Below are 143879 nucleotides of genomic sequence, written 5' to 3'. Positions count from 1 at the left end.
TGGACATCCATTCCATTTGAACTGGGAATGAACAAACGTTCATTCGCTGTCAGCCCTCCCAGTTCAAATAGATTGGGCGTCTACTAGTGACAGACTTTTAAATTCACAGCAGAAGGATGAAAAGAGCCACGTGATTGGATGTCTGTCATCCCCAATGGCACTGTAAGAGTTAAACAAGATTGGGATGCTTGTGATAAGATGTGTAATTCTCTCCATAGGCACTTCCTCACAGAGCAGCTCCACAGCATCAAGCACCCCCAACTCCCCAGCCACAACCCACCACATGAGGCCCAGCTCTCTGCATGGGCTTTCGCCTAAACTTCATCGCCAATACCGCTCGGCTCGCTGTAAATCTGCTGGCAACATCCCCTTATCGCCTTTAGCACACACACCCTCTCCCACCACGTCTTCCCCTCCACCTCTGAGCGGCCACACGGTAGGTAGCTCCAACACCACACAGATGTTCCCCGTAAAGCTACACTCGTCACCACCCGTTGCCCGTCCTCGTCCCAAGAGCGCAGAACCACCCAGATCCCCACTTCTGCAACGAGTGCAATCCGCAGAGAAGCTCGGAGCGCCTGTTCTCCCGTCCTCCTCATCTTCATCCTCATCACCTTCTCCTCTGACGGGAGGGGTGTGCTTACGCAAGCACAGTCTGGAGGTCACCCATGGAGACTACAGGAGAGAGTCCTTCCACTGTGAGCACAGCCTACAGAGTCTGCTCGAGATGGAGGGAGAGAATGGACCTGCTCCACCTTCCCCTTCTTCATCTTCCTCCCCATCTCCACCTTTGGGAGGGGAAACCAGTAGTTTGAAGCCTGTCAGAAGACTTGGAAGGCAGGAATCACCACTCAGCCGTGACACAGTGTTACCGGTGATGGAAAAAGATACGCAAACCACGACATCTGATCTCACTGGGTGCGATACTGAGACCAAAACAACAAAAAATGAATCTGGCCCCGACCCAAATAAGACATTATCCTCCTCTGAGGTTCCACAGAGTTCAGCTGCAATTGAGACGACCTCTTCTCCAGTCGTACCCACTGAGACCAAATCAAAACAAGGGGTCAGACCTCCAAATACAACAAATGTTGCAACTTCTGAAGTTACTGTCTCTAAGAGCAAACCTTGTGAGAAAGTCTCCACTCCAGGGATAACAAAGTGCCTCCAACCACAAGAGCGAAAGCAGAAGGATGCTCAGATAGACAGCATATCTTCAACTAAAGCTTTGGGATGTGCCGAAGACAAAACCAAAAGTGCAGAGAAAAGTGCTTGTCGCAAAGGATCAACAACAGAGTCAAACAAACCTCGTAAAGGCACAGAGACTGTTGAGAAAGAGAGCATTGGTGGTGATAAAAAAAGTGAGATGACCAAGATTAAAAGTCCTGCACCCCCATTACCAACCCCAGCGCAAGTCCAAAGTACAGGAAATGTACCAATTGCAGTCAGCTCCAAAGTAGAAAGACCGTCAAAGAACCACTGCGGAGTGAAGGAGGATAGGGCGCGCCTGGAAGTGTTGGAAGAAAACCCCATGTCCCCTTCTTCTAATGCATCCTCACCTTGTTCCAGCAAACCACGCACCATGTCCCCCGGGGATCGAGCCAGCTTCGTCACGCAGCTCACAAGCGTCGCCAAAACAGTACTGGGGCCAATGAAAGGAGGGTCGCAAGACATTTCCAAGGTCAAGGATACCAATAAGGCAAGTGAGGAAAAACGAGGCAGCACAATGGGAAGAGCGGAAGCTTCAGGTGGGATCGGACGACGTGGGGCTCATACAACATCTGCTGGCAGTGCTCTCCAATTGGATAAAGGAAACAGTCGGAGTTCAAAACATCATTCATAATGATAAACAAGCAAAATACCTAATACATTGCCTTTTACTGTCAAAGCATTCAAACATATCATGACTTTTAAATTAAACATATATGCCTGAAGAGAAATAATCTGCATCCGAGATTTTGGACATTTTGCAGGCAAGGGGGAAGATGCATCGCCTACTGTTTAAAAATTTGTGTAGCATATTATAGACCTGTGGATGTCTGTTCTCTATATATATAATATATATACATATATATTAGACATGTGCCGATTACCGATTTCAAGGTATACCGTGGTATGAAAACATCAAAGTTTCAAAACTACAAAAATTTTCCATCATACCGTCCCTAAGGTATTAGCTTTTTTTGTGTTCCAAAAATGCATGGAGAAATCCCTCACTTGCAACTGCAAGGCTCAACCCTCCACCACCGGTTGTTGCTCAGTGTCAGTGAGTCAGCTGTGCTTCATGATGGTTGGAGGAGGTTAAACTCCTGAACTTTTTCCCCCCATGGAAGAAAACGAAATCGCTGGTATGGGAATACTTCGGCTACAGAAAAGTTAAAGGCGGCTGCGGCTTAGAGGAGGAGGGCCAACCGACATGTAAAACATATTTGCGGAGGGTGGCTGGCGAGGAGGCAATACCTCCAAAATGATTTCACATTTATACAAAATTAAAGGTTAGAAAACGCAATCATGAACGTTTTCCTCCAACCATGAGAGTTAACTCCAGCGTGTTTAGTGTGTCTAGCGGTGGTAAAACGTGGTGTTTTTATCTCTCCGGCAACTGTCTGTGTTGAGAGTGTGTGTAATATCTAAACATGATTCGAGTCATACGCACATGCTTTTTATGGAAAATAATTATTTTTGTTCTGATGGTAAGAATATTGAGATGTGGCTGTGGGTTAAGGCTCAGCTAAAGGAATGCATTTATTTTAATTTTATTTATAATTTTTTAAATATTTTTTAAAATGTTATTTTAACGCAACATTATACTTCTGTTCCAATTTACTAATATCTTGTGAAAAATAAAAATCCTTTTCAATGGTAAAAAGTTTTTTTTTTTAACCCAGATATCTCAAAGTAATACATTTTAGAACTGTAATAGCAATACCCGTTATATCGTGTAACTGTGATATTTTTGCTTAAGGTTATCATACCGTCAGAATATCATACTGGCACATGCCTAATATACATATATATGTATAACTGCATGTTGTACATGGAAAATGTACATAAAAAAATAGAATTTTCAAAAGCAGGTGAAAAAAAACAGGACCTTAAGGTAGTAAACACTGTGAACAACTTTGCAACCATCACAACATGCAAACCACATTCCATTTACTTAATTAATTCAAGGTAATTCAAGTTAGCATAATGATATGATAGTCATGTATTGTAAGATAACAGAGAGGAAAAAAATCAAAAAGGTTAGCGTACAGTAGTCTGGACCAAATTACTTGTCGTCAAAGGAACTGGATGGTGTTCTGATTGGTTAAAGGGCTGTATTCCAGTGGGGTAATGTATGGTTTGAAGTTGCACAGGGGCACTATGCAATGTGTTAATATTAATGCCACTTTAGGTGTCCAGGTTGACTATGTTTACATTGTGTTGTCGACCAGTAGAGGTGAAAAAAAGAAGTAGTTGCAATATGCAGAGCAAATATATTTTGCTTTTAAAATTGTCCCTTTTAATGTGCAATTGCTATTGTACGTGAATTCATTGTGTGTTTGTGTTATTGTGTTGCTGAGAACTAAATAGCACTTCAAAAGTTCATTGAATACAATTTTATTTATTTATTTTTACATACGCTGATATATGATTGATTTCATCATTTATTGTGGAAAATGTGTTTTCATTTCTTTAGTTTGCAGTTTAAGATATTAGTGTCTGCTAAATATACATTGAAACAGATGCATGTAATACGTTCCAGATATTTTTACTCATCTGAGTACAACTCAAACGCTGTGTTTCAGTGTTCTGTATAGTTAGAAAATTTTCCTATGCAAGGTGTAAGGATGCATACTCACACTGAATGTTTGACCAGCTTTCCAGCATTAGTGCAATGCACAAAAAAGGAACAAAATCTTCTATGAAATGAATGCTTTGCTGCAATGCAAAGTGCAAACCAAGCAATTGTATCGAGTGAAAATCTGAATGAAATGTCTGAAGAAATTGTGATGGTATTGCAAAAAAAAAAAAAAAAAGTGAAATGTTAATTATACTAAATTACATGGTTTGTTCACAGTCTAGCTGGTGACAACTCTATTAGAATTTGAGATCATTTTGAACCTTCAACAGGAAATTCTGCCGAAGAAAGTACTATTTGGGGTAAAGTAGTTTAAATAATAATAATATTGCATTGGATGTACATAGTACATTTTGAGGTTAAGAACGTTGGACGGTAAATAATTACCTCATTCTGTCATGTTATTACTTTGATGGCCTAGAATTTTTGTCATGCAGATGCTACTGCATTCACTCAAATTTTAATTAAGGACAGAAAAACAAGTATGTTGTAAACCGAGAACCTCCTGCCACGATAAAGACCTCGAATGCAGTATTTTTCCCTTCAACCACGGTCTCTAGAAATTGAACACTGTATTTTGAATTCATGAGTGCAATTCCAACATTACAGCCCATAGTATATAATAGGTATGTGAATTTGTTCTTCCCGTTACATTGCAATCGCGTCTATTTTTGTGTCATGTAAAATACGTACTTACCTTACACTGCCATCTTGTGGATTACTTGCTGCAAAGGCTGATTAGTGTAGGTTTAGAGAATGGGATTTATCCAAGTTATATTCTGATGTCAAAGATCTCTGTCATTGAAAATAATTTAAAGTCCATGCAAGTTTCTGACATTTTATTTAATCGAAAATGCTGTTTAGGGATTCAGAGTGGAATCACTTTGCATTAAACACAAATGGTTTGTGTGGAATGAGTTGCACTTTATTTTTGTGAAATACGGTCTTGTGTTAACTGTAGAAATATTTTTTTGTTAATGTATTTACATGTATTCTCACATTTGGAAAATACCTTTTTCCGATGAAGAATATATTCCTCATGGACAGTCGAGTACAACCCAGTAAATTGTATGCAAAAGAACATGCAAATCTCGATAATTTGATTAGACTTTAGATGTTTTAGATGCACTAAATCGCCAGTAAACATTTGGTAAACGCCTGAAAATGTTGAATTTAAATGGGAATTATTTCTGTTTCTGTTATTTATTTACTTATTTTATTTAATGTGTAAGAAGTCTAGAGAGGTCCCCATATCCCTTCTGTGGGTACAGTAATTCATGTTTTCGTGTATGACTGAGGCTGTCCATTTTAAGTTCCTGTCTTGCAACTTGTGGGAAAAACAATAAAAAGAGAAGAGATGGCAATTGGTTTTTACCATTTCATTCTTGAAGAGTATGGAGGTAGATTTGTGTCTTAATTATTCAGTTCTAAAAACTTGCTTCAATCAATATATATATTTTCAATTTTTAAAAAGTTTTTTTTCCAATAAAAGAAAAAAGTGAATGCAAAAATGAATTTGCATGTGTATGTGACTCCAAAAAATGCATTTGAACACTATTTTTCTTGGATTTTTTTTTTTTTTTTTTTTTTTTGGATTGAAGGTTTTTTTTTTTTTATTATTTGTTTTTGGAACATCATCTTTGATTGAATCAGGGCTGTCAACAGACTTGCAGGAGCCCGTGGACAAGAGACCATTATAGGGCTCTCCCACCCCACCCCTGCCACCGGCTTGTCACGACAACATACACAGTACTTTTAACGCTTTGCAAGCAATGACTAAATTTTCAAAGTATCTAATTTGAGATGGACAGTTATATTTAACAGACCATAATGTGATGTGATACAATGGAAACAAACAATTTCCATCTATTGTCCCATGTAGGCTACAGTACAATATGACTGAGAGTGCTATGCCTGCCTGCTAAGCAACAAAACAGTATAACTAAACATCCTGTGCCTGCCCCCCTCCACATCCCTGGGGTTATCAAGCCCTTAAACAGTGATGCGCCTAGATTTTTTGACAGCAAAGTCATTTATAACATCAGTGAAATCCTAGTCTGTTCAGCCTCGCACACCTGCTCGCCACAAACTAACTCCCTGATCTCCCAACACCTTCTCTCTCCTCGGCTCAACGCGAGCAGCATGTCTTGTCATACCGCAGCTCAATAGGCTACAAACGGCCGGTGACAGACTCGAATCGGGCGTTGGTCACGGTGATCGCGAATGTAAACATTCAGTGTTAGCGGCTGTTGTTCACTTACCGACATCACCGTCCACAGCCAACTCTAGCCCTAATTCTCTAGCTTCTAGTCCCCTTTTAAAAACTAAATTTTTTTCTCGTTCACCTCTATGATTTTAATCTTTTTCTTTTCTTTTCTTTTCTGCGCACCCGATTTATGACAACTCGCCATGTTTAGAGTTTATAACAATGACAGATATTAATTTCCCGCTTCAGGGCATGTACATAGTGCAGCCTTGAGTGCACCAGAGCGGGGTCAAACCATTCTCTGTTAAGACAGAAAGGGTTGGGGGGGCTTGTGCAAAAAACGGAAAAAATGTATATTTGAAATATTTTATATGTTAAAGTTTTTAAGTATCAAGTAGAACATAATATTTAGTCATATAATGATTTCAATAAAAAAATATATATATATATTTGAATGTAAAGTAAAATAAATTAAGGGTCATTCAGGGGCCTCTATGGTCCTGAGGCCCTATGGTCCCTGTCGATGGGCTTGGATTGAATTAATGTAGTTGCGTGTGTAGTGTGTTTGGATTTGGACCACATTTGGGGTAAGACATTTGTGTTTCAATCATTTAATCAAAAATAAGTTGTTTTAAACAAAACCTAATAATTGAATCAAAGAAGAACAATGTTTCATTGCATTTTTTGAGCCTCAAATGTATTTTTACATTCAAAGACTTTTTCTCTATGATTTTTTTTTTTTTTTTTTTTAATTGAAGTGATTTTTTTATATATTGAAAATATATATTTTGATTGAAACAACTTTTTTGTGAATAATAAAGGCAGAAATCGACATCCATACCAAAGAAGAGAGGCATTCAGAGAAGGATAGTGTCATTAGGGATTCGTGAGAAAAACTATGATATTTGTAAGGCTAGATATTTGATGCGCGCTAAATGCCAATCGGGAAGGGCATCAGCGTTTGCCAGCCATTTTACATCGGGGCCTTTTAGTTAACAGCTTTTTATTTTATAATAAACAGGCAGTAGATTAACATGTACTAGAGAATAATCATAACTTTTCTGTTTTTTCAACACCCAGCCTCATACTAGTTGCCATTTTAATTCGGTTCCTTATAAACTAAACTGTTTGTAAATTAGTCAAACACACAGCGAGTTAAGTGTATTTTAGTAGAGGGGGGGGAAAAAACTCCCATTCACTGAAACGGACGCAAGATGACAGCCAGTTACTTACGCCGCTGATTCCGCATTTAGACATCTAGCTATAAGCTTTAGCTATATAAAATATATCTATCTTGTGAGGTCGAGCTGCAAATTTAGAGCGTTCATTGGCGCACTCTCGGCCAATCACATCAGAGCTAGCCCATTCCCAACGTAAACAAGGAAGTTGAACGTGTGAGTTGGTTTGCTAACTGTGAATTTCATTGACAAATTTGACTCGTTAAAGTTTACAGAAAGATATTGCCAGAATGAAGGTAAAAACAACGGCGTCAAATAGTAGCGACGTATTGTATTTTATTTGTAGGTTTTACGTTAGTAGTCTGGAGTGTATGTGGTCAGATTAGTCTCATAAGTAACACACACACATGCGCGATGCACACACTCATTTAACAGGCTAATCTGACCCCATAGAAGTGATGTGAATGTTCGATTTTAGCACCGAAAAATTAGGGGGGGGGGGATTATTAGGTAAATAAATATAGGAAATAAGTACGTACAACTAGAAAGTTGCGGTGTTAGTTCATATGTTGGCCAAGTAACTTTGGGGGAAAAAAATAAGGTCTTGCTATTAAATCTAATAAATTACATTGTTAGGGAATAAAAGAATATTTTAACATTATGTAGTAAAAATGAAAAAATATATATATATATGTTGCTCCTTGTTTTATATTCTTAATTTCCATTTCAATTAATACTACTTGATCTTTTTTTTTTTTTTTTTTAACTGACGTGGATTTTACTAATTGTAACATAAACCATGCTCCATTATCTGTTTGATGCTATCTGATTCAGAACAATAAAGCACAAGCAGCTATTTTGTTGGAAAAGCATATCTGAAATTCCTTGAGTCACATGGTGCAGTCACATGGTTTTCCGCTGTCTAAACTACCATACCTAATTATCCAGTTGATGTAGTTAAATGCAGATTGTCAGATTAGGAGGAATAGCCTCTATGTTGATGGGTTGAGGGAGGCATCGATTGAGTCATCCGTCAATGGTTAGTGACAATCGTGCTTTGGTATATTTGTTCTTCATCTGCAGCATCTGCAATGGCCTTAGGGAGTGTTCCCTTGTGGTCATTCTTATTCATATCTGCTGGTTATGGACCCAACTGCCTCCTTGACTTGCTCTGGGAGCCAGTCTCCTACAGATGAATTTATGGACGACTGGCTCTTCCTATCCTCTACCTCAGCTGCCTCTCCTTGCTATGAAGAAGAGAGCAGAGATGACAAGGAGAAAAGAGGAAAACTTAAATCCAAGTTGATCTCAGCATGGAATAGTGTCAAATATGGTATGTTTTAGTGCTCAGGCTCCATTACAAATGTGTTCATTTCTGTGTGGTTTTGTTTGATCTCTCGAATTGTTCTCTCTCTTCTATTAGGATTATCCTTCAAACAGAAATCAAATTTAGGCAAAAACTCTACTGTGGTCTTCTTTGGAACGTCATATCAACTCAGGGATCGAGGTGAGGTTGCTTCTGCAATTGCAAGTTAACAGTTTATGCATTATGCATCATTGAATTGGAATTCAATCTAGACTATTTTATGTCTTCCAACTGTAATTTCAGGGGAGAACGAGTGTTTCCACCACTCCTTTGCTGCTCTTCTGTGGTTTACATATCGACGTGGTTTCCCACAGCTGAAAGGCAGCTCTCTGACAACTGACAGCGGCTGGGGATGTCTTCTCCGCACAGGGCAGATTTTGTTAGCGCGAGGCTTGCTTCTACATCTGATGCCAGAAGGTGAATCAAAATGAAGACCCACTGTAATGTTTGTCCAAAAGGTTTTACAGTGAATGGGGGAAATTCATTGACATCGAAGGATAACGAATTTGGGTAGTTTCATCTTATTTATTGATATCGGAGAACTTGGCAACATTTCTTAAAAATAACTATAATAAGGCAAACTGTGTAGCTTTATTTGCAGTCTAAGTAGGCCATTAAATTGAAAATTGGTTTACTACATGGATGTAAGGAATACCCTACTCTATTACTGTATGTAGGCTTCCTCGCCATACACACCAAGTACACTAATACCACGAAAACTACAACAATATCACGAGTTTTTAATAAACAATTTATTAAAACTCTATTAAACCATATTATGGGCATGTTGCTAGAGATCACAACGTTATAAAAGTATACATTATATTTTAGAATGTTTTATATGCCTTTGTTGATAAGTTTTGCTGTAACTTGAGAATGCCTCTATATTTTCTTTTCAAATGTGGCACATTTATGAAGAAGGACATTAGGACACAAGGCTTTAGTTTTTATGTTATTATGGTATTTTTTTAAGTGTACAGGAAAAAAAAACACCCCTTATGAATGCGTCCGATTAGTGACGACTGTGACGTCAGTTATACACGCCCAGACTTTTGACATACCTAGCACATTTATACTGGTTCCCCTACTGGGCACTACATAAAAACAATGCTGACCATTTTAAGTTTTTCCAGAAGAAAATTATGTTTGAATACAAAAAAACCCGGCACCGCTTACAGTTGCAGTCATTTTGTGACGAATGTAACGTCTGTTATACGCACCCAGACTTTTGACATCTAGCACATGTTTATCCTTGTTCCTTATTGGGAGCTACATTAAAACAATGTTGACCTTTTATTTTTTCCAATCTTTTTCAGGCTTGACATGGTCTGTGAGCCATCATAAATTCAAAGATGATATGGATCTCCCAGAGATCTTCTCTGAAGCTAGAGGAATGTGTATACAAAATTCCAAAGGGCTCGAGAAAAGTGCTCGAAAACTGAGTTTGGGCTCCCTCATGGACAGATGCATGGAGTCCACTCATAGGAAGGTTGTGTCATGGTTTGCAGATAATCCATCAGCTCCTTTTGGGATACATCAGCTTGTAGAGTTTGGCAAAAGCTTAGGGAAGAAAGCAGGGGACTGGTACGGCCCATCTATTGTGGCGCATATTTTAAGGTTAGTAATTTCTCAAATTGTATGCAGTTCACAGTTCAGCTCATCCAAAAATGGGAAACTCGCGGCCCCGGGGGCAGATTTGGCCTGCAATGTCGTTTGTGTGGCCCGCAAAAGTAAATTATGTGCATCGACTTCATGCTTCTAGCTAAAATAAAATCAAATTATAATAAAATCTGAGTATATATGTTTTTTTTTTTTTTTATATATATATAAAATGTAAAAATCAATATTAGAAAAAAGACAGTAGTTTTTTTTCTCACTTTTTTTTATTTGAAAAAAATTAATTAATAAAAAGTATATTTAAAAAATTATAGTTTAGTGTTTATGCCCTCCTTTTTTTGTTAAAGATGTACATGTGAAATAAAAGTGAATAATAAATTTGAAAATATTTGAAAGGAAAAGGCGCGAAAAAGACGTTTTGGATCATTTTGAGATCAACAATGTTGATTTATTGATCATAAAAATAGTCAGCGATTCGTTTGAGAACGAACGTTTATCTGCCCCCTCTGAGTCAAAATGGATTAGACGTCTTGTGCCATCAATGGGTGCCAATGAGTTAAATATTTGTACGGGTCGGCTGAAATATTGGCCCTCCGAAGAAAAATTATAGCTATGATGTGGCCCGTGATAAAGATGCTTTTGACACCCCTGAACAAATACTTGCTATTCATCTCTCTGAAATTTCTGATAAAATTTTGTTTCAGGAAAGCTGCAGAAGCATCAACTGCCCTTCCCAATCTCGCTGTATATGTTGCACAAGATTGTACCAGTTAGTGCTTTTTATCTATTGTATCTTGTTCATGTATAGTCACCAACTTCCTTTTTGTAAGCACAACTTAAACCTGAACGGATGTGATTCATTTCTGCTAAGCATCTTTTTGTCCTTCTTTGTCTCAGTCTATGTAGAAGACGTAAATGATTTGTGTGAACAGACCTTTTCTGGGATCTCCTCTGCATCTATTCAGCCATGGAAAGCCATAATACTCCTTGTGCCAGTGCGACTTGGAGGACAAGACCTCAATCCCGCCTATATCACCTGTATCAAAGTAGTGTTTATTTGCCATTTAACAACGTAGAATCCAATTGTATACTATGAGGTTGCCATGGCAATGACAGACATTTGTAGTGCTGGTGTAAAATCATCATTTAGTTGTTGGTTTTTTTTGTGTTGAGTAGATACTTAATGGTCTATACAGCTAAATGTTTTTTTCTCTATTTTCCTGATAGAAAATCTTGACATTACAATGTTGCATTGGTATCATTGGAGGCAAACCAAAGCACTCTCTCTACTTTGTTGGTTTCCAAGGTAAGTGTAATTCCATGCATTGTCTCAGAGTCGACTGTAATGTACTTTTAAAAATATATATACAGTGGGGCAAATAAGTATTTAGTCAACCACTAATTGTGCAAGTTCCACCCCCATGCTTCACAGTGGGTATGGTGCAATTCAGTATTATTTTTCCTCCAAACAAGAGAACCTGTGTTTCTACCAAAAAGCTCTATTTTGGTTTCATCTGACCATAACATATTCTCCCAGTCCTCTTCTGGATCATCCAAATGCTCTCTAGCGAACTGCAGACGGGCCTGGACGTGTACTTTCTTCAGCAGGGGGACACGTCTGGCAGTGCAGGATTTGAGTCCCTGGCGGCGCATTGTGTTACTGATAGTAGCCTTTGTTACTGTGGTCCCAGCTCTCTGTAGGTCATTCACTTGGTCCCCCCCGTGTGGTTCTGGGAATTTTGATCCCCGTTCTTGTTATCATTTTGACGCCACGGGGTGAGGAGGGAGTTGAAAGTCCGTGTTGCCCAACGACGGCCCCAAAACATCACTGCTCTAGAGGAGATCTGCATGGAGAAATGGGCCAAAATACCAGCAACCGTGTGTGAAACGCTTGCGAAGAGTTACAGAAAACATTTGGCCTCCGTTATTACCAACAAAGAGTTCATAATAAAGTATTGAGATGAACTTTTGGTACTGACCAAATACTTATTTTCCACCATGATTTGCAAATAAATTATTTAAAAATCAAGCAATGTGATTTTCTTTTTTTTTTTTTTTTTTTTTTTTCACATTCTGTCTCTCATGGTTGAGGTTTAACCATGTTGACAATTACAGACCTCTCTAATATTTTCAAGTGGGAGAACTTGCACAATTAGTGGTTGACTAAATACTTATTTGCCCCACTGTATATATTATTTTTTATTTTAACATTTTCCCACTTTGACTTTGTTGAAGATGACCATTTATTGTACTTGGACCCTCATTACTGTCAACCCACAGTGGATGTAACAAAGGACAACTTTCCTTTAGAGGTATCCAGAAATACTGGCACTCTTCTTCTTGCTTGTTTTGGGCACTACCACCATTAAATTTTGTTTTATCATAAGATTTGCTGTTTCACAATGCTACAACCACTGAATGGAGCATGTCTAGTAGATGTGTTCTGTTGCAGATGCTTTATTGATGCCATAGTGACTAAAACCCAGACAAGATCCAGATCTTCAACATTCTTTTATGGATTGGTCCGTGAGCTTGTTCCACTATACAACAAATTGGCGGGTGGGCAGGCATGTAGGCGACTCTTTGGCAGCAAACATATTTACGTGCAAACACACATAATTATGGTGAATTGGTTTTAAATTTTCAAAGTAGTCTTCCTTTTCAGAACTTTGAAATTGCCTATTCTTTACTATGTTATTCATAGGCGGAGTTTGACTTTTGGGGGAGGGGAGCACAATATGTTGATGACTCTGCAACGCAGTGTCACTAATAAAATAACTTACAATAATAGTTATAATAATAAGTTGAAAATGAGCGCTTTTTGTTTCCCATCTTTTTTATGGGAATTCTAAATCAGACTGCTTAGGGCAGCTACAATTTTCACCAAGATCATCATCCACTGAATATGGTACGCTCGCCAATGGTGGCTTTGTTGTACAATTAGCGTCTTTAGTGGGGCACATTGCAACTCAGCTAACCATTTTCATGGTCCACATTTTCAATCCTGGGTTCTTGCTCAGTAGTTGTTGCTTTTGAAAGCTTAGGTTTGAAAAAAATTACGTACATCCATCTTGCCTCTTCGGTCCTCAGGTGGTTTTGGCTATGCAAAGCAAATGACCGTCTAAGGCAGGGGTGCCCAAACCGGTCCTCAGGGGCCGCTGTGGTTCCTGGTTTTTGTTCTACTACTGATCGAGCACAGATGGTTTAACCAATGAGGTTTTTGCTAAAACAAGCAGCACCTGACTACAATCAACTGATCACACTTGTAAGACAACAGATTGGTGGAAAGGTGTCGTCCTATTTTGTTGGAAAGAAATCCTACACCCACTGTGGCCCGATGTGGAATAGTTTGGAGACCCCTGGTCTAAGGTGTTAGTCACATGATCTGTTCGAAAAATAATTTTGACCCATTGTAAAAAAAAAAAATTTCATCTAATTTTGTTGTTTTATTGCTTTACAACTTTCATAGACAATATTTAACCGGAAAACTCTTAATTTTGAAATCCTATATAGGAAAGTCAATTACATGCAATGAAACTTTTCGGCCACCAGGGGGACATGCCCCCCTTAAACGCCGCGTATGATTCCTATTCCAAAATGACCCCTGCGAAAACAAGCACGAGTGGGCCACAGTACACTACAGTTTGAAGGCTGCACACGCATGCCATCTACTGCCAACTCGGAAACTACAAGCAACACAGGCACCAAAATAAGTCAATGACCTCTACTGGTAAATTCCCAACCCTACAGGAGGCTACCTTCTACTAGCTAGCTTCTAACTATGATCCCGCAATTAATTAATCAGCCCTGATCCAAAAAATTAATAATCAGGATTTAAGGCTCAATTGATACTAGCCCAGTCTACATAGCTACCAAGTTTCAAGATGCTGGTTTCATGAATGACAGAGGAGTAGGACTTCAAGTTAGTGTCCACAGGAACAACAACTAGTGTGATGACTTGACAGGCCTTAAGTCTGTAATAAAAACATCAAAGCTAGTCAGTGATGACATAAGATTTGTGTACAGTGATATATGAATAAAAACTAGTATGTTTTTTAATGTATTTATTTATTTTGATATTTCCATGTTGCAGTCATTTCACTGTAAATACCCAAGGAAAATGCCTTTCTCCCGCATGGATCCCAGCTGTACCATTGGATTCTATGCGAAAAGCCAAAAAGACTTTGAAAAACTGCGCAGAGTTGTCAGTGAGGTAAGTACATACATGCAACATTTTCATCAAATTATTGCAAACATAAAAAACAAAATCATTTACGTAACTGGTAGGTTTTTAATGTTATGCTCGCTTCACCCTCAGGCTGTCTCCACATCTGCAGAGACGTACCCCATGTTTATATTTGTGGAAGGTCATAGTAGAATGGAGGAGGAGGAAAGCAGAAGCCCAACCAATATCACCTACATCCTAAGGAATAACGAACTTCAAAGGGTCAACACTAGTGACAGCATGGATGAATTTGTCCTATTGTGAGCCAACATCAGCGACGGATTGTGCTGATCAATGATCACAGAGTAGGCTAACTGACAAACAAATCTTTTTGTTTTTACACACTTCAAATATCCTAATGCTGACAAGGACATAGCTAAATGTCCCCTAATCTATAGTCTCAGGAGAAACAGTTAATTTTAATAGTTTTAATACATAGATTTTAATTATATTTTTACCTGAATGATCAAACAAGTTCAGTGCACAAATGTTAATTTGCTGTCAGGCTTCACCAATCGATTGGATCAGATGTCTGCTAGTGACAAACTGATTTTAATTCACAGCAGAAGGATGAAAACAGCCACATGATTGGACGTCTATCATCATCAATGGCACTGAATGAGTTAACATAGCTTTCTCCATGCATATTACTGTCTTGTGTTATTGGATTTTTTTAGATAAAGTTTCAGTTCAAGGTGAAATATAACACACCAAAAAACTTGAATTCTTCGTCATGTGGTGAGGTGGTTTTTTTAAGAGGGTATATCCTTTGGTTCATGCAGCTACAGCTTCACAAACATAAACTTGCTCTTTAACTGTGATGATAATATGAAAATCTAATGATTAAAAAATACAGCTGTATACTTTCAATTTTATCTTTATTCATTTATTTTTATCAAGGATTGGTGGTCAAGCAGAGGCTTGACCACCAATCCTTTTAGTGGTCCTTTTAGGGGATCCATTTAAGGTCTTTAAAGGGTATGTCAACCCCTGGGGAAATGTTAATATTCCATCATTTATCCATAAACACATGCCTTTTGTATTCATATCATGCCACTTCGTGTAATTACACACAAGAAAATGAGAGAAATTTGGATGATTGTCAAGCTAAAACGACCGGCGCCCGAGATCTGGCAGATTATGTGCGTGATGTCATTACAAGTGAAGAGAGTGCCACCGGCCACTAGGGGAGCAGCGCCTGTCTGCATCAATATAATTCCTTCTAGTGAGGGGAGAATTAGGGGTGTTTTGAGCTGTTTATGCTGTTGCATTGTGTTCGTCCTGCACATATTCCAGGTTCCCTCATGAAGAAACACCCCTCGTTGTCAATAAAAGAGAATTCAGAATTGACTGTGAGGGGTGTTTCTTCAACAAGAAAAAGGCTCAGTGCTTTAATACTGAATGGCGGCGATGATGGCAGACAATTTCGTTTCTCGTTTCAGCGACAAATCCGACTTAGAAGGACGTAACGAATGTTCATCTAATGGTGACAAGGAGAATTACGAAGCTTTAATTGGTGTTTTAGGTTACCAATTTGAACCCAAACAAACGCCAACGCAGCGTAATGAAACGGTCATTGAGGGGAGCAATGACACTGATGAAACATCGGCAGCAGATCGTGTGGGAAACACCGAATGATTTGTTTTGCATTTCTTTTTGTGAAGCTGATACACCGTGACCGCAAAATAATGTATAAAATAATTATCATTTATTGCGCTATCATAGCTTTTCGCTCTGCCAACAGACACAAATATGAATGGGATCAGATGATTTGTTCTATATATTTTACGAGCGATAATTTATACATGTGTCCAGTCCTGTATCCAATGCGTGATATTTTTATATTATAAAAGAGTACTCACTCTGGCCATTTCGAGCTTGGCTGCTCCCCTCCTTTGCTTAGCCTTAGCCTCCTTTGCCAGTCATCATCCTCTTTCTTGATATCTCGGGACATTTAGGTGGCTGCGCGTGTATGGTGGGCACCGCATCTGCTTTGAGCAGCAATCTTTTAGCAAAACCCGATTTCACTTGTCCATAGTTCGAGAAGCTTTCAGGTGGAAAATGCGCACCACAGAAAACCGTGCCGGAGGCTGGGTCTAGAAAATTAGCCCTCTTTGCACGGACGAACTTTACCCATTGTCTGCGTAGTCCAGCTTTTTTGTCGCGTTTGGGAACTCATGGATACTATATTCCGATAAATAGCTATTTGTACACCACATAGCACAGCAGTTTTGAACCATTTTAGTGATGTTTTGGTCAAACAAACCCGAACGCTACTCTCTCGTCGATAAAAAACAATGGCACCTGGCTCCGCCTCGACTTTGATTCACTTGTAGTGACGTCCCCGCCCCATTCGGCTGTTTCCGGAACACTTTCGGAAATGTTCGTCATTTTTGATCTATTTTCGATAATTGCTCATTAATGTGATTGATTTTTTTGTTAACTTTATCAATATTTGTTATCTTGGCACATAACGGTTCTATTGATGTCTCACACCCCCTTTGCGTTTTCATACCCTTTAAGTAAGTCCGTATGGATATTTTTGGTACGTGAGTGTAAGCTGCTGTTTCCAGAGAAAACCCACGCAATCAAAAAAACATGCAATCTTCACTTGAGTCAGGAAGGCCGAAGCTGAGATTCGAACTGAGAACCCATAACTGTGAGATGGATGGACTGACCATTGTGGAACCATTTCACAATGACATACCTCCTCATATAATGGTATACAGTGCTGGCCAAAAGTATTGGCACCCCTGCAATTCTGTCAGATCATGCTCAATTTCTCCCAGAAAATGATTGCAATTACAAATGTTTTGGTAGTAATATCTTCGTTTATTTTGCTTGCAATGAAAAAACACAAACAAATGGGCCGGACAAAGGATTGGCACCCTCAGCCTAATACTTGGTAGCACAACTTTTTAGGTGAAATAATTGCAAACCACCACTTCCGGTATACATTAATGAGGTTCTTACAATGCTCTGCTGGAATTTTTGACCATTCTTCTTTGGCCAACTGCTCCAGGTCTCTGAGATTTGAAGGGTGCCTTCTCCAGACTGCCATTTACAGATCTGTCCACAGGTGTTCTATGGGATTTAGGTCTGGACTCATTGCTGGCCACTTTGGAAGTCTCCAGTGCTTTCTCTCAAACCATTTTCTAGTGCGTTTTGAAGTGTGTTTTGGGTCATTGTCCTGCTGGAAGACCCATGACCTCTGAGGGAGACCCAGCTTTCTCACACATTATGCTGCAAAATTTGTTGGTAGTCTTCAGACTTCATAATGCCATGCACACGGTCAAGCAGTCCCGTGCCAGAGGCAGCAAAGTAAACTCTAAACATCAGGGAACCTCCGCCATGTTTGACTGTGGGAACTGTGTTCTTCTCTTTGAAGTCGTCTTTTTTTTCCTGTAAACTCTATGTTGATGCCTTTTCCCCAAAAGCTCTACTTTTGTCTCATCTGACCAGAGATATTCTTTCAAAACGTTTTGGCTTGGCGAACTCCAGTCTGGCTTTTTTATGTCTCTAGGTCAGAATTGGGGTCTTCCTGGGTATTCTACCATTGAGTCCCTTTTCTTTCAGACGCCAACGGATAGTACGGGTTGACACTATTGTACCCTCGACTGCAGGACAGCTTGAACTTGTTTGGATATTAGGTGAGGTTTTTTATCCACCATCTGCACAATCTTTCATTGAAATCCCGTGCAATTTTTCTTTTCCGTCCACATCTAGGGAGGTTAGTCACTGTGCCATGGGCTTTACACTTATTGATGACACTGCGCACGTTAGACACAGGAACATTCAAGTCTTTGCAGATGGACTTTTTGTAGCCTTGAGATTGCCCATGCTTCCTCACAATTTTGCTTCTCAAGTCCTCAGACAGTTCTTTGGTCTTCATTCTTTTCTCCATGCTCATTGTGGTACACACAAGGACACAGGACAGAGGTTGAGTCAACTTGAATCTATTTAACTAGCTGCAAGTGTAATTCAGTTATTGCCACCACCTGTTATGTGCCACAGGTAAGTAACAGGGGCTGTTAATTACACAAATTAGAGACATCGCATGATTTTTCAAACGGTGCCAATTAGGCCTGAACGATATATCGTTTAAACATCGCCATCGCGATGTGCGCATGTGCAATAGTCCCATCGCAAGGACGTGCGATAGTTTTTTAATTTCATTTTTTTTAATCCACAAACGTTTGTTTTGAGGAAGGAGAGGGAAAAAAAAGCGCACAGCTTCTCTTTCTCTCCAGCAAGTCATCGGCTCCTCCCCCTCCCCCTGCAACAGCGGAGTGGAGGGAGGAGGGGCCGAACAGCAGAGCGGAGGGAGGAGGGCCCGTTCTCAAAGTGAAAGCAAGCAATCAACACGTTGGAGGAGCAAGGAAGACTGTATCCAAAAGGAGTTTTGGAAGTATTTTGGCAAGAACAAGACTATAAGGGACAAAAAACAGCCCTGTCGACAGTGCCTCGCCATGGTTGCCTCAACAAGAAGTAATCTGTCAAACATGTGGGACCATTTAAAACGCAGGTATCTATGCATTCCTGCTACGAGCTCCCCATCAGAGGCTTTTTAGCACAGGTGGGAACATTGTTACGTGCCAACGTTATTGTCTCAAGCCTGCTATAGTGGATAAACTAATAGTCTTGGCCAAAAACCTATGAGACCCAGTTGAGAATTGCTGAGCAAGGAAGGTGGACGATATGCAGACAAATACATAACACAGCTGAAGGAATGTCTTTTCTTCTTTTAATGTGACAGCTATCAGGAAGGCAGGAAATTTGGGAGTTAAAATGGTTCTGTTATTCATCACAGTTATTTGCAGTTATTCAGTTCAATTATTTACAAGTTCAATTGAGTTTGTTTCTTTTATATTTAAATTTATTGTAAACCGTATTTTTCAAATAACTATATATAGTACAGCTGCACATAAAGTTTTGATACTTAATATTTTTGTTGAAATATTTTTACAACTTTGTTGCCGTTTTGCAGTTTTATATTGTTATATTTTGTGTAAACAACTCAGGGGACTAATGCACTTGCACTTTTATTAGTCAGATTTAATATTTAAGTTCAAATATGTTGACAACTTTGTTGTTTAACTGAGGTTTTTATGTATTGTTATAGTTTGTGAACTCTTTTGTCATATTTAATATTTTTGTTCAAATATGTTGACAACTTTGTTGTTTTACTGAGGTTTTTATTTATTGTTATAGTTTGTGAACAACTCTTTTATTTGTCATATTTAATATTTTTGTTCAAATATGTTGACAACTTTGTTGTTATTTTACAGAAGTTTTTATTTGTTATATTTTGTCAAAAACTAAGGGGACTAATGCACCTGCTCTTTTATTTATCATTTAATGTATTTGCTGCTGTTGAAGTGTAAAATATTGTATTCAATAAATGATCTATTTCGTGCAGACATGACTTCCTGGATACCTTCATACAGAAATCTTCATCATTAACAAATTAGACGGTATTATATGAATACACTGTGGTCACGGTGTGTTATGTAAAGTATTTCCAAACAGCTATTCAAGTCATTTAGTGAAAATTTCTTTAAAAAAGATAGATCTTTTTTTTTTTAATATCGCAATATAATATCGCAATATATTGCAAACCTAAAAAAAATCGCGACAATAGTTTTTTCCAATATCGTTCAGGCCTAGTGCCAATACTTTTGTCCGGCCCATTTTTGGACTTTTGTGTAAAATGATAATGATTTTTTTTTTTTTCATTCACTTCTGATTTTTTTTTCATTGCAAGCAAAATAAATGAAGATATTACTACCAAAGCATTTGTAATTGCAATCATTTTCTGGAAGAAATTAAGCATTATCTGAATTGCAGGGGTGCCAATACTTTTGGCCAGCACTGTAAATGGGGGATGATGCTCTATAGGCTACCATATACTGGTCCTTCTCAAAAAATTAGCATATTGTAATTAGGGATGGGAATCGAAATCCGATTCCAATTCGGAACCGGTTCCGAGTGTTTCGAGGCCTCGACATCACAATGAAAAAGCCGTCACGATCCCTTTAACGATTCCTAAAGACGCGTATTGCGTCGTGACATGTAAGTTGTTGTCCAGACGCATCAAACTAGCATGGCGCCAAGAACCACTTGCTCCAAAGTTTGACTACACTTCACCAGGAAAGAGTGTGAAAATGAAAGGTTACGACGGGTAAGCACGAGCATTGCAGCCATAAACATAACAATGACAGCACGTAAGTTCAAACGCTCGAAAGTGTGTCTTCACTTCACGAGGAAAAATTACAACAAAGCGACTTGGAGTCATTGCAAGGTGGAGATAACTGCATCGGGAGGGAATACGATTGCGCTGTCCTCACAGAGAGGATAAGGCTCAGTCCTGGCTATAAAAAAAAAAAAAAAAGTCCCAGCTATACAGCTAGCTAAACTCCCAAATGACGATGCAGAAGACGTTGGTATAATTTGCTGACTTTATTCAACCATCACTTGAAGAGTGAAACTAAGAATAGAAATGAAACAAATCAATTTCGTCCCCAATAACACACAGGTTTGCATCAACGTAAATCAGCGATGATTAGCTGCTAATAACAGTATGGTTAGCATTCGTTCGCTAGCATTAGCACATCGTTCAAACCACTACACAACTGGATTTAAGTGTCCGATCGCGAGTGGAAACACAACAACAACAACACAAAAGATGATACATACAGGCGTTGCCTCTGTAGATATTAACATTAACAAAGAACGTAGGCTCGTAGAAGTGTTTCCCTCTCTCACTCACTTGGATGCGGCATTTCTTCTTTGGGTGTATGCGCGCTCCAGCAGTCCTCAAACTGCGGCTCGCGGCCCAAATACGGCCCGCCTCCACATTTGGTCCGGCCATTTTGATTTTTTTTTTTTTTTTTTTTTCCTCAATCGTGTTATTTATTTTCTGGCCTTTTCCTTGAAGAATTCAGAGAGGGTTATTTGGTTATTATCTATTTAGTTAATAGTGTTTTTATTATTAATTATTATTATTATAAAGAATCCAGAAAGGGTTATTTGATTGTGGCTTTCTGAAAAACAATAATTTTTTACATGTATGCACTTCTGCAATCGTCACACTTTTTCTGTAACAAACTGACCCCGGCCCCTCATCAGAGAAGGGAAAAGTTATGTGGCCCTCACAGGAAAAAGTTTGGGGACCCCTGCTTTAACACATATTGCCAAAGGCAGAACAAAAACCAATCTGCCAATATATACCAATATTTTTTATTTCTATTAGATAAATGTTTCAGTAAAATGTTACACATTCTTGTGTATTTGCCACTTATTGCCACAGTGAACATTGAGGCTTTGGGCCTCTTTTGATCTCGTTGTTAGTTTGTAAGGTTGTGACTTCTGAATAAACAAACTCGATGCCAATCAAAACGTTTGTTCTTTTTCCCCAAATTAGAATCGATAAGAGAATCGATAAAGAATCGAATCGTTAAGCAATATCGATAATGGAATCGGAATCGTAAAAATCCTATCAATTCCCATCCCTAATTGTAATACAGTTCATTATGCGAAAGATTTCTGAGGCTTTTAAAAACTCCCAGCCTGGTTCATTACTCAAAACCGCAATCATGGGCAAGACTGCCGACCTGACTGCAGTCCAGAAGGCCATCATTGACACCCTCAAGCAAGAGGCTAAGACACGGAAAGAAATTTCTGAGCAAATAGGCTGTTCCCAGAGTGCTGTATCAAGGCACCTCAGTGGGAAGTGTGTGGGAAGGAAAAAGTGTGGCAGGAAACGCTGCACAACTAGAAGAGGTGACCGCACGCTGAGAAAGATTGTGGACGAGGGCCGATTCCAGACCTTGGGGGACCTGCAAAAACAGTGGACTGAGTCTGGAGTAGAAACATCCAGAGCCGCCGTGCACAGGTGTGTGCTGGAAATGGGCTACAGGTGCCGGATACCCCAGGTCAAGCCACTTTTGAACCAGCACTGGACTGTTGCTCAGTGGTCCAAAGTACTTTTTTCAGATGAAAGCAAATTTTGCATGTCATTTGGAAATCAAGGTGCCAGAGTTTGAAGGAAGACTGGGGAGAAGGAAATGCCTGAAGTCCAATGTCAAGTACTCACAGTCAGTGATAGTCTGGGGTGCCATGTTAGCTGCTGGTGTTGGTCTACTGTGTTTTATCAAGGGCAGGGTCAATGCAGCTAGCTCGGGATATTTTGGAGCATTGCATGCTTCCATCTGCTGAAAAGCTTTATGGAGATGAAGATTTCATTTTTCAGCATGACCTGGCACCTGCTCGCAGTGCCAAAACCACTGCCAAATGGTTTACTGACCATGACATTACTGTGCTCAATTGGCCTGCCAACTCTCCTGACCTGAACCCCATAGAGAATCTGTAGGATATTGTGAAGAGGAAGTTAAGAGACACCAGACCCAACACTGTGGATGAGCTTAAGGCCGCTATCGAACCATCCTGATTCTCCATAACACCTCAGCAGTGCCACAGGCTGATTGCCTCCAGGCCACGCCGCATTGAAGCAGTCACTTCTGCAAAAGGATTCCCGACCGAAGTATTGAGTGCATAGCTGATATAATAAATGCAAGGTTGACTTTTTTGTATTTAAAAAAACTTTTTGGTATTGGAGGAAATATGCTATTTTTTTTAGATAGGTATTTTTGGTTTTTCTTGACTTTTTTTGCCAAAATCATCAATATTAAAACAATAACAGGCTTTAACTACTTCAGTTGTGTGTAATGAATCTAAAATATAATGTTTATCAGGACAGTACAGAAAATAATGAACTTTATCACAATATGCAAACATTTTTTAGAAGGACTAGTATATTAACATGACTCAATCAATCTAAACAGTTATTTACTCTGCGTAGGATGAAAAAGTAGAAGTCCAATGAATATTTTGGCAACAAAGAAGGAGAATAGACACCAAATCTATTTGGACTGGGAGACTTTCCCGTTCTAAATGGATTAGACGTCTATCCGTGTCAATGGCACTGAAACATGATTATTCAATGGCAGCTATTCCAGTTCAAACAAATTTGACGTCTGTAACTGTCCATTAATATCGTGGCCTCTATGACCCAAAATGTGACGTCAACGTAAGTGGACACGAGGTTTTATAAGATTTTTTTTTTTTATTTTAATTACAGAAAATATTTACTTCCCTTGTAAATGTCTAAGTTTATAATTTCCTTGATGGGAATAGATTTTTAATTTTAGGGTTATCGCTGTAAACTACGAGAAAAGTCGCACTACCATCCCCCCTTTCCAGTTTTCGTTCGAGCATGCGTCGCCGCCGTCACGGGGCTGACATGGCCTGAAATGCGGTGCAAGGGGGCGCTGTTGAGTCGTATAGGCTGTAACATTTTGCTGAGATGGGAGGGGGGATGAGGGAAAAAACGACTGGGTAGGACGCTCTTTGTTTTCTGGCAGGGAGGAAAACCAAGACACTTTGCGACCGGCAAGATATTAAACACCGCGGTTCGGCCTTATTGTAAGTCAAATTCGATGTTGTTAGGAGATGGAAGGAGTGACTTTTGTAAACGACAAGTCCGCCTCAGAATGGATTCATGTTTGGCAGTTGTGTTAGGTTTAGAAGACGGCACCACAGTTAACCGGCGGCGGCGCGACTGTGAGCAATGAATGAAATTTATATTTGGGAAATGTGTTGAGCGGAGCGGAGGAGAGGGTACGGGAGGCGCATTGGATCAATCAACGAAAGCGGCGATGGATGCGCCAAACTTTGGCTCGCGGCTACTGTTAAACAAACAGCTCGTTCGATTTTCTTTTTCGTTTTAATTGGCCTGAAAGAGCATGGCCGGCTAGGCTAACTACGCTAACTCGCTAGCATGTTAGCCCCCGTCATGAAATAACTTATGTTGTGTTATCTCAGTGTTTTGTTTGTTTGTTTTTTACCCCACATTTTGATGCGCGAGTTGTATTTTTCCAAAGAATGGCTTTATGTGACATTAACGGTCGCATTATTTCAAGTTAATGACAAATCTAGTGTTGTAGACGAGCAGGTTTGAGAACCGACACAAAGTAAGGTTAACAATGAAAGAAGCTAGGCCCGACTGGCGTTAGCTTAGCTAAATATGATCATAATTTTGGGATGAATTATCTGCCGTTGCGGTTTTTTGTCTAAACATATTGAGATTGCACTGCTGGTTTGTTAATAGTCTCTTTTAACATGTCGTATCTTAACTTCAGAAGAAGTACACTCTACACTGACACTCAGTTGCGCTGAAACATAATTGAGTCGTTTGAAAAAGACTCCTTTGATTTATTTTTTAAAAATTAAATACTGAACTGTAATGTCTTTATTCCTTAGGTTGTGAATGCCTTATCACTTTTGTTTTGGTGTGTTATGTTTAACAAAATGAATTATTACTTATCAATTGCTTGCTGCACATAAGTCAATGCAATGACACTTATTTGACTTAGTTGAAGTTGTACTGCATAACAAAGTTCTATATTTATCTATTTCTGTATTTGTTTACGTGTATTTTTTCTGAATCTCTCTGCCAACATTGAAAGAAAAAGAAAAAAACATTTTAAATGGACATCTAAGGCAGGGGTGCCCAAGTCCAGTCCTCGAGATCCCCTATTCAGCTTGTTTTCCATGTCTCCCTTCTGTAATACACCAGAATTAAACAATCAGCTTATCTGCCAGCTCTTCAGGAGCCTGATAGTGATATTGATTATTCGATTCAGGTATGTTGTAGGAGGGAGACATGGAAAACAAGCTGGAGACGGGCTCTTGAGGACCGGACTTGATCTAAGGAAGGGGTGGGCAAACTATTCCACAAAGGGCTGCTTTTCACCAATCTGGTGTTTTACAAGTGCAATCAGTTGATTACAGGCAGGTGCTTCCTGTTTCTGCTGAAACCTCACTAGTTAAACTGTGCTGGATCGGTTTGAGCAAAGACCAGGACACACTGCGGCCCTCGAGAACCGGTTCGTCCATCCCTGATCTAAGGCATGCTCATTATTTTCCCTTTAATTTGTAGGGGGTCTTTGTTGCTGTGTCACTTCCCCACTCTCCCCTGAGAGATGTCCACTCCTGACCCCCCAATGGGAGGGACACCTCGGCCCGGTCCTTCCCCAGGCCCAGGGCTATCTCCAGGTGGTATGATGGGCCCAAGTCCTGGTCCTTCCCCTGGGTCAGCCCATAGCATGATGGGACCCAGTCCAGGACCCCCTGGATCTGGACATCCACACCCTTCACAAGGACCCTCAGGATATCCTCAGGAAAACATGCATCAGATGCACAAAGTACATGTTATATTTATTTTTGGTTGCATTTCGGATTTTTTTTTTTTGTTTCAAATATTTTTTAAATATATATACAGTATATAATATAAATATATGGCAGATAACACTCGGGTGACTTGAAAGGCCAAGTTTCAAAAGTGTCGTATATGCATGTGTGATACATCATTGGAAAACTTAAAATCTTAATTATCTGGGGAAGAAAAATTTTGAACAGGAGGGCATTTTTTTTAAAAAATAACTTTTTTTTTTTTTTTTTAACAGCAAAACCCTTACTGGAGGTGAGAGCACGCGAGAGCATAATTAAAGACGCCATGATTTAAACCAGAATTTATCGCGATGTTCCTTCTTTTCGATCCAAAAACTCCATTTAACATGCATCACTGAGTGTCAAGACACAGCTGTGAATGGCCACAGCCAGATTTTGGGGGGGATTTTATGGGTGAAACATACAGAAATCACGGGCAAAAAGGAGTGGTCGAGATTTTTATATATTTACCCTTTTAAACTTTATTTTTTTTCAAATTTTCTTTGTTTGGATCGATTATCATCTCAAATAACGGGGAAAATGCGACAGTAAAATATATATATGAAATATAATTAAGCGATAGTTATGAGGTAGATGTCCGTGACTTATTTGCAGACACTATTTTTTTCGTTGTGACTTAATTTGTTTAAAAGTTTAAAATATGCGAGTGAAATAATTTTTTAAGTCGTTTTTTTTTTTTTTTTTTAAGCTAAATATTAGACATCAATTAAGGATTCTAAGCTAAAAATGACAGCCATTTCAAATAATACTATCTTTTTATGGCTGAGTTGGAACAAAAGCGGTTGCGTGACGTCTGTAAATGGGGGTTTCCAGGGTAAAACGGACAAATTAATAGTTGGGGGCTTAATGCACATTGAATCTGCTATGGCAGCATATAGACTTTTTTTTTTTTTTTTTTTTTAAATCAAACAACAGTTCTTTTAGCTTAAAATACAACAGTTTATTTTAAAGAGGGATGCAAGAGCAGAAACTGCCTTTTCAGCCTTGTCTGTTTTCCGCCATATACAGTGGGGAGAACAAGTATTTGATTCACAGTCAATGGGAAAACCCATTGGCAGTGTATCAAATACTTGTTCCCCCCACTGTATGTGTATATATATATATATATATATATATATATATATATATATAAAAAGGCTACAGCTATTTCACTGTCATCTCAAGTTGGCCACCAATTTATATTTGTTGCAACTGTTTTTTAAAAGTTACTATAAAACACTTCTTTAAATAGTCTGTTCTAAGACTAAAACATATTTTTCACTGTCAAAATTGTAATTGCGTCCTCACAAGTTTGTTTTTGCTTTTGAGGAATATTCTTAGAAACGACCGGAATGCAGTTCAAAATAAATGATTTGAATGCTATAAATGCCTTTTCAGTCCACTGTACAATATTTGTGTACCTTTAATTCAGCCAATGGATGCAATGCATGAGAAAGGAATGCCTGACGACCCTCGCTACAGTCAAATGAAAGGCATGGGCATGAGACCAGGCGGGCACAGTGGGATGGGGCCTCCTCCAAGTCCCATGGACCAACATTCCCAAGGTATTGCATCACAAAGCAACACACAAAGGCTGTCTCTTGATTCAAGTGATTTTTGATCACCTCTCACTGTGGTTGGTGTTCAAATACCATGCCTCTAGATGGATTTGTCATTAGTATCACACGAGAGTGCACTCGTGTTTGGAAGGTATTTTGTTCACATTGAAGTATCACCAAGTTGTTCTTGAAAGACGAAGATTTGTTTTTCCCTCCATAATTTATGCACTTACAAAATTAAATGACATTAACCACCTCATTACTGGGGATAATCCAATTTTTCTTGTTAATGTAAAATCATGTGGAAATTGCATATATATATATATATATATATATATTTATAGCAGTATGATCTGCGCCTGATGAGGGATTCGATTTTGATTTGTCAATCTACTATTACTGGAATAAGATTAGTTTTAAAAAAAAGTATCTCTGAACAGTTGCGTGTACTCATAATAGAGAAGTCAGTCCTCCAGACAGTGTAAAAAAAAATTTAAAAAAATGGAGGCATCAAAAACACATCTAGCCGGTTTTTCTTCTTGTGTTGTAAATTTGACAGCATGATCTTACGTAAAGACAAGCAGAAGGCCAGGTTTTTTTTCTCCCCCATACAATAAATGAGTTGGATGTCTTTCCACCGATGGAAGCTAATGAGTTAAGAATCGTTTTTTTTTTTTTTTTTTTTTTTTTTTTTTAGAATGCATATCGAAGTTTAAATAGTTGAGAAACTTTGAAGCAGTATTACAAAAAATATGTAGCAATACCATTCAAATGTACATGCAAATTAATCCGATCTGTTTCTTCATTCTACCCAGGTTACCCCTCTCCATTAGGAGGTTCAGAGCATGCTCCAAGCCCCGTCCCAGCGAATGGTCCTCCGGCAGGGTCCATGATGCCTGGCGGTCCATCTGGTCCAGGGGGTGTTCCAATGGAAGCTACTGGAGACCCTAATCAGGGAATGGGACAGCCCAACCGGGGGGGTCCTCCAGTTCCAGGTGGACCAGGTGGTGCTGTTGGCGGACCAGGAAGTTCAGCAGGGCCCACACCTTTCAACCAGAACCAGTTGCACCAACTCAGGGCTCAGATTATGGCCTACAAGATGCTAGCACGCAGTCAGCCCTTACCGGATCACCTGCAGATGGCCGTGCAAGGGAAAAGGCCGATGCCTGGGATGCAACAACAACCCATGCCCAACATGCCCACTTCTGCAGGTCCTGTGGGTGGGCCAGGACCAGCTCAGGCCAATTACAATAGACCTCATGGTAAGCAGGGAAAAGTTGTTCAATTAGGCTATCATATCTTGTGCATCAAAGTATTTAATATGTTGATAAAATTGCTTTTCTAGTATTTAAATGACTAAATACTTTGGCACAGCTAATCTGATACGCCAACATTTCCCGTAATCCTTTGTTGCTCCTTTTTCTTTTTTTGGGTTTGTTTTTAATATACATCTGTGCTTTCAGGCATGGTTGGTCCCAATATGCCGCCTCCTGGACCAGCGGGTGTTCCCCCAGGCATGCAAGGCCAGCCTGCCAACGGACCTCCAAAATCATGGCCGGAAGGTACAGATCAGTCCATTTTAAAGGGGATGTAGCGCCCTGGGAAAATTTTGATATTCCATCATTTATCCATAAACGCATGCCTTTTGTATTCATATCATGCCACTTCGTGTAATTACACACAAGAAAATGAGAGAAATTTGGCTCGATTGTCAAGCTAAAACGACCGGCGCCCGAGATCTGGCAGATTGTGTGCGTGACGTCACGTCAAGTGAAGAGAGTGCCACCGGCCACTAGGGGGGCAGCGCCTGTCTGCATCAATATAATTCCTTCTAGTGTGGGGAGAATTAGGGGTGTTTTGAGCTGTTTATGCTGATGCATTGTGTTCGTCCTGCACATATTCCAGGTTCCCTCATGAAGAAACACCGCTCGTTGTCAATAAAAGAGAATTCAGAGTTGGCAGTGAGGGCTGTTTCTTCAACAAGAAAAAGGCTCAGTGCTTTAATACTGAATGGCGGCGATGATGGCAGTCAATTTCGTTTCTAGTTTCAGCGACGAATCCGACGTAGAAGGACGTAACGAATGTTCATCTAATGGTGACGAGGAGAGTTGCAAAGCTTTAATCGGTGTTATAGGTGACCAATTTGAGCCCAAACGAACGCCAATGCAGCGTAATGAAACGGTCATTGAGGGGAGCAATGACACTGATGAAACATCGGCAGCAGATCGTGTGGGAAACACCAATGATTTGTTTAGCATTTCTTTTTGTGAAGCTGATACACCGTGACTGCAAAATAAAGGAATGCATAGAATAATTATAATTTATTGCGCTATCATAGCTTTTCGCTCTGCCAACAGACACAAATATGAACGGGATCAGAGGATTTGTTCTATATATTTTACGAACGATCATTTATACATGTGTCGAGTCCTGTATCCAAAGGCGTGACATTTTTTTTTATTAATTATAAAAGAGTACTCACTCTGGCCATTTCAAGCTTGGCTGCTCCCTTCTTTGCGTAGCTTTAGCCTCCTTTAGCAGTCATCGTCTCTCTCTTGATATCTCGGGACATTTAGGTGGCTGTGCATCTATGGTCGGCACCGCATCTCCTTTGAGCAGCAATCTTTTAGCAAAACCCGATTTCTCTTGTCCATAGTTCGAGAAGCTTTCAGTTGGAAAATGCGCACCACAGAAAAGCGTGCCGGAGGCTGTGTCTAGAAAATTAGCCCTCTTTGCACGGACGAACTTTACCCATTTTCTGTGTAGTCCAGCTTTTTTTTTCGCGTTCAGGAACTCATGGATACTATATTCCGATAAACAACTATTTGTACACCACATAGCACAGCAGTTTTGAACCATTGTTGTGATGTTTTGGTCAAACAAACCCCAACGCTACTCTCTCGTCGTTAAAAAACAATGCCACCTAGCTCCGCCTCGACTTTCAATCACTTGTCGTGACGTCGCCGCCCCATTCGGCTGTTTCCGGAACACTTTCGGTAGTGTTCGTCATTTTCGATCTATTTTCGATAATTGCTCATTAATGTGATTGATTTTTTTGTTAACTTTATCAATATTTGTTATCTTGGCGCATAACGGTTCTATTGATGTCTCACACCCCCTTTGCCGAAACATCCCCTTTAAGTCACATTCAAAATGCAAAACTGTCTGTTCGGGGGGGAAAAAAACTTTTTGTTTTAAGATGGTTCAACAATTAGGTTCATCACCTTTTTTTCCTTAAAGAAAATATTCTTGCAGCAGGCATTTGTTTTAACATTGTTCACCTTCAATTATCATCTGATCCATCTCTCATAGGACCAATGGTGAATGCTGCTGCACCATCAAATCCTCCCCAGAAACTCATTCCGCCTCAGCCTACTGGCAGACCCTCTCCTGCCCCTCCCTCTGTGCCACCAGCCGCCTCACCAGTAATGCCCCCCCAGACACAATCTCCAGGTCAGCCTGCACAACCCCCTCCAATGATGCTTCACCCGAAACAGAATCGCATAACGCCAATCCAAAAGCCAAGAGGGTTGGACCCAGTGGAGATCCTCCAGGAGAGGGAATACAGGTGGGAACATTTGGTCCATGTTAAAAAGGGTTTCTTTGTTGCATTTTTTTTTTTTTTTTTTTTAATGTTTAGAAGTATACTACCGTATTTTTCGGACTATAAGTCAATTTTTTTCATAGCTTGGCTGGGGGTGCGACATATACTCTGGAGCAACTTATGTGTGAAATTATTAACACAATTTTTATATCATTTCACATGTTATTTTGGTGTTTTGGAGTGACACTGATGGTTTGGTAAACTTGTTAACATGTTCTTTATGCTATAGTTATCCAAATAACTCTTAATAGCTACGTTACGTTAACATACCAGCCACGTTCGCGTTTCGTTGTTCATGCATCATGTAACTAGAGATGCACGATAATATCGGTCACCGATAATTATCGGCCGATAATGGCAATTATGACGTCACACAGATAATCCAGATAAAACAAAATTCAACCGATAATGCAATCCGATAATTATATACTTGATTTAGCCTCCAAATGTGCGCAATCAACAGTTTTGTCCAATTCTGCTAGTTTTAAGGCGGTGTTTTTGCGGTGTAGTAATGTGATATATGTTAAGCATGGCTTACTTTTAAAGGCATTTTTGTGCAACTTGGGTGTTTACTCTCTAAGTAATTGTTGCCAAAAGCGTACCATTACACAATGTCATTGCCATTGTTTAGATGTTGGAATTTACTACTTGTTCACATTTGATGTGGGGAAAAAAACAGCACCAAATTACATTTTTGCACAGTAACATTTGATCTTCGTATACTTTAAAATTTTACATACATATTTGAATAGAATTATCGTCGTGACATTATCGGTTATCGGGTGGAAGGGGCAGGAAATTATCGGTTATCGATATCGATTGAAAAATGTATTATCGTGCATCAGTACACGTAACATTACCATACTGTATAATTATTCAGCATATTGTTCTCTATTGTATTTTATTTTAAATTGCCTTTCAAGATGACATTACTTGATAAAATCCAAGACATAGAACAGTTATTTCCCCCCAAAACCTATACTCCAGTGCGACCTAATTTTTTTCCTCTTCATTGGCTATTTTATGGCTGGTGCGACTTAAACTCAGGTGTGCCTTATAGTCCAAAATATATGGTATTTGTGCTTCCTGTTTTTTGTAAAGGGTGTGCTACCTCCTTGTCTTGTAGGCTACAAGCCCGTATTGCTCACCGTATTCAGGAACTGGAGAACCTACCTGGCTCCCTTGCAGGTGACCTACGAACCAAAGCAACCATTGAACTCAAAGCCCTGAGGCTGCTGAACTTCCAGAGACAGGTATGTATGCGGGCATTTGTTACACACAACAATGGGCCTGTGAGATAAATCACTTTCATGAATTCAAGGTTGTTGTTTTTTGGGGGGCGGGGGGGGGGGGTTGCTGACATAAAAAAAAAAAAATTTGGTTAAGTTTTTCCCCCACCACATCAGATTATTTTTTTCACCCAAAAATCTAAAATTTGAGTTTTGATCTTTTTTTTCTTTCAAGGAGACAATAAGAAAAAGGGAAAAAGTGTCAAAACATGTTTAACCCTTTAAGGGCATTCATTGAACTCGTTGACTGCCTAGGGTAGAACTTTTTTTTTAATTCCCCAAAAAAAGTTTCATGAAATCATTTCATTGTCGAGTTCTATTTTGTACTGAAAGTTCTTTTTTCATTTCTCCCTTAGCTACGCCAAGAGGTGGTGGTCTGCATGCGTCGTGACACTGCTCTAGAAACTGCTCTAAATGCCAAGGCCTACAAGCGCAGCAAGCGCCAGTCTCTTCGTGAAGCCCGTATCACAGAAAAGCTTGAAAAACAACAGAAGATTGAACAAGAACGCAAACGTCGACAGAAACACCAGGTATGCAATGGGAGATGATCCTCGCAGGTGAAAGAATTTTTATATTTACAGTCAAGTTGAGATTTTGTGTGAATATATAGTTTGTCAACTCTTTCAATCATGCGGCTCGTTTTATCCTTCTCTATTGAATTAAAAATGAGTTTGTCACAAGTAGACGTCTAATCCATTTTAACCGGGAGGGTGGCAGTGAATGAACACATTCATATTTGATCGTTAAAATGCACACATATTTGCAATATTTTAGTATGAATATTACCTAGTTCTTTAAACACAACAAGTAAAGCCTAATCATGCAAAATTTCAAAGTTAAACAAGTTTTAAATGTGTTATTCATGTATTTTTGGGTCTTCATGGAATACATTAAAATTTTTGCCACGAGTGTGCAGTCGAATAATTTTATTAATTTATTTTTATTTTTATCACAACTCTATTTAAAACTGAGCTTCTTGTATTGTATACTTTCTGTAGGAATACCTCAACAGCATCTTGCAACATGCCAAGGACTTTAAAGAGTACCATCGTTCCATCACAGCAAAGATCCAGAAGGCTACCAAAGCAATCGCCACCTACCATGCAAACACTGAGCGTGAGCAGAAGAAAGAGAATGAGCGCATTGAAAAAGAGAGAATGCGGAGGCTGATGGTGAGGTTCTCTCCAAAATTATTTTACTCAAATGTGTATTTTGAAAAACTCATTGAGTGCATTCAGCAAATCCACTACAGTAGGTAATTTTTTTTTTAACTTCCAGGCCGAAGATGAGGAGGGCTATCGTAAACTTATTGACCAGAAGAAAGATAAGCGACTGGCCTACCTCTTGCAGCAGACAGATGAATACGTGGCCAACCTCACAGAGCTGGTGCGAGCCCACAAAGCTGCACAGGCTCTCAAGGAAAAGAAAAAGAAGAAGAAAAAGAAGGTAAATGACTGTTTATTAAGGGTGTAACGGTACATGTATTTGTATTGAACCGTTTCGGTACGTGGTGCTCGGTTCGGAACGGAGGCGTACCGAACGATTCTCTGACGTAATGTAACCCTTACTTTTCAAAGCTGTGAGTCGATCGGGTTACAGTGTCTTTCAGTAGATTATATTTACTCCCTCTTCTCTACTATAATGAGGACCAACACAGTAGGACAGTATAACCCAGAAACGTCAACGGCACGACAACGTGGCTGCCGCGAGAACGCAGAGAAACGCGGGCGTTAAAGTCAAACAGCCAATGCACACCAGTCGCAGTGCGGCCGCGTGTTAGAAGCGTCCCAGAAGCGGCTCAACACGACGCACGCGAAAAGCACGGCAGAATTTATTATATGACACGAGACGCGACCCTCCTGCGTCAATCCTACTACCGGTAGCTAGGATTGCGCAGACCGGAAGTCACTCGTGTAAAATACGGTGGATCCGGTCGATTTTCAAACTAATATGCAATCATAACCCACTTTTTGAGTCCATCAGATCTCTTGAGTGGTAGATCGGGGCACAGTTGACTTGTCTTTGTTGATTTACTGCTGTCTTCTTTGCTATAATAATAACCAACACGGCCCTGTGTTCAATACAAAACCCTCCTACCACAACAAAACAAGTAGGAAGTAATATTCACATGGGAACTAAAGTTATATACATAAAATATACAATATAAATGAATACTACATCACATTTGTAAAATATAAACACATAATAAAATAAATAATAGCCCATTTAAATAAAATAAATTGAAATGAGCTACAACACCTGTAATTAAATAATAAAAATAATACACAGATCCTGCTTACACAATTGAATTTATTAATTTCTGTGTGGCGCTTTAACTTGAGAAAATCCACCAATAAAGCTTTTGAAAACCATTCTTAAGAAAAAAAATGATTCATTGAGGCATTTCATTTGTAAAATACATGTTAAAATCTTTGTCATTGGGATTGCTTTTCTCTTTAGCACAGGACTTCTTTCTTTCAGAAAGAAAGCTGACCAATACGCGGGGTCTGAAAGGCAAATTGTTGTTGGATTATCTTCAAATAACCGCTACTTTTTGAGCAGAATTCTAGCTTTGTATAGGCTAATGTTCCTATTGTTGAAAGGTGTGTATTAAACAACTAGCACATTTATATTTCGCATTTTGTTTTCTTACTATGCCGAAAATGAACCGAACCATGACCTCAAAACCGAGGTACGTACCAAACCGAGATTTTTGTGTACCGTTACACCACTACTGTTTATGATATAGCATAAATAAAGCATACGCAGTTAGTCTGTGTAACATATTAATCACTGTTTTGGTACTTTAATGCTTTCAGAAGCCAGAGGCTGCTGAGGGTGGTGCTGCTGCTCTTGGACCTGATGGAGAGGTGAGCTAGAATGTCAAGGTTTTAAATGTCTTCAAAACAGCAGTATGTCAATGGCTTAATTGTTTTTTCATTGTTCTTGTCTCCTAGCCATTGGATGAGACCAGTCAAATGAGTGACCTCCCAGTGAAGGTTATCCATGTCGACAGCGGGAAAATTCTGACTGGTGTTGATGCACCTAAGGCGGGTCAGCTGGAGACTTGGCTTGAAATGAACCCAGGGTCCGTAAAATACACCTGTTGTCAACTCTCCCTTCCCCTAGGACGGATAAACAAGGTGTCGTCATTAATTTGCCATTTTGCAGGTATGAAGTTGCACCACGTTCGGACAGTGAAGACAGTGGCTCAGAAGAGGAGGAGGAAGAGGAGGTATACTACTATTTTCATAACCGGAGCAAAAATGCACATTGTATTCTCTTGACATATTCTCACCTATTTTTGTAAAGGAGGAGGATGAGAAACCTCATGCTTCTGCAGCTCAGAACGAGGAGAAAAAGAAGATCCCAGACCCTGACAGTGAAGACGTTTCTGAAGTGGATGTTAGGCACATCATTGAGTAAGATGCCTTTATTAGCCTTTATTGCCTTTACACCACAAGACTAAATAAATGTCTATAATAATTGGATCCCTAAACTAAATAAACAATATTAGTTCACTTTTACATGCTCAATTGGCTGTTGTTTCCCCAAAGTTACAGCTTCATACTTGTTGAAATGCTTTTTTCCCCCCATTACTTTCAGATATAAATTTCATACATTGTTTTGATTTTTTTTTTTTTTTTTTTTTTTTTTTTAACCTATCAAATCACACACTGTGTATTTGTATGCCTCAGGCATGCAAAGCAGGATGTGGATGATGAGTACGGAAGTGCATCTTTCAATCGAGGACTTCAGTCCTACTATGCTGTGGCTCATGCTGTCACTGAGAAAGTGGACAGGCAATCTACACTGTTAGTCAACGGTCAGCTCAAACAATACCAGGTAAACAGTCATTCTTTGTACTTTCATTAAAAGTAACATTGTGATGGCCCTAACTCCCCTTTATATCTAGATTAAAGGGCTAGAGTGGCTGGTGTCACTTTACAATAACAACTTAAATGGCATCCTGGCTGATGAGATGGGTCTGGGAAAAACTATCCAGACCATCGCCCTGATCACCTACCTCATGGAATACAAGCGCATCAATGGGCCTTTCCTCATCATTGTACCACTCTCGTGAGTCCAGAAATTCACATTGTTAATCATTGCAAGACAATTATCTTTTATAAAAAATATTGGTTGAGATCTTTGTTTGAGAGGAAAAATCCACAGAATGGAAGAGGGGACAAAGGCCACATTCACACTGTAGGGCAATTCATTTTTTGTTGTTGTTGTTGTTGTTGAATCAAATCCTTTTATGTAGTTGTTGGCTTTACAAAGACAAATGCAACTTCTGATGGAAACTGAATGTGGCCGTGAATTGACACGCTTTAGTGAAAGACATTAAACGTCTGTGGGAAGCCCTATTTTCCAATATATTGTTTTTAATTGACTTGTGGGGTTTTCCCAAGACGTTTTTCAACAATGTTGCTTTTGTGTCTGCTTGTGCTTGCATACATACTTTATTTTAATCCATTAACAATGATGGATGTCAAATTTATTCATTGAATGATCATGTTTCCGTGCAGTTGACGTCAATGAGATAAGCAGACGTGCATTGTTCCTAATCTAAACTTCTATTTTGCTTCATAGAACTCTGTCAAACTGGGTGTATGAGTTTGATAAGTGGGCACCATCTGTTGTAAAGGTCTCCTACAAGGTCAGTTTTCAATGCTCCAAGTCTGACTTAAATACCACTTATTCTGGACTGCATGATAAGCCATTCTTTTTTTTTTTTTTTTATTCATTTTAAATGTTATTTTATTTTATTTTGTAAATGGCTCCAGGGCTCTCCAGCTGCTCGTCGAGCATTCGTTCCCATCCTGCGCAGTGGCAAATTTAACGTGCTACTCACAACGTACGAGTATATCATCAAAGACAAACAGGTGCTAGCTAAGGTACGTATCTGATGTCAAGTATAAACCATGAACTTGGAATCCTTCCTTCATTTATTATGTCTGTAAAATCCTCCCAAAGCTTCGTTGGAAGTATATGATTGTAGACGAGGGCCACCGTATGAAGAATCACCATTGTAAGCTGACCCAGGTGTTGAACACGCACTACCTGGCCCCACGGCGTCTTCTGCTCACTGGAACTCCCCTCCAGAATAAGCTCCCTGAGCTCTGGGCATTGCTTAACTTTCTCCTGCCCACCATTTTCAAGAGCTGCAGCACCTTCGAGCAATGGTTCAACGCCCCGTTCGCCATGACTGGAGAGAAAGTGAGCATTATCTGTAAAATTGTAGTGGTTGGCAACTAACGGTAAAGCCTAACATAATGTATAGAGCGACCTGAACAAAGGCTTGATAAAATAATAAACTACTTGGAGTACATTTCCTCTAAATCAATATGTAGTTTTAAATCATTATTTTTATATTTGCTTTTTGACAGAATTGCTATATAACTACTCTACATTTACCATCTACCTTTCCTATAATTGCCCCTCCATCAAGGTTGACCTCAATGAAGAAGAGACCATTCTTATCATTCGACGTCTTCACAAGGTGCTGCGGCCTTTCTTACTACGCCGGCTCAAGAAGGAGGTTGAGGCCCAGCTTCCAGAGAAGGTTTGGTTTCTATGAAATAATACCATGGCTCTTGAGTAAACTTAATAGAACCTTTTAAACAAATTCCATATTTAACTCTGTGCCTTTTCTTTTGTTTTCTAGGTGGAGTATGTGATTAAATGTGACATGTCAGCGCTTCAGAGAGTGTTGTACAGACACATGCAAGCAAAGGGAGTGTTGCTCACAGATGGGTCAGAGAAAGATAAGAAGGTAAATAAAAGGCTAATTTTCAATGTAATTGTGGAGACATGGATATTTCTGTCAATGGCTAAAATACTTTGTAGGGCAAATGACAACTTTGGGTAATTAAAAAAAAAAAATCTTTTCAATGGCAGGCATTGAGTTAAACGAGTCTCCTATTAAGGGATTAAATGGAAAAATTGAGTTAACTGTGAGCTCTATATCCCATTGTGTCACTCCAGGGTAAAGGTGGCACAAAGACTCTGATGAACACTATCATGCAGCTCAGGAAGATTTGTAATCATCCTTACATGTTCCAACATATTGAGGTACAAATTTCTGGTTGAAATTAAGTGGCATATTAATAATTTACTGGTTAATGTATGTGAAGAATGAAGATAAAACTTTCTTTGATGTACGGTTACAGGAGTCTTTCTCTGAGCATCTGGGTTATTCTGGAGGAATAGTGACTGGGTATGTATAGCTCAAACAGGGTTCTTGCTGTATGCAGAAATACTATGTGCTGTACTGTCAATTTGCACTCTTAAAACTCACACTCATAATTTTCGTCTGTGTAGTGCTGACTTGTACCGTTCCTCTGGGAAATTTGAGCTCTTGGATCGTATTTTGCCCAAGTTGAGGGCCACCAACCACAAAGTGCTGCTCTTTTGTCAGATGACCTCTCTCATGACCATCATGGAAGACTACTTTGCCTATCGGAACTTCAAGTACTTACGTCTTGATGGTGAGACATTTTAGGAATTTGAGTGAAAGGGGAGACACTGCCACAACTCAGACAGCCTTAATATCTGACTGGACCCTGCTTACCCACTATTACACTCTGCAGCCCCAACCCTAAACTGAGAATATTAAATTTGATCATACCAATTCTCGACAGTATGTTAATAGATGTTGTCTTTCTCGCAGGAACCACAAAGGCAGAGGATAGAGGGATGCTGTTGAAAACTTTCAATGACCCAGCTTCTGAGTACTTTGTATTTTTGCTCAGTACTCGAGCAGGAGGCTTGGGTCTCAACCTGCAATCTGCTGACACCGTTGTGATCTTTGACAGTGACTGGAACCCACATCAGGTAATGTGGCGAGAACAATCTTGACTAAAAAAGAATTATTTTTAACTCATGGTTTCCATTAAGTTTTTATTTATTTATTTTTAAAAACATCTTTATAATCTTGGTTGCTGTTTTACCAGGTTTGCACAACAATTTGTGATACAAGTGCCCAGAATTTCAGCCAACTTAGACGGCAAATGGTAGCACAGGTGTGATGTTGCAGGAATAAAAGTCACAGACAAAAACTGGTCGTGCAACAAAAGAATTGCACTATATCGATTTAAATAATGCTTTATTTAAATAATGTATTCTTAATGCAGCACATTTTAGAACCAGGAAATAGCAGCTTCGTAACAGCTTTTCTCAGTGTTCGGTGCAGTGGCCGTGGAGGAAGAACAAAGAGGGCAGGCACTTGCATAATATAGAATTGTGTGACATCACACTGCGACCTATATCAAAACCTACCATTTGCAGAATTATTTCATTTGCAAATGCTATTGCAATCAAATGAATAATCACAGATAGGGCTGCAGCTATCGATTCTTTAAGTAATGGCTTAAGCTATCAATTCGAACGAATAATCGAGTCATTTGATCAGGAACATTCATTGCGTTGCAGAATAAATTTTAGGAGATGTAAAACAAAGGCTTGCCAAGATTGTATTTTCAAAAGAGCATTAAATGTGAATACAGAATTCCTGAATATTTTTTCAAACTGTGCCGAATTGCACTGTCATTCAGAAGAGCAATAAATCAATTTAAAATGAATTGAACTACCTTAGCTAACTTCAAATGGTATAAAAAAACAATATTATAATTATCTAAGTACAACAAAAGAACAATTGGTTAACTTGCATAGTAAAAGTCCTAGCTTTTTGTTTTTTAACAAATCATTCAAACATATATCCCCACAAGAAAACTGTTAAATATACCTCTAAACTAAATTACAGATACATTAACAATCATATTAGCTCAAATAAAAACTTACAACCTTATGTTGTTCTTCACAGGGAGCAGCTAGATCTAGCCATGTTAGATGAGTTATGTCATATTCACTGTTGCCACTAGAGAGCTGTATATCCACCCAAATCAATAATTCTGAATGCAAAACTTTCAAAACAAACCATTGCAACGCCTTTCTAATCGAGTTAATCGATTAATCGTTGCAGCACCAATCACACAGGTAACACACCTTTACCAGGGAAAGCTCATTTTGACCTTTCCTATGCATGGGGTAATTCAAAACTTCGGAAAATGCAGTGCTTCTTTAAGAACAAATGAGAAATTGCGGGGAAAAACGTCGACCTGGAAAAGCTTAAAATGCCAGTTCTCGGCTACACCTCATTGAAATAAGTTCACCTTTCACCTCCTAAAATATTCTGTCCATTGCACTCATAAGCATTCATTATTTGTATACCATTTAACAGGACCTGCAAGCTCAGGACAGGGCCCATCGTATCGGTCAGCAGAATGAGGTGCGCGTCCTTCGCCTCTGTACTGTCAACAGTGTGGAGGAGAAGATTCTGGCTGCAGCCAAGTACAAACTGAATGTGGACCAGAAAGTCATCCAGGCGGGCATGTTTGACCAGAAGTCATCAGGCTGTGAGCGACGGGCCTTCTTACAGGCCATTCTGGAGCACGAGGAACAGGACGAGGTCGGGGCTCGTGGTGGCTGCCGCACTAGGGGGGCGTGGGTGGGTGTGATCAAGACACATTGCCCACCCACCCACATCTGCCTGTGCGCACCACCCACATCTTCATTATTTTTTCTTCCCTCTATTTCTTTTCCTCTTTTCTCAGGATTGCATCTGTCCAGACTCTACCTTTCCTCTTTATTTCAGCTTTAATACTAATTATTGACAATCTAATGATTGTTCTCCTATACTTTCTTTTCCTCTTTCCGCTGTCCCTGCTCAATTTTAATCGTTAATATTATTATAAGAATTTTAGATATCGTAGAGCTGACGTTTTAACCAAAAATTTGATTTACAATTTTTTCTATTATATTTTTTTCTCCAATCCTACTTTTTAAGTGTAATAAAAACAAAAGACAACAAAAGCGCCGAAAAGGTTTTACCCTTTCTATAACACCATTGGCTTCCATTGACGGTGTTAGAAGTCCAATTCATTTTGACTGGGAGGGGCAATTGAACAAATCTTTCGATCTCTGCCAGCCCCTGACTCCAAATGGATTAGTTGTTTTATTGGTTTCAATGGCAGCCAATGAGGGAATTTATAAAACAACATTCAAGCTGTTACAATAGTAGGAAGATTGTTAATGTGTAAAATGCAAATATTAATGGGTGATCAATATGAAAATATTTTCAAAGCAACTCTGGTTTGTCTATCGCCATCATTGGCAGCCAATAAGTTAATCACAAGCCAAAAGTGCTCTTTCGCAGCTGGTTGTAGCAGATACTGGAACACAAGCATAAAGGGGCCCTTTTCATGGGTGTCTGTGTGAAATAAAACATAAGTCGCAGGCCCACACAAACTATGGAAGAAAAGTGTGCCTTATAGTCCACAAAATGCGGTGGCTAAAAGTACCGCAATATTCTGATTGTTGCTGTGTCTCACCCCCACTGTCTGATCTCTCTGCAGGAAGAAGACGAAGTGCCTGATGATGAGACAGTCAATCAGATGATAGCCAGAAGTGAAGAAGAGTTTGAACAGTTCATGGTTAATCTCATCTCACATTCACTAAGAAGATAGTCATTTTATAATCAGTGTTCTCTAAGCATCAGTTTTGTTGGAATTTCAGCGCATGGATCTCGACAGACGTCGCGAGGATGCCCGCAACCCCAAGAGAAAACCTCGTCTCATGGAGGAGGACGATCTTCCTGGTTGGATTTTAAAAGATGACGCTGAGGTTGAGAGACTTACCTGTGAAGAAGAAGAGGAAAAGATGTTTGGCCGAGGATCCCGTCAGCGTAAGGAGGTGGATTACAGCGACTCCCTCACTGAGAAACAGTGGTTGAAGGTAAGGCTGGCTGCAGCTTTGACATGTTGTTGTTTCCTCCGCTTAGATGCTAAAATGTTAATACTAAAGTTTTATAGTATGTTATGTACATTTGACGTCTGAGGATAAACACTACTCGGACAATATTTGTTTCCATTTCAAGCGGTATCAGTTATTAAAGATGCACGATAACATCGGTTACCAATAATTATTGGCCGATAATGGTAATTATGACGTCACACAGACCAGATAAAAAACATTCAACCGATAATGCAACCCGATATTTATATACTTGATTTAGCCTCCAAATGTACGCAATCGACGCAGTTTTGTCCAATTCAGCACCGCTGCCCTAACCCCTCCCCCCTCTGAAGCCTCTGTCGCATGAGTGACACGTTACATGAGATGGTTGAAGCAGCTGGATATCCTGGCACCTCTGTCACCAGTGTAGGTTGACATTGCTGTGTGTGAAACAAATGACGCTCTCGCCATCTTCAAAGCATGCACTGCAGAAGTTCCACAAGGCAGAAAGAAAGCATCCTCATCCAACACCACTAACCTGATCAGCCATTTAAAGCTGCATCACAAAGATTTGTGGAACGAATACGAGGCTGCCGATAGCGTGAAGGCTAAAGCTAATAATTGGAAGCTGCAGGGCTTGCGACGATCGGAGACGCTTTGTCAAGCAGAGATGTTTTGACCAAAGTGATCCGAGAGCCAAAGACTGGATGAAAAATTAGTGCAGTTTATTGCCTTCGATGACCACCCATTCACCATCATTGGGGTTTCGGCTGCTTTTACCGCACTGAATGCGTCAGATTATTCTACTTATCGGTAACTGAAGTTCTTATAAAGCCCATGCATTTAAAAAGTGGTCATTTTTCACCTAAATCAAGATAACATTTGTTTCAAATAATCTTTTGAACCATATCTATTCTTGAATAAAGAATATTTCTGACAAACAAGCTTTTTTTTTTTTTAAGATTAAATACAATAATGTACAGAGGTACCTCAATATACGATCGTTTCGACACACGATCTTTTCGACATCCGACGTAAAATTTGACTCGCCGACAACATGCTCGAAATACGAGATGGCAGCACCACAGACGGACGCACGGTTGATTTTCTTGTTGGAGAAATCGACACAGGTTTCAGAAAGGTTGGTACCGGTGGTGAAACAAGGAAAGAGGTGACGCTTACCATTGAAATGAAGATGCAAAATGAGCGTGTGGTGCTTATCTGTGAACTGGCTCAACAATACATCTCCACAGTCCTTCTCCAGCCACCGTTCGCCAGTCTTTATAAGTTAACTTGACAATTATTATTGTGGAAACATCGCCATAGAAATCGCCAGCTTCGGCAGGTTTTTATCATTTATTTCAGAACTTATCCAACACAAAACGCCTACTGTCCGCCACAGGTGACGGTGTTCTCCAGAAACATTGAAAGCGAAAGTAAACTCTCAACCGCACCGCTCCTTCTCTCTGTCACGTCAGTCGCGTCCAGCAGTATTTATAAAGGATTTAGTGTAGGTTTTCGGGCTGTGGAATGAATTAATGGAATTATGTATTCTTATGGGAAAATCCTGCTCACCATACGACCATTACAACTTACAAACAAGGTCCTGAAACGAGTTAACTTTGTATCTAGAGGTACCACTGTATTGCTTGAAATCAGTCTGTTAAGCTTATTTTCAGATAGCTATTTTTCTTATTTTAAAAAATCTTAGTGACATTTACTTGAAGCACTGGCAGATAATTTCACTCATTTCCAATAGATTTACACTGAAAACAAAGGAATTTAACTAGTTTTAAATGTGGTTTTGCAGCATAGTAATGTTATATATGTTAAGAATGGCTTACTTTTAGAGGCATTTTTGTGCAACTTAGGTATTTACTCTCTAAGTAATTGTTGCAAAAAAGCTTCACATTACGCATTGTCATACAATCTGTAATTGTTTAAATGTTGGAATTTACTACTTGTTCACATGTGATATGGAAAAAAATAGCAATAAATTATATTTTTGCACAGTAACATTTGCTCTTGTGTATACTTTAAAATTTTACATATATCTTTTAATAGAATTATCGGCATGACCTTATCGGTTATCGGCTGGAAGGAGAAGGAAATTATCGGTATTGGTTGAAAAATGTATTATCGTGCATCACTATCAGTTATTCATTGCACTAGATTTGATCTATTTATTTTGCAGCATAATTGTGTAAAGCAAGGGGGTTTTAAATATAGCGTCGTTACTCTGAAGCAGAAATTGCCTAATTTTCAGCATTTTTATACCTATATTGTCATTGCAAATGTTCTGAAAATATTGTGATAGAATTTTGCGGCTTTATCACCCATCCCTAGTTGAAAGTTTTTCAAAATACTTTTTCAAACACTAGCTGCGCCTTTGTCCTGTGTTAACTCTCGAATCTTTTCAAAGGCCATAGAGGAGGGCAATCTGGAAGACATTGAGGAGGAAGTGCGACACAAAAAGACAACCAGAAAGCGCAAGCGAGACCGCGACCATGACGGCCCTGTTACACCCAGCTCCAGCGGCGGGCGAGGACGCGACAAGGATGAGGAAGTGAAGAAAGCAAAGAAACGTGGTCGCCCACCTGCTGAGAAACTCTCGCCTAACCCTGCGTCCCTCACTAAAAAGATGAAGAAGATAGTTGACGCTGTTATCAAATACAAGGACGGGTGAGCCTACTCAGTTGAAACGGTGCTTTAGCATGAGTTGATGTACGTTTTGTCATCGCCTCAGTAGCAATGGACGACAACTGAGTGAGGTCTTCATCCAGCTTCCTTCCCGCAAGGAGCTGCCGGAGTACTATGAGCTCATTCGCAAACCAGTCGACTTCAGAAAGATCAAGGTATACATGAGTTTTTCTTCGTTCAATTTTTTTTATGCTGAACTATACATGACATGCACTCTATTTAACAGGAGAGGATCCGCAGCCACAAGTATCGCAGCTTGAATGACCTTGAAAAAGATGTCATGCAGCTGTGTCAGAATGCTCAGACTTTCAACCTCGAGGGATCTCTGGTTGGTGTCAAGATTCCACTGTTTTTCAAATTGAAACATTTTAGCGCTCTTGTACAGATGAAATGTTGACCGTCAACTAGGGGTGCACAATATCCATTTTTTGAAACCGATATCAATATCAATAACTTCCTGCTCCTAAAGGCCGATACCGATAGGATCACCGATAATACATAGTAGTCCTTCTAAACAAAAAAATAGCATATTGTGATAAAGTTCATTATTTTCTGTAATGTACTGATAAACATTAGACTTTCATATATTTTAGATTCATTACAACTGAAGTAGTTCAAGCCTTTTATTGTTTTAATATTGATGATTTTGGCAAAAATGTCAAGAAAAAACCAAAAATCCCCATCTCAAAATATTAGCATATTTCATTCGACCAATACAAAAAAGTGTTTTTAATACAAAAAAGTCAACCTTCAATTAATTATATCAGCTATGCACTCAATACTTGGTCGGGAATCCTTTTGCAGAAATGACTGCTTCATTGCTGCTGTCTCTCAACTTCCTCTTCACAATATCCCACAGATTCTCTATTTGGTTCAGGTCAGGAGAGTTGGCAGGCCAATTGAGCACAGTAATGCCATGGTCAGTAAACCATTTAGCAGTGGTTTTGCCGCTGTGAGCAGGTGCCAGGCCGTGCTGAAAAATGAAATCTTCATCTCCATAAAGCTTTTCAGCAGATGGAAGCATGAAGTGCTCCAAAATCTCCTGATAGCTAGCTGCATTGACCCTGCCCTTGATAAAACACAGTAGACCAACACCAGCAGCTGACATGGCACCCCAGACCATCACTGACTGTGGGTACTTGACACTGGACTTCAGGCATTTTGGCATTTCCTTCTCCCCAGTCTTCCTCCAAACTCTGGCACCTTGATTTCCAAATGACATGCAAAATTTGCTTTCATCTGAAAAAAGTACTTTGGAACACTGAGCAACAGTCCAGTGCTGCTTCTCTGTAGCCCTGGTCAGGTGTTTCTGCCGCGTTTCAGGTTCAAAAGAGGCTTGACCTGGGGAATGCGGCACCTGTAGCCCATTTCCAGCACACGCCTGTGCACGGTGGCTCTGGATGTTTCTACTCCAGACTCAGTCCACTGTTTCTTCAGGTCCCCCAAGGTCTGGAATCGGCCCTTCTCCACATTTTCTTAGGGTGCGGTCACCTCTTTTGGTTGTGCAGCGTTTCCTGCCACACTTTTTCCTTCCCACTGAGGTGCCTTGATACAGCACTCTGGGAACAGCCTATTCACTCTGAAATTTCTTTTTGTCTTAGCCTCTTGGTTGAGGGTGTCAATGATGGCCTTCTGGACAGCAGTCAGGTTGGCAGTCTTGCCCATGATTACGGTTTTGAGTAAATGATTAGGTTAGTAGCTTCATCAGAGTACCTTTTCATGATATGCTAATTTTTTGAGATAGGGATTTTTATTTTTTCTTGACTTTTTTTGCCAAAATCATCCATATTAAAACAATAAAAGGCTTGGACTACTTCAGTTGTGTGTAATCAATCTAAAATACATGAAAGTCAAATGTTTATCAGTACATTACAGAAAATGATGAACATCACAATATGCTATTTTTTTGAGAATGACTAACATATGATTTATATACACATACACACACACACACACACACAATTTTCAAATGTATATTCACCAGAGTTTTTGAACACCTGTAGGTCAAAACACTAGTGGTTGATTCAGCATAGTTCAGCATTTGCCTTTGACCAAACCAGAATTTTCGTTATGACATGAACAAAGACGAGAACAGTTTTTCAAATAAAGTGACCATACTTATTTTTTCAAAAAAATATAATTGAGTCAATCACAATCAGCCAATATCATTGACGATGTATTCCCCTGAACAATGAGCACTGAACCAAAACAAACATAAACCCAGCAAGTATTGTGCTTTGTAAGCAGATAAAACAATTAGTGCAACAGGAGAGGAGAATTTTGTGGTCTTAGTCCATGAAAGGAAATTCTTAACCTGGCAATTTTAGGACAGCAAGCCTATCAATAACCAAAAGGCCTCTCAAGACCTTGTAAACATAACACTGTAAAATGCAAACATTTGCTAATTGCCATAGTAAGGTTTATCACTTAGTGATGGAAAAATACTCCCTCTACAACAGTAACTAAACTTTGCATACATGCAAAACCAGGAGTGGAAACAAACGCACACATCCCAATCCACCGACACAGTGCTAAAAATATATATTATCGGGCCTATTAATAATGTTATCTGATTTATTGGGATGATGTTATCATTCCTATTATTGGACCGATAATTATCGTGCACCTCTACTGTCAATGGTGCGTGCCTTTTTCCCCCCAAAGATTTCAGACTTTTCTCCTTTCTAGGGCACTCTTTAAACTCACTGGCTGCCATGGCGGCAAATTTAACAAAAAAATTTATATAACTTACGAGTGTAATTAGGGGCCATAACATTAACATTTTTATTAATTTATAATTTTATTTATTCAAAAAATATGTATTTAAAAATTATAAATAAAAAAATAATAGAAGTTAGACTTGGCGTAATGTGTGGACTTTTGGTTATTGTGACCTACATTACTCAAAATGTGATGTCCACGTATGCAGATGCCAGGTTTTTATAGTTTTTTTTTTTTTTTTTTTTTTTTTTTTTTTTTAATATTACCTATTACTCATTTGTCCTTTTTATAAGGTTAAAAAAATAACTGTTGAGCAAAAATAACTGTGTTAAATCTGTTTCCCCCCCCCCCATTTGTGTTTTCAACTTGGAGGCTGACGTACAAAATAATTATTGAATAATTAATGCTAGATTGCCATTTGGATTTTTAAAAAAAATTCTGATAGCTCCCCCCTCTTTAAAAAAAAAAAAAAAAAAAAAAAAAAACTATTTTACCCTCAATAAAAAAGGCAACTTCATAACATTCTTTATGCCGCTGTTTCTTACTGTTATTGAAGACAAAAAAACTAAATGAAAACAAAATTTTAAAAATATATACATATGTATTTATATATCCATTTATCACCCAGGCTTACCTCAACGTGTACTGAAATTCAGTTCTTGTAAATCAATGCCTAGTCGTGTTGCCACAACATTTTAAAGCCATGGCTTTGGGTTGACCATGTTCCCGCTTTCACCCTAAACCATTAGATCTATGAAGACTCAATCGTGCTTCAGTCGGTCTTTACCAGTGTGAGACAGAAGATTGAGAAGGAGGAGGACAGTGAAGGAGAGGAGAGCGAAGAAGAAGAGGAAGAGCTTGATGAAGGTTCAGAGTCTGAATGTAAGTATCAACAATGGTAAATGGTTTGTACGAAGTTGTGTTTGCTGATGTTTAGAGGCAATGACAAGATATGCTTCCTCCCAGCCCGATCTGTGAAGGTGAAGATTAAACTGAGCCGGAAAGAAAAGGGGGAGCGAGGAGGAAAAGGACAGCGGCGGAGGGGCCGCGGGGTCCGGGCGAAACCTGTTGTGAGTGACGACGACAGCGAGGATGAACAGGAAGAGGTGAGAAATGTCCTTGTACTACTCCAACAAGAACCAAAGGTTGAACCTTAATAATTTAATATGGCTTTGCCTTTTGCGGCAATTACACCCTCAATTCTCCGAGATATTGATTCATACAACTTGTTAATTGTTTCGAAAGGAATTTTAAGCCATTTTTCAGTTAGAATACCCTCTAACTGGAAATCGACGTCTTAATTGAATCTCTAAACCTGACCATAAATGCTCAATAATGTTGAGGTCTGGGGATGGTGCCGGCCGTATGAGATGCTCAACTTCATTAGAATGTTCCTCATGCCATTCTTTAACAGTTATTTTAATGATCATGATACCAAAATGTTAGGTGTTAGCATTATTTTGTCCAACCCCTGTATGTGGATGCCGATTCTCAATTTGTTAAGTTTTAACAATAATTTTTATATAATTTGAGTGTTTCTGGTTTTTATATAATGTGAACAAAACAAAATGAAACTTACTAAAAAGTCTGGTTATATCTGCCAATATCACTCCAAAGATGTTTTTTTTTTTTTTTTTAAATAGTATTCAACTCATTGCCTGCCAGTGGCAGCGATATGTCCAGTTCATTTGAACTGAAAGATCGATTTATTTTCATTTGATAAGTACAACATTATTGAAAAATTCTTTAAAAATCATAATCCATTTAATTAATTTGGTGCCATCCGCTCCTCCCATTCAAAGTAGTGATTTTTGAAAAGAGCTTGTATATTGCATTTTATTCAGGTCAGTTTTTTTAAATGTTCTCCCAGGAACATTCAGCCAGCGGCAGTGAAGAGGACTGAACCTGAACCACTCCTACAATGGACCAAATGGCCTACTGAGTTCTGAGCTACTTGACTGGAACTTAGTTTTTTTAATTTCTCTATCTTCAGCTGGGAGATGTTCAGTGGAAGGCCTAGTTATAGCTAGATCTGATTTTTAGTGAGACTGTTGTATGCTCAATGAAGTGTATCACCAATTGACAAGCAAAAATTAATGAAATACGAACGTATGATATGAACTATTCACCTCCATATTTAAACATGTTTTCTCATGATCTGTAGTGTGTCTGCCTTTTTTCCCCCCTCATGAAATAGAAGCGTGACAGTCTGACTCACAGAATGATCTTGGGTCAAATAAATTGCATTTTTTAAGTTAGTTTTGTCATCCTTTTCAGAAGTGAACCAAGAGACACTGTGTTTCCTTAAATCCCCTTTTGAATGCATGTCGTGCGTCTGGAAATGCACCTGGATGTGTCTTTGTTATTATCTCTGTAATTTAAGACTACAAGCGGGAACATGGTACGGCCCACCCGCAGCCCCTCCCTATCAGGTTGTGTATGTAAACAGGGAGGGAGGGACGGGACCATTTTCTCGTGTCGGTGTCACTGGATTCCATAAGTACAATAAAGGCATCTCGTAATAAATTTGCTCATGGTATTTTTTTTTTACCACTAGATGGTGTTTAGTGACCATTTCATGAATAATTGCACTTATGTTTGCGTTGTAAGTGGTTTTATTTGGAGTCAATTATTTGACAGCACCAGAACTGTTATACAGCATTTCATATCACTGTCGTCCTACTGCTGTGATCTTCGAGGTTTTCACAAGTTTAAAGTTCAAGATGACACCTTGGAAAACACATTTTTACAGTATAAAACAATTTATCAAGGTATTTTACTCATTGCCCGTCATTGATGGTGATAGACGGTCAAACTATTTGAACTGGGAGGGTTGGCAGCCAGTCCTCCCACATCCAATGGACTGAACATCTACTAGTGACTAACGAGTTAAAATGTACATAGTTGTAAAGAGCCATCTAATTTGGCTTTGTATTTAGGTAATTTGGAATACTGTAATCACATTTGATTGGTTAAAATCAAACGTGGGTTGAGTAGGCAAAAAATTTTGCTCAAGTGTTATTTCTGCATAATAATACTCTTGTAAAAATAAAAGTAGTCATCCAAAAAATTAAGAGTAAAAAAAAAAAAGAATACTGAAGGAGTAGCATTCCAAGTTAGTGCTTAAAATGTCAGATTTTTATTTTTTTCTCAGTGCAGCTTCATATATATGAACTGTTAATATACTGTACTATAACTTATTACATGACCAAATTAGGTAAAAAAGATGACACAAAAATCGTTGAATTCAGACCATAACGGCATTATGAAATATGACCCGTCCAAAGAGCATGAGTGCCCTCTAGTGGAGAAAAAAGTGTTATCTCTGATTGGTACAATGGAGTCACATGGTTATTGTTGAGAACTTGCGAAGTCTCATTGGTGAAACTGAGACGACAACTGTCGGCATTTCTGGCAAAAATGTAGTCAACTTGTAGAATAAAGTGGAAAAATGTAACGACTAGTGTAGCCCAAAGTAGTGAAGTAAGAGTAGTGTTTCTTCTTCACAAATTTACTCAAAGTAAATATTGTGTGGTAAAACTAAGAAGTACATTTTTCTCTAAAAGGTACTCAAGTAAATGTAGCAGAGTAAATGTAACGCGTTACTACCCACCTCTGGTCATAATCGAGAAGACTGCTGCCCCTATCTTTGGGCGGCAACTTCTTGCAAAAACTGACTTTTATTAACTTTTTTCTCAAAATTAAATTGTATTTTTTCATTTTATTAGATTCTTTCTGCTGGGATGGATACGATAAAAGGGTTGTTTTCCCCTTTTGAATTGGTATGCTTTACACAATGCAATAATGCTAGATGGTTTATGTGTGGTTGCCATTTTATTTCACCATTCATTGCATGTCTTTTGTAAATGTTTGGTAAATGCAGTCACTTTAGCTGTGGACCTCACCTCCCATGCGGCATGTAAGGACGAGCATGTTGTTACAGGAATAAAATGATTTTTCTTTTTTTCCAGATGGAGATATTTGGACAGCTTATCAAACTTTGACACTGAGCTTTTACATGGCACCGTCTTTTTTCCTATATATTTTTTTTTAACTACACACTACACTGACCAAAGATTAGAAGTAGGCTATTCAATGTGGTTAGAACATTTTACAGCAAGCATTTGTGAAATGCCCCTACTGTTTTCAAATGATTCAATTAGGCTTGGGCGATAAATCAATGTTATGATTAAAAATATATATATTATTGAGATAGCATTTTCTTTTTAATGAATAATTTAGTTTTGTTGTTTTATCCAGAAAGGAAATCCAGCAACCAGTTATTCAGTAGATTAGTCCATGATCCGTTGAATCCTTTGTAGTTTTTTTTCTTTTTATGTAGGTGCTTACAGTATAAATAGGGAGAGAGAAAAAGATATTCAAGACTGAAGCTTTGCACTTTAGGTGCTTACCGTATAACTAGGGAAAGAGAAAAGGATTATATTTAAGACTTCCCACTTTATTATAGTTCAACATTTACCTTTTTCTAACTTGTCTTGACCTTCTACAGTGTATCACAAAAGTGAGTACACCCCTCGCATTTCTGCAGATAATTTATCTTTTCATGGGACAACACTGACAAAATGACACTTTGACACAATGAAAAGTAGTCTGTGTGCAGCTTATATAATAGAGTTAATTTATTTTCCCCTCAAAATAATTCAAAATATGGCCAATAATATCTAAACCCCTGGCAACAAAAGTGACTACACCCCTTAGAACTTATGGTTTGATGAGCCCACCCGTTTCACCAGACCATAGGACATGGTTCCAGTAATCCATGTGCTTTGTTGACATGTCTTCAGCAAACTGTTTGCGGGCTTTCTTGTGTACCGTCTTCAGAAGAGGCATCCTCCTGGGGTGACAGCCATGTACACCAATTTGATGTAGAGTGCAGCGTATGGTGTGAGCACTAACAGGCTGACCCCCCACCTCATTAATCTCTGCAGCAATGCTGACAGCATTCCTGTAACGAGTCACATGACATTTTGGAGGGAAATTGACAAGCAGTACTCAGTTTGGACATTTCGGGATGTACGTAGTTTCTAAGGGGTGAACTCACTTTTTTGCCACGGGTTTAGATATTAATGGCTATATTTTGACTTATTTTAAGGGGAAAATAAATTAACGCTGTTATATAAGCTGTACACAGACAACCTTTCATTGTGTCAAAGTGTCATTTTGTCAGTCTTGTCCCATGAAAAGATATACTTAAATATCTGCAGAAATGCGAGGGGTATACTCACTTTTGTGATACACTGTAGAAGGTCAAAACAAGTTAGAAAAATGTTAAATGTTGAACTATAATAAAGTGCAAAGTCTTAATTATAATCTTTTTCTCTTTCCCTATTCACTTGTCTCCTTAACTCATTAGCTGGCACTGACAGCTGTGGATGTCCATTCAGTTTAAAGTGGGAGGGTGAAATGAATGAAAAGATCCACATGGTCAAAATATCAGAGTTTGTATTTTTATACCATATTGCCCAGACCTGGAGCCAATGTTATATGAGATCAACTATGCATTATTTGGCCTTCAGTGTCTGTTTTAAATGAGAAAGTATTTCATATGTGCTTAACTTGACCTATATATTGAAGGAGAATATTTCCAACTCAAAATATTTTTACTCCCTTCTTGCCAAGCGTTTAGGATTTTGGCCCAACAAAACAGTGGCTGCAGGATTCCTGCTGTTTGACTCCTGTTTCCAGCTGTGAGTGGAGCGTTGTTCCACTGTTTGCACAACTTTCATTGTCCCAAAAAGTGCTCTGATTGTGATTTGAGCAGTGAGTTTTCTCTAACCCTGAAGCATCTTTTACCTCTTCAGATTTTACATTGACTTCCTTCTTTAAAGGTTCTTTTATAGAAAAGCTACACAAAACATTATCAAACCATTAAATATTCAGTTAAAACAAAATGAAAGATGGCTAACTGCTTTAAGGGCACCTGGTTTAACCTTCGTGCAAGGTGAAGGCAGGTAACGCATTTTTAGACATGTGTAAACAGGCTGTAGAAAATTGGCTGCGTAACATGGGGAGCAAACCAACCGGAAGAACCAGAAAACGTTTACATAGCAATCTTGTCGTTTATCAGATGGGCGTTTTACTCTCGCCCCTCAGGAAATTATGGGTCATTCGAGAATTGGAGGACTACGGAAGCATATTGCTACCACACCAAAAAAAATAATTTAAAAAATCAAACATACAAAAGTCGAGTATCACGTTTTTACATGATACGGTTTAACTGACAACTATAATGTATAAACATGAATAGTGGATTTTTTGTTTGTTTGTTTGTTTGTTTTGGGTGTGGCAGAAATATGCCTACATAAAGTATATTTGGGCTTCAAAGTTCCGGAAAAAAAAAACCTTCACATTTCTTATTTGCATCCATCTGTCCATCCATTATCTACAGCTTAATTCAGGGTCGGGTCGTGGGGGCAGCAGCTTTAGCAGGGAAGCCCAGACTTCCCTCTCCCAGCCACTTCAACCTTGCCTGGCACAGCCAGACTATTCTCCCTGTATTTTTCAAACACTGTGAGAAATAGTCTGGGACCCAGCCCATTAACGGCCTCTCGAGCAAGGTACAAAATCAGTCGTCCAATCAGATTTGTTTATTTGCGTGACGTGTTCTTAATGAGTAACGTCACTCTTGCGCGCCGAAAGTCATGTCTACAACAACACAGATGGCGAACGGGAGAGCCAAGAATATGTTCCAATCCGCGGTAAAACTAGTTTTAAATTACCAAAAGCACATCAAAACAAGTCATTGACAACAGTCAACATGGCTTGCACTAGCCATGTTGAATAAACTTCTCCATTCTCTGCTCACGCTAATTACTTGTCGCTTTAACAACGTCACGTCTGCCCGTCGCTGATTGGTCCACTCCGCTGTCTGTTTGCTGTGACTTGCTCCGCCCTTGGAATTTGATCCGCCGGACGGTCGCCAGACTCAATCGCTGGAACAGCGGTGAGTCTGGTATACCAGGCAAACTTCAACCAGCTCCTCCGGTGGGATCACAAGGTGTTCCCAGGCCAGCCGCGAGACATAGTCTCTTCAGCGTGTCCTGGGTCGTCCCGTTGGGACATGCCTGGAACACCTCTCCAGGGAGGTGTCCAGGATGCATCTGGACCAGATGCCACCAGATGCATTGAGAGGAGCCACCTCAGCTGGCTCCTGTCAATGCAGAGGAGTAGCGGTTCAACCCTGACTCCCTCCCGGATGACCGAGCTTCTCACCCTATCTCTAAGGGAGAGCCCGGACACCCTGCGGAGGAAACTGATTTCGGCCGCTTGTATCTGGGATCTTGTTCTTTTGGTCACGACCCACAGCTCGTGACCATAGGTGAGGTTAGGAAAGTAGATCGACTGGCAAATGGAGAGCTTCACCTTTTGGCTCAGCTCCTTCTCCACCACTACAAACTGGTGCAGAGTCTGCATCACTGCAGATGCTGCACCAGTCTGCCTGTCGATCTCCCGTTCTCTCCTGCCCTCCCTCTCAAACCATTTTCTGGTGCTTTTTGAAGTGTGTTTTAGGTCATTGTCCTGCTGGAAGACCCATGACCTCTGAGGGAGAACCAGCTCTCTCACACTGGGCCCTACATTATGCTGCAAAATGTGTTGGTAGTCTTCAGACTTCATATTACCATGCACACGGTCAAGCAGTCCAGTGCCAAAGGCAGCAAAGCAACCCCAAAACATCAGGGAACCTCCGCCATGTTTGACTGTGGGGACCGTGTTCTTTTCTTTGAAGGCCTCGTCTTTTTTCCTGTAATCTCTATGTTGATAATCCCAAAAAGCTCTACTTTTGTCTCATCTGACCAGAGAACATTCTTCCAAAACATTTTGGGCTAACTCCAGCCTGGCTTTTTTATGTCTCTAGGCCAGAAGTGGGGTCTTCCTGGGTATCCTACCATAGTCCCTTTTCATTCAGACGCCTACAGATAGTACGGGTTGACACTGTTGTACCCTCGGACTACAAGACATCTTGAACTTGTTTGGATGTTAGTCGAGGTTCTTTATCCACCATCCGCACAATCTTTCGTTGAAATCTCTCGTCAATTTTTCTTTTCGGTCCACATGTAGGGAGGTTAGCCAGAGTGCCATGGGCTTTACACTTATTGATGAGACTGCGCACGGTAGGCACAGGAACATTCAGGTATTTGGAAATAGACTTGTAGCCATGAGATTGCCAATGCTTCCTCACAATTTTGCATCTCAAGTCCTCAGACAGTTCTTTGGTCTTCCTTCTTTTCTCCATGCTCATTGTGATACACACAAGGACACAGGACAGAGGTTGAGTCAACTTGAATCCATTTTAACTGGCTGCAAGTGTGATTTAGTTATTGCCAGCACCTGTTATGTGCCACAGGTTAGTAACAGGTGCTGTTCATTCCACAAATTAGAGAAGCATTACATGATTTTTCAAAGGGTGTCAATACTTTTGTCCGGCACATTTTTGGAAGTTTTGTGTAAAATGATAATGATTTATTTTTTTTTCCATTCTCTTTTGTGTTTTTTCATTGCAAGCAAAATCAATGAAACTATTACTACCAAAGCATTTGTAATTGCAATCATTTTTTGGGAGAATTGAGCATTATCTGACAGAATTGCAGGGGTGCCAATACTTTTGGCCAGCAGTGCAGCTGTAATATCAGTGTTCTTATCTAGTGGTAGGGTGACCTTGTGGTTGTGTTATTTGCATGCAGGTTTTTTCTCTGCGTAGTACTCTGGTTTTCTCCCTCATTCCAGAAATTCAAGTAAGATTAAGACTTTAATTGTCTATATAACCGTGCTGGAGAGAATGTGGATATAAGAATGTGGGGCACTTACAGTACATATATTCTGGTCTTGCCAAATTTTAAAAGAATATTGGGATATAATTAGGTAGGATTTGAGAAAAATAATTGGATTTGGGATTCCAAGAACATTCAAGGTGCTTTATTTGGGGAACCTAACTCGGGAAATGATACAAAAGGAGGATTAGTACCTTGTCAAGGTGTTGTTGACAGGAAGTGCAAAAGTAATCACAAGACTGTGGTATAAAGTGGACCAGCCAACTGAGCAGCAGTGGATGTGCACGGCGGAAGAGCTATGTGAAATGGAGAGAATTACGTTTAGATTAAGACTACAAGACAGACAATTTGAAGACAAATGGAAGAAATGGAGAGATTATAGAAGAAAAAAAAGAGGACACCAATTTCAAATGATAAACAAGAACTTTAACATGTGGACCAGATGATTGAGGGGGGATTGAAGGCCGGGCCTTGATACTGTAGATTAATGTTATTATTTATTTACGAATTTATTTTTATTTCATTTCTTCTTTTGATTTGTTGGTGTGTCCTGCCTTGATTTATTGTTTATCATTTTAAGACACTGGGTGCAAGTGTGTTTGGTTTTGAAAAACTGAATAAAAAACAAGTGGGGGGGGGGGTGTCTATGGAATTATATGTGAGTTTTTTTTGTTTTGTTTTTAAGTCATATTAGAGTTACTGGCATCAACTATGAACATGTATGTAATCACATTATTTTTGTTTTTGTTTATATAGTTACTCTAAACCCCTCCTTTGCCTAACTAAAGCAAACATTATATTAGAGGGCCAATGTTGTGCTATGGACTCACAATACTTTTTGCAACTTAACCACATTAATCCAAAGAATGTTGCTCATGAAATTTAGCTATCCATTTGAAATACTTTCTGGTGGATAGTAACATAAATTTTTCGATTTACATTAGAAGCTTTGTTCATGTGGTAAACCTTTTGGATTAGTTAGACATAAGAGGTCTCTGGTTGTAAACCTTGACAATGCAATCGTGTATGTGACCGAACTGTTATCAAGAGGGGAGGCTCTTGACTTAGGAATTCTGCGAACATCCAGCTGTCTTCTGCGGTCTTCCACTTTAAGGACACCACTGCATTCCTACTTAGAAACAATAACACATTCTATATTTTGTCTTTCTGATGTTCACCACCCCTCACAGTCAAAAATTATTTTTTTTCTATCTACTTTATTGTTGCTTTAAATCTACTTTGACATCAGGACTTTATTCCGTATAGGAACATCTGATTTTAAAAAAAAAAAACAACAACAACAACAACAACAATAAGTTACTGACTAAACTAAATCTCTATGTATAGTAAAATGTACAATTTATGTATCCCAAATGGCTTGTTAATGAACTCCGGAGTGATTCTTTCCACTGAGCACCAAAACAGCACACTTGTGTTCCTTCCTGTAAATGTCAAATGTCAATTTTACAAAAGACACCGTTTTGAGCCTATCAACTAACGGTAAAAAAACATCAACGTAGCCCTATAAGTAGACTTTGATTGTTGTGCAAGTCCTGAAAATCTCAACTTGCACAAAATATGGCCAAGCAACATTTATTTGAAATCTTTTATAGTACATTAAAGCCCCTGTGCTGCACCCATGCCAAGGAAGTGTTGCACAAGGGTCAAAATTCCACCTTCGGAGAAAAAAAACTCATGTTTCCGTATGCCACGTGCGCACGTGAGCCTTCCCTGCAGGGGTTAAACTCATAGTAAAAATTCATTTCCAAGGCAGAGCTCCGCCTCTGGATTGTTGAGTCTGCGGTGGCTCACAAATCACACCACTTCAAATCCCGCCTTCTGACCACAGCCCCCCCTGCACCCCAATGGTCCCACCCACCCGGTGGGCTACATTGAAATGGGTTTTATGTTGTTGCCAAACATTGCATACAGAGTGTGGGATCATCTTTTTAGTCAGACCTCGCAGCAGCACCACATCACATCACTCATATCTACTCTAATGTTATATTACACTGTAATTAGAGTGTTATAAAGTAGACATAAGTACATCCTTCAGTGTGTAGAAACCATGGGACTGCTCTATTTCTTCTTGGCATTACAAATCTACTATCAAGTTCAAACAAGTACCGGTAAGTCCAAATTTATTGATTTTATTGTTTTTCTTTATGTTGAACTTCATAATGTCAAAGATATGATAAAGTCCAGAAATATACATTTGTTTGGGTTTAAATTGCCCACTCTTCCAACACTGCCGGATGTATGATGATGAGATGGTGGGTGGGGGGGGGGGGGTGCGGGTACGATTGGTCTGCCAGAATATAGGTCAAATCTTTCCCAGTCTTTTTCTTCCACGTGAGGAAAATATCTCAAGCCTCGAAGGTTCCTTTTATTTATTACCATCAACATATGCATTCTAGGCATCACTCCAAAGCTCATGTTCTCATTTATTTTATGGTGTTTCTGATCTGCTTTTCATTTGTTGGCGCTCAATACAGAGCGGTTCCTGTAGCCAATCAGCTTTTCTCTGAGTGAGAGAGTCATTCAAGTGGAACTGGATGCCACTTGCCTTTTGTTGAACTCAGGAAAATCCACGTTGGGAATATTCGGATGCAATTGATGAGTACATGTGGCAATGTGAAGACTGGTTGATTATTTTCTTTTTCCAAAGCCCGCCTCTTTTTTTTTTCTTACCGTAAAATTGTGCATATGAATGGAATTCCTCCACCCACTCTCCAATACACTGTTTCAGTTTTGGTCACACAGACCTGTTCCCACCCAGTATGTGTTTCCTGACAAGTGGTGAGTTGTAAAACTTGTTCAAACTGGCTTCATATTCAGTTTCTCAGAGTCCAAGAGTTGGATTTAAGTCTGCAAAGCAAACACTTGTCCTACTGTTGTCTTCAAATTTACATATCACATATCCATTGGTGGTCGTTGTTAATGACCAAAAAAGAAATCCTCCAGTTTTCCCAAAATTACCTGGAAGTTACCTAAAGTCTACAGGAAGTGACCTGGGAATGCCCCCAAATTGTCAGAAAGTGACCCGTAAGTGCCCCAAAACCAACAAAAGTGCCCTAAAGTCAACATGAAATGGATAGGACTTGACCCCAGAAATGCCCTGAATTCAAGGAAGTGACCCAAAATAAATAGGAAGTTATACACGATAGACATTCAATTCACTTAAAGTTGGAGGACTGGCTCTGAATGTAAATCTTATTGTGCCAGTGACTACGCTAAACATTCAATTAATTTGGACTGGAGAGCCAAATGAAAGAAAGTTCATTCGGCCCGCCTAGTTTAAATGGATTGGAGGTCTAGCACCATCAATGGCAGCCAATGATTTGGCAAGGAAGTGGCCTGGGAATACCAGTGCAAGAGCAATGCATCCACACACAATTTCTCCAAAGATTGCATTGCTTTTTGACAGTAATTATTATTTTATCATTCCTTTCCTGTTGGTGAGTCTCCACTTGTGTTATCTTGGGGTACCAGAAAAGTCCACCTAAGCGTTAAAAACATTTCTCACATGCGATCAATTAAACACACCAAGCATCTGGAACAGGCCAGCAAAATTTGGCAGCAAATTTATTTTCCCGGTATTGCTTTATCCCAGATCAGTCAATAAGTCCAGAAATGAGTCCATGTTGTTTTTTTAAGGTCTGGACTTTAAGCTCAATGAATAAATAATGTGCACCTTAACCATGGAGAGAAGTAACAAATAGTTCATTATTGTAGTTTAATAGGGTTTTCAGATATGTGTACTACAGTTGAGTATTTATTTTTCAGAATTACTTTTTACTTTTATTCCCAATATTCAAAAACAATACTTTGCACAACTTACCTTTTCAAAGTACCTGCTATTCACTGCTGTAAAAATAAGAGGTCAAAGCACTCAGTTGTTGTTGGGTTAAGTTGTCAAAACAAGTGTGATATATATAATTACAATAAAGATCAATATTTCTTTGTTAATTTTACTTGAGCAGATTTCAGTGTCTTGAATGAATACATCCACTGTTTTTTATGCCACCTCTGATGTGACGAACTTTGGGTTCAGGTATCGTCAAGGCTTTGAGGCAAAACAACAACCTAACTTCAACTCGTGGCCTTTTGTCAATATTTGATTGTTTTGCATTTACTTTATGTTTTCTTGGAAACGGGTAGTATTTGAACAAATGAAACCACCACAAGCCTCATGGCTTTCGGACCAAAAAGAATGCCTTCAAATAGCTTCACAGATAATATACTTTATGGTTAAGTGCTCAAGAAGGGATGCAGACTTTTCCACAACTGTAGAGACAGCACCAGATGTTTGTCTTGTGATTTACAGCTCTCAAGGATATCCGTGGCAATAAAGAGTCAAGTTCCTTCAAGTCACGTTTTCATTTAATGCAGTACAAACTTAAACATGCTTGAATTCAAATGTGAATGTATTCTTATGAGTGTTGGTGGTTCCACTGCCCGTTGCCTTGGGACAGACAGGTGGTTCTTTTGGGTTCAAAGCCCTCCAGCTTTGCAGTGCAATGTAAAGCCGGTTTAGTATTTTCAGTTCAGTGGCTCCATTATAGATGGAGGTTAGTGGGGCAGCCTATTTCTTCATCAAGAGACTGATTTGGCACAGTTGACAAGATCATCAAACAACATAAAATGACTAAATGCCTTGATTGATCAAATCCTTGTTTTGTGGCAGAACGCCAGGGTACCAGCCAAAAACCTGCTGGAATTTTGTGTAATTTTGTCTTACCAAATGCTATAAGGATAGAATTGACCCTACCATTATTAAGTGAATTATTTTCATTATGTTAAGGCTTACATTTACCTCTTTTCAATTGCTGAGTGTGTCGGTCCATTTTTTCCCCCTCAAATGCACGTTTGATTGGCTGATGACATCCATTTATTTAAAATGTATTTATTTATTTTCTACAATATTCATTTTAGAATATTTTTATTGGCAGCCTATGCAGACATTTTGTCAGATAATCATATATTAATTATAGTCGAGGTAAAAAAAAAAAAAAAAGTATGTACAGTCATGTGAAAAAATTAGGACACCCTGTTACATATTCAGTGCTTTATTAAGAAATGTTCACATATCAATGTCTGATCTTGTTTTTCTTTATCTGTGGCAAAGAAAGTGGTTTAATTGCAGGTAAACAACAAAAACTAACATTCTTTTACTCATTAAACCAAATATATCAACAAAAATGCATATTCTAACTGAGGAAAAAATTAGGACACCCTACCACCTAGCTAGCTAGTGTTACCCCATTTTACCCCCTTAACTTCAGTGAGACACTTTTTGTAGCCATCTACTAGTCTCCTAATCAGTTGTTAGTCTTTTCAGCTGTTAGATGTTTGAGGGGCTTCTTGCATGTACAGCCCGTTTCAAGTCACCCCACAGCATCCCAAGATCTGGGCTTTGATTTCTCCCTTTTCAGCCAGTCCTTGGTGGATTTACTCATATTTTTTGGGCCAGTGTCATGTTGCAGGGTCCAGTTTCGCGTCAGGTTAAATTTTTTTCACAGATGATCTCACATGTTCCTCAAGCACCCACTGATTCATGATAGAATTCGTGGTGGAATCTATGACGGTCAGCTGGCCAGGTCCTGCTGTAGTAAAGCATCCCCAAACCATGACACTTTCACCTCCATGTTTCACAGTTGGTATGAGGTTCTTTTCCTGGAATGCTGTATTATGCCAAACATGTCCTCTGGAGTCCAAATAATTCAATTTTAGATTCATCTGTCCAAAGAACATTATTCCAGAAGTCCTGGTCTTTGTCTACATTCACTCTGGGAAAATTCAGTCTGGTCCTCATGTTCTTCTTGGAGGTTTCTTCCTTGCACACCTCCCATGAATGTTAAATTTGTGTAGTCTCTTTCTGATTGTAGAGACATGCACTTTTACATCAACAGTCGCAAGAGCCTGCTGTAGGTCCAGTGATGACATTTTAGGGTTTTTGGAGACTTTTCTTTAGCATCTTGCGGTCTGCTCTCGGGGTGAACTTGCCTGGACGGCCAGACATCAGCATGTTGGCAGTTGTTTTAAATGTCTTCCACTTGTATAATATTTTCCAGACAGTGGAATGGCTGATTTTATATTCTTTTGATATCTTTTGAAATCCCTTACCAGACTCGTAAGCGTCTACAGTCTTCTTTCTGAAGGCCTCAGACAGCTCCTTTGATCTCACCATGGTGTTCTCTCTCACTTCAACAGTCAGTAACTGTTGAAAGTGTTCTGCGTTGAGGAGTGGGGCAAACGTTCTTCAGACCGATGTCAACGACTGGTAGATGGCTACAAATAGCGTCTCGCTGAAGTTAAGGGGTTAAAGGGGGTAACACTAGCTATTAGGTGGTAGGATGTCCTATATTTTTCCTCAGTTAGAATATGTATTTTTGTTGATATATTTGGTTTAATGAGTAAAACGATGTTAATTTTTTTTTTTTGTTTACCTGCTATTCAATCACTTTCTTTTCCAGAGATAAAGTAAAACTAAGATCAGACATTGAAATGTGAACATTTAATACAGAACTGAATATTTAATGGGGTGTCCTAATTTTTTTTCACATAACAGTATGTGAGTATGTTCATATAATTATGTGCGAATATTGCAATTTATATTTGCTAATAAAATCCAGATATTTATTCTGGAAGTTTTCAAGATGTTTCTTTCGTAGTTTGTGAAAACAAAGGTTTAAATCGAACGGTGTATCACCTGACCAATACACATGAAATTTAAAGTGTAAGTCAATATAGATCATTTAGCCTATCAATTAATTAGGTTCATATTGGTTAGAAATGTCACCCTGACCCCCGCTCACCCAATCTGTTTGGTTTTATTAATGTTCCATCCCCAGCAAAAAGTGTACATGCAGGTTATTCTGTTATATCGTCCGTAGACACCCTACCAATGTTGAGACCAAACCTACCTTGATTTTCATAGATACTCATGTGGATACTATCTGTCTGCAACAGGTGCACTGACAGCATGTGGAAGCAATCAGTTCACGTGTGCTAATGGGAGATGCATCACCATAAGATGGATGTGTGATGGTGCAGATGACTGTGGAGATGGCACGGACGAGTTTCATGACACCTGCAGTAAGTATGAGAATTGGTGTACTTCCCATAACCCCCCAGTGCGAAGATTCATCACATTTCAAACGCTGTATTTTTTTTTTATGTTTGTCTTTCAGTGGCCAAAACATGTAGACCATCAGACTTCAGTTGCAATGGCCGCTTTCGCCAGTGTATCCCAAACACTTGGCGCTGTGATGGGAAAGCAGACTGTGAAGACGGAGCTGATGAAGAGAGATGTGGTGAGAAATCCGTACACAATGTGGACAGAAGTATTTTCATCCCAGCAGAATGGAAGTTACTGTCGTTGCAAAAAGGGAAATATGAAAATATAAAGTAGGTTTAGATCAATTAAAGTTCTGTGAACTGCCTCAGTCTTATGAAAAATGGTGCCAGCAATAGGATGATTAGCCATTCAAACCATTCAAGGCCATTCAAGGTGTCAAACTACTGTCTGCCAAATTTCAAAGCATACGCGTGAAAGTTGACTTTGGCATGAAAATCTAGATGCCCTGTCTTTTACATGTTGTCTGCCTACAAAAATCGGCCAATTATCTTTGATCTGTTTCATCCTTGGCTTTCTTCACTGTGTCCCCGCTCTCTTAGAACCTAAAAACTGTACAAACACTGAGTTCCGTTGCACAAATGGCCAGTGTGTGTCTACATCCTTTGTGTGCGACGATGAAACAGACTGCGACGACGGCAGTGATGAGGCCTCCTGCCCACTGGCCACGTGCAGTGTCACTTCTTTTCAGTGCAATAATAGCATTTGCATCCCACGTCTGTGGGCCTGTGACGGCGATGCCGACTGCGCAGATGGCTCGGATGAGTGGCCCCAGAACTGCGGTACGACGGCACCTGCCTCTTCTTCAGCTCACGACTGCTCTTCCCTGGAATTTCACTGTGGTAGTGGAGAGTGCATTCACGGGAATTGGAAGTGTGATGGAGAAGCTGACTGCCGTGACCGATCCGATGAAAGTGACTGCGGTACGTGTGATTGCTGGCTTCAAATCGTGTTAAAAATAAAGTGGGACAAAAAAGTATTTAGTCAACCACCAATTGTGCAAGTTCTACTTGAAAAGATTAGAGAGGCCTGTAATTGTCAACATGGGTAAACCTCAACCATGACAGACAGAATGGGTGGGGGGGGGGGGATCACATTGTTTGATTTTTAAAGAATTTATTTCCAAATTAGAGTGGGAAAAAAGTATTTGGTCACCTACAAACAAGCAAGATTTCTGGCTCTCAAAGAGGTCTAACTTCTTCTAACGAGGCTCCACTTGTTACCTGTATTAATGGCACCTGTTTAACTCATTATCGGTATAAAAGACACCTGTCCAAAATCTCAGTCAGTCACACTCCAAACTCCACTATGGCCAAGACCAAAGAGCTGTTGAAGTACACCAGAGACAAAATTGTAGACCTGCACCAGGCTGGGAAGACTGAATCTGCAATAGGTAAAACGCTTGGTGTATAGAAATCAACCGTGGAAGTAATTATTGGAAGACATACAAGACCAGTGATAATCTCCCTCGATCTGGGGCTCCATGCAAGATCTCACCCCGTGGCGTCAAAATGATAACAAGAACGGTGACCAAAAATCCCAGAACCACACGGGGGGGACCTAGTGAATGACCTACAGAGAGCTGGGACCACAGTAACAAAGGCTACTATCAGTAATACAATGCGCCGCCAGGGACTCATATCCTGCACTACCAGACGTGTCCCCTCTGCTGAAGCCAGTACACTTCCAGGCTTCGCTAGAAAGCATTTGGATGATCCAGAAGAGGACTGGGAGAATGTGTTATGGTCAGATGAAACCAAAATGGAACTTTTTGGTGGAAACACAGGTTCTTGTGTTTGGAGGAAAAAGAATACTGAATTGCATCCGAAGAACACCATACCCACTGTGAAGCATGGGGGTGGAAACATCATGTTTTGGGGCTGTTTTTCTGCAAAGGGACCAGGACGACTGATCTGTGTAAAGGAAAGAATGAATGGGGCAATGTATCGAGAGATTTTGAGTGAAAATCTCCTACCATCAATAAGGGCATTGAAGATGAGACGTGGCTGGGTCTTTCAGCATGACAATGATCCCAAACACACAGCCAGGGCAACAAAGGAGTGGCTTCGTAAGAAGGATTTCAAGGTCCTGGAGTGGCCTAGCCAGTCTCCAGATCTCAATCCCATAGAAAATCTGTGGATGGAGTTAAAAGTTCGTGTTGCCCAACGACAGCCCCAAAACATCACTGCTCTAGAGGAGATCTGCATGGAGGAATGGGCCAAAATACCAGCAACAGTGTGTGAAAATACTTTTGGTATTGACCAAATACTTATTTTCCACCATGATTTGCAAATAAATTCTTTAACAATCAAACAATGTGATTTTCTGTTTTTTTTTCCCACATTGTCTCTCATGGTTGAGGTTTACCCATGTTGACAATCACAGGCCTCTCTAATATTTTCAAGTAGGAGAACTTGCACAATTAGTGGTTGACTAAATACTTATTTTACCCACTGTATATATATTCACAACATTCAACCTAGTTTTACAAAAAGATGCAGTGTTGAATTACAGATTTGTTCACTTATGGATGATAAGATGTCTCCATTGTGTTCCAGACGCAATTAAAATATGTATACTTTTTTTCTTTACTCTTTAGTAACACTGTTTTAGCCTGGCAAGAGGGCAAGAAAACACTGGGGGGAAACCCTGACCTGTCTTATTTTTATCCTTCTAGTACGCCGCACATGCCGTCCTGATGAGTTTCAGTGTGATGATGGCACTTGCATTCATGGAAGCCATCAATGCAACTATCGGTTTGACTGCAGGGACATGAGTGATGAAAGAGGCTGTGTCAATGGTATGAAACGTCACTCCTGTGGCCACTTCGACCACATTTTCATTACCTATTTATTAACTATCACTGACGGCGATAGACGTCCAAACTATTTGAAATGTTGGCAGGCCTGGCAGCGAATCAATGAATTGATTCGCTGCCATCCCTCATTAAAATGGATTGGATGTCTACTTATGATGAACAAATTTAAATTCACAGCAAAAAGATGACAGAGCTCCATGATTAGATGTCTCATCGTCAATGGCACTGAAAGATTTAGTCTTGTTGGGTTTCTTTTTTGTATAGCAACTCAATGTGACACTGTGACCAGATTTAAGTGTCAAAGTGGGGAGTGTATCAGCAAGGATAAGCTTTGTAACAAACAGCGTGACTGCAGGGATTGGTCAGATGAGCCAATAAGAGAATGTGGTGTGTACCAAGACTATCATTCATCAATCATTAACACTGATGGGTCTGCCTGCTATAGCCTAAGGAAAACAAAAAGAACATTTTTCTGTCTTCAGGCTTCAATGAATGTCTCTTCAACAATGGTGGCTGCTCTCATGTCTGCAACGACCTAAAAATCGGTTTTGAGTGTCTTTGTCCTACTGGATATGAACTGGTCAATAAAAATCACTGTGAAGGTAAAAAGAAAATAATTAACTCTATGAACACAATTGAATGCCTAATACTTCAGTTAGTACGAATTTAACGTGTCAACATCTTTCACCAGATATTGATGAGTGCGCCAACCCGGACACCTGCAGCCAGATCTGCATTAACCAGATAGGCAGTTACAAATGCGACTGCGAAGACGGTTACCAAGTTGACCCATCAACCAAAGCCTGCAAGGCCATTGGTAAAACTCAGATCTTGATGTTATCTCCCCGATTTTAGATTGTCACAACTAGAAGTTATTTTAAGTTAAAGATAAATAATCTATTATGATCTTGCAGGTACAATCGCTTATCTTTTCTTCACCAATCGCCATGAAGTAAGAAAGATGACCTTGGACAAAAGTGAGTACACGCAGGTCATCCCCCGTCTGAAGAATGTCGTGGCTCTGGACATGAACATCGCTACGAAAGACATCTACTGGTCAGATATATCCCAAAAGAAAATTTACAGGTAAGGGAGATATTGTTATAATTGTTTTTTAATACAAAATGAACCATGTGCATAAAGAACCAGAAGGTTAGGAGTCAGATTCATCTTCACTTCTTACTTCTTTCATATATGGTGATCATAGTAGCCAGGCCTCCACAGCCCAGAGAAAAGTCCAATATTCCCATGGACTCACCTCCTGTGAGGTGACCAAGGGGGTGTGAGAGCGTCGGGCCCATTGTTAGTTGAGTGCTCATCACAGGTTGTCCATAAAACAACATGTGCAAACATAAATATGTCAATTCTTGGCAACACTCTACACAGCAGTTCAACGATTGACATGTACGGGTCACTTGAACAAAGGGCACAGAGCTTTGAACAAATGGTGTAAGAGCAGAGATGGGTAGAGTACCCAAAACATTTACTCAAGGAATAGTAGCATTACTCCAAATAATATTACTCAAGTAAAAGTAGTCATTCAAAAATTTACTCAAGTACAAGTAAAAAACTGTTCCTGTTAAATAATACTTAAGTAATGAGTTACATTGTGAGTAAGTGCTTACAATGTTTGTTTTTTAAATCGTGTTTTTTTTTTTTCCTCAGCACAACTTCATCAATATGAACTGTCATTATTATTATACTGTATTATAACTAGGGTTGTTCCGATCATGTTTTTTTGCTCCTGATCCGATCCCGATCGTTTTAGTTTGAGTATCTGCCGATCCCGACATTTCCCGATCCGATTGCTTTTTTTTGCTCCCGATTCAATTCCAATCATTCCCGATAATTTTTCCCGATCATATACATTTTGGCAATGCATTAAGAAAAAAATGAATAAAACTCGGACGAATATATACATTCAACATACAGTACATAAGTACTGTATTTTTTTATTATGACAATAAATCCTCAAGATGGCGTTTACATTAATAACGTTCTTTCTGTGAGAGGGATCCACGGATAGAAAGACTTGTGACTTTGTATATTGTGACTAAATATTGCCATCTAGTGTATTTGTTGAGCTTTCAGTAAATGATACTGTAGCCATGCCCAAATGCATGATGGGAAGTGGAACCATGACTGTGTGTAGTGCTACCAATTGATATAGTTTCTCTGCGTTGGGAAATAACATAAGTTGTTAAGAAAAAGATCAATTGCTACCTTGCTTCCTGACATTGCTTCCCATGATATTTCTAATCGTAGGGAGAGGGATTGTAAGACTTTTGCCAATTAAAAAAAGGCTCCAAAGGCTGCTAAAATTCACTCTACTCATTTTACGCTGCCTTTACCTCTCAATATAGTTAACACGGCGCCATTACAGATTGAGCGTGACAATGCGTGAGTGGGTCGTGCAGTGCATGCATTAATTGCGTTATTTTAACGTGATACATTAAAAAAAAAAAAAAAATTACCGCCGTTATTGGGATAAATTTGATAACCCTACCTTAAGCCTGAACCAAAGACTCTGGATGAGTGTAACATATTATTCCTGTAACGTTAAATACAATTAGAAAACGATTTAATAAAAAAATATATATACTGTATATTAAAAAAAGGCATGGCCGATATTTTTTTGCCGATTCCGATACTTTGAAAATGACGTGATCGGACCCGATCGATCAGGATGCCGATCGATCGGGACATCTCTAATTTTAACCTATTACATGACCATATTAGGCCAAAATGATGACACGAAAATCAGACCAGAACAACAATACGAAACATCACCCGCCCAAAGAGCATGAGTGCCCTCTAGTGGAGAAAAAAAAAACAGTTAACTCTGATTGGTATAATGGTGTCATGTGGTTATTGTTTCGACATCTAATTGGTGAAACTGAGACGGCCACTGTAGGCATCTATGGCAATAATAAAGTCAATATGTAGAATAAAGACGGAAAATGTAACGACTCTAGTGTAGTCCAAAGTAGTGGAGTAAGAGTAGTGTATCTTTACAAATATACCCAAATAAAACTAAAAAGGATTGCATGGTAAAACTAGTCTAACAAGTTTTCTCAAAAAGTAAATGTAATGCGTTACTACCCACCTCTGTGTAGGAGGATATCAGTCTGATCTAGCAGAATTAAATTAATCGTTCGTGTCTGCTGGGAACATCTATCAATAGGCCATGGAGTCTTAATGATCCATGTTCTGTGCTCCATTGGTGATGTTGTTTGTGTCTGTTGTGGCATCAATCCTCGAGGCTGTTGGCAGACACTGGCATTAATGCCATCATATTGAAGGAGGGTTATTGAGCCTTTTTGTCTCCTGGGACTCCAGAGACAGTCTATGGGTATCAGCTTGCCAAATGGAATTTGGCCCAATGAATTGCCTCGCGGCAAACAGTAGTTGTGCAAACACGACTTTGCCTGCAAAATGAATCACGTAATTCTGTTAATGAGGCTTATTGCTTCTCCTAGATTTTTGAAATGTATTCACACTATCATTTTTCCATGGAAAAACACAGTTATTTCACTTTGATACCAGAGCTCCAATGGATTCAGCGCAGGACTCCACTCATCACACTGTTTTGGTTTCTAATGACATCGATGCCCCTGAGGGTATTGCCTTTGACTGGATCCATAGCAACCTGTATTGGACTGATAGCATTCGTAGCATCATCTCTGTGGTAACTGCTGATGGTCGTCGTCGTAAGACTCTCTTCTCCCAAGGCTTATCTAAACCCCGTTCAATCGTTGTTGACCCTCACAGCAAGTAAGTCGCTTTTCTAAACAACCTCGAATGTTGAGAGATGGTTTTATTTCAGTCTTGCATTTGTAACAATTTATGCATGTTTTGACTTGCCAGCTTCATTTACTGGACAGATTGGGGAAATCCTGCTAAAATCGAAAAAGGTGGTCTGAATGGAGGTGATCGCATCGCTCTGGTCACTGACAACATTGTGTGGCCCAATGGAATCACGCTTGGTATAGTCTGGCATTCTAGTCTTTCTACATTTCTTCCTTTTTGTTTGAAGCATGACTGATGGACCTGTTTCTCCTCAACTCCCCCAACATTATAGACCTGTTAAACCAGCGACTCTACTGGGTGGACTCAAAGTTACACACCCTTTCCAGTATCGACGTGCAGGGTGGGGGGAGGCACACTCTCATTATTGATGAAAACAAGCTGAGCCACCCTTTGGGAATTACCGTGTTTGAGGTACTTATTTAGAGCCAAATACATAGAAGGCCTATGTAAAAAAAATAAACAAACAAACAAAAAAAATTCGCATTAATTCGACCAAGAATTTTCATTTTGGTGCATCCCTATCTGTACATGCCTTCTAATGTGAAGTGAATAACATAATAAAATATCTTTTTTTTGCATGAAAGGAACGAGTGTTCTGGACAGACGTCAGCAACAATGCCATCTTCAGTGCTAATAGGTTGACTGGTACAGATATCTCTCCAGTGGCAGAGCACCTGTCATCTCCAGAAGACATTATTCTGTACCATAACCTTAAACAACCAGCTGGTATGTGGAAACAAAGAAATGCAGGATTATCAATCTATTACAAAAAAATGTTGCTCCCAATTCAGTCATTGACTGCCATTGACAGCGGTGGATGTCCAATTCATTTTGACTGACACCTAGTCAAAATGGATTGGCCGTTTAGCGACATCATGGCACTGAATAATGAGCATTCACAGCTAGCCCTCAGAGTTCAAATAATTTGGACACCTATAATTGTTAATGACAGAAATTGAGTTAATATCACGACCTCCTACTTTTCAGGGAGAGACTGGTGTCAGGTTTCCAATGGTGGCTGTGAATTCATGTGCCTGGGAGCGCCTCAAGTGGGCAGACGTCCACCTAAATACACCTGTGTCTGTCCTGATAACATGATGCTAGCAAGTGATATGAGGAGATGTGTACCAGGTATGTTGATTACAAATGTGATCTAATTTAAAGTGACATTTGATTTTTTTCCCCCCACCACCATGCATTCGCTGAGTTATTGTCATTTATGTTCTATCAGTGGCATCAACATCTGCAGCTCCAGTGCAACCCCAGATTCCAACCACCAACCAACCTGTACTAGCCACAAATCCACCCATATCCCACACCTCTATTGCTCCCATTACAAGCACAAGGCTTGTGATGAAGACGGAACAGAGCACCACGAGGCCTCTGGTCAGAACAACCACACCTGGAGTCAAGAAAACTACACCACAGCCAGCAAAACCCAAATCCCACCAGACCACCACACAAACTCCAGTCATTTCTCAAGGTAAATGCCTCTATTCGTGATCACCACATTGTATTCACAATAGTGCTGTCAAATTAATCGCGTTAATGGGCAGTAATTAATTTTTTAAATTAATCACGTTAAAATATTTGACGCATTTAACGCATGCGCGGAATGACCCGCTCATGCATTGCCTCATACAGATTACAATGACGCCGTTTTTTGCACATTGAGAGCTAAGAGGCAGAGAAAGACAGTAGACACAGGCGTTTATTGGACTGCGCCGTTTATTGGCATAAGCTTTGGCAACTCCTTCACAACAAACATAAGTATCATTTAGTGAAAGCACAACAAAAATAATATTCCTACCCCTCAGAAAAAAATAATGTTCACAAAAAGAAAAGCTGGCATTCCCAATCAAAATAGCTATGCAAAATACACATAAAAACTAGTCTTTGGTCAAACTCTATTCAAACATTTCCTTTAGCTCAACAAATACACTGGAAGGCAATATTTAGTCACAATGTACAAACTGTCAGTGGTCTCGTACGTTGTGAAGCCAGCACTCAAATGAACGTGAATCACAATAAACAGTCTAAAAAATAAAAAAAAAATCAGGGACCTACGCCGTCAGTCGAGGGACAAAACACACTCATCGGCTTGATGTCTAAGTAATTTAATACTGGCCATTGACACCTTGTGGTGAATTTCAATCACTATCTTACGTAGTTAAAGACACCGTGGAAGAACGGCAGGGAGCGCATCTGACGTCAGCGCTCAGCAACATCAACAATGGCGAGCTACTAGTTTATTTTTTGATTGAAAATTTTACAAATTTTATTAAAACGAAAACATTATGAGGGGTTTTAATTGGGGCTGTCAAACGATTAAAATGTTTTAATCGAGTTAATTACAGCTTAAAAATTAATTAATCGTAATTAATCGCAATTCAAACCATCTATAAAATATCCCATATTATAAATTATTGTTGGAATGGAAAGATAAGACACAAGATGGATATATACAGTCAACATACAGTACATAAGTACTGTTTATTATAACAATAAATCAACAAGATGGCATTAACATTATTAACATTCTCTTAGAGCGATCCATGGATAGAAAGACTTGTAGTTCTTAAAAGATAAATGTTAGTACAAGTTATAGAAATTTTATATTAAAACCCCCTCTTAATGTTTTCATTTTATTAAAATTTGTAAAATTTTCAATCAAAAAATAAACTAGTAGCTCGCCATTGTTGATGTCAATAATTACACCATGCTCACTCATGGTTCTAACCCATAAAATCAGTTGGACCCAAGCGCCAGCAGAGGGCGCCAAACACCAAAAAACAAGTAACAAGCGGACATTACATTGTACTGTCATTTTAATCTGTTTGAGCGTGGCATGTGTGTTAATTGCGTCAAATATTTTAACGTGATTAATTTTAAAAAAATATTTACCGCCCGTTAACGCGATAATTTTGACAGCCCTAGTTTTAATATAAGATTACTATCACTTGTACTAACATTTATCTTTTAAGAACTACAAGTCTTTCTATCCGTGGGTCTCTAACAGAAAGAATGTTAATAATGTTAATGCCATCTTGTGGATTTATTGTTATAATAAACAAATACAGTTCTTATGTACAGTATGTTGAAGGTATATATCCGTCTTGTGTCTTATCTAACAAAAATTTACAGAAAAAATATGGCATATTTTAGAGATGGTTTGAATTGCAATTAATTAGGATTAATTCATTTTTAAGCTGTGATTAACTTGATTAAAAATTTTGATTGTTTGACAGCCCTAATTCACAATTATCGATGCAAATAGCCATTTTCAAAGTTTCTTTGGGATTAAAGGCATGTAACGTTTATCTAAAAAAAAAAAAGCATTTTTTTAAAAACATGTTTCCCTCTAGTCAACTACCAAGAAGTACCGATGACTTTGAATCAATCAGTCAACCTTTCTGCAATACTCTTATTTGAACAGCTGAGTATATATTAACATACTGTACTGTACTGTACTGTACTGTACAGTACATGTAAGCCTTGATTTGCAACCAATTTCATTTACATTCTGCGCAATGCTGTTAATTTTACATATGTCTGTGTATGTATACCCTATCTAAAACACCTCAGGAGTCACCTCATTTCATTCGTTCATTTGCCCTTCCCAGTCAAAATGGATTGGACATCTAGCACCATCAATAGCAGTCAATTGAGTTTAAAATTTATATGGGTTTGACAACATAATGGCCTATGCCAAAGATGAGTTCGACACCCCTAATCTAAGACCAGTTTTTGCCTTTTACAGGTTTTTGCAACTTGTATTTTATAATATACTTCTTTTAAGAGCACAAAAACTGAAAATACTGTATCCAAGCATGCCGAAGAGGAAAGCAAATACTGTAAACTTCAGACCCAAATAACCTGGAGATCTCCCAATGATAATGATGTACAAATTGATTAATATAAAAGCAAAATTTAGGTTTGGATCAGTAGCAGAAAATGGATAATTACAGATTACACTATTTCAATTCTTTCTTCAGACATTCCCAAAGAGTCTTCTGCGGTGGAGCCCAAATCTTCTAGCACCCCAATTGCTTTGTACATCGTCTTACCTCTGGGTGAGTAGCTTTGGTTTCAGAAGCCAATATTGAGATGGAAAGCCACAGTACCAATTTTCCCCTGGTTATCTCCTTGCAGCAATCGTTTGTATGCTGACTTTTGGAGGCATTCTACTATGGAAGAACTATAAGCTAAAGAACACCAACACGATTCACTTTGACAACCCTGTCTATCAAAAAACAACGGAGGACCAAGTGCACATTTGGAGGAACCACAGCACTGATGGTTATTCCTATCCAAAGGTAAATCAGCGGGAATGGTTTAGCTGGAGATTAAGATTTAGCTTATACAATATTGTCAAAAGTAAATACTCAGAATTCTTAAGTTTTAGTAGCTACCTGATTAACTTGGGTTAGCATTCTAAGTCAATATGATATTGCTTGCAAAAAACATTGCTAGCCACCCGGCATTTTGACCAACGGCGTAGGTTTGCGTAGGGATGGTAGGGACATAACACTAAGAACTTTTCAGGATGCTCAAATTGTCCCCACCAAACTTTAAGCAACCTTATCCATTATACAGTATAATGAGTTCAGTTATGCAGGTCATTTACATTGTCTTCCCATATGTTGCTGAATGCGCTGGTCCATTTTTTCCCCCTCAAACATACGTTTGATTGGCTGATGACTTGACCCAGCACCAACACACACATGCACCCTCACACTCACACAGCCCCAACTGAAATACATATCGACAACATGCCGCCTCCTCCCCCACCCTTCGAAGAGGAGGGATATTACAAGTTTTTTTTCAGCCAGCAGCAGCTACTGTGAGTAATTTAAAAAGACACCAATTCTGTGGCGGTGGGAAACACACCACTAATTTTGCTACTGAAAGTCCGACCTGTATCAGAGTTGGCATAACATTAAACTGTGTGAACTTGCTAACCTGCAAAATTCGATTAGGAAGCTGCTTGGAGAGAAATGTCCTACTCTTTGTGTTTTCTACTGGTAACGTTAATTAAACTGTAAGAAATGTAGTGAACTCTGCTGGAAACTATAGAACCAGAAAAATGTTAGCAAGAAGCTGCTTACAGAGAGACAGGTGCTGCATAACCTCATATGTTGCTCACAAAACACAACATACACAACACATAATCATAATTAACTTTGTACATTTAAAAAAATGCTTTGCGGGGTGCCGCGAGCTACCCACACTAGCATTGCGATCGTCTGGTCGATCGTGATCGATGTAATCAGCACCTCTGGTTTAGCCTATCAATTAATTAGGTTCATACCCATGAAAAGTGTAGCCTAGGCCCAAGTTCACCCAATCTGTCTGGTCTTATTAATGTCCCATCCCGAGCAAAAAGTATACAGTACATGCAGCTTATGTTGTTATATTGTCCCTACCAATGTTGAGACCAAACCTATGCCCTTGATTTTGATGCATCTTTGCAACTTTTGAGTATAAATAGCCAGAAATTGCACACAAAAAAGCACAAATGCTAATGTTACTCTTGCCATTTTTAACTCTTGATGCTGCAGTATTTTACTCCATAGTTTCAACCTGAATAATCAATATGATGCCCTCAGTGCCTTCCCAAATTTGACATATCATGCAGCTACATGTGTATTTGGAGAAAAAGCTTTATAATGGTGGCAGTTAATCTTTGCATTTTGTAACATTCCAAATATGCCTGACTTGTTTCCTCTCTTTTTTTCATTAGAAACAAGTTGTGAGCATGGATGAAGAGGCGGACAACCCAATGTTTACTGAAAACTAAATCTCAAAATGAGATTGAATTCAAAAGCATTATAAGAGAACAATATCCTTATGCTGCAACAAATCCTCTAGGAAATCCAGGTTCAGTTGATTTTGATCATTTAACATTTTCTTTTATGTATGTTGCCCCCCCCCCCCCCCCCCCCAACTTCATATTTCAGTCTTAAGAAGTCTAATGACTTTGTATGTGATCTCTCTGTTACTGCGGCAACTTCTAGTTACTTCTAGTTTAGTTGGTTTAAGGATGTAACACATTAGCTTAAATTCAAATATAGATTCAAGGTACTAAATTCATGCAAGTTTTGCACATTGTGATCCAAGTTACAACTTGAAATGTACCCAAGTCTTTCATATTGTTGATGGCTTCATAGTGAAATGCACAAATATGAGTGGACTAATAGCAATTTCTCAAAATAATATGGGGTTCTTTCTTCTTGAATCTGAAATTATTTGAAACGGAGGTTTTATCGTTTCAAGTTGAATGTAGATTGCAAATGTGAAATGTGTGGCAATACCTAATTTGCCTTTATCAGTTAGGGATCTTATTACAATACCAGAAATCACTTCTGTAATGATTTTAAATGACCACTTTTGGAGAGAAACAACCTCAAGTAATGCTGCTTACTAGTGCCTTGAATAGTGCACTGCATACCCTTAGTCTAAAGAGGACCTATGCATTCCTCAGTTTATCTTTGATGCAACCATGTGTGACCAATGGGGCCTAATGCGTTGTACTACAACACGTGTATATTTTTAGCCTCTCACAGGAGCAGGATTTAACGCAGCGTTGCCGACAAAAGAAAAACATGTGCTTGATGACAGTCTTTTTTAGCTCCAGCACATTGTATTGTGAGTGGATGGTGCTTTTTATTGTAGCTCAAAAGTCAATGTTAGGTTATTGTACCTTATAAAAATCAATGCCTATTTACAGTGGCTTGTTACAACAAAGAGAGGCTATTGTGATGTTTGCTGGTTTTTGTCTTTCAGGTGAAATCTTACATACTTGTGTAGATGTACAAATGTTGATTGTTTTTTTCTTCTTCTATATTCGCCCACCAGTTTATGCGTGTGTAAATAGGGTGTTCATAAATGTAAATATTTGTTCAGTTTTCAGGAAATGATATCTTTGCTGTACCCATTTTGTCAACTGTGCATAAATAAAAAAAATCTATTTATTTTAGATCCTTTCTGGGTTCTTGTGTTTAGCTGTAGCATGTAGTATGATTGTTGAAGCTCTGTTATTCACAGTTAACCGCAGTATTCTCATTGGCTGCCATTAATGGTGATAGAGGTCCACTCTACTTGAACTGGGAGAGCTAGCAGTGAATGAACAAAAGTTCATTCGCTGTTAGCCCTCCCCATTCAAATGGATTGGATTTCTACTAATGATAAACAAATTCAAAATTCAGAGCACAAGGATGTAAAAAGACATGATTAGACGTCTATCTTCGTCAATGGCACTGAAAGAGTTATTTTGCTGTACCTTGACAATGTAATACATTTCCTTTTGGTTTGTAGCAAAAACATTAAACACTTTTTGTCTAATGCCAATTGAATAAAATGTGCTAAAGCCAAACCAAGCCAAACTATACTGTATAGTACACAGTATAATAAACTAGCTCATCTCTGGGCGAAAACCCTACAGAGCATTCCTTTTAACTGCTCAAAGAGAGACTAACCCCAAAGAGGAAATTTTTTTAGATATCTGGCTATTTTTTATTTGTCCGTTTTACCCTGGAAACCACTGTTTACAGACGTCGCGCAATAAAGCCCGCCCGTCTCATCAGACCATAGGACATGGCTCCAGTAATCCATTTGATTTGTTGACATGTCTTCGGCAAACTGTTTGCGGGCTTTCTTGTGTACCGTCTTCAGAAGAAGCTTCCTCCTGGGGTGACAGCCATGCACACCAATTTGATGTAGAGCGCGGCGTATGGTCTAAGCAGTAACAGGCTGACCCCCCACCTCTTCAATTTCTGCAGCAATGCTGACAGCACTCCTGTAACGAGTCACATGACATTTTGGAGTGAAAGTGACAAGCAGTACTCAATTTGGACATTTAGGGATGTAAGTAGTTTCTAAGGGGTGTACTCACTTTGGTTGCCAGGGGTTTAGATATTAATGGGTATGTTTTGAGTTATTTTGAGGGGAAAATAAATTAACTCTACTATATAAGCTGCACACAGACTACTTTTCATTGTGTCAAAGTGTCATTTTGTCAGTGTTGTCCCATGAAAAGATACACCGTATTGGCCCGAATATAAGATCGTGTTTTTTGCATTGAAATAAGACTGAAAAAGAGGGGGTCGTCTTATATTCGCGGTCTAGACATTATACCCATTCACGACGCTAGATGACGCCAGATATCATTGAAGCGATGTTCTGTTATGACAGATCTCAGCTACTCTCCCCATTCACGACGCTAGATGGCGCCAGATATCATTGAAGCGATGTTCTGTCATGACAGATCTCAGCTACTCTTCTTAGTTTAACCAGTTTGCATTATTTTATTGCAATGTTTTTCCTTATTCAGATTTGTTTCAAGACTACAGTTACAGTTAGACTTCACTTTGATGGTTAATGCAGTTATTGCAATTATGTTGTTTAATCACAATAGATTGGTTTATTTACATTTCAAAAACCAGAACCCATTCATTTACGAATGTGATTGCACTTTTGGTTACATATTTAAATGTTCAGATATTAAGATTTGAATGAGGCAAAATAACATGCTTTTTCTCTCAAATACATTGTTGTAATCATTTGTTTCAGATGTACTGTAATTATTTTCTGTATAAAAATTAATTTGGTGTTCAAAAAGTCTTTTTTCAAACTTGAGTCTTGAAAAAGAGGGGGTCGTCTTATAATCAGGGCCATCTTATATTCGGGCCAGTATGGTACTTAAATATCTGCAGAAATGCGAGGGGTGTTCTCACTTTTGTGTACACTGTATAGATATATCTGTTCAACAAACATAAACATGAGCCCATTCATACAGTAAACAAAGTTGTTGTTTTTTTTTCAAAACCAAAAAGGATTGTCATTCGTGAGTTTTAACAAACATCTTTGCAAACATTTCACAACACCAAAAGCACATTTTGGAAGGCACAGTCTTTTTTCCGTTTTGTAATTATTGTCCTTGCTTTCTTATTTTTGTGAAATACCATATGCAACATACTGTCACTGCACGTGAGACAGTTTGATATATAGTATTATATGTGCTGCCGCATATTCCGCAGTTTAACAGCTGCGGTATGCAGACATGGCTCAAAACGTGATGTGTTTTTATGATCTTTTTGTGGGGGAGGACTAGCGCAGTTTTTATTCGCACAAAACTAAACAAGTAACCTTTTCCTGGAAAATCCAGATGTCACATTCCAAAATAAATCCTCAAATCGTCCCACGTTGTGAGATCGCATTCACGTGAAATAAAAACACTTTTTTAAAATAACAAAATATGTGGTCCACATGCATAATCTAAAATTGTCACTGTCATTTGAATGTGTTGAATTGATGTTAAACTCCATACTTAACAATAAACTGTTAGTTCAAAGTATAATACTCTTAGGGTATATAGTATGTCAGAAAATGTCATGTTTGCAACCACAGCCAGAAAAATAGCAACCATACCAATGACAAGGCCAGTGCACAACTCAGTGACTAATCTATCGTACTTAGCAAAGTTCAATGCCGAGCATGAACGGAAGCATGGAGCTGATAACCTAAATGAAGTGTGAGGGAAAGAGTGCCGTGACGCCTCTAGGGAATAACAAGCCCAATGTGCATGCAGGTTTTTCCACAGTGTAACAGGCCTGTTTAGTCTTTTTTTTTTTTTTTTTTTTTTTTTTTAATTTTTTTTTTTTTTTTTTTTAATTTATTCAATCATGAACCATGCCATACCTTGAACAAATGCCAACAAAAACAAACTTTTAGTCCTAATGTTTGTTTTCTTTGGCAGTGATAGCATAAATCTGTTTTTTCAAAGAAATGTTGCATCGGATTGCTTGACATTATTAATCATTAATTGGGGTGCACAAGGCATAAATGAGTAACTGACCTATTATTCCAGAAAAAAAGGTTTTTTTTTCCTAAAATGGCACAGTGGCAGAGAACAGATATAAAGTGAAAGTGTCCCCTTTGCTATTCATAGGTACTGTATATTTACAATAATTAAGAAAAAAAGAAAACTCAAATTAATTTTATAAGAACACTTTATCACCCAAGCCTAATTCATCACTATTATAACCAGTACCAAGGAATCACTGTAAACAGATACTCTTCATTTGTTTGGCCACGACACCCCCAATATGGTCACGTACGTCACATGGCCTTGCCTTGTATAAACACAGGAGAAGCATTTGTGTCAAACTAGCAACTGTACTTTGTTGACGTTCACCAGCTCTCAAAATGATTGAAAACAGTAGACACATTAAAAAGATCCTATGGTGTGTTGCATAAAAAATACTTGATCAAATGGATTAATTACAATTTTAGTATTTGCTAACATTTTTCACAAAGAATCTTTTGTAATGATACCAAACAAAAAAAAGTAATAAGTGTATACACAGCATACTAATATTCTAGTATTTGTAGTAAACAGACTGAACAGCGTTCGTGCAACTTTGCATATAAGTGTATAAAAATTATTGCAGTATTTGATTCATTTTGATGGTTTCACATTGATGGTCTAAGATGTATTTTTTTATACATAGTATGAACTGTAAATATATTTATGGTGGTTTTTACTTGGTGGCCCTGAGCAAGGGCTAACATTATTCTATATCAGCGATTGAGGAATATTAAATCATAGACTGTAAATAATATTATTAGAACCTTGCATAGTGAAAGGTCAAGATTCCAAGCCAATGAGGCCCACTTTCCAGCAGGATTGTTTATCTTAAAAAGGATTTCTTTTCATGTAATTTGAATTACATCTTAAATCATCCACTTTCTTTTTATTTTTTGCAAATGCTCTGCTGACCTTACTTTTCCAAAACAGCACTGCAGAGTTAGTGCGCCCTCTACAGGACAATCAAGATATGTACACCGGAAAACACGTGTTTAGCCTCCACACGCACTCTTCCATCGATATCAAATATGTAATGCTAGATGTCCAAAAACTGAGACGGCGGCGAAAGTAACATGCGGCCATCTTGCATCGGATAACTATGATCGTATTTCATCCCTGCTGACCGCCAAAGCCGGTGATAAAGCACTAAAATACTCGCAACTGGCTGAATTCTTGGTAGATTTACAAACAGTTTGATTTATAACAAATCACATCAACGTGGCTATGATTGAGGCTGGATGTTGGGAAAAAAAATACATATGAATTTATTGCATCTTTGACGTTTATTTAAAAAAAAAAAAAAAAAAAAAACTAAGATGTCTAAAAAGCGTTCGGAAATAAAGCAATTTATATTGATTTTTAAAAAGTACACGCTTCTATGACTATAATGTTATATTTCTCGAACTGCTCCGACACAAAATGGCCGACAAGTGACGACGCTCGTTCCCTTTGGCCCACATTGGGCTTAAAGCATCTAAGTGTATATATGTGACGTCTATGCACGCGCATCTCTACTATGTGATGCTAGTTCATCTAGCTTCTGGATTATAAACACATCACAAAACCCACACCGAACCATGTCTGACAAAACAGGATTTAAAATTAACACCCAATTCGCAAAGAAATATGATAGATATCGAGAGAAGGAAGAACTACAGAGACGTAAGTGTCTTAATTTACGCTCACGCTGGCTATGTCAACGTGGAATGAAGCTAACGGGTTCTTACCATTTTGACATTTTTTGTTGTTGTTGTTGTTGTCGTGCAGTAAAGGATCGATATGGAGATCGAGGGGATGACGATGAGTCGGAGTCATCTGAGTCCAGTTCGGACGACAGTGAAGTGGTTGGCATCGTTTTGCGATATTCAATTCATCAATATGAATTCAACAAATCAGATTAATTTATTTATTTGTGATCGACCCTTTAGGAGTTGGATCCAGAAATTGAAAGGGACTTTTACAGGACATTGTCACTCCTGAAGAAGAAAGACCCAAAGATCTATCAAAAAGATGCCAAATTCTACTCAGAAGGTGATACAAATTTTAATTGATAATTAGCCTTAATTTAATCTATATGAAGTTTATTGCGTTGCATTTTATGTGTGAGAAGCGCTGTATAAATACCTTTTGATTCATGGTGTTAACCCCGACTAAACGATTTTTCTCAGACTCACCCAACACTGACGTGAAACCTTCCACCTCAAAGTCAAAAGTTAAGCCCATGTACCTGAAGGACTATGAGCGCAAAGTCATACTCGAGAAGGAAGGGTGGGTGACCTACTCATAGTACTCAGTGTTTTTTTCTGGTTGGACTGGACGATAAATCGATTTTATTCAGTTTTTTTTTTTTTTTTTTTTTTTTTTAATGATGATGATATCCTATGGTTATGGCCCCAAGTAATACAAATGGATTTTTTTCATAGTGTTCAACACATTGCCTGCTATTGACAACAATAGACATCCGATTCATTTCAACTGGGAGGACTGCCTGGGAATGTTCATGTTTCAATGGCAGCCAATGAGTTCATTGAGTGCCCTAAAAAGGGGTCAAAACGTCTTTATCAACTATGCTGTGTTAAAAACTATGCCGCCGCTGTAAATAGTACAATTTGTCTCGAAAATTATAAGTACACCTCTTCATAACATTGTCCTTTTATATCAAAGGAAAAAAGTAATATAAATCAACTTAGAATAAAGTATACGTTTATTAACATTGTTTTGTCTGTAACAAAAAAAGAGTTAAGGCGCATCAATTTGCCTGAGTATAAAAGTCATATCCAAACTAAAAATACACTCAAGGTAGATTTTTTTGACCATTTGATTCTGAAAAATAAAACTTCATAAAATCAATCAATAATAATAAATTCAAATTAAGTGACAGCGTCATTGGACAGAGGGACCGTTTGTATTTTTGCTGCAGCCAGTATCAGCTCCTTTGCTATGGTGTTGTGTTATTTTGCACTGGTTTACTGCTATAACATTGACAAAGAGGGACGATTCCTGGCAGTATTCGGCACGTTTTCGCTGAAAAACAATCAAGCGGCTTATCAATGTGATCGGGTTCTAATGTGACGTTTTAATTGATTTGACTTCCCGCTGTCCTCTGCAAACATTTTTGCACACAGTAAACGGACTGGTCTTTACTCATCTCCTAGTGTATTCTTTTCTGTCTGCTCTTATTCTGTTCAAAAATACTGCGCACACTCTAAAAATGAGAGCACTGCCACCTACTGAGTGGGTGTAGAGGTACACTTTATTCTCATAGGGCAAAAAGAAGTGTTTCCCCGAGGTCACATGCGCCTGCCCCACTATTTGAGAAGTACTGAACTGAATATGTTGGAAGAACATTTAGGGTTGTACTGTGTCATGGATGCATTTACCTGCTGTAGTTGGACTTGCTCAAATTAGGATGAAGTCAAAGGTCCACACTTTTTTAAATTGCAACGTGTATTTGATATTTCAGAAAATATGAAGACGAGGATAGTGACAGTGATGATGAGGAGGTAGCAAAAAGACTAGAAGTGGGTATTGTCATGAGCTGAAATTGCAGCCATCAATTTAGACGTGTTTTCAATGTTCTAAAGTTGTTTTTTCTTTTTAGAGAGCCTCTTCCCCCAGCTACATGCAAGAGCAGAAGCAACTGAAAGAAAGGTACCTACAATCTCTTTTAATAAGAAAGTCAAGTCAGTCTATGTTTAACAGCAGCTTAAAGACGCCTATCAAAAACCCGGATCTCAAAAATTCGTTTCAGTTTCCGAAAGTTTGTTCAAGATAGTGATGATGATGACTGCAGTGAAGGCAGTGGAGAAGGGGTCTCCCAACTGCTTACGAGGAGGATCAAAACACAGGAAGAACAGGTCAGAAACAGAACCTAAAGGTGTCCTGTACATTATACTATAAAAAGGAGGTCCCCCAATTCCCTCAAGCAGCCACTGGGACACATTAGGAGGAGTTTGTTTTTGATAAAAGTGATTTATTTACACAATAAAGTATGCTCTTAAAGGGGATGGCCTCAGATACATACGCTTTTACTCATTGTCTGCAATTAATGGCGCTAGATGTTCAATCAATGTTTACTGCGAGGGCTGATTGTTGCCAGCCCCCCATTCAAATTGGATTGGACGTATAGCGCCGTCAATGGCATTAAAAAACCGTTACTCAATGCTAGCCATCAGGGTTCAAATGGATTTGATTTCTATCACTTTCAATGGCAGTGAATGATCAGTGAATCCATGAAGTTGTTTTCCATCCACCGATTAATAAAACACAGTAAAACACAACCTGTACCCACAGTAGACTGAATAACAAAATACTTATGATAGCTCCACATGTCTATTGGTTTCTAGGACAAAGAGGAAGCCGACTATATGGAGTGGCTGAAAGGGCAGAAAGATCTTGATGGACCTGAGGAGGTGAAGGAAATGGTAAGTACTAGTATATGTGTATTCCTAAGCTGTTTCATCAGCCAATTTATTGCATGCCTGCATGGAGATGTGCTCAACAGATATTAAAAGATAGGTATCCTTGGCTGGCACACCAGAATATAGTGTTGTCATATTGTTGCCTACAAACATAACAAGTTCTCAAACCTACATTCTAATGTAATAAAATTGGCTTGATGAGCTAAAAATACATTTTATATGTGTTGGAACGAAAATTGTTTTTCATTGTCACAGAAATACCTACGAGACTACTGGAATGACCCTGAACTGGATGAGAAGGAATGTTTCCTCCGAGACTATGTTCTGAACAAACGCTACAAAGATGATGACGATGAAGACGAAGAGAGGTGCTCTATATATTTATATTACACTTTATGTCTGCCTTTTCATTGAGTAGCAATCAATCGAGGGTGTTGTATGCCTTTCTCTTTTTTCTTAATTAGCTTGGGTAAACTTTGTTCCCTATGAACATGGGCATAATAAACAGTAGGAAAAAAATCACCGAATTTTTTTTTTCTTTATTGAACAAGTCACTATTAGTGGTACTCAATGAAGACCTGGTGCCCAGATATGTTAACGTCACATTTTGGGTCTTGTTGGACACACTTGCATACCCAATGTAAATATTTTGTAAAATATTGAGTCAAAATAAAGTGCAATCCCTATGTCATAAATATATTTTTCCCTACTGCTACTTGTGCTGTCAGCACCCACATAAAAGTAATAACTAGTGTTGCACCGATACCATTTTTTGGGCCCGATACCGATATAGATACCTGGCTGTGCAGTATCGGCCGATACCGATACCATTCCGATACCACTCTGTTTGCATTAAAAAAACACACATATATATGTATATATGTTTATAATATATATATATATATATATATATATATATATATATATATATATATATATATATATATATATATATATATATATACACGTATAAGGGATGCAACGATACAGTTAAGTCGCGGTTCGGTACGATTTTCAATACAATTCAATACATTTAATGCTCTGAAACAGAAAATACAACTATTATTTTTTTTTTTTTTTTTTTATTTGCTAACAAGCAAAAATAACAGTGCCATCATATAAACAAGCATTTTAGTGCATAATATTTATGTGCTTACTTCTTACTGAGCTGAAGAAATTTTGTATATAAGTGTTGAGAACAATCTTTACTGTTTGTAAAGTGGGGCACACTGTTGATTGCTGCAGCTCTCTTAGCAGCTATATTTATCATATAAGCAAAACATCCTATTTGTGGTCCGAGTCCATCTGTAACATGTGCTGAATTAACAGTATTTGCAGCATTATCTATAGTCACTGGTATGGATTGATTTGGCCTGCTTAACTTCCATTCAGTCATGGCGGTTTCTAATTCATCAATGTAGTATACGGACTACGCGTCGCTCTGGGCTCACGCAGCTAATGGCATGGGATCTAATGTAGCACATCTAGGTTGCTATTTGAAGATATCTAGTGTGTGCGCGCGAGAGTTGGCATGGGATCTAACATAGGACATCTAGGTTGCTATCTGATGATATCTAGTGTGCGCGCTGCGCCGCTTGAGTGTTTTCTGCCCACAGAAGTCACTTCTGCTCATTACTGCACAAGCACAACACCAGCATATGGCAATCGACTTTCATAAACAGGACGACTTTGAAGTACGGCGCTCTTAATTTGCCACTCGTTGTTCATCATGAAAACATGAGTTTGCTTAGTCTCTCACGGTCTTAAGCTGTCTGATCCCATCGGCGCTACAACAGCATGCGTTAGCTTAAGCATGCTACTCGTTTGTGAACGCTATGTTAGAAACGCAGCGTAACATCGCGGATATGCGTTGTAGTGGACATCCTTTATATTGAAAACGAAGGTGTTATTTTCGTTTGATAATTTCGAGACAAAGACATACAGATGTCATGCATCGGGATTTGGGAAGTTGAATCACGTGGGGAGGACAGTTCATTTGTGCTAAAGTGATGCCAGTAGATGGTATCGGCGCCCTAAATGTTGGTACTCGTCGATACCGATACCACCAATTCGGGCCAGATCGGCGCCCCCTGCCGATACTGATATCGGTATCGGTGCAACTTTAGAAATAACCACAAAGAAACAAAATCTTTATTGTATAATAATCTATTTGATAACTGATTGCTACATTTCCTTTTTAGCAACAAAAAAAAACAAAAAAACAAAAAACAAATTAAGCTTTTTTTGATCATCCGCAACAAAAAAAACTCAATTCATAGATTTTATTGGCCAAGCCCACTTCCTTCCTATTGAAGTTTCAAAGTGAAAATATACAGTGCATGAAGAATAACGCAACACAATTTATCATTTGGAGGATCCCAACCTATGAGGAGGTCATCCAGGATGATTCCGAAGAGGAAGGCGAGATGTTTTTGGTGCGACAGGAGAACTTTGAGCGAGGCTACAACTTCCGATTTGAGGAGCCCGATGCTGAACAGATCAAGACCTATCCTCGCACCATTGCTACTTCAGTCCGCACCAAAGATGATCGCAGAAAACGCAAAAGAGAGGAAATCAAAGAAAGGAAGGAGATGGTATGTGGAAATTTGGTTGATTAAGCACATTGGTATATCCGTGGTGAGAAAAAAAACTGTCAGGCTTAATGTAGGAAATAAACAATTAAAAACAACACGAGCGTAACAGATGGAGAAATACAATTTATACCATAACAAAATATTCTCGACAAAAACGAGGCCCGTCATTTTCTTCCATATTGTATCACAGGATTACTCATTGGCTGCAATTGACAGTACTAGGTCCATTTGGACTGGGAGGGGCGGGTGAAGATTCGTTCATTTGCCCCTCTCAGTCAAAATGACTAAAAATGAGCATTCAAAGCCAGTGTTCCCAGTTTAAATGAATTGGACACAAATTCTTCTCAATGGCAGGCAATGAGCTAATTTTGAGTCACTTCCTCGTACGTCACTTCAAGTTGGTTTTTGGTCACTTCCTGCACAGTAGGCGAAGTAGATACAAATTCTGATCAGAATGATCGTAGTCTGTGTGGGTTTTTCTTTTTATTTTGTTTAGACTTTATCAAACTGTTTTGTTTATTAGAAGAGAAAGAAAACTGTTGCTGGCATCAGGAAAATGTGCAAAACCCTGTGTGATTCGCGCTTGAAATCCTATCCCCATCTTCTGTATCGTCCACAACTTTTGTAGGAGAAACAGCATAAACGGGAGCAGTTGAAGCAATTGAAGAACTTGAAGCGAAACGAGATCATGGAGAAACTAAAATTGCTTCAGAAACTCACTGGCAATGACGAGCTGGCTTTTAATCAGGCTGATCTGGAAGGAGACTTTGATCCGCAACATCATGACCAGCTCATGCAGGTGGGTGTAAAACATCGCAAAAAGGCATATTTTGGCTCAATGGCCTTATTCCCATGTAGCCAATATTCAGGATAAGGTCAATATTGAGTTTTGATGACGCAAATTGTAATTTCCAAATTTTTTCGAAACATGCAAACTGGTAAATTTTTAAGAAATCTCGTTATCCTGGTACATGCTACTACCAATAAAAGACTTAGTCTGCTTTCACTCCTATGATCCGTTTGTTTCATTTCGATTTTCGATATAGTTGCCTCCTTTTACGTTTAGTGTGTTGCTATTAGGACTGCAACTAACGATTACTTTCATAATGATTAATCAGATTAATGTCACTTTTTTCAAATGACCTTTACAATTTAACTTGGTGGTTTTAGGCATGTTGTAAGTAACAATGAAAACAAAATTGATGACTATTTCGTTGGAAAATAATGTTTTATTACAGCTTGCTGACTTAACTGTAGTCTACAATTGTACTGTTTTACGTACATTGTTTTTAATAAAAGTTCTAACTACGTATAAGCATAAAAAGAATTTCTATGTACACAAATCAGAAAGTGCTGTTCATTCAAATAAAAAAAGTGCAGTTGATTGACATTTTTTTTTTCTTGTGTATAAAGCGCTGATATAAATTATGTCATGACTCATTTATTTTCTTTAAACAAACTAAACAATAAAATCGAATAAGAAAGAGGCAGGCTAATGAATCAGTTTTCTTTATCAAACATTTATTTATAAATACAATCCAAATCCAATTTCAGAGCACACTCTCGTATGACAATTTACAGTTTGAATGGGAGTTTGTGTTGAAAGGAGAGACTAAGCTGTTGTCTGAATGGGTTTATATGTGTGTGTTTTTTTTTTTATTTAAAAAAAAAAAAAAAAGGTAACTACATACTAACAAAACTCAAGTGCCAATATGCTTCTCCAAAACACGATACAGTAGTACAAACGGACACTTAAGACACTGATTAGCATAATCGCTAACTAACTAGCTTAACGCTCCGTGCTAAGTAGTAACGTCTCATCAACAAAAAATAAAACAATACAATTGGTTTCATTTAATCACCTCTGACGGAGGCACACTGGATCTAACAACACAAAAGACAATCCAAATCCAGACACTTCATAATATTATTATTATTATTTAGCAATCCAACCTGAGTGTTGCCATGAACTCCCTCTCCCTTGCTGTAAGTCTGGCACATCGATCAGGACTAATCTTGGCCCATTCTTCTCTACAACTCTGCTGTAGTTCGTCAGATTCCTGGGATATCTGGCATGAATCGCTGTTTTTAGGTCATGCCACAGCATCTCAGTGGGGTTCATGTCTGGACTTTGACTTGGCCACTCCAGAACGTGTATTTTATTCTTCTGAAACCGTTCTGTAGTTGTTTTGCTTCTGTGTTCTGGATCATTGTCCTGCTGCATCATCCATACTCTTTTTAGCTTCAACTGTCTGACAGATGGCCTCAGGTTTTCCTGCAAAACATCCTGATAAACTTTTGAATTAATTCTTCCATTAATGATTGCAAGTTGTCCTGGCCGTGAGGAAGCAAAACAGCCCCAAATCATGATGCTCCCTCCACCATGCTTCACGGTGGGGATGAGGTGTTGATGTTGGTGAGCTGTTCCATTTTTCCTTCACACATGACGTTGTGTGACACTCCCAAACAATTCAACTTTGGTATCATCAGTCCACAAAATATTTAGCCAAAACCTCTTTGGAGTGCCCAAGTGCCTTTTTGCGAACATTAAACGAACAGCAATGTTTTGCGTTGTGTTGGTTTAATTTGACTGTATATTTATGTCTCTTTTTTTTTTAAGGTTTCAGATTAAAGCTTTCCAGGTCCATTAAGTTCTTGGTTGAATCTTTAGATGCTATACTGTATGCCTGATGTGTACGAACTTTCTCTGTATTTGCAGAAATTCTTTGACGAAAAGTACTACGGCGAGCAAGAAGATGATAAACCACAGTTTGAGGATGATGATGCATTTGAGGGTAAAGTCTGGTCGGCTACTCTGTTAATTCTCATGAAGCCTTCAAATATTTTTGTTGCAGTTTTTGACAAACCTCAAAAGGTAGTCAAAATGCTAGGTTATAATACAGTACATGACAATTGATTGTGAGTTTTCGAACACATTTCTTTGTGTGCCTCGTTTAATACGTTTCTTCATATTGAATATATTTAGTTTGTGTATATAACAGAGCACTGGAACTGGGACACGTGGACGGGAAGAGAGCAAGAAGAAGAGTATGATGATGAGGCAGACTATGATGCCTCAGAGCCTCACTGTGATGACCAGGATTTTATTGTAAGTTCATCCTTCGTATGAGGAAAATTCTTGTCAAGAAATTTTTGTAACATCTTCCTATATATTAAAACAGATGGATGCCGACTATGATCCCAGCCAGCATGTTTCTAAAAAGCAGAAGAAGAAGATGAAGAAGGCTGATGTACCTCTGATGGGCAAGAAGAAAAAGAAGTCTCACTTTGCAGAAGTAGTCTCGAAGGACAAGCCTGTATTTGATCCTCGTAAGCGTCAGCAGACCTTCTAAAATGCCTTGCCTACTACTTTTAGGTTTTCATATTGCGGTCATATAAGTTAGTACTTATTATTTTTCAGAGGAGAAGAGCTTCGAGGAGTACCTGGACGAATACTATAAACTGGACTACGAGGACATCATCGACGACCTCCCTTGTAGGTTTCGTTATAGGCAGGTTCTACCCAATGACTTTGGTCTCTCCACTGATGAGGTACGCATAGGAACAATTTTCCGATCTGCTATATCTAGAACCCGACGTCAAAACCTGATGCATGCAGTCCGTCCAGAAAAGCTTTTTCGAATACAACCGTTTTTTAAATAAATACAACATAAATATTGCCAATGCTGTCATTTAAGATTGGATATTCATAGCTGTATGTACACGCACAGGTCGGTGCAGTGTGCCTTTGTTTTTTCCCCCTGTGCTGCAGTGATGAGTTTTTGGAATGACCTGGTATTGCCTCCTTCAGGGGAAAGCTCTGACCAGGGAATGATTTTAAACTTTAATCTTCTCTCTGAGCAGACCACCACGTCTTACTAAATCACAAAATAATGTTTTCTTTAATTACAACTGATGAGCTCTTTAAATTCAACAGATCTTGGGTGCTGAAGATAGGGAGCTCAATCGATGGTGTTCTCTGAAAAAGACCTGCATGTTCAGGTACCGAATCTTATCGTGAAGGGTTGTGCATTTGGTACCTGGGCCTTTAGCGGCCTTAATCAACGTCTTGATACCATCATTACATCATTTCAATTATAGATAAGGTTCTAGAACCCAACACGTAAATATACTAAATATTCTAATACTACCACTGGATTAAGTGCAGCCCCCCTATGCTATGAAGGACATAATATAATTGACTGACCGAAAGAAAGAGATCCCGGATACAAGCGGCCGAAATGAGTTCGCTCCGTAGGGTGTCGGGGCTCTCCCTTAGAGATGGGGCGAGAAGCTCAGGAGGCACTCAGGGTCGAGCTGCTACTCCTCCACATTCAGAGGAGCCAGCTGAGGTTGCTGGGGCATCTGGTTCGGATGCCTCCCGGACGACCCAGGACATGCTTTCTCGACTGGCTTGGGAATGCCTTGGGATCCCGCCAGAAGTTGAAGTGGCTGGGGAGAGGGAAGTCTGGGCTTCCGTGCTTAAGCTGTTGCCCCTGCGACCTGACCCTGGATTAAGCGGTAGATAATGAGTGAATGGAGAATGGAGTAAATATTAGGTGAAAAATCAAATTTATGAATTATGTTTTTTTATTGCAAATGATTCAAAAAACATTTTTTAAATGTTGTTTATGACAAAAACGGAAATCTAGCATCCAGTTATTCATTAGATTGTTATATGAAAAAGTTTTTTTTCCCTTCGTGAAATTACTATATTTTGGAGCTGATGGCAAAAATGAGGGTGAGAAAAAGAGAAAAAAAAAGTTTTAAACCCTTTATCTGCCAAGTAACTATTTTTGGTAATTAAAAAAAAACTTAACCCTGTAAAGACCTAGCATCCATAACATGGACATCGTATTTTGGGTAATGTAGGCTACAATAGTTGGAATATAAGTGTATAATTATAAATGTGACCTACATGACCGAAAAAGTGATGTCCACATATGTGGATGCCAGTGGATCTTTTTTTCTTTTCCATCAATGATCATTATTTTTGTAGTATTTCATATATATACAGTTAAAGAATTTATCAAATAAGGAAAAGGTGTTAATAAGATCAAAATAAAATAAATGTACACCAGTTATGGCCCCCAATAATGCGCTAAAGTTGATATATTTTTTATTTAATAGTATTTCACTCATTGCCTGAGGTGGATAGAGTAGCCAAAAATCTTACTCAAGTAAGAGTAGCGTTACTTCAAAATAATATTACTTAAGTAAAAGTAAAAGTAGTCATCCAAAAATTGTACTCATGTACATGTAAAAAAATGTATTCGATGAAAAGAATACTCAAGTAGTGATTAACATTGTGAGTAACTGTTTACAATGTTTTATTTTGTTTTTTAAACAATGGTATATATTTTTTTCTCAGCACAAAGTTAGCTATATGAACTGTTATTATAATACTGTATTATATTTGCAGTCTTGTTCTTGTGTTCAGTGGGTTATAGCCTCTCTCTCTCTCTCTCTCTCTCTCTCTCTCTCTCTATCTCTATCTCTCTCTCTATCTCTATCTCTATCTCTCTATCTCTATAACCTATTACATAACCACATTAAGACCCCCACCCAAAAAAATAATTACATTCTTGTGAGAGAGAAAAATCTACAGAAAGGAAGCATCATTTGTTCAAAGAGCATGAGTGCCCTCTAGTGGAGAAAATACTTCCTCGTTTGATTAGTTAAAATTGTTTTGACCCTTCTCTCTTGGTTTTTTTTTTTTTTTTTGTCTGTTTGTTTCCTTAAAATAGAAAGAAAGAATCATATTTTATCATCATATTGACCAACCCTAATTATAGGGCTTTCACCGCAAGTTTTAAATTTACAGTTATATGCATCTTTCACCCATTTTGATTATTGGTTGTCCTGCTGTCACCTATACAGATCCGACCAGGAAGAGAAGAATGATTTGAAGAACTACAAGATAAAATCAAAGAACGATAAGAAGAAAAGAGAAATACTCGTGTCTGTGTATTCTGAGTGAGTTGAACAGGCTGTTGTTTTTCTATCCACTTGCATGGCTGTTGACATTTCTTATATCGTTATCTGGTTTGAATCAACAGCAAAGATACAGAGGGGTCACACGCAAAGGCCACGATGGGAAAGAAGCGACGTGACCGTGTGAAAAATGCTGAAAGGCGCAACAGAGAAGCTGAGGACAGTGACACAGACACCAAGATGGACCCATCGTATGAGACTGTGAAAGCACTTCGAGAGATTGGGTCTGATGTGGAGGAACCAGAGGAGTTTCTCACGAAAAAGATCAAACTAGAAGAGCAACCACAGCATTCCCTTCCAGTTGAAAAAGAGGTTCAGGTTAAAGACCAGGTTAAGACTAAATTGGCCAAGAAGCACAAGCAATCGGGAGGACACCGCAAAACAGGAACAGTTGGCGTAAAAATTGGAGGACGGGAGTTTAGTAAACAGAGGCTGAAGGCATATGGTTTGAATCCAAAGAGATTGTTCTTCAGGCAGCTCGGAAGGCAAAAACGGAAAGAGCAACAGAAGAAAGAGAAGAACAAAGTCAATGCTACTTAACTGAGCTGCTGTTTAATAGACTGGCATGGTCCAAATGTGTCAGCATTTTTTTTTTTTTTTTACATTAATGCAACTCATTCGCTGCCATGATGGTGACAGAAATCAAATTCATTTGAACTTGGTATAGCTGGCATTGAATGATCATGTTTCAGTGCTATTGATGGCGATAAACGTCCAATCCATTTGGACTGACAGTGCTCGCTGTCAGCCCTTCCAGTCCAAATGGATTGTATGTCCATCACTGTCAATGGCAGCGAATGACTTAACCTTCGTTAAAATTTGGGATAATGTACAATACAGACATTTTGTTTGGGCTTTTAGAAATTTTTAAATAAAAATCCCAAGAAAAATAAGGACTCCACAGTCACTCACACTTGTGATGTTTTGATTGTCATTAGTATTTACTTTTTATTCCAGGACTGTATTTGTGAGTCAGAAACTTTGGACTGATTGAACAATCTGCAAAATAAATCACATACTAGTCCTTCTAAAAAAAATAGCATATTGTGATAAAGTTCATTATTTTCTGTAATGTACTGATAAACATTAGACTTTCATATATTTTGGATTCATTACACACAACTGAAGTAGTTCAAGCCTTTTATTGTTTTAATATTGATGATTTTGGCAAAAAAGTCAAGAAAAAACAAAAATCCCTATCTCAAACAATTAGCATATCTTGAAAAGGTACTCTAAAGAAGCTACTAACCTAATCATCCGAATCACCGAATTAACTCAAAACACCTGCCAAAGATTCCTGAGGCTTTTAAAACTTCCAGCCTGGTTCATTACTCAAAACCGCAATCATGGGCAAGACTGCCGACCTGACTGCTGTCCAGAAGGCCATCATTGACACCCTGAAGCAAGAGGCTAAGACACGGAAAGAAATTTCTGAGCGAATAGGCTGTTCCTAGAGTGCTGTATCAAGGCACCTCAGTGGGAAGTCTGTGGGAAGGAAAAGACGTGGCAGGAAACGCTGCACAACCAGAAGAGGTGACCGCACCCTGAGAAAGATTGTGGAGAAGGGCCGATTCCAGACCTTGGGGGACCTGCAGAAACAGTGGACTGAGACTGGAGTAGAAACATCCGGAGCCACCGTGCACAGGCGTGTGCTGGAAATGGGCTACAGGTGCCGCATTCCCCAGGTCAAGCCACTTTTGAACCTAAAACAGCGGCAGAAGTGCCTGACCTGGGCTACAGAGAAGCAGCACTGGACTGTTGCTCAGTGGCCCAAAGTACTTTTTTTCAGATGAAAGCAAATTTTGCATGTCATTTGGAAATCAAGGTGCCAGAGTTTGGAGGAAGACTGGGGAGAAGGAAATGCCAAAACGCCTGAAGTCCAGTGTCAAGTACTCACAGTCAGTGATAGTCTGGGGTGCCATGTCAGCTGCTGGTGTTGGTCTACTGTGTTTTATCAAGGGCAGGGTCAACGCAGCTAGCTGTCAGGAGATTTTGGAGCACTTCATGCTTCCATCTGCTGAAAAGCTTTATGGAGATGAAGATTTCATTTTTCAGCACGACCTGGCACCTGCTCACAGTGCCAAAGCCATTGGTAAATGGTTTACTGACTATGGCATTACTGTGCTCAATTGGCCTGCCAACTCTCCTGACCTCAACCCCATAGAGAATCTGTGGGATATTTTGAAGAGGAAGTTGAGAGACACCAGACCCAACATTGTGAATGAGCTTAAGGGTTTAAGCTCATCGAAGCATCCTGGGCCTCCATAACACCTTCAGTAATTTCTGCAAAAAGATTCCCGACCAAGTATTGAGTGCATAGCTGATACAATTAATTGAAGGTTGACTTTTTCTGTATTAAAAAACACTTTTTTTGTATTGGCCGGATGAAATATGCTATTTTTTTAGATGAGGATTTTGGGCTTTTCTTGACTTTTTTTTTTTTTTTTTTTTTTTTGCCAAAATCAATATTAAAACAATAAAAGGCTTGAACTACTTCAGTTGTGTGTAATTAATCCAAAATATATAAAAGTCTAATGTTTATCGGTACATTACAGAAAATAATGAACTTTATCACAATATGCTAATTTTTCTAGAAGGACCTGTGTATATATTCTGAGCAACTTCATTATTATCTTAAAACCCGAACAATAGGAACATAAGGCACCCATACAAATTTTCCTTTACACCCTTGATTTGGTACGCTATAATCCATTCATATCGCGTATAAGGCTAAATTTCTCAAAGGAGTCGATTAATTTAATATTTCTGTATTACTACTTTTAACATCATCGTTATTATTATTATATTAGTAATAGAACTTTACAAGTTTCACACCAACATACCTTCTCACTTCCGAACAGCAGGAGGCGGTAGCAAAACAGTAGTCCGCTGAGCCGTTGAATATCCACCCTTGCACAGCAAAGAAGAAAGGTCGCGGGCTCAGGATTTGAATCAAAAGAAGAAAAACTACTCTGGTAATATTGCTCTAAAATTAACGTTTTCATTAGTACATGAAACGTTTACGTTGCTATACTGGTTCGTTGTGTAGATTTTACTATTTGCGTATTGCTGATAATTCCGTAATGTGACGAATGTTTTAAATAACTTTTGCATAAGCGATAATATTTGTTTATGGTGTTTTGTTCTCCATTCCGTGTTTGTGTGGACCGGTGGACACATTGCCGTAAAAATAGATGAAAGAGGGATAACTGTTCTTCAGAAACAGAACAAAAAAGTTATTGTCGCGATGTACTATCGTTTAATGTTCAATACTTAAACCCTATTAAAAGCAGTTGGTTAATACATGCCCTTTTTTTTTTAGTTCGATTAAATTTACCATGCATCGTATTACTTTTTGATTGGACGTCCAATGTTATCAATGGCAGCCAATGAGTTAAAATCAAAATATGAAAGGATACAATTGAAGCAAGATGTTTCATAACTGATCACTTTCATCTTTTTCAAATTTCATGTTTTGAGCTTTCTCATGGGTGCCTCCATTAGTTTTCTATGTATAGACTGGCAAGTTCCATTCATTGTATAGTATGAGAAATTGAAACCTTTTGTCATTTTATGCCACATTTTACAAGTTTACATGGTATATAATGAAGTACTGTATAATTTTTAGGGTGGGGAGGATATATGGTGAGTGATCATTAAGAATATATTTTCCTGAATGTTCATTACAAGAAATGATTTGACTGAACAAACGTTTATTTGCTGACAGCCCTCCCAGTTCAAATGGATTAGATGTCTGGCACCCTCAATGACAACCAACGAGTTAATTAAGTGTATGTGTCAGTTTTTAGTGAAAACTACTGAAAACAAGTCCCACAGACCCAAAAACCATACGACAATAGCAAAATGGTTGGCTTTAATAAAAACTTAACTGCTCACATTGATCACTCTTTAAATGTAATAATATATTATTTCTTTCAGTGAAACAAAATACCACCACATCAAAATGTTCGAGGATCAATTGGACGACTTCCAGGAGACCCTGGATGCACTTGTTGCCATTAGTGGCTATCAACTTGAGAAGCTGAATCGAGTGAGCAGCTCACATGAATCTTTCTTTGATCGACATGAGAAGACCAGAGAGACTGTGACACAGATTTTAAAAGGCAAGGAATCATACTATTTATTTTTTCTTAGTATCTAACGCAGGGGTCGGGAACCTATGGCTCGCGAGCCAGCTCTGGCTCTTTTGATGGCTGCATCTGGCTCGCAGACAAATCTTTAATTATTTAAAAAAAAAAAAAAAAAAAAAAAAAGGTTTCGTTGTACTTCTTTACGTGAAACGGCGACGGTCACCGGTCATACGCTGGTGTTGTGCAGTAATGAGCATATGTGACTTTTGCGGTGTAAACCTTTTTAGTGCTCCGACAACACTCGCGTACTTTGCACTAGATATCATCAAATAGCAACCTAGATGTGCTACTTTAGATCCCCCCAAGTTCCATGCTATTGGCTGCGTGAGCCCGGGGTGATCATGGGACACCTAGTCCATATACTACAACCGGCGACTAGAAAGCCGGTTCGCAGTAATTTTGGTGAGAAAGTGGCAAACATACATGTCATTGTGTCTATCTATCTATTGTTCATAAGACTTCAAGAATAAGCTTTGTATTACATTTATTGTAATAGCTACAGTTTAAAATTTAGTGCTTTAGTGGCGATCTATCTATCTATCAATCGCATAGGCAACGCAGATGAGACAGAGACACTGTTCAAGTGGGGTTGCCATATTTTGCTGTCGAAAATGGCGGCTGATGTGTGGGTAAGATCAGGCAGTAAACTTTCCTCGTTTTCAGTTTCCTTTTCCGCGTTGTCATCTAATTTTAGTAGGGCTGTCAGAATTATCTCGTTAACGCGCGGTAATTAATTTTTCTAATGAATCACGTTAAAATATTTGACGCAATGAATGCACATGCCCAGCTCAAACAGATTAAAATGACAGCAGTGTCATGTCTACTTGCTACTTGTTTTTTTTGTGTTTTGTCACCCTCTGCTGGCAGTTGGGTGCGACTGATTTTATGGGTTACAGCACAATGAGCATTGTGTAATTATTGACATCAACAATGGTGAGCTACTAGTTTATTTTTTGATTGAAAATTTTACAAATTTTAAAACGAAAACATTAAGAAGGGTTTTAATATAAAATTTCTATAAATTGGACTAACATTTATCTTTTAAGAACTACAAGTCTTTCTATCCAATTGATCGCTTTAACAGAATGTTAATGTTAATGCCATCTTGCTGATTTATTGTTATAATAAACAAATACAGTACTTATGTACAGTATGTTGAATGTATATGTCCATCTTGTGTCTTATCTTTCCATTCCAACAAAAATGTACAGAAAAATAGGGCATATTTTATAAATGGTTTGAATTGCGATTAATTACGATTAATTAATTTGTAAGCTGTGATTAACTCGAAAAATTTTAATAATTTGAAAGCCCTAGATTTTAGAAACCCTTTTGAGAAGATGGCAAAAAGAAAAAAAGACGAGGAATATCGTACTTTTCAGCAGGACATAAATGAGGCGCCGTTTTTTATCTCGCTTTGGATGAGTCAACAGATGTAAGCTATTTATTCCAGTTCAGCATGATTGCAAAGATTTGACTATGAAAGGAACAACAAGAGGGGAGAATTTATCCAAGTCCTTCACTGAGTTCGCTAAAGAAAAAAATCTACCGATGGATAAACTTGTTTCGGTGTGCATTGATGGTGCTCAGTGCATAAGTTTCTCAACGCCTGCATGAAGCTTAACCCCACCAAGTATCAACCAGACTACAAAGCCATCAGCAAAACCATGCAGCACCAGAAGTCGAATTAATGGTAAGAAATACTCATCACTGATTCGCAACAGCATAACAATGTTATTATAAAAGAATTCAGAGAATTATTGTACTTTAAAAGTGTTGAAATTACATAAAATGCACACATTACTTGTATTTTTAGTTGTAAGCATATTGTATGGCTCTCACAGATTTACGTTTTGAAAATATGTGGTGTTCATGGCTCTCAGCCAAAAAGTTTCCCGACCCCTGGTCTAACGCGTTTAGTGTCAAATCTCCAATCTGTACCTTTACACACCCCAACCTGTTTATAGACCAAATATCTTTGGTTAATCAGACTGTAGTTTCCATGCATCCATTTTGCTTTCCAAATGTATTAATCAGACCTTACTGTAAACAACTTTTATCTTCATTATATTTCAACACTCAGATATGGCTGAGCAAGAAGAGTGTCTGGCAAAGAATCTTGTTGACCTGGAGGCAAAAAAGAATCTGAATGAACTGGAGAGCCTGCAAGAGGAGCTGACGCAGTGCAAGATCAAGAATGAGACGTTGGACTCAGAATTAGAGTATACTTTTACGCACAACTGTTGCATTTTAATATTTTGAAGGAACCTCTGCCGCCTAATTTCGCACCACCTCTACAAGCTATCATTAGAAACCGTTATCTGACCAGCATTGCAATACTAGTGTCCTTAACCTATACCCCAGGCTTCTGCAGCGCGAGTTGGACAAACTGAGGAAACAGGAGGACGAGCTCACAGCAATGGAGACTGAGATGGAAGAAGATACCACTGAGGTCATCCCGTCTACATTGTGAGTGTCTGCTTTTTCATCATTGAGTAGATGGCAGTGCAGCTCGTCATCACTTCAACAGCCAAATTAATTCATTGATGGCTTCTTTCTTTTCCACTGAGTGTTACTTTAAAATTTAGTCTCAACTCATTCATTGCTAGCCCAGGTAGGTTTTGTGTTCACAGAGTATATAGTGTGTAGTTAGTCATACAGAAAGAACGTTTATAGACGAGTTTCTAACATACTTCCGCTTTACCGCGCAACTTCTGTTTTCCACATTTTTGAACCAAAGCAACAATGGCGCTAGAGTGGCATTACTCATCAAAACCCCTAAAAAAACACAATTTGGAAATACCGCATCCATATGCATATGAAGAAATGGCTGAGGGTCACCACAATCGAAATATTTTCATATATTATTGATTCAATGGCAGTGGATGAAATCGCAATCAGGAACCTGAAAAGCACCAAAGGATTCCCGTATCTGCACAGCAACAAAGTTAAATGTGTCCCTATACAAGAACGCTGGAATTTTGTGTTCATGAAAGCAGATGTGGAACCAACCATCAATGCTCTGTACCACAAAGCAAAAGTATGGGTGCTGGTAACAGGTGGGAGAGGTTGAGACTGCAGACTGCATTTGTATAGGAGGTCCAGGGCGTTCATGTGGCCATGCTGCTGCTGTGTTATGGAAGGTTTGTTTGTTCTTCTCATGTCTGCATTTTCATGTTTCCAATGCTCCAAAAATACTAAACCTAAAATCTTGCACATGTAACGACTTGTCTTTGTTTTTTATTATGATAATATTAAACATCACCATAATTACAAATCATTACTTACAACTACTGCTGCAGCTGCTTCTACTGCAACACGTGCTAACTACTGGGCTAGGAGTACAAATGCTGCTACTAATCAGTTCGTGTAGTATCTGTGTAGAATGGTACAATTATGTTAAATTTGACCAGAATTCGGTGTTTAGCGTCATAGCATCATCTTTGCTAAATGTAGTTATACAACGATAGAAAAATGGAAAACACTCATCGACTACAAGTCAGACACAGGCTTATTCCCCTAAATGCAAGTGTTACAGGTTTTGTGTTTGTTTACAGGTGGAAAATGTGGCTTATTCCCCTAAATGCAAGTGTTTCAACAGTTTTGTGTTTGTTTACAGGTGGAAAATGCTGTTAGGCAAGGGAGGACACTTGATGTGCCTCAAAACAACACTCATGTTGATATTCACACATCTAAACTACGTGCATTTACTTTCTACACACGATGCTTCAAGTTACGTATGTTACTTTGATGATGGAAGGCTCGAGTTATGCTCCTCCTACGTTAATATTGCAAATCAAGACATATTTGCTCATTTTCCATATTGTGATTTATTGACCTGTTTTGCACATTACGCTCCACCTACGATAATATTGCAAATCAAGACATATTTGCTAATTTTCCAAATTGTAGTTTATTGACCCGTTTTGCACATGCACCAATTCTTATAAATATCACAAGACACTGAATCATGTTGTCCATAAGTTTTATTGTGATCAATATCTGCAATCAAAAAAAACAATGGATGTACAGATACATGAGTGATGCTCATAATACCAAACTATAACAACCAGGTGAAAAATACCTTGTAATGTTTCATAGAAACAATATCATCTGCTGCAGCACTTCTGCATTAGGCAACTGTAATATTATTTTTAATTTTGCCAAATTTTAGTCGCTTTTGTGGCTGGTGCCTTAGTTTACACCTCATGTTAACACAGGCTGCACAGATTGTTAGAATTTTGTCAAACCTTGGGGCTATGGAAATGGGTACAGTTTGCGACAGTATTTTGAACACTTTCAGCCTCTGGATAGCCCATTCAACATGTTTAAGCACATTGGGCACTCTTCTGGTGCGTGTTACTTTATTTAACTGACCACGCTTGTGGCTAAAGGCAGGGATATTTAGCTTCACCTTCCTTTCATGCAGCATTTCATGAATAGTGAAACTCCGGTCCGCCAGTACCTCATCACCAGGCCTCAAGGCCTTCAACAATCCACTGTTCATTGTGATGCACTTTTCACTGCTTTTACCAGCATACCCCGCAGATATAAACATGATCAGCCCATGGGGGGACACAGCAACAAGATACTTTATATTGTTTGTACTTTTATGATGACTAAAAGTGGCACTGGGTATGTTCAGGTTTGTTGCTCTCTGAATTGACGTCTTTGCACATTTAATAATACAAGTGGTGTGAGGGTACTTCTTTTTAAATGCGGGTGGCATGTTCCCACGAATCACACATCTTGGTAGCCAGCACACCATGGGCTCAAGCTGCTCACCCAGGGTGTCAATCCAGTAAGTGATTATGTTACTAACTGTAGACGTGCACACACGAAAACGGTGGGCCAAATCTCCTAATGCAAGATTTTGTCTCAACTTCATTAGGGTCATCAAAATTTGGTCCACTATGGGAATAGAACATGACTTTTTTCCAAATTGCAACATCGTTGAAACCAAAGTGTAAAAATTTAGAAGCTTAAGTCCAGTGTACAGCAGAGAAGAAGAATCATCCACAATCACACCATAAGCTGTTGGTTGAATCTCCGTCTGTGTCGCTTTGTGTACACAAGGGACGACTGAAGCGTAGGTATGATCACGCCATGTGAAATCCTCCCACTGCGTTGTTGCGTCTCTGAACTTCGGTTCGTCACTTTCAGCGATTTCTAAAACGCAAAGACGCACACTAAATACAATTTCTACTAATACAGAGGACAATCACAACATATCCGCACCCAAAAAATTACATAAACATTGTAACAATGGAAGACTTACCATTACTTTGGAAGTTCCTCTTTCGCTTGCCTTTCTTCGTCTCGGGGGGACGGTCGCATCCCAACCAAAGTTCCGGGAAAGGATGCTCTTTTGTGGGTTTCCTATCAACGAAGTGATAAGAACAAACATATAATCTTTTCGGTGGATTTTTTAATTTTAAAGCAGCTAGCCACATCCTTGACTCGTCCTCTGCTTTTGGTTTCTGATGGAAAGTGTATGGCGGGGTACATCCACAGTGGCGCTTTATCGTTGGTCGGTGATCAAAACATTCCCTTTCCAGCCATGTATTTAGGCGTCTCCAGGAGTTCACACAACCACGTACAGCACAAAAAGTCCCAGAGCCTCGTACACGTCGGGTTGAATCCATTTTGGGGCATTCCCCGTGTTCCTCTGGTTTGATTTTAAGTTTAACGTTGTCTATGCACAGAATAGCCCAACTGCACATCTTGTAGTTGTAGCGCTATCTGAACCGGAAACTCGTCGCAGAAAATGTTAAGATGGCGCCGCCTGTGTTAGGAAACGTTTTTTTTTTTTTTTTTTTTTTTTTTTTTTAAAACAAAAAACAAATTAACAATCAACAATACAAAAAAAAAAAAAAACACACACAAATATGCCAGGGGGTATGAACATACCACACAATGTATATCAGAGAGAAAATTAAAAACATTGTAATCAATTACTCACAAAAAAGTTCTAGTTTTTCCACAAAGATAGTCTTTTCAGCTTTCAAATTTTTTGATTTTTTTTCAACAGAATTATGTAGCATACAGTTTCGTTATGAAAGTTAGAAAAGGAAGGTAACAGCTTGGTAAATTTACATTTGTGGAGGTCGAATTTTGATTATAAAATGAGTAGATTAATAACATTCCCACTCTCGAGATTCTTTTATATATATATATATATATATATATATATATATATATATATATATATATATATATATTCCCATTTGAGTTCTAAGTCCACATGTGGATTCCTGCTGAGAAAATTGCTAAATTCTTTCCAAAATGTATTTTTAAAAAAGGTGCTGAACTGTCTCTGGATGACTTCCACAGAACGAACAGTTTGTATCAATGTCCTGCTTGAATTTTTTCATGTAATGGTTTGCGGGATAGAATCTATTATTTGTCAATAGAAACATGTTGGGGATAGTCCATACCTTAGACCAAATTATATCTCCAACAACCTAATTCCAAAAAGACTTAACATATAGTATGGATCTTAGTTCATTCTGAAATAGAGAACGAACAGATCTATATGAATTTTTGTTATATAGCAAAAATAATTTCCCTACACTTGAATTTAGTATATTTGGAGGAGATACACTTTGTAATGGCAAGTTTATGTTTCTGCACAGCATAATGATACCTGAAGAAATTGCATCATAAACAATGACATATTGCTGAGGTCGAACTGGAAACTGAAAATAATAGGAAACGTGTTCCATCCAATAATACCTGACTGCAGCCGACAACCTACAAACTACGCCCACTTGATGCTACTGTAGATATCACATGTATATAGAACTAGATGCGAAATGAGACTCAGCGGCATAAGCACATGAATAGAGAACTAGATACGAAGTGATAAACTCGCCGACGTTAGTAAGCAGCCGTCATCTTAAAGCAGTAGACTTTTCAGGAGGGCACTTTTATAGCGAACCTAACTAACTTGTTATTTAATATACTCCTAAATCGGCAAAATCTTGACTTGAATCTATCTTTAAATGATGAAACACTTTTAAAACTTTCACATGTCTAAAGTAGACAGAAGGAATTAATGCAATAACAGGAGCAATTTTAACAACTTTAATGGCTGATTCAAAACATTAAATGACTTCCAAACATAGCAACAATGTACAATGTAGTTATCGCAATATGCGCAATACCCCTGTGTCTAGTTAAGTTTAGGGTAAGGATTGGTCTAGGGCCTATTGCCCCAAAAACCCTTTGAACTTCACATAGTACAGTAAACACATTTTTCGCGCCACCTTACCAACAGGAGGCGTGGTTTATAGCGTGGCTGCAGCTGCTGTCAGACCCTTCTGTTATGACTGGGAAGGGTGAATTAGCGAATGTTCATTCGCCCCTCCCATCAAAATAGATTGGATGTCCATTGCCGTCCTAGATAGCCAAATAATTAATATTTTTTTTTTCTATTTTTACTCAACAGACACGTTGTGAAGCTGTACCAATTAATAACCAAGATCAAGTGGGATGTTGATACAGACGCACCAATCCTTAAAGGAGGTACTGCCTTTGTAATTGATTAAATTCTGGGTGACTGCAATTACCATAACTACATTTCTCTGCTTGCAGTGCATTATGGACAAGATCTGGTAACTCCCATCAACATCGACACCACTGGAAAAACTCGTCGTGAGATAGCTGAAGAGTTGTGGAGCTTAGTGAGCACAGAATGGGGGAAAAAATAATGCTTTTGTGCAACTTTGTCTATTAGCAGTGTGTGTCCATGTATAAAAGCAGTTGTATGATTTTGTATTTGTATTGTTTTTATGTATGTGTTTGATCTTTATTTTGTATAGCTACTTATTGTTGTTGATTAAACCTCTCAATAAATGAATGTTCATGTTCTATTTAATCCAGGGGTGGGCAAACATTTTGATTCGTGGGTCACATTGGATTCTAATATTCTGGATTTTGGATATAGTTTTACGTGTAGTGTGCGAACCGCATAGATCGGGGTCAGGAACCTTTTTGGCTGAGAGAGCCATAAACACCACATATTTTAAAATGTAATTCCGTGAGAGCCATACAATGTGTTTAAAACTAAAAATACAAGTAATGTGTGCATTTTATTTAATTTCAACCCTTTTAAAGTACAGTAAGTATCTGAATTCTTTTTAATAATATGGTTGTGCTGTTGCTAATCAATGATGAGTATTTCTTACCATTAATGCGATTTCTGGTGCTGCATGGTTTTGCTGATGGCTTTGTAGTCTTGTCGATACTTAGTGAGGTTAAGCTTCATGCAGGCGTCGAGAAACATAGGATGCGTCTCTTTTCATGTTCACAAAGAAGTGCCACGAATCCTGTTTTTCCCCACCATGCACGGCGCACCATCAGTGCACACCAAAACAAGTTTATCCATCGGTAGATTCTTTTCTTTAAAAAAAATAAAATAAATCCTCCCCTCTTGTTGTACCTTTCTTAGTCAAAACTGCAAGACTTTCCTCATGTAGTGTGTCACCGACAACATACCTTGCAATCACGCTGAATTGGCATAAATTGCTTACGTTTGTTGACTCATCCAAAGCGAGAGAAAAAATCGGACGGCATTTATTGTCCTTCACTTGCGTTGCCTCAATTTGATTTGACATCATGATATTACGATCGTGAACAATTCTTACCGACAGAGGCGTATGTTTTATCCGTTTAATTATCTTGTCTTTATCCGAAAAGTAGTCAAAAAGTTCATCGGCAACATCAATCATTGCATATTATACACACCGCAGAACCTGTTCTCTCAACAAGGGCAAATTCCTCTGTCCATTCCTGCTGAAAAGTACGATACTCCTCGTCTTTTTTTCTTGTAGCCATCTTCTCAAAAGGGTTTCTAAAATTAGCTGACAACGCCAATAAAACGAGGGAAGTTTACGTCCTGATCTCACGCACATCCGCACATCGCCCGCTATTTTCGACAGCAAATTACGGCGACCCAACTTGAACATTGTCTCTGCCTCATCTGAATTGCCTATGCAATAGATAGATAGACACAACGTCATGTATGTTTGCCACTTTCCCACAAAAATTACCGTGAACCGGATTTCTAGTCGCTGGTGACCGTCGCAGGTTCGCGCATGGGCAAAGGAGTCTTAACAATTTTTTTTTTTTTTTTTTAATAATTAAATATTTGTCTGCGGGCCAGATGCAGCCGTCAAAAGAGCCACATCTGACTAGCGAGCCTTAGGTTCCCGACCCCTGACATAGATAAAAACAGCACGCAATAACCACTTTACTGCATTGTAGTTTTCAGGGGTAACAATGTTTTTTTTCCACAAGAGGGCGCTCATGCTCTTTGGATGTGTGACTTATGATAGTGTTCTGGTCTGAATTTAATGATTTTTGTAATAATGCATTTCATGCATTTTCTAGAGAGCTTTTCATGCCACGCCAAGACACTTCAGAAGAAAGATGGAAACAATAGCTCAACAACAAAACAATCATAAAAGTAGATTTCAAATAGGATAAAAGTAAAATCAGAAATTAAGAGGTCAAGATAGAACAGAGCTAAGGATCGTGGTGGGTAAAACAGAGTAAATAAGTGTGTTTCTATTCTGGATTTGAAAAGTGAGAGGGTTGATAGTTTGCGAAGATCGGGGGGTAGGGAGTTCCAGAGGTGGGGGGCACTGTGACTAAAAGTTCTGGAAACAAAGGTGGTGAGACAAACACGGGGGACCGAAAGGTAGAGAATACAGGGAGAGCAAAGTGAACTGGGAAGACTGTTAGTACATAGGTGATTGCATACGTAGGGAGGGCCATGGAGTGCTTTGAAGGGAAAGACGAGGATCTTGTAGTTGATTCTTTGATTAACTGGGAGCCAGTCAAGTTGACGGAGGATGGAGGTGATTTTGGTGTGTGGTGGGGGTCCGAGTGATTAGGTGTACTGCTGAGTTTTGGAGGAGCTGCAGTTTTTTTATGTCATCTTTTTGGCCTAATATGGTAATGTACTAGGTTATAGTACAGTATAGTAAGTGCTCAGAAAACAATGTACCATTATTTTAAAAATCTGACATTTTAAGCAGGTACTCACAATGTTACTCATTACTTGAGTATTCTTTTCAACAAATACTTACTTGTACTTGAGTAAATTTTTGGATGACTACTTTTACTTGAATAATATTATTTAGAAATAATGCTACTCTTACTTGAGTAACATTTTTGGCTACACTACCCACCTCTGCTCGTATGAAGTTGACAAGTTTCACAACTGGATCCACAACATGATTCACCTGCAATACTCTTGATGTATGATACAGATGGAATAATGACATGACTAGGTGCAACCGGACACATTCAGGTAATTAAAGTTCTTGGTGCCAGGATTAGAAATCACATATCTGAAAAGTAGAATGTTGATTCATTAAATATAACAGGTGATTTGCCCTGATTCTGGGTTCCTCCATTACACAATACTAACACTAACTTTACCCTGTCACCTTTCAATCTAACCTGTCTCCCCCTCCTCTTGTCTTCTGTTTGCTGGGTCCAATATTTTTTGACTGGGAGGGGTGAATGAACGAATATTCATTTGCCCCTTCCCAGTCAAAATGGGCTGGACGTCTAGTGCCATCAATGGCAGCCAAAGAGTGCTCTAAAAACTGTTATTAAGATCAAGACTCATTCACTCGAGCAAAAGTGTACAAATATCAATACAAATAGTTTATTCAGTGCACACATACAAATCCACATAACTTAAGAATTTGACATTAAAAACACTTCTGATAAACTAATTACAGGCAGCTTATTTACACAACACATCAACAAAACCAAAATGTTATATACAGTACATTTTTAATCATCGATGAAATGCACTTTTTTTTCCTTTTGCTACAATAAGTTGCATCATACGAGTGTTAACAGTGCGATGTCCTTTTGAGATAGACGAAAATTAAAAACCATCCAATATTGTCCACCACCAAAAATCTCAAGCCCCCAAAAAACGGACCTCTATCTGAAGTTATTTGAACCATGCATGTTTTGACGGACCCCCCAGAGCTGAAACCCAACTAAACCGTATGACGTCTTCAGTGCGTTTCATGGATGTCAAGTCTCTAATGTTGGCTGTGGTTGGGTGGGGGTTTGGTGGGTGTCTCTATTTTGCATTGCTCCCGACCAAAACTCAGATGGCAGAAATTACATGCTTTTTGGCTGCAGAGGTTGGGTGTGGATGCACCGTGTTTGCAACAACGTGTCATTATCCGCTACTCAGGGAGAGGAGATATGGCCAAATCTCATGCTCTGGCTTTGGTTACACTCTTTCGGATGGACAGCATAATTGGCTGTAATTTATGTAAAACATCTGCAAAAAGTTGAACTCTTCCATTTCAGTTTTTGTTCAAAAGTAAACAGTGGGGAAATGAAATGGCACTTTTCCAGAAGGTTGATTAACACTGGTCTTGTGTAGACGAAAGGGCATTTCTAAAACATTACAGTTGCTTACAATGTTATTACATTTCCACTGTCAAAGGTTTGGAGACAGAAATAACTCATCTGTATACTGCACTGGACCACATGTGGCCTCCTTGTCAGCGTATGGTGCCAAACGAGTAGATCTAGACGCAGTTCTACCATGATTCATATGACCAAATAAAGAACACAAGTTCGTTTGTCAGCTATTCATTTTGCAAGGAGTAAGAAATGCGAGGTGTCCTGCTGTCATGTTTGCTGCGATGATGTCACACTAATGTCTGATCACAGCAATTTCTATTTGGCCTAAACAAGCCGTAGCGGAGTGCACTGTTCCAAACTATACTCATGTTGAGCTTTGAACGTTTTTTTTAACCATCACAAACAGAGGCATGGAGGGCACAGCTACATACAGTAAGAGAATGGCAACAAAAACCGAATGTACGCTTAAGTACTGTATGTGTTTAATCGAGTGGAACCTCACTATCACATTCATACTGTAGATGAGTAATAACAGAAAGGCTGAGTGCATGTAATCTTTCTTTTAACTCCTTTCATGGTCCAATTTGAAAACACTCATCCCGCCTCAGTCAGTGGTCATGTTTCTTCTCACGGTTGCTTTCATCTAAAGCAAATGTCATGTCTTGGAGAGTTTAGGAAAGATAGCTTTTATCGTAGAAGGTGTAAAATTTCCAGAAGACACAGTGGTTTCCACTCCCTCCAATCTATGTGAGGCAGCGTCCGTCTTACTGGTGCTGCACTCCAGGAAGGGCATCCCGATCTTTTTCACTTGTCCATCTTTAGTTAAAAGGCAGCTACTGCAAAGCAGCCTGAGGATGGCCCTCCTCATGTCCTTGCTTGTCAAAGTGTAGATGATGGGATTTAGAAGGGAGTTGAACATGGCGATTCCCAGGAAGTAGTCAGCCTTGAAAAGCACTTGACAGCTTTTAGTCGGGCAGAAGAAGTCGAGCAACAGGAGGATGAAGAGGGGCAGCCAGCATGCAATGAAGACTCCCAGAACTATAGTGACAGTCTTTAGCAGGGCCATGTACTTCTGCGACTTCCGGTACAGGCCTTTTCTTTGCGGGCCTGAGCCAAGACGCTGGGTGTTGGACTTCACAATGCGAAAAATGCGCACGTAGAGAACCACGATTGACATTAGGATGGCGATAAATACGGTGACGCAGAAGAGGATGTAACTCTTGGCGTAGAGCGGAAGGACGGTGGAGCACTGGTTCAGCCGACCCATACAGTTCCAACCTAGAACAGGTAGAACGCCCAGCAGCACTGACAGTACCCAGCTGGCGCCGATCAGGGCGAACATTCGGCCTTGCTTGTCGCCCTGGTAAGGCTTCATCCTCACCATGGTAACATGACGCTCGATAGCGATGGCCAGGAGACTGATGACGGATGCGGCCAGCATGATGAAAACCCCTCCTTCTCTTAGAAACCACAACACAGGGGTCATGTTTAATGTGTTGGCACCAGACGTTATCAAGTTCACCATGTAGGTGAAACCTGCCAGCAGGTCCGAGAGAGTCAAGTTGCCCAACAAATAGTACATCGGCAGATGGAATTTTTTGTTCTTCCAGATGGCTGCGAGCACCACCGCATTCTCTAAAATGATAAGCAGGCAGACCAGAAGAAAGGCAATTGCCTCCGGCTTGAGTCCTTCTTTGTATTTGTTCTCCTTCAGCTTTCCCGTGAAGTTGTAATGCTCGAGGATGACAGCGTTGCTCTGGTATTCCTGAAACATCCGAAGCAGGTTTCCTGTTGAAGGGGACATGCCCATTTCGGATGGACCTGCTGCAGCATGAGCGCCGTGGAAAGAATCTGTTGCCATGCTGACGGTCCTTTGTTTTACCGCAAGACTTTTTGATAAAGTTCCAAAATTTAATTCCTCCGATGTGGGGTCATAAATTCCTGTGGGTGTCCATTATTTTTCATTTTTGATGAGAATTTTAAGATGGGGAAAAATGTGTCAAACTGTAGCATGCAAGCGTTTCCTTTGAAAAAGTGAAATAGGATTTCCTGTGGTTTGGGAATTTTTCCTCCTCAAATGAAATTTCTTCAGTCCCCAGACCGAACACAAGGGGGCGACGCTAGTCAACCTGCGCTGGGCAAAAGAAACGACAAATCAAGTTACCGTTTTGAGAAAGAATATTAACGCTTTCAGTGCTATTGACGGCGATAGACGTCCAATCACGTGGCTTTTAAAAAACTCAATTTAAATTCTTTATTCGACTTATTTTACTAGTAAACGTCCAATCCATTTGTACTGGGAGGACTGACAGCGAATGAACAAATGAACTCTACCAAGTAAATAAATGGATTGGACGTCTATCGCCATCATTGGCAGCCAAAAAAAACAATAGAGTCATGAATACCTATTTTCATAAATTTATTATTTTTTATTTCAAAATATGTTAACTTCACTTTGATTTTATCTTATACCAAAAAAAAAAAATCATAGGGGGAGATCCACCACAGTTTGAAAATAGCAACATTACCACAGCAATAAATTAACATTGCTTAACAAAAACAGCCACCACTTCAAACACGCAAAAAATGCATTGTCTTCATTTCACAGTCGTTGTTTAAATCATTGGCAGTCAATGACGGCGCTAGAGGTCCAATCCCTTTTGACTGGGAGGTCTGACAGCGATCATCAAATAAAAGGGAATATTACACTAGATTTACCAAACAGTCCAAGTGATAAAGCACTATGTCAAAATAAAGTACATAGGACACCAATTGAACTCACAAGCACTCCTCCCAGTTCAAATTGATTGGACGTCTTTCACCGTCAGTGGCAGGCAATGAGTTAAATAAAATTAGACCAAATGTGCCTTATACATATTTATGCAGAACTACTGTAAATGGCTAAATGTTCAGTCAGTATGAGAAAGGAAGTTTCTAATACAAGTATACAGTGTATATCCGGTATTAAAAATATAGCCTATATTAATTAAACAATTTATGCGTCAATCCCATTAGCTAACCCGCTGACCAAAACATTACTTTTCATTTTGCGATTTACGGACAAAACTAATACAGTACATCAAAGTCTACAGCGATTGGTTTCACTTACGAGAACGATCGAGTTGATACAAACCGAAGCAAACGTTTATCATCGCCAAGTAAAATAAATTCCCCTCAAAAGAAAGCGTTCAAGCTTCACGCACCTGTAAAACACGACAAAAGTTGGAAAACTCCGGCGAAAAATCTACAAGTAGCGTCGGAGGCAAACTGGGATGAGCTCCTCGCACCACAGCGACGTGAGTGGGACTGACACGGGACGGGGCAACAGTCCATGCCGAGTGGGCTGTTCCACACTTAACGGTGCCCTTCAGTCATTCGTATCCCTCCCATCTTTGACCCTTGGATGAGTTGTTTTCATGAGTTTATTCTCAAGATGAATGGTAGATGAGTGGATTTCCTGTGTTCATCCAGAGGCATTTAATGGGTGCCATTGACAGTGATGGATAATCGCTGCAAACCCTCCCAGTCTAAATGGATTGGACGTCAATGGTAGTGAATGAGTTAAATACATACATAATCTTCAATGGAAACTGCCCACAAACGAAGACAAACATAAATAAAGCCAAACAAAAAGAACTTCACAATTTGAGGTACACACACTGGTCATGAAACAAAAAAACATATACCGTACATACAAACACACTCAAAAGAGTATCAAGATAAAATCCTCCTCTCACATTAAATTAAACAATAACTCCTTTCACTCCATTTAATTATTAATAGAGGAACAATGTATGATGTCAATTACTATAAGCTGATTTAACTCATTGGCTGCCATTGACTGTGCTGGATGTCCAATCCATTTGAATTGGGAGGGAAGGCAGTGAATGCATTTGCTGCCACTCTCTCAGTTCAAATGGATTAGAAATCTACTGTAGAAATCTACTGGTAACAAACTAATGGAAATTCGCAGCAGAAGGATGAAAAGAGCCACATGATTGGATGTCTATCCTCGTCAATGGTATAGAAAGCATTAATAGCTTCTTTGATATATTTTTCCTTTTTATTTTTTTATCCAGTTACATTTCTTAATTAAATCTTCTTTTGAATTAAAAACAGAAACGACAGTAAATAGTGTATTTTAAATTTCAAAAACTGAAATATTCTTTTCTTTTTTTTGTTTGTTTGTTTCTTTAAAGTTGATTAGTTTTATATTTTAAAAAGGGAAAGCATAATACAGTGATCTCTAAACACTTGAGGCAACTAAATGGGGACCAGAACCCGCTGCGATAAGTGAAAAACCACGAAGTAGCTACCCCCCCAAAAAAAGATTCTTTTTTTTTTGGGGGGGGGGGGGTGTATTTACTCTGATTTTGCACTGGAAAGAGATACATATGTTTTTTTCCACTTCTTTCCCTTTAATGTACATACTGTACTGTATATTTTTTAATAAATGGTTGTTAAGCACTTCAAATGTAATAATTAGGATCAGTTTTAAACATGTTACTGCCTCACCAAATTATTTTTAAACAAGAATAAAGTAGAAAAATCCTTGTCTTTGTTAAATGCTTCATTGAGTGAGTCCACTCAAATCCGCTCAAGCTGCCACTTACACACAATGAGTTGCCACAGTAAGTGTTTAACAAGCTAAGCGGTGATTGACGCATGGGGCGCTTTGAAGTTTCGGCTTCCAAGCATCTAGCAAAATCAAACCTTAACGTCTGTCAATCATCATTAAGTTTAATAAGCAACTCCAGTGCACTGCCTGACCCAGAAAAGCAGCAGCAGGGAGAGTGAGACTACACAATTAAGATTCGACAGCTCATCTGTATTTATTTATTTTTTTTTAGTTGAGGGCAAAGTAGTGAGGGATGACTGTAAATCATAAATCAAATGACGTATATTTAAATTTCTTTTTTAGGCAAAAAAAAAAAAAAAAAAAAAAAACTCTTGGACTCCCCGAAGGACAAGGAAGTTACGTAAGTCGGGTACGAGGGTGAATGAGGGCTGCAGTGTAGCTTCTCTAAACAGGAAGCTGCCTCATTGTGCCTCGAAAGAAGAGGGATATCCTTGAAAAACACTCATGAGGTCATGGTGGAATTTTTATTCATACAGAAATGGAAGGAATGCGTCACCACAAAATGACGTGCCATAATTCAATTTTAGAACTACTCATTTGAACACCTGGGATATTTTTTTCTTCTTCTTTTTTTGCACCACAAAGAGTCTTTTCAAACTTTTTTAAAAGTGATCCTTTCAACAACACTTGCTCCTCCATACTGCTAACTCTTTCAGCGTCATTGATGATGATGGACATCTGAGCATGTGGCTTTTTTCATCCTTTTGCTGTGAATTGAAATGAGTTTGTCATCAGTAGACATGTAATCCATTTAAAGTGGGAGGCTGACAGCGAATGACAGAACGTTAATTCACTGTCAGCCCTCCCACTTCAAATGGATTGGACGTCTAGCATGGGTGGGAGGAAAGCATTGTTTTGCATGTCACAAGCCTCACGTCTTTGCCCTCAATCCCAGCTCAAGTCCCAAAACAAGACTGACAAGACTGAAGTCAAATCCTACACTTTGAGTTTTGAGTCATTTGAACAACAGAGTATAAAATATATTAAATGTACACAGACCATGTATGCATATAAAATCTGAGTTAACTCAAAAGTTATTTAAAATCGAGTTGAGTCCAAGTCACATTAAAACGAGTCCACACTTCTGACGCTTAGTACCATTAATGGCAGCCAATGAGTCAATGTAAGTTCTTGCAAGCCTCCGTCACTCATGTTCTGCCTTTCCTCATCTCTCCTCATCAGCCCCCACCCAAGAGATAACTAGGTTGAAATGCTCTTCGTGAGGCCTGTTAGCAGGATGACAGTTGCCCCCCCTTCCCTGCTGTTTCAGTGTGACAAGCTCCCAGTAAGGGGCCTGCGATTAGTTAACACACAAAGACGTGGCGGCAGTACTGGCTTCTCTGGCCTCTTCTGGTTCCCACAGACCTGTCTCTACTGCTTTGGCCCTCAGGCCACAAACAAGAGTGTGGAGTGACCGGTGCAGACACACCCAGTTTGCCTGGGGGAGGGCGCGGGTCTGTGTAGTCACTATGTTCTGTCCAACACTTCTGGCACTGGGCGATTTCTTTCCTGTGACGTAAGTGATGTTGCAGAAAGGAAGCTGGTTGGTCCTGCTAATGTTTAGATGTTGTGTTCTAAAAGTGATTGAGTGTTTTTCTATTTTAGGGGCATACAGTATTAATCAGGTTGCCACTACATGAAAGGTAAAATCAGAATTTAGTATTTAGGTGCTCTGAAAGCACAGAACCTTTTGTTTTATTTTATTTTATTTTTTTCCTGTCTGAAGTGTTAGTGGGGACCCATATGATACAAATCACACCTTAAAATGAGTTTCACACCCGTGCCAATGATTAAATACACACAGCTGCCACCTTTGATGATATTACAATTGAAAGCACTCACACTTTCTTTATTTTCGTGAGTTCAATGCAATTTTGACTTTTTAACAGAAAAGGTGTACATCCTTTCTATGCTGATAAGTTGAATGTCTGGGCCAAGAAATACACATTTTTGCCTAATTGTTTTAGTTCGCTGCTACTCTAACAGTACTAACTTAGAATTCACAACTATATATTACAGTGATCCCTCGCTACTTAGCGCTTCAAACTTTGCTCCCTCAGTCCATTGTGAATTTTTTTTCAGTTGAAAAAATAATAATTCTACAGATGAGCTGTCCCGAGCCGATCGCTTGATCTCACTCTCCCTCCCTCTCCCTGCTTTGTTGGTCAGGCAGTGAGGGCAATGGAGTTGCTTATTAAAGTTAACGATGATTGACAGATGTTGATGTTTGATCTTGCCAGAGAAGTGAACCTCAAAGCGCACCATGCGTCAATCATTGTTTAACTTGTTAAACAGTTGCTGTGTAAACTCATTGTGTGTAAGTGAGCAGCTTGAGCGGATTTGAGTGGACTCACTCAATGAAGCATTTAATAAAAACAAGCATTTTCCTGCTTTATTCTTGTTTAAAAATAATTGGGTGGGACAATAACATGTTTAAAACATCACTATCAGTTGACAGGACACAGGGCTCGGGGCTGATCTGTAGGGGGCCTATTTTCTAAAAACTTAAAATTCAAATAATTTCAAAACCAAAGCCACTAGCATCCTAAAACTAAAACAGGCTCCTTCCTTAGGTCTCCATGAGCAGTGACATCAAAAAAATTAAAAGTAGTTCCCTAATAAAATCCCCATTAATTATTTTTTCATACAAGTATAACAAAACTTAAAATGACTATAAAATTCTCAAATTTTACACTAGATGCACAAAAATCCCCAAATGCAGAGATAATCCCTTATATTTTCAGGAGCAATAGCAATATTTACCATGTATGTTTTTGGCCAAAATAGCAAAAAAAGTTTTGTTTTCAACAGCTAATAAATCACTCAATGTTCACATCAGAAACTTAATACTTGGGGAAAGCATGTAGAATCATCTTAATTTTTGTTAACAAAAGCAAAATGTGCATTTTTCTGTATACAATCAAAACTTATTTAGATTGAATTCTGCAATTGTATAGAGATTCAAAATCCAACTTGGCAGCCGTCACAAAACAAAGAGCTTTTTAAGTTAAAAATTCTTCTAAATAAATGCTTAAATCGCAGAATTTCTATAGATATGAAAGTAAAACAGTCTAGATTCTTGGTTAAAAGCGAAAAAACAATCATCACTTGGAAGTTATCATTCATTTTACGTAAATATTTCGAGCCAAAGTTACACTTATTTTATCCATTGATTTCTTTTCACGTTTCAAAATGCTATTTAATATAATAATTACCTTGAATCCTCGACCAAATCACTCTTGAGACACTCCTGCCTGCTTGTATGCGGCAGAACCCTCGTCCTATTTCCAACTAAATCCGGCGTTAGAACGCAGCGTGTTTGAGTTTATCACAGTGAAAGCTAACTCAACGTTCTGCCTGGGTCGGCCCCCTACGGGAAGGCGTGGTGCAATGTCTGTGGGAGCTGTCTTGTCAACTGATGGTGGAGTCTGTGATCTCTTTTCAATGCTCAATCTGAATAAATACATTGAACACACACACACACAAATATGGGGGGTACTAGGCGGTTTTTCACTTTTTGTGGCGGGTTCTGGTCCCCATAAACCACGAAAAACGAGGGATCACTGTTTTCCGAAAAGGACTTAAGACACTTTTGGATAGATGCTTTTATTCTGAAGCTAAAACAGAAGTACTATATATTTTGTTTGTGAAGCATCTAGAGAAAATCTCCATTGTCTACATTGTTGTCCAGATATTGCCCAGAAGTACATACATTTTTGCTGCTCTTTTTCCCCCCTCCAAACCTGAGTTGTCTTTTAATGACGCCACTGATGACTGCCTTCCTCAATTACTGTCGGTGGAAGTGGTTGCCAGATACTTTTATTCATTCCCACTATAAATTAAGGGTAGTTTAGAGTGTATTTAGCTGTATTTTTGTTGTTGTTGTATTTTTCTAATACCTCGTAATGTAACAAAACCTGCCACTCGCGAATGAAAATAAACTGCAATTCAAAATCCACTCATTAGTACCAAAATGAACTAGTTCACAAAATCATTCACAAACAAAAAATAAACTTTGCCTTCAATGACAGTCAATGAGATAAGTAATATTGTGCCTTATTGGCAATTAATTTTCTCTACATTTCCCCTCATGTTTTACCTGACCCAATGTGGTATAGGTTCATCGTACACATTCTTACAAATACTTCTTTTGGTAACCAAATCCAGTTATTTGAAAAGGATGATTTTGACTTTGCCACAAACACAACTCAGTCATTCACAGTCATTCACTGTCCTTCAAGCACGACTGTGTTTGCATGCAAATGTAATGCGCATGCACAAAGTAGGGCCAGCGCGCTGCCCGCCTGCAGGTCAACCACACAGTGGCAGTTTGCGTAGCGGTAAAGCTAACATTTCCAAACAATTACACTCTCAATCCTCCAACTCTTAGTGTTTTCACAATACATAACTTTGGTAAAACAACAATCACATTGAACCAAATGTTCATTATTATTTTTAAGACTTTGAATATGGACGGAGAGGATCCGTAGTAACAAGAGAAAGATCCCAGTGAGTTATATTTAAATGCTAACGAAGTGTGCAGTGTTGCATTGGCTGCCAGAGATTTATGGGAATCCTGGAAATAGAGCGCCTATGTCAGCTTTTGTCTGCCTCACTGTTTCATGTGCAGCTGTGTTGGTCAGTGACCTCAGTTTGAGCTCCTAATATGGGGAGAAAGGAAGTATATGGGAAAATCTTAGGTTGTGTTTTTACATTGATTCCCTTGAGGTCAACAAATCCATACAATGACAGAGAAGGACACATAGTTGGAAGCAGCACTTCTGTTGGCTTGTGTGTGGTGACACTTGCAATTGTGACAGTTATATTACATCTGGTAAACAACGGGTACAGTTGCAAAAGGCCAAGCCCTGGTGTTTTTTTTGTTGTTGTGTTTGTTCATGTTTTTTGTATGTGTAACTTAATACGAGCAAGAGACAACCTGTTTATTTCACTTTTCAAAAAAGCTAAAATTGTCGCCAAATCAATCATGCATAATGAAAATGGCCTCGCGTTTTTCACCTTTTTCTTATTCTAGACCGTGCCAGTGCTCAAATGTCATCCGTTACATAAAAAATCTGATTGGCAAAAAAAATAATTTGGCTACAAGGTGTCCAACACTTGCATTTCAAGCCATGTTTAACCCAAGTCATGATTAATCCAAACCCAAATCAATAATTATATGGACCATAATTGGCACAAAACAGAATTGGCGTTTAGTTTCTCACTTGTTTCCTATCCTAGACTATGCTAGCGATAAATTGACAACCATTGTAAAAAATCTGAATGGGAAAAAAATGAATTATTTGACATGTTGTGTTTTCCACCAGGGCTCAAAATTGCATAGGACTAGAGTTCGACTAGAGTCGATTTGGACCCCAAAGTAAAATTATAATGTCAATTCTGGTAGCGTATATATTCTTAATCAGTCTGCCTAATGGCAACTGCTTGTTGATTCAACATTACTGTTTTCATATTTCCCTCGCTCAAGAAAAGGAGGGAGCCAAAAATGAACAAGTAATTCACAGAGTACATTTTTAACAAGAGATATGGGGGCGAGTGTTGCTTTTGGGGATTTTAGGGCGCCAATAAACACAGGAAGTGACTTCCTCTTGGGAACATTTTCATTTGACTTACACTGAGCATATGTGAATGGCGGTTGTGTCTATATGCAAACACAAACATCCTTATATCTAATGTAAACTTTCATTAGTTCTTATCATTACGATGGGTTGTTCGAGGGAGAATGGGGAAAACAGGAGATATGCCACTTCCAAGAACTACACTTTTTCGATGTACTGTGTAATTCATACACTGAATAGTATGATATTGACACAAATGCAGCTGTTGCAAAGATTTCTGATGAGTCAGCATAGAGATTTGATTTACTCTTCTTTCAAAAACCCACAATTCTGGAAGCAATTTGAATATGAAAACAATCTGTGAAGAAAAAAATTGAAGGTTTGCTCTAAATGGACCTCATTAACTTCAGAAAGAAAATTTGAATAAATATATATAGTTTGCCACTTGTAGACGTCCAATGGAAATTGAATTCAAACAGATTAGACATCTATTACTGTCGGTGGCAGTCAATGAGTTAAATACTGAAATTTGTCACATACCAACATCCTATACAGTTTGTGGGGAAATCTAGAAGCCTTCGGGAGTCTGAGCATGAAAGTTACAGACTTCAGTACAGACGTAAAATTAATGCACTGGACTGCAAAACCCACTTGAAGTACTGTAATATGTATGCTGTACATGCGGAATGAGTATGTTGTAATACTTGTAATGCAATTTGATATTGTTGCGTAAATTCACACTTTCTGCTTGTAATGACAACACTTTGCCTTTTTTTTTTTTTTTTTACTAAGGCTAACTATAGAGTTGGAAATTATAATGCCATCATTAAAAAACTTAGATACAGTACTTGTTTTTTTTCAGGCTCTCCAAAGCAATATGAAATGTTTTCCATTTACACGTTAAATATTTTTGTGGTACCCTAACCCTTAATAGGGCACGTGACTAGAATTGGTAATAAATAGATAAATACAAATTAAAAAAAATAAATAAAAACTTTAATTGTATTCACTAATAATTGATGCACTCGCTGGAGTGACTTTCTGAGGATTTTATGGAATTCCCAAGTCACTTCCCATCAATTTTGGACAGTTAGATGTTTTTTTTTTTTTTTCTTTAAAAAAAAAAAAAAGAAAAGACCACCAATAGAGATTTTTTTTTCAGGTCCAAGTTGAAAATCAATAGGAGTGAGTAGAATTTTTTTGTGGGAGTTGAGTGTGCCATTAGAAATGAATGGGGCTATTGAAAATGTATGGGGTTGTGCATAGACTTCATAATGATATTGACAGGCCAGATTCGACCTTCACTGTGTGAAACAGCAAACGTAAGAAGCTCTTTGTTGCCACCACATTGTCTGATACACTAGGATCGTTCTTCGACATATTTACATTAAAAAAAACTCTAACTGCACGTTTTTTTTTTTTTTTGCTTTTAACCAAGAATCGACACTGTTTTACGTCCATATCTACAAAGAATTCAAAGATTTAAGCATTTATTCACATGAAAATCATAAAAATCACATTTAAATCAACACAACGTAAAAACCAAGACAAAAGATCGCATTTAATCACAGAATAAAAATAAATAAATAAAAATAAAACAAAAACTACTACTAATAATAATAATTGAAATCAGCAATGGAGATAAGCACAAGAGGAATAGAAAGCAGGCAGACTGAAATATATAGACAGTTATGGATATGCAGTGCTAAACAAAAGCGTTTTTAGCCCAGATTTAAAAGAGCTAACAGTTTGAGCATACTTCAGACGTTCGGGTAACTTGTTCCAGAGGTGAGGAGCATAATAACTAAATGCTGCCTCACCCTGCTTGGTTCTCGTTCTTGGAACATGCAGAAGACCGGTTCCAGATGACCTTAGGGGTCTAGATGTCTCATAGGAATCTAACAAGTCAAACATGTATTTTGGTCCAAGGCCATTAAGTGTTTTGTAGACGAGCAGTAGTATTTTATAGTCTATCCTTTGACTCACTGGAAGCCAGTGTAGCCATTTCAAAACCGGTGTAATGCGGTCCAGCTTCCTTGTATTTGTGAGGACTCTGGCTGCAGCATTCTGTACTAGCTGCAGCTTCCTGACTGATTTTTTATCAAGACATGTAAATATACCGTTGCAATAGTCCAATCTGCTGAAAATGAATGCATGCATAAGTTTTTCCATGTCTTGTTGAGTCAGAAGCCCCTTAATTCTGGTTATATTTTTTAGGTGGTAATAAGCAGATTTAGTGACGGACTTTAGATGGCTATAAAATTTTAGGTCTGAGTCAATAATTACGCCAAGGTTTCTGACTTGATTTGTAGCTGTAAGTGACATTGTGCTAAGTTGGCTGCTTATCTTTGACCTTTCCTTTTTTGGCCCAAAAATGATCACCTCTGTCTTCTCCACATTTAACTGGAGAAAATTCTGGCACATCCATTCATTGATTTGATGAATGCATTTACTCAGGGAGACTAAGGGACTATAATCATGTGGGGACACAGAAATGTACAGTTGTGTGTCATCTGCATAGGCGTGATAGGAGATGTCATACTGTTCCATTATCTGAGCTAACGGAAGCATATAGATGTTAAATAAGAGTGGTCCAAGAATTGACCCTTGAGGGACTCCACACGTGAATTTGGTTCGTTCTGACTGATAGTTTCCGATTGACACAAAGAAATCCCTATCATGTAAATAGGATGTGAACCACTGAAGAATAGTGTCAGTAAGCCCTACCCACTGTTCCAATCTGCTGAGTAGTATGTTGTGATCAACCGTGTGAAATGCGGCGCTGCGATCCAATAGTAGCAGAACAGATGATTTGCCTGCATCGGTATTCCGACGAATATCATTTAGGACTTTGATAAGTATGTATGTAAAATAAATGTAAAATGTATGTAAAATAAATAAATAAAATAAAATTCTAAAAATAAAATAAATAAATAAAAATAAATTCTATCTACATGCTTTTTTTGCTTTTAACCAAGAGTCAAGACTGTTTTGCGTCCACATCTATAAACAATTCAGGGATTTAAGCAATTATTCACAAGAATTTTCAACGAAAAAAGCTCTTTGTCTGTAATTCCACTCGGTCAGCTTTGACGGCATTGCAGGCCCCCTATTAATCGGCCCACACCCCGTGTCCTGTCAATATCATTATGAAGTCTATGGGTTGTGTTTGTCAAAATTTGACAGAATTGTTTGATTTGCCAAAAATTGTCTGATAACTTTTGTGCGCCATGATTTTGGGAATGTTTTCGTATGTTAATCATGAATGGAGCGTTTTTTTGTTTGTTAAAAAGAAAAAGAAAAAAAAAAAACAACAAAAAAACAAATGTTTTTGATGCAACGGTGAAAATTAAAGGCGGGATCGAAAGAGAGCCTGCAATGCAAAAGGTTTTCGAAAAGTTTCGAAGTTGGAATGCTGTGAATCGGTCAAAGCAGATGGGGGAAAAATTGGAATTTTATACGTAGGTGTATATAGCTTTGCTTAATTTTGATTCAATCTGTTCATTTAAATAGTACCATTGGTAAGCAATTACAGTTTTATTTGAATAATGAAATTATATCAAAACTTTCCCGCAAATGTTAACTTATGATGTCAGTTTCATTCAATTTCACAAATCCCAGTGTCTGACCAAACCCGTCATATTTCCCTCCATAGTGGCTTTGTATTGATTCATTTTGGCATTTTCCCAAATTTTTGCCACATTAACTTTCACCCCTACATCATCTGATAATGCCTGCATATAGTGTTCGTTACAGTTTGTAGGCATGCAGGTGCCACGTCGGGGGTCACTCACTAGCTTGGCAGTACATTTTTCTCCCACACTTAACCATTGGATTGGCATTTGAATAGTTAGATTTCATGAAAGCATGTTTTGTTCAAACAGCAGCACTTGGGGATGAGTTTGAAAGCGAAGAAAAAAGGAGTTCTCGCGTAGGGCAAAGGGAGGAGATTTAGGCAGGGATAAAGGCTGTGCGGTGGGGGCGGGTAGGGTCATGAGAAGCAGAAAGATCTGGGAGATTTCTGCAAACTCCCTTCTTTTCTTTGCAGCAAGGATTGTGGCCAGGCGGTCATATAAATTCTTCTATATTGTGATGTTTGGAAAATGCAGCATCCTGGGATTGACTTCTCCTGGGCTATGTTGTTTTTCAAATACCAGAACCAGATTTGCCGAGTTTAAATGTGTTTCCCTCTACACAACAGAGTGATGAATAACTTCCACCAGCGTGTTAATTAATGAATAAAAGCTTTGGGGCCTACAGAAAAGTAAAACAATGGTAGCCTAATTCAAATTCAGGAAATGATGTAGGGAGTATTCTCACTGAAGACGATCACTGGTTTAACAAATGATGTAAACGAGATTTTAGGGTCCTCAGTATGGCTGTTGAAAATTTCCCATGCACATAAACAGACACACGCGCGCATACACGCACAAACACAACACCGATCGGGGCAGATTTCCTTTCAGGAAAACTTTTGTGGGAATAATACAGCCAAAAACACATGGATGCTGATAACGTAAGAAAACAAAACCATATTAGGTAGCCAGTCTTGCTTGGACTGATTGAACTACGCCACATGCTTACACTGCTGGCCAAAAGTATTGGCACCCCTGCAATTCTGTCAGATAATGCTCAATTTCTCCCAGAAAATGATTGCAATTACAAATGCTTTGGTAGTAATATCTTCTTTTTTTTGTTGTTGCTTGCAATGCAAAAACCCAGAAGAGAATGGGAAAAAAAAAATTAAATCATTATCATTTTACACAAAACTCCCAAAATAGGCCAGACAAAAGTATTAGCACCCTTTGAAAAATCATGTGATGATTCTCGAATTTGTGTAATTAACAGCCCCTGTTACTTACCTGTGGCACATAACAGGTGGTGGCTATAACTAAATCACACTTGCAGCCAGTTAAAATGGATTAAAGTTGACTCAACCTCTGTCCTGAGTCCTTGTGTGTACCACATTGAGCATGGAGAAAAGAAAGAAGACCAAAGACTGTCTGAGGACTTGAGAATCAAAATTGTGAGGAACCATGGGTAATCTCAAGGCTACAAGTCCATCTCCAAAGAGCTAAATGTTCCTGTGTCTACCGTGTGCAGTGTCATCAATAAGTGTAAAGCCCATGGCACTGTGGCTAACCTCGCTAGATTTGGACGGAAAAGATAATTGACGAAAGATTTCAAAGAAAGATTGTGCAGATATTGGATAAAGAACCTCGACTAACATCCAAACACGTTCAAGCTGTCCTGCAGTCCGATGGTACAACACTGTCAACTGTACTATCCGTCGATGTCTGAATGATAAGGGAGTCTATGGTAGGATACCCAGGAAGACCACACATCTGACCAAGATACATAAAAGCTATTCCAGCTAGGCTGGAGTTTGCCAAACCATACATGAGAAACCAAAAATGTTTTGGAACAATGTTCTCTGATCGAATTGGACAAAGTAGAGCTTTTTGGGAAAAAGGCATCAACATAGTTTACAGGGAAAAAAACGAGGCCTTCAAAGAAAAGAACATGGTCCCCATAGTCAAACATGGTGGAGGTTCCCTGATGTTTTGGGGTTGCTTTGCTGCCTCTGGCGCTGGATTACTTGATCTTCTGTATAGCATTATGAAGTCTGAAGACTACCAATAAATTTTGCAGCATAATTTATGGCCCAGTGTGAGAAAGCAGGACAATGACCCCCAACACACTTCAAAAAGCACTAGAAAATGGTTTGAGAAAAAGCACAGGAGACTTCTAAAGTGGCCAGCAATGAGTCCAGACCTGAATCCCATAGAACACCTGTGGGGAGATCTGAAAATGGCAGTTTGGATAAGGCACCCTTCAAATCTCAGAGACCTGGAGGAGTTGGCCATAAAAGAATGGTCTAAAATTACAGCAGAGCATTGTAAGAAACATATTGATGGATAACGGAAGCGGTTGTTTGCAGTTATTTTGTCTAAAGGTTGTGCTACCAAGTATTAGGCTGAGGGTGCCAATACTTTTGTCAGGCCCATTTTTGGAGTTTTGTGTAAAATGATAATGATTGAATTTTGTTTCCATTCCCTTTTGGGTTTTTTTCATTGCAAGCAGAATAAATGAAGATATTACTACCAATGCATTTGTAATTGCAATCCTTTTCTGGGAGAAATTGAGCATTATTTGATAGAATTGCAGGGGTGTCAATACTTTGGGCCAGCACTGTAGTTGTTGAGATGCTTTCCAAAGTAAAGCACCCCGCATGTAAAATTATTCAAGAGGTTGGGTTTGCGAGCTGTTTTCCAGCGTGCCGTACGGTCCACACACTTTGACCAATTCACACGTTCCAACTTGGAAAGGTTCCAAAATTTCATGCGACACTTGCTCTCTTTCGATTTCACCCTTAACATTCACAATTGCACCAAAACACGAAAAAACAAAAACAAAAAAAACATACATTTCTAATTGCATACTTTTTTCCAGAAATTGCATTTTATAGTTCTTAAGTAGTGTTCATCAAATGAATGATTATACATTGAAATAAAGAACTTGAACACAAACCACTTGATGACGCTGGTTGGCATGCTGATACTTTAGAGAGGAAGAGCAAAAGATTCATACACTTTTCGAGGTGAATGTCTACCATTGTGGGTTTATACAGTAATGTATTTCGCATAACACAGAGTACATGTCACTTTTCATGTCAAAACTGGGCTTTCGACTTCTTAAAGGTTGAAAAACTGAGGGGAGACCGCAAGCTCGTTGAAAGCTTGTTGATAACCCACTTTATATTATGCTTAAATTCTTAGAACATCCTCTGATACCCTGTATAAAGTTAATTCTGAGTAGCAAAATGACAAATGTTTTTGTATGTTTTGGTAGAGCAAAGTTTGTTAAATTCTTATTAGACACTGCACTAGGCAAGGCTATTTACATGAGTCGATACCCTCTTCCAAGATTTAGCTTGGCTGTATTTTGCAGAGATTGTGGTGAACTCATTTCCTGTGACAATTTTTCACTGTACTGTATTTTGGAATTACACAGAACTGGACGTGTACCAATATTACTTCTGTTTTGATACCTTTTTTTTTCTGGCTCCACAAAGCAATAGGAAATGTTTTCCATTTTCACCATTTAAATAAATAAAAATTAAAAACTTAAATTTTATTAACTAATATTTGATGCATTCACTGGAGTGACTGTCTGATGATTTTAGGGAATTCCCAGGTCACTTCCTCTCAATTTTGGGGCAGTTCGAATTTTTTGTTGTTGTTGTTGTTAAGAAAATGACCACCAATGGAGATTTTTTTCTCGGGTCCAAGTTGAAAATCGATAGGACTGAATAGAAATGTTTTTGTGGGAGTTGAATGTGCCATTGGAAATGAATGGGGCTATTAGCAGCAGTGTTGTCAGTAACGCGTTACTATACTCTGATTACTTTCTTTCAGTAACGAGCAATCTAACGCGTTAGTTTTTCCAAGCCAGTAATCTGATTAAAGTTAGTTTCCTCAGTAACTGTGCGTTACTATTTTGTTTTCGCCTCATACTGTAGGTAGAATGAAGAATACTGTAGTCATGTACGAAGAGCATTTGAATAGAAAATACCGCATTTGAGTTTGGGAGTGACATCACATCTCACGTTTTCTCATCGGAAAAAAAACGGGTCACGTGCAGTACCATGCTGTGTGCCCGCCGTCTACCACATAGACTGGCTACCTATCAGGATGCTAACAGCAAAGGAGCCGGAGAGATACAACAAACGGCTGCATTTGCTCACTGGCGATTAGGGATGGGAATTGATAGGATTTTTACGATTCCGATTCCATTATCGATATTGCTTAACGATTCGATTCTTTATCGATTCTCTTATCGATTCTAATTTGGGGGGAAAAAAGAACAAACATTTAGATTGGCATTGAGTTTGTTTAATCAGAAGTCACAACCTTAAAAACTCACAACAAGGTCAAAAGAGGCCCAAAGCCTCAATATTAACTGTGGCAAAAAAGTGGCAAATGCACAAGAATGTTTAACATTTTACTGAAACATTTTTCTAATAGAAATAAAAAATATTGGTATATATTAGCATATAGGTAGTTGGTCTGCCATTAGCAATATGTGTTAAACTTGCAGGGGTCCCCAAACTTTTTCCAGTGAGGGCTGCATAACTTTTCCCTTCTCTGAGGGGCCGGGGTCAGTTTGTAACAGAAAAAGTGTGACGATTGCAGGAGTGCCTGAATGTAAAACAATTATTGTTTTTCAGAAAGCCACAATCAAATAACCCTTTCTGGATATTTCACGGAACAAAAGTAAATAAAATAAAATAATAATATAATATAATAATAATTAATAATAATAGCACTATTAATCAAATAGATAATAACCAAATAACCCTCTCTGAGTTCTTCACAGAAAAAGGCCAGAAAATAAATAACACGATTGAGAAAAAAAAAAAAAAAAATTCAAAATGGCCGGACCAAATGTGGAGGCGGGCCATACTTGGGCCGCGGGCCGCAGTTTGAGGACCACTGGAGCGCGCATACACCCAAAGAAGAAATGCCGCATCCAAGTGAGTGAGAGAGGGAAACACTTCTACGAGCCTACGTTCTTTGTTAATGTTAATATCTACAGAGGCAACGCCTGTATGTATCATCTTTTGTGTTGTTGTTGTTGTGTTTCCACTCGCGATCGGACACTTAAGTCCAGTTGTGTAGTGGTTTGAACGATGTGCTAATGCTAGCGAACCAATGCTAACCATACTGTTATTAGCAGCTAATAATCGCTGATTTACTTTGATGCAAACCTGTTTGTTATTGGGGACGAAATTGATTTGTTTCATTTCTATTCTTAGTTTCACTCTTCAAGTGGTGGTTGAATAAAGTCAGCAAATTATACCAACGTCTTCTGTATCATCATTTCGGAGTTTAGCTAGCTGTATAGGTGTCTCGGTGAGGACAGTGCTGTCTATTCCCTCCCGACAGTCTATTCCCTCCCGATGCAGTTATCTCTACCTTCCCTCCCGATGTAGTTATCTCCACCTTGCAATGATTGCAAGTCGTTTTGTTGTAATTTTTCCTCGTGAAGTGAAGACACACTTTCGATCGTTTGAATCTACGTGCTGTCATTGTTATGTTTACGGCTGCAATGCTCGTGCTAAACCATCGTAACCTTTCATTTTCACCCTCTTTCCTGGTGAAGTGTAGCCAAATTTTGGAGCGGGTGGTTCTTGGTGCCATGCTAGTTTGATGTGTTTGGACAACAAGACAGTCACGACGCAATATGCGTCTTCAGGACTCGTTAAAGGGATCGTTAAGGCTATTTCATTATGATGTCGAGGCCTCGAAACACTCGGAACCGGTTCCGAATTGGAATCGGATTTCGATTCCCATCCCTACTGGCGATACAGCCATTACTTCACATATCCGTCCAGTAAAGATGACAAAAATATCTCCGTGCGTTGCAAACTCTGCGCTGGCTCAGATGGACTGTCGACCGCTATACGCGTCGCGAAAAAAACTCAAAACAAGACGACAGGTGACGAGTTAGCCGGCAACTAGCCTTTATAATATGTGTAATTATGTACATTTTATAGTTAGAGTTTGTAATCGTAGGCGGAGTTTTACATTTGTGGGACTGCGGGGAGAAGCATGTTGAAGACTGAAATGAAAGTCAAAAGTTTGGACACACTTCATAATTTTTGCGTTTTATATATTTTCACTGCTATTGTAAATTCTCACTGAAGGCATCAAAACTATGAACGAACATGTGGAAAGGCAAAAAAAAGTGAAATAACTGAAAACAGGTTTTGTATTCTACATTCTTCAAAGTATCCACCTTTGAGGTGTCTCCAAATTTTTGGCCAATACTGTACAGTGGGGAGAGCAAGTATTTGATACACTCACAATGGGAAAGCCCATTGGCAGTTGTAACAGTCACCTCCTTGAGTGGTCTTCCTCCCGACGTCCACCGCGCGGTGGCGCTGCTTTATTTATGTTGTATATGTTCTTCTTCTGTTGTTGCTTACTTGTGTGTTGGAGTTCGTCTGGGAACGCGTGTGTGCGTACCGCTGAGCTCCGAGTGACGAGTGGTTGAGCTGGAGTTATTTTTGTCTATTAAAAGTGCATAGGTGGACGTCTGCTTCCTTTTTTTGCCTTTTATGCGCTCATCCTGCCCTGCCAAGCGTTACACAGTGTATCAAATACACACATCTTGATACTGTTCGAGTTCAATCAGCTGTTGAAGTTGTTGTTGGTAGCGTTTGAGAGCTTAGGTTCAAAGAAATTCTAAATATCCATCTTGCCTCCTCTGGTGTAGTTTTGGCTAAGCAAAGCAAAGGATAGTCTCAAGGTACTAGTCACATGATCTGTTCGAAAAATGATTTTGACCCATTATGAAAACTGTACGTTGTAGGATTTTTGTTCATTTCATAAATTTTGGTTGTTTTATTGGTTTACAACTTTTATAGACAACATTTTAATGGCTAGGTCTTTATTTCAAAGGGGAAGTTCAGAATTTTTTACATTGGGCTTCATCTTGGAGTTGGCGGGGATTTCATTAGTCGTTGGACTTTATTTAAACAAATTTCGTGCAGTTTGTCAGTTATTTGTTAGTTTCAAGGCTCCGGGATGGCTAAGCTAGGGCGAGTCAATGGTGGTTGAAATCAACTCCATCGACTAATTAAACACCCGCTAACTCAAAGATTAAGCCTTATGTGAAAAACTCATTACACGTGATTAAATTTTTCTGTTATTTTTATGTTGAGGCAGCAAACGGAGAAAATTTGGTAAAAAGTAACTGATAAGTTACTTTTAAAGTAACTTAGTTACTTTGATAATAAAGTAATCAGTAAAGTAACTAGATTACTTTTTTGAGGTGTAATCAGTAATCAGTAATTAAATTACTTTTTTAAGTAATCCGTGACAACACTGATTAGCAGCAGTAGTAGTATTTGTTTTATTTTTTATTTTTTTATTTTATTCGTGATTAAATGCGATTTTTATGTATAATTTTATTTTCTATTTCGATTGTTTTTGTTTTTACGTTCTATTGATTATAATGTGATTTTTATGATCTTCATGTGATGTAAAGCACTTTGAATTGCCTTGTGTTGAATTGTGCTATATAAATAAATTTGCCTTGCCTTGCCTATTGAAAATGTATTGTGTTTGTCAAGTTTTGGCAGAATTGTTTGTTTTGCTAAAAACTGGATAACCTTTGTGCGGCATGATTTTGGGATTTTTTTTTTTTTTTTTTTTGTATTTGAATCATGAAATGAATGGAGCTTCTTTTTTTGTGTTAAAAACTAAACAAAAACAAAAAATGTGTTTTTGGTGCAACAGTGAACGTTAAGAGGTGGAATTGAAAGAGAGTCTGCGTCGCATAATGTTTTGGAATGTTTCGAAGTTGGAACGGTTCGAATCGGTCAAAGCGGACAGGGGGCGGGGTGGTTGAATTTTATATGTGGGTATATAGCTTTGATCAACTTTGATTAAATCTGTTCATTTGAATAGTACCAAGTACCATGTATTCCCAATTGTAAGCCATTATAGTTTTATTTGAGTAATGAAATAGTATCAAAACTTGCCTGCAAATGTTAACTCATGATGTCAGTCTCATTCCATTCCACAAATCCCAGTGTGAGACCAAAATCCGTCATGTTTCCCTCTATAGTGGCTTTGTTTCATGTTGGCATTTTCCCAAATTTCAACACTGGTTGACAGACTGCTACTTTAGAGAGGAAGAGCAAAAGATTCATACACTTTTCGAGGTGAATTTGTATCATTGTCGGTTTATACAGTAATGTATTTCGCATAACACAGAGTACATGTCACTTTTCATATGTCAAAACTGGGCTTTCGACCTCTTAAAAATTTAAAAACTGAGGTCAGACTGCAAGGTTGTTGATAGCTTGTTGATATCCCACTTTATATCATGCTTACATTCTTAGAACACCCTCTGAAACCCTGTATAAAGTATTCTGAGTAACAAAAATGACAAATGTTTTTGTATGTTTTGATAAAGCAATCTTTAGTTATATTCTTATCAGACACTGCACTAGGCAACTCTTTTTACATGAGTCGATACGCTCTTCCAGGATTTAACTTGGCTGCATTTTGCAGAGATTGTGGTGAACACATTTCCAATGACTATTTTTCAATGTACTGTTTTTTAGGATTGCACAGAACTGGACGTGTACAAATGGCTTACGTGGAACATTACAAGGTATTATGAGTAATGAGGAGTAATGAGTTTCCTGTTCAGAGGTAAACCGCGCAGACGATGTAATAACACATGAGGCTGATCCTTTCTATGCATGCGTAGTTTGCTTCAAATGCAGGCATACCTTGCAGAAGCGCCTTACCCGTAGTGCGGACAGGTATAAAAATAGTCGGCAAACTACCCCGGAGAAAATTTTCCGTCCTCGTGTAGACGTAACCGAAAGCTGTCAATGGCACTCAAACATGAGCATTCGCAGACGACGCTCACAGTTTAAAATGAATGGCGTACTGCAAGCAACACGCCACTTTTGCTCATTAATATTCATGATGTTAGCAATTGTTGCTAGGCAGGTCAACCTTCCTTTTGTCCCTAATAGTAAATGCATAGAAAATAGTGTACGAACAAGATGTTTACTGAGCTAAACCTACCAATTGTGTCCAAAAATGATGTCCCTTGTGCCAAATTCACTTGTAAAGATGTGGACGAAACATACAAATGTTCAGTTAAAAAAGTGGCTTGTGTGCCGAAGGCTGAAAAGATGGGAAAAAGAGCCGATCTGATCCAGAGGTAGCTTTTTTATCGACACCTTTTTCTTTTGTGCATTGCCTTACGCCACTGACAATGACATTCTCCAGTTTCAAAAATCTATCCTTTACCACCCTGTGCCCTGTCTTTCTTAAATATTATATCCTCTGGTTGAACTTTCTAAAAATAGTATCCGTGCGGTACACTGTTGGACGTCTGTCTTTGTCAATTGCAAGCAATGAGTTAATAGTGATAACTCTCGTATTTTTCAACTTTGTCGTTTATATTTTACTTGTGTTACATAAAAAAATGAAGTGTAAATATTATCTTATTTATTCATATTTTATTATCTCTTATTCATTTTAATTCTTTTTTTTTTCATTTAGAAACAAGCTTATATACTGTATAAGACAACTGCAATTATTTTTATTTAAAATGTTTTATTATTTTTTATTTATATTTTTCAATAATAATAATAATAATAATTCAATTTTTATTCAAAACAAAAATTTATTAGTTATTAATGATATTTTATTTATTATTTACCAACTTTAGTTTGTTATTCAGGGCTGTAGCCAGACTGTATTTCTCTTTGTATTCTTTTTTTTTTTTTTTTTCATTTTTATTCATTTATTATTGAAAAATGCATATGAAAATAATTGTTAATAATTTGAAAAAAAATACATATATATATATATGTACATACAATCATAATTGAGACCTGGTGTCCACATACTGTACGTAGACATCACCTTGTGGGTCATGTAGGCCACACCAAATGTCAATATTTCGGTTTACATGGCCCAAAATGTGACTTCTACGTATGTGAATTCCAGATCTAAGTTTTTTAAAATTGACAAAAAAATAGTCACTTGCCCTTTAAAGGGATATACAGAGTTGCAATTTCCTCTTATAAAGGAACTCTATGTTCTATTGAAGCTCTTTAAGCGGGAACCATTCATTGTGACAGGGGCCTGCGAAGGGGAAACTGGCAGCCTCTTTGGCTGGCACCCTCCCAATCCCATCAGCCAACCTGATCCTGTACTTAAGTCAAACCAAAAGTATTGTTATTCCCCATTTGGTTTCTTGACTTTTTCCCATATAAACAAGAAGAAGAAGAAAGAGAACACTGGCTCATCCAGAAGGACACGGACGAAACATTTCTCTGTGCTTCAGCACTTTATTTTTAAACAAGATTAAAATCATTCCAGTCACTTTAGACAGAAGATAAATGACGTAAGAATTTTTTTTTTTAATTAATGGGTTTCTGTTTCCTCTCCGGTTGTATGGTTTCGAATCACTAATCATTTTAAGATGTGTTTAGTTGCTCACATTTTTCCCTTACTATGTCATTTCCTGTGACTGAGGCATAAAAAAAGCAAAGAAAATCCGTGTGAAAGTATGATCCTCATTACAATAACCAGCGGAACCGGTCGTTTGTCTTTGACGTTTATAGTGTTGATAACCTAGACGATACATGGGTTGAATTACTTAATGTTTTGCTTTTATTGGCTCGCCCATGCCCAACCACTGGAACCTATTAAAACCTGCTCGGCTTTGTGTACATGCACAGCCATGTGCACGCTTAATTAGAATGTGTCTATGCTCACACAGGCACACACGGTTTACACGTTGGAAAACACAACATGTGTGTCATAATTTGAGATTTTATTTGTTGAATTTCATTTATATTAGTGAATAACATACATGTGTAATTCACTAGTCTACATAAAACCCATATTACATTAGAGGTACAGTATACATAAGGCTCATGGTAAAGTCCTACGAAAGTTGCAGAAAAATTAACTAATTGACTGCCATTGACGATGACAGACGTCTAATCCATTTGAAGTCGTTCATTCGCTGCCACCCTCCCAGTTCTAATGGACTGGACATCTACGATAACAAACCCATTTAATTTAACAGATGAAGGATGAAAACGGCCATACGATTTTGGACGTCTATCATTGTCAATTACATCTAAAGTGTTAAAAATATATATGCTGTATATACAGTATTTATATATATATATATATATATATATATATATATATACACAGTATATACACACATTCTTATAAGAAAACACAAAAAGGACAGGAAAAAGTAGTAAATGTAATCAGATTAAAAGACTTTAAATTAAAAGATTCAATAAAAAAATTAGGGAAAAATCCATCCATCCATCATTTTCCACTTGCTCTGGGGTCGGGTCACGGGGGCAGCAGCTTTAACAGGGAAGCCCAGTCTTCCCTCTCCCAGCCACTTCAACCAGCTCCACCGGCGGGATCCCAAGGCGTTCCTAGGCCATTCAAGAGACATAGTCTGTCCAGCGTGTCCTGGGTCGTCCACGGGGCCTCCCACTGTTGGGACATGGCCGGAACACCTCTCCAGGGAAGCGTCCAGGAGGCATCCGAACCAGATGCCCGAGCCACCTTAGCTGGCTCCTCTCTACACGGAGGAGTAGAGACTGGACACCGAGTCCCTCCCGGATGACGGACGTTCTCACCCTATATCTAAAGGAGAGCCCGGACACCCTGCGGAAGAAACTCATTTCGGCCGCTTGTATCCGGGATCTTGTTTTTTCGGTCACGACCCACAGCTCGTGACCATTGGTGAGGATAGGAACATTGATCGACTGGTAAATTGAGAGCTTCGCCTTTCGGCTCAGCTCCTTCATAACTACGGACTGGTGCAGATACCGCATTACTGCAGACGCTGCACTGATCCGCCTGTCGATCTCACGCTCCTTCCTACCATCACTCGTGAACAAGACTCAAGATACTTGAACTCCACCACTTGGGGCAGGATCATCACCGACCCGGAGTGGGCACTCCACCCTTTCCTGACTGAGGACCATGATCTCGGAATATGAGGTGCTGATCTTCATCCCAACAGCTTCACACTCGACTGCGAACTGCTTCAGAGTTGGAGGTCACGGCTTGATGAAGCCAACAGAACCACATCATCTGCAAAAAGCAGAGATGCAATGCTGAGGTCAGCAAACCGGACCCCCTCAACGCTTCGGCCACGCCTACAAATTCTGTCCATAAAAATTATGAACAGAATTGGTGACAAAGGGTAGCCTTGGCGGAGTCCAACCCTCACTGGGAACGAATTCGACTTACTGCCGGCAATTTGGACCAAACTCTGACACCGGTTGTACAGGGACCGAACAGCCCTTACCAAGGGGCTCGGTAACCCGCACTCCCTGAGCACCCCCACAGGACTCCCCAAGGCACACGGTCGAACTCCTTCTACAGATCCACAAAACACATGTAGACTGTTTGGGCGAACTCCCATGCACCCTGGAGGACCCTGCAGAGGGTTAGAGCTGGTCCACTGTTCCAAGGCCAAATAAAAACCGCACTGTTCCTCCTGAATCTGAGATTAGACTTCCTGACGGACCCTCCTCCCCAGCACCCCTGAACAGACTTTACCGGGGAGGCTTAGGAGTGTGGTCCCTCTATAATTGGAACACACCCTCCAGTCCCCCTTCTTTAAAAGGGGGACCACCACCCCGGCCTTCCAATCCAGAGACACTGTCCCCGATGTCCACGCGATGTTGTAAAGGCGTGTCAGCCACGACAGCCCCACAACATCCAGAGCCTTTAAGAACTCTGGGCGGATCTCGTCGACCCCCGGGGCCTTGCAACCACTTCCAGCTTTCCAACCACTTCAGTGACTTTAACCCCAGAGATAGGAGAGCCCACCTCTGAGTCCCCAGACTTTGCTTCCTCAAAGGAAGGCATGTCGGTGGAATTGAGGAGGTCTTCGAAGTATTGTTCCCACCGACTCACGACGTCCAGAGTCAAGCTCAACAGTACACCATCTTCGCTATACACTGTGTTAATGGTGCACTGCTTTCTTCTCCTCAGACACCGGATGGTGGACCAGAATTTCCTTGAAGCCACCCGGAAGTCATTTTCCATAGCATCGCCAAACTCCTCCTATGTCCGAGTTTTTGCCTCGGCAACCGCCGAAGCTGCAGTCCGCTTGCCCAGCCGTTACCTGCCAGCTACCTTCGGGGTACCACATGCCAAAAAGGCCCGGTAGGCCTCCTTCTTTAGCTTGACGGCATCCCTTACCGCTGGTGTCCACCAGTGAGTTTGGGGATTGCCGCCTTGACAGGCACCAACCACCTTACGGCCATAGCGCCGATCTGCCGCCTCAACATTGGAGGTGCGGAACATGGTCCATTCGGACTCAATGTCCCCCACCTCTCCCGGGACAAGGGAGAAGTTCTGCCAGAGGTGGGTGTTTAAGCTCTTTCTGACAGGGGATTCTGCCAGACGTTCCCAGCAGACCCTCACAATACGTTTGGGCCTGCCAGGTCTGGCCAGCATCTTCCCCCGCCATCGGAGCCAACACACCACCAGGTGGTGATCAATTGACAGCTCCACCCTTCTCTTCACCCGAGTGTCCAAAACATGCGGCCACAAGTCCGATGACACGATTACAAAGTCAATCATCGAACTGCGGCCTAGGTTGTCCTGGTGCCAAGTTCATATATGGACACTCCTATGTTTGAACATGGTGTTATTTATGGACAAACATGGACGAGCACAAACGTCCAATAACAGAACACCACTCGGGTTCTGATCGGGGGGGGGGGGGCCGTTCCTCCCAATCACGGCCCTCCAGTCTCACTGTCATTGCCCACGTGAGCGTTGAAGTCCCCCAGGAGGACGAAAGAAGTCTCCAGAGGGGCTGTTCTCCAGCACACCCTCCAAGGACTCCAAAAAGAGTGGGGATTTTGAGCTGCTCTTCGGTGTATAAGCACAAACAACAGTCAAAACCCTTCCCCCACCCAAAGGTGGAGGGAGGCTACCCTCTCGTATACCGGGGTAAACCCCAACGTACAGGCGCCAAGCCAGGCAGCAATAAGTATGCCCACACCTGCTCGGCGCCTCTCACTCCAGAGTGGAAGAGAGTTCAACCGCTCTCGAGAGGATTAGAACCAGAACCCAAACTGTGTGTGAAGGGGAATTCGACTATATCTAGTCGGAACTTCTCTGCCTCACACACCAGCTCGGGCTCCTCCCCTGCCAGAGAGGTGACATTCCATGTCCCAAGAGTCCCATTCTGCAACTGGGGGTCGGACCGCCAAGACCCCCGCCTTTGGCTGGCGCCCAACTCCCTTTGGCCCATCACAAAGGTGGTGAGTCCATGGGAAGGGGAACCCACGTTGCCTTTTCGGGCTGTTCTCGGCCGGGCCCCATGGGGACAGGCCCGGCCACCGGACGCTCACCTTTGAGCCCCACCTCCAGGCCTGGCTCCAGAGGGGGGGCCCCAGTAACCCGCGTCCGGGCAAGGAAGACCTGAGTCCATTAATTTTATTCATCATAAGGGGACATGTTGAGCCATGCTTTGTCTGGCCCCTCATCTAGCATCAGCATTTGTACACATCAAATTTTGGGTCATGTAGGCCACACCAATTGTTAACATTTTGGCCTACATGACCCAAAATGTCCATGTTGAGATTTTTTTAAATTATTTTTTTAAAATAATTACCAAAAATAGTCACTTCACTTACTGTATAAAGAATTAAGGGACACAGGTGACGCTAGAAACACACTCACTTGGGGCTGTGTTGCTTGGACGTGAAGCTATGTGAACTATTTGACCGTAAACACCAAGCACAAGTATGTCTCTCCAGCCTAAGCCTTGAGGCTGTAATGTAATGGTTGATTTTGGTTCAGCTTGCTGTTTCCAGAGAGCCAAAACATACCTCATCTGTACACTTTACAGTGCCAAATAATCATACTTTATTACATATTTGTTGATATTTCTTGATGAATGGCGTCTGCCTTGCTGTTTATTTTGATGAGCTGTCAGAAGGGAATGGAAAGATGTGTCACTGTAAGGAAGGTAATTTGTTTGAACATATGGTTGCTGTTGCGATCATCATTAGCTTGTGAAATTCTTTGTTTTTCCGCCTGATACTCATAGGAAACGGCACCAGTGTCCTCGTCTTGCATCAATTAAATCCAATTATCCCCTAATTCCTCCCCCTTAGTCTTTTCTCCTTCTCTGTTGAGTCACATGTTTATGCATGATTTTCTCCCCTCCCACTGGTTTTAAGCTCTCCTGATAACCAAATAGATAATTACAGGTTCAAGCAGAATGAGGTTTCACATCAGATGTGATGGTTTTTGTTTAAAAGGAACGGTTTTATTCTGAACCTATAAGGCAGATGCTTGAACTCAGCCAGAACGACAGGGAGTTGAGGTTATTTTCCCCCTCCCTTTGAATTCCAGCAGCTGTAGAGATGTTCCTGCTTCCAACCAGTTGAATCCAAGCCCCCGCTGGCATGTATGTTGTTAGGATAAAAGTATTCTGGTTGACAAGACTGAGCAGCAAAGAGCAATGTCTGGGTGACATATGTGAGGCGTAAACTATCCCACTCCATTGAGGCATAGAAGACGGAGGATGAAGTTCCGAGGTCATTGGTTGTGATTCTCCCAATACATTGTCACACAGATGGGTTGGTTTCCCTCTGTGAACTCTTCATCTTCTCCCCTCCACAAATATTAAACCCACTTGATTATGATTCCAATAACACTGTATCTAAGGTGTAAGAGAAAAGAAAATCACCCTGACATTTAAACAATTGCGTTGCTTAACTTTTACATTTATTGTTCTTTTTTTCCCCACACATGTATCGTATTTTCTAGACTATCAGTCACACTTATTTTTTTTTCGAAGTTGGGCTTGGCCTGCGACTTATACTGTGGTGCAAGTGATGTTTTGAATTTCTTTCTTCACACTGATAGCCGCTAGAAGTTGCACTCTACAGTAGGCGTAACTTCTACTTCCAGTGTTGGCAGTTTTGGTGAGAAGTGATAGTGAAGATGAAGAATTTAATGCATTTGAAGGGAGATTGAGAGTTTGATTGATATGGAGTATGTTGTGTTGTTTCGGCTATATTTATCTCAAAAACTCTTAACTACGTTAAAGGGTGCCTTTTTAATCTGTTGTTCTATAGTGTATTGTTATTGTGTCCAGCGTATAATTTTTTATTCTTGAGCTCTGATAAAGGCAAGGTAAATTTATTTGTACGGCACAATTCGACACATGGCAATACAAATATTCAGATTCAGAGTTTATTTATCATTGTCAAGATAACAACAAAATTCAGATTGGAGTGCCAACAATACTACGAGTTAGTACCCATTAAACGTGTGTCAAACCTTTTCTTTTATCCCAGGCAATAGTACGTGGTTTTATTTACCTGACAGTTTTCGGCAAGCACTTCCGCCTTTGTCAGAGGGTCACTGATGTTGGTGTGACGTGTCTTTATCAGCTGATGGATGGACTCACCTGTCAGAATGACAGGCGAGTCACCCCGTCTGCTGCCCATTCACTCTGTCAAGATGCTGTTCCAGGTCGTAGAGAGCATGTATGCCCCCTCGTCCCTGTTGATGGTCCTCGGGCCCCGCTTGCGGATCTCAATGGCCTCCCTGATCCAGCGCTGATTTTTGTCGAAGGCTGACGAAGGCGGAAGTGCTCGCCAAAACATGTCAGGTAAATAAACCCAACTACTATTGCCTGGGATAAAAGAAAGGGTTTGACGAATTTATAAGTGTAGGCAAAATGAACTTTATTCACCCATTAAAAGTGCTTGGTGCAGAGCAAGATAAAAGGTAAAGTGTCCCCAGTGCCCCCACAATCCCCACCATAAATAAATAATAAATATTGATACATTTACATAACCATTCATGCCCCCGCCCAGCTCCCCGCAGTGTCAAGTGCAAGACTAATGACCGCATAACCATCACAGCAATTTCAGTGTACTTGTGAATTCAGCAGTCTTATCGCCTGAGGGTACAGACTGTTTGCAAGTCTTTTAGTACGGCTGCTCATTGATCTGTACCTTATACCTGAGGGTAGAAGGAGGAACAGGCGATAGGCAGGGTGGTATTTGTCCCGCAGGATGTTCTGCACTCTGTTAAGACAGCTTGTGTTGTAGATGTTGCCTATCTCTGGGAGGGGGTCCCAGTGATTTTCCCCACTGTTTGTACCACACGCTGGAGTGTCTGCTGGTCTGCTTTGGTGGAGCCTGCTTACCAAGCTAGAAATGCATACATCAGAATGCTGCTGATGGCACAGTTGTAGAAGTTCACCAGCAGCGGTCTGGGGATGTTGTGGCTCCTCAGCTTCCTCAGGTAGAAGAGGCACTGTTGGGCCTTACCAACTACTGAGGCAATGTGATTGTTCCAGGAGAGGTCCTCTGCCATGATCACCCCCAGTAACTTAAAACTGCTGACCCTCTCCACCACCCCCGAGCCAATGGTGAGGGGGCTGTGTTGTTTTGGCTTGCACTTGCGGAAGTCCACAATGATTTCCTTGGTCTTCTTAATGTTTAGAACCAGGTCGTTGTTCCTACACCATGACGCCAGATGTTGCACCTCTTTCCTGTATTCCGTCTCATCGTTGTTGGAGATAAGTCCAAGAACAGTGGTATCTTCCGCCAACTTGACGATGAGGTTGGAGGGGGAGGAGGCAGAGCAGTCATGGGTGAACACAGTGTAGAGCAGAGGGCTTAGCACACAAAGTGCTTTACCTCAGTTTTTTTCAACAGGTGTGCTGTGAGAGAACGTAAGGTGTGCCGTGAGGAATTTTTTTTTTTTTTTTTTTTTTTTTTTTAAATATGTATCTATATATATAATTAATAAGATTTTTTTTTTTTACTAGGGTGGCCCCTGAATGTATTTTGAAGGACACTTAGCCTTTCTAACAACACGTGGACATCATCGGGCGGCGTTGCAGTAGGAAGGAAGGAGTAGGTGGAAGGTTTTTGGTCGTGTGCATGGGGGCGAGTTATTGATCGTGTTGCGTTAAAGAACTGCTCGGATTTCTAGTCATCAGCCACCTTGTTGTCCATGACAATGTATTGGAAAAAAACGCAGGGTGAGGATTGACGGTCGTCACATTTGGATATAATGGAAGTGAGACTTTCATGTACATCGACACTTCTCGAGTCTAATCAGGTGATGTACAGTGAATGTGCTGGGGTCTACATTGTCTTGGACAGAAAAATGGCTGATGCCTATAGACAAGTTTCCAAGGTACTTGCTTTACTTCCACATGTCTGCAAGCAACTTCCGTTTTAGAATTTCTCCATCCAAAACAACAGTGGAGCTGTAGCAACATTTTTTTTTTCAATTAAAACAAATAAATTGATAAATACTAGTACAGTATTTTATTTAAAAATGTGAGGATATATGCATGTATACATGTTCAAATAATTGTTTTCTTTTATATATTTCTCATATCATAATTATTACATTTGCAGTGCCTAAAAAAGCATTTCTACAAATATACATACAGTGGTACCTCTACGTACGAAGTTAACTCGTTCCAGGACCTTGTTTGTGAGTAGAAATGGTCGTATGTCGAGCACGATTTTCCCATAAGAATACATTATAATTCCATTAATTCGTTCCACAGCCCGAAAACCTACACTAAATCCTTAATAAATGCCGCTGGTACTATTGCAAATAGCAATTATTCATTCATTCATTCATTTTCCATGCCGCTTATTCCTCACGAGGGTCGCGGAGGTGCTGGAGCCTATCCCAGCTAACTTCGGGCAGTAGGCAGGGGACACCCTAAATTGGTTGCCAGCCAATCGCAGGGCACAAGGAGACACACAACCATTCACGCACACACTCACACCTATGGACAATTTAGAGCGTTCAATCAGCCTACCATGCATGTTTTTGGGATGTGGGAGGAAACCGGAGTTCCCGGAGGAAACCCACACAGGCACGGGGAGAACATGCAAACTCCACACAGGAAGGCCGAAGCCCGGGATTGAACCCTTGATCTCAGAACTGTGAGGCAGACGTGCTAACCACTCAGCCACCGTGCCGCCCCAAATAGCAATTACACAGAGCAAAATAAATAAATGATGAATAAAAATTGGAATAATAATAAAATAATTATAACAATAATGATAATACCTGTATTAATGTAATGAATCGAGTTCTAATGTGGCGGACTGGCGTTTGTGTTTTGCGTGGTGTCCCTGAACGCACCACGTGGCGGACTTGACAGAGTGAGGGAGGGACTTTTTACTTTCACTTTGTTCAACTGCGGCAGACAGTAGACATGTTGCGTTGCAAAAGTTCTGAAATAAATGATTAAAAACTTGATGAAAATGGCGATTTTTCTGCGATGTTACCACAATAATAATTGTCACCTTGACTATAAAGACTGCCGATTGGAGGTCGGACTGTCGTGATCGTAGACATTCTACGGCGTATTGTCGAGCCAGTTCACAGACGAGCACACCATGTCCATTTTTTTCTATAATTTCCATCTTCATTTCAATGGACCTGCACTAACATTCTTGAACCCATGTGGATTTCTTTCACAAGTAAATCCGCTGTGGGTTCGTCTTGCGGGAAAATAAAGAAACGGCAGCATGTCGTCGGAAGTAGAAAAAAATGGCGAGTCAAATTTTACGTCGGCTGTCGAAAAGATCATGTGTCGAAGCGATCTTATGTCAAGGTGCCACTGTATAAGTATTGTATTATTATTATTATTATTTTTTTTTTAATTATACTTTGGGGGGAAAAAGGGGGGGGATCACGCCTTATATGTATCTGTTTCCAATGCTGTTAAATCGCTTTTGGTTCCCATTAACCGTGAAAAACAAGGTATCACTGTATGCTCATTTAGTGACGAAACTTTTTTTTTTTTTTTTTTTTGTATTCTGAGTGTTTTCATTTTATTTAAATCAGTAGTGTTTTCCTGAGTCTCCTAGTTTAGGTGTTAAAGTGAAGGGGAGAAATCAAAAGAACTGATTCACTCCTGAGGGCCCCAACATCACACAGAAGAATGGCAACTCACACATATATTTACGCACACACGGAGGAACTTGCACGCAAGCACGTCGTTTTCGGCAAGAGACAACAATCGTTGCCACTGAGTCACAAGTGCTGGCACCGTTGGAGCATTGAGCACTGACAATGACACGGACACTAATGTGAGCATGAATGGCTAATGACAGGAAAACCAGCGGGATGAGAAATGGCTAAGAGCAGTGTGAACCAGGCCACTGACAAAAAACAAAGAGCTAAATTGTACTCGTGTTTGCTTTCTCTTGTCTGTGTGCAATTAAAAAAAATTTTTTTTAATGGACGGTAAATTTATTTAGGCTACATTAGGCGGAGCAGTAGCCCATACAATATAAACAATGGTTTCTTTTGCCTAAATTGTGTGCCCGAGTTACTTCATATATAAAAATATGAATTCCCCTTCAAGGTCTGCTTTTGGGTGGAGTAGGTGTTGTACTTTGCACACCACAAAACATAACACCTCAGCATGCAGTTCTCAATTGCTCGTCTTTTACTTTTACCCTTTTTAACCCTTACAGAACACATGACTATTTTTTCCTCTTTTACAAATCTTCTCATATACAGTGGGGAGAACAAGTATTTGATACACTGCCAATGTATCAAATACTTGTTCTCCCCACTGTACCTCTTTCCCACTGGCCAAAAAACCCATGTCAACCCACTAACAATCGGCTTTTGGTGGCAGTGGGAAAGGTGCAGCGACCCGCCTCGACCCGTGTCAATCAACCCGCCAAGCGACCCGCGTTAAAATCACCTCAGCTCTGATCGTCATGCAGTGTGAAAGCAAAACCCCGGGTCAACAGTCAACGCCCTAATCTAAGTGGTGACGTAGGCTCTTACGTGATGCTTCATAACTCCTTTCAATTTCAAACCAAAATTCACGTCGCCTACGTTGCCTCAGCACAAGCAGTGTTGATCCTTTGCTGCATTTCGACCATTTTGAGGGCAGTAAAAAGCATGTAAACAGAGAACACAAACGGAAAGGAGACTTCCATGTTGCTCTGCATTGTTTACTTCCTTGAACTGAATGAATTCGGTCGCGCTTGTCGACGCGCATCTTAGCGTGGTGACCTTACGCATGGCTGAGGAGGGATGGGGGGTTAGACGGGTGAAAAAAAAAAAAGACACGGCTTTTTTTTTTTGTCAATGGGAAAGGTGCCAAATGCCAATTGCTAGTGGGTTGCATCGGCTTGGAAAAAAACGCGCATTGACCCACTAGTTTCAGTGGGAAAGGGGCAATAAAGACCTGGTGTCTACCCTGACTGTGAATGATCATCTTTCAGTGGCATTGATGGTGCTAAACATCCAATCCAATTGAGGTGGGAGTGTTGGTAGCATCGTCTTCAAATGGATTGGATGTTTACTAGTGACAAACTCATCTATATTCACAGCAGAAGGATGAAAAGAGCCACATGACAGAACCTATACTTGGAAAAATCTCGACATCTTTAAAATTAATAACAATCTGCAGATTTAGGTATTTTGACAAGAAACATGAAGTTAATACATGATTAACAGACATGATTTACTTTTACAGGCCACATAAAATGTTGTGGCGGGCCACATCTTGCCCCCAGGCCTTGGGTTGGCTGCTACAGTTTAGGGGGTTTTAATTTTACTTGCGTGTCAAGGTGTTAAAAACATTTCAACTTCACTGCAAACCACACCTTCAATGTCAATAAAACTTGGATTTGACA

At 39.2% G+C, this 143879-nt stretch overlaps 8 protein-coding genes and 1 non-coding gene across 22 annotated transcripts in view; 7 read left to right on the top strand and 2 right to left on the bottom strand.

Moving 5' to 3' along the window:
• LOC130932083 (microtubule-associated serine/threonine-protein kinase 1-like) overlaps positions 1-5220 on the top strand; it is a 61067-nt gene extending 55847 nt beyond the window's left edge. For all 5 annotated transcript variants that reach the window (XM_057861472.1, XM_057861470.1, XM_057861469.1 and 2 more), the window contains one exon: positions 219-5220. In XM_057861472.1, coding sequence (XP_057717455.1) covers positions 219-1843 — 1625 coding nt within the window. In that variant the 3' untranslated portion in view covers positions 1844-5220. The remainder of the gene's footprint in view (positions 1-218) is intronic.
• Positions 5221-7395: 2175 nt separating this feature from the next.
• LOC130932194 (cysteine protease atg4da-like) lies at positions 7396-15284 on the top strand. Of its 3 annotated transcripts, none has more exons than XM_057861670.1 (11): positions 7396-7444; positions 8312-8561; positions 8652-8735; positions 8838-9011; positions 9911-10211; positions 10916-10980; positions 11109-11257; positions 11439-11517; positions 12447-12523; positions 14305-14424; positions 14530-15284. In XM_057861670.1, exons 2-11 carry the CDS (start codon positions 8372-8374, stop codon positions 14698-14700), a joined length of 1410 nt encoding a protein of 469 aa, XP_057717653.1. In that variant the 5' UTR covers positions 7396-7444; positions 8312-8371; the 3' UTR covers positions 14701-15284. The 3 variants fall into 3 exon arrangements, with proteins under 3 accessions (XP_057717653.1, XP_057717652.1, XP_057717654.1); XM_057861669.1 differs by having other exon boundaries at positions 7410-7524; XM_057861671.1 differs by lacking the exons at positions 14305-14424; positions 14530-15284 and adding an exon at positions 12664-14297 and having other exon boundaries at positions 7410-7524.
• An 8498-nt stretch (positions 15285-23782) lies between these two features.
• On the top strand, positions 23783-49920 carry smarca4a (SWI/SNF related, matrix associated, actin dependent regulator of chromatin, subfamily a, member 4a). 4 transcript variants are annotated; one of them, XM_057817213.1, is made up of 34 exons: positions 23783-23919; positions 25436-25700; positions 27158-27290; positions 28100-28546; positions 28748-28846; positions 30597-30852; positions 32015-32141; positions 32534-32707; positions 33176-33349; positions 33456-33623; positions 34997-35047; positions 35135-35265; positions 35349-35412; positions 35490-35599; positions 35876-36023; positions 36094-36257; positions 36774-36840; positions 36968-37078; positions 37158-37400; positions 37633-37746; positions 37849-37956; positions 38169-38255; positions 38354-38400; positions 38505-38671; positions 38854-39017; positions 40423-40650; positions 41597-41674; positions 41757-41975; positions 44398-44657; positions 44725-44830; positions 44902-45003; positions 48146-48278; positions 48363-48502; positions 49267-49920. In XM_057817213.1, exons 2-34 carry the CDS (start codon positions 25479-25481, stop codon positions 49297-49299), a joined length of 4875 nt encoding a protein of 1624 aa, XP_057673196.1. In that variant the 5' UTR covers positions 23783-23919; positions 25436-25478; the 3' UTR covers positions 49300-49920. The 4 variants fall into 4 exon arrangements, with proteins under 4 accessions (XP_057673196.1, XP_057673195.1, XP_057673194.1 ...); XM_057817212.1 differs by having other exon boundaries at positions 44722-44830; XM_057817211.1 differs by having other exon boundaries at positions 40423-40689.
• Positions 49921-58099: 8179 nt separating this feature from the next.
• ldlra (low density lipoprotein receptor a) lies at positions 58100-78489 on the top strand. Of its 2 annotated transcripts, XM_057817562.1 has the most exons (18): positions 58100-58314; positions 63158-63283; positions 63379-63501; positions 63866-64246; positions 66001-66123; positions 66406-66528; positions 66624-66743; positions 66833-66958; positions 67056-67227; positions 69688-69915; positions 70009-70127; positions 70223-70362; positions 70536-70677; positions 70939-71082; positions 71183-71434; positions 73947-74024; positions 74104-74267; positions 75695-78488. In XM_057817562.1, exons 1-18 carry the CDS (start codon positions 58254-58256, stop codon positions 75749-75751), a joined length of 2679 nt encoding a protein of 892 aa, XP_057673545.1. In that variant the 5' UTR covers positions 58100-58253; the 3' UTR covers positions 75752-78488. The 2 variants fall into 2 exon arrangements, with proteins under 2 accessions (XP_057673545.1, XP_057673546.1); XM_057817563.1 differs by lacking the exon at positions 66406-66528 and having other exon boundaries at positions 75695-78489.
• A 2823-nt stretch (positions 78490-81312) lies between these two features.
• On the top strand, positions 81313-95130 carry kri1 (KRI1 homolog). Its single transcript, XM_057860563.1, has 18 exons — positions 81313-81481; positions 81587-81663; positions 81748-81850; positions 81988-82087; positions 83283-83340; positions 83421-83470; positions 83571-83676; positions 84166-84243; positions 84496-84608; positions 86615-86834; positions 87463-87633; positions 89554-89629; positions 89837-89943; positions 90017-90164; positions 90256-90386; positions 90772-90836; positions 92715-92810; positions 92894-95130. Exons 1-18 carry the CDS (start codon positions 81397-81399, stop codon positions 93366-93368), a joined length of 2259 nt encoding a protein of 752 aa, XP_057716546.1. The 5' UTR covers positions 81313-81396; the 3' UTR covers positions 93369-95130.
• Positions 90601-90698, top strand: LOC130904992 (Z30 small nucleolar RNA). The gene has a single exon (XR_009060995.1). It is a non-coding gene; the product is annotated as a Z30 small nucleolar RNA (small nucleolar RNA).
• Positions 95131-95690: 560 nt separating the features above from the next.
• On the top strand, positions 95691-104824 carry spc24 (SPC24 component of NDC80 kinetochore complex). 3 transcript variants are annotated; one of them, XM_057817038.1, is made up of 7 exons: positions 96222-96473; positions 96556-96619; positions 96768-96952; positions 99063-99201; positions 99344-99448; positions 104430-104506; positions 104576-104824. In XM_057817038.1, exons 3-7 carry the CDS (start codon positions 96793-96795, stop codon positions 104689-104691), a joined length of 597 nt encoding a protein of 198 aa, XP_057673021.1. In that variant the 5' UTR covers positions 96222-96473; positions 96556-96619; positions 96768-96792; the 3' UTR covers positions 104692-104824. The 3 variants fall into 3 exon arrangements, with proteins under 3 accessions (XP_057673020.1, XP_057673021.1, XP_057673019.1); XM_057817036.1 differs by having other exon boundaries at positions 96556-96695; XM_057817037.1 differs by lacking the exons at positions 96222-96473; positions 96556-96619 and adding an exon at positions 95691-95803.
• On the bottom strand, positions 100964-102728 carry si:dkey-56d12.4 (uncharacterized protein LOC799220 homolog). The gene is made up of 2 exons (XM_057817035.1): positions 102258-102728; positions 100964-102148 (listed from the first exon to the last, which is right to left on the bottom strand). Exons 1-2 carry the CDS (start codon positions 102700-102702, stop codon positions 101112-101114), a joined length of 1482 nt encoding a protein of 493 aa, XP_057673018.1. The 5' UTR covers positions 102703-102728; the 3' UTR covers positions 100964-101111.
• A 2844-nt stretch (positions 104825-107668) lies between the features above and the next one.
• s1pr5a (sphingosine-1-phosphate receptor 5a) lies at positions 107669-111763 on the bottom strand. Of its 2 annotated transcripts, none has more exons than XM_057861656.1 (2): positions 111592-111763; positions 107669-110522 (listed from the first exon to the last, which is right to left on the bottom strand). In XM_057861656.1, exon 2 carries the CDS (start codon positions 110247-110249, stop codon positions 109044-109046), a length of 1206 nt encoding a protein of 401 aa, XP_057717639.1. In that variant the 5' UTR covers positions 110250-110522; positions 111592-111763; the 3' UTR covers positions 107669-109043. The 2 variants fall into 2 exon arrangements, with proteins under 2 accessions (XP_057717639.1, XP_057717638.1); XM_057861655.1 differs by having other exon boundaries at positions 107669-110517.
• Positions 111764-143879: the final 32116 nt, after the last annotated feature.

Source organism: Corythoichthys intestinalis, chromosome 16, assembly GCF_030265065.1.
Source record: "Corythoichthys intestinalis isolate RoL2023-P3 chromosome 16, ASM3026506v1, whole genome shotgun sequence".
Lineage (NCBI taxonomy): Eukaryota > Metazoa > Chordata > Actinopteri > Syngnathiformes > Syngnathidae > Corythoichthys > Corythoichthys intestinalis.
This window is presented reverse-complemented; position numbering and strand designations above follow the sequence as displayed.

Bases quoted from the DNA above. Each gene is read 5' to 3' on its own strand.
- LOC130932194 (XM_057861670.1), top strand. From the start codon at position 8,372: ATGGACCCAACTGCCTCCTTGACTTGCTCTGGGAGCCAGTCTCCTACA. The intron at 8,562-8,651 runs GTATGTTTTAGT...CTCTTCTATTAG, and splicing joins ATGGAATAGTGTCAAATATG to GATTATCCTTCAAACAGAAA. The intron at 10,981-11,108 runs GTTAGTGCTTTT...TCTTTGTCTCAG, and splicing joins TGTTGCACAAGATTGTACCA to TCTATGTAGAAGACGTAAAT.
- ldlra (XM_057817562.1), top strand. From the start codon at position 58,254: ATGGGACTGCTCTATTTCTTCTTGGCATTACAAATCTACTATCAAGTT. The intron at 66,959-67,055 runs GTAAAACTCAGA...ATGATCTTGCAG, and splicing joins CAAAGCCTGCAAGGCCATTG to GTACAATCGCTTATCTTTTC. The intron at 69,916-70,008 runs GTAAGTCGCTTT...TTGACTTGCCAG, and splicing joins GTTGTTGACCCTCACAGCAA to CTTCATTTACTGGACAGATT.
- si:dkey-56d12.4 (XM_057817035.1), bottom strand. From the start codon at position 102,702: ATGTGCAGTTGGGCTATTCTGTGCATAGACAACGTTAAACTTAAAATC. The intron at 102,149-102,257 runs GTAAGTCTTCCA...TTTGCGTTTTAG, and splicing joins GAGGAACTTCCAAAGTAATG to AAATCGCTGAAAGTGACGAA.
- smarca4a (XM_057817210.1), top strand. From the start codon at position 25,479: ATGTCCACTCCTGACCCCCCAATGGGAGGGACACCTCGGCCCGGTCCT. The intron at 33,350-33,455 runs GTGAGGTTCTCT...TTTAACTTCCAG, and splicing joins AGAGAATGCGGAGGCTGATG to GCCGAAGATGAGGAGGGCTA. The intron at 37,747-37,848 runs GTTTGGTTTCTA...TTTGTTTTCTAG, and splicing joins AGGCCCAGCTTCCAGAGAAG to GTGGAGTATGTGATTAAATG.
- spc24 (XM_057817036.1), top strand. The intron at 99,202-99,343 runs GTATACTTTTAC...CCTATACCCCAG, and splicing joins ACGTTGGACTCAGAATTAGA to GCTTCTGCAGCGCGAGTTGG. The intron at 99,449-104,429 runs GTGAGTGTCTGC...TTTACTCAACAG, and splicing joins GAGGTCATCCCGTCTACATT to ACACGTTGTGAAGCTGTACC.
- s1pr5a (XM_057861656.1), bottom strand. From the start codon at position 110,249: ATGGCAACAGATTCTTTCCACGGCGCTCATGCTGCAGCAGGTCCATCC.
- kri1 (XM_057860563.1), top strand. From the start codon at position 81,397: ATGTCTGACAAAACAGGATTTAAAATTAACACCCAATTCGCAAAGAAA. The intron at 86,835-87,462 runs GTATGTGGAAAT...CAACTTTTGTAG, and splicing joins TCAAAGAAAGGAAGGAGATG to GAGAAACAGCATAAACGGGA. The intron at 89,630-89,836 runs GTAAAGTCTGGT...TGTATATAACAG, and splicing joins GGATGATGATGCATTTGAGG to AGCACTGGAACTGGGACACG.